This window comes from Dermacentor variabilis, chromosome 1 (genome assembly GCF_050947875.1).
Source record: "Dermacentor variabilis isolate Ectoservices chromosome 1, ASM5094787v1, whole genome shotgun sequence".
Classification (NCBI taxonomy): Eukaryota; Metazoa; Arthropoda; class Arachnida; order Ixodida; family Ixodidae; genus Dermacentor; species Dermacentor variabilis.
In genome coordinates, this window is record NC_134568.1 from 15,911,952 (window position 1) to 16,056,130 (window position 144,179).

The window sequence follows — 144,179 nt, forward strand, 5'->3', positions numbered from 1 at the left end:
CCACTTGATCACCACAGCCCTTTTGCGTCCGATGTCTTCGCCATTGCGCAGTATGCGCGCGACCTCACTACATACCCTACCCTTGGCGTAGTTCTACACGGCCGTTCTAGAGTCGCACAACACTGTAGTGCATCCGGGGTCGGAGACGGCCAAGGCGATGGCCACCTCCTCCGCCCGGTGCGCCTCTCGAGTCCGGACGCTCGCCGCGGTCTTCGTTGCACCCGTCGATGCCCCGACAGCCACCGCCGTGTATGCGTCGCTGCTCCCTCGATACTCCGCCGCGTCCACGTAGACGGCGCCTTCTTCTCTGGCGTGGAGGTCCACGAAAGCCCTGCCTCTCGCCAACCTCCGCTCCTTGTTGTGCTCGGGGTTCACGTTCCTGGGGATCGGGCAGACCCTGAGCTTTCTGTTGCTGCTATCCGGTATAGGTACGTCTTTCTGCTGCTTGCCTTCCCTCGGCTCAAGGCCAAGGTCCCTCAGTATCTGTCTTCCGGTTCTCGTTTCAGAGAGACGCTCGAGTTGCGCCGTTCTCTGTGCTTCGGCTATTTCGTCCAGCGTGTTGTGGACTCCCAGCGCCATGAATTTTTCGGTGCTCGTGCTCCCAAGGAGACCGAGTGCCACCTTATACGCCTTGCGTATGGTGGCGTCTATCTTGTTACGTTCGTTCGGCCTCCAGTTGTGGAAGGCGGCCAAGTATGTTATGTGGCTAACTGCGAAGGATTGAACGAGTCTAGTCAGGCTCTCCTCCTTCATCCCCGCTCTTCTGTTGGACACCCTCTTGATGAGTCTCATTGCCGCGGCCGCTTTGCCCGCGAGCTTGTTGACCGTTTCACCGTTGACTCGGTTTCGCTGGGTGAGCAATCCGAGTACTCGAATCATCTTACTTGTCATCTTACTTGGTATTACTTGTCCTCCCGCTGTCTTGACCGTGATCTTGGGACGCTCGTACTTGACTTCCATATTCTTTCTTTTCCTGCCCGCTCCTGTCGGTGGAATCACCAGCAGTTCTGACTTACCCGGAGAGCAAACGAGTCCAGACCCGCCCAGCTGCTCCTCGATGGCATTGACCGCTTCTTGCAGCGTTGTCTCGATGTGTCCTTCGCTTCCTCCCGGTACGCATAGCGTAACGTCGTCGGCGTAGATGGTGTGCTGGGCTCCCGCTACTCTTTCTAGCCGGTTGGCCACCCCGATCATCACGAGGTTGAAGAGTAGCGGTGAGATCACCGAGCCCTGCGGAGTTCCGACGCTTCCCAGCTTCTTCTCTTCGAGCTGCAGGTCTCCCGCGCAGATTTCGGTAGTCCGTTTAGTCAGGAAGTCTTTTATGTACTGGTATGTCCTCCTGCCCATGTTTAGCCTGCATACTTGGGCCAGGATAGCCGAGTGCCTCACTTTATCGAAGGCGCTCTGCAAGTCCAGCCCGAGTATGGCTCTATTGTCCTTGGTGCCCATCGTATCGTCGATGATCTCGTTTTTCAGTAAGGTAACAACGTTGGACGCAATGCTTTTACGCACCTACTGTTCTAATGTTGTCACTGATGCTGCCAAATTCACTCGAAGCGTCGAAGAGGCGCCCCAGCTCGCAGGAATGCGTATCTGCCACCAAATACATAACGACGCCGACCGATACAATCTTCGTCACCGCGACGTCACTTATCAACTCGGTGACAAAGTATGGGTGTGGACACCGATCCGCCAGCGTGGTCGGTCGGAGAAACTTTTGCGCCGCTACTTTGGACCTCATAGGATCGTTCAACGACTCGGCGATGTCACATACGAAGTGATTCCTGAAGGAGAAGGCACCACTCGCCGTCCTCGACGCCCACGTCTGTCCGATGTCGTTCACGTCTCTAGATTGAAGTTATACCAGTCCCGCTGAACACAAAGCTCCACACCTCTCTCACCATCTACGTCTCTCTTAACAGTATCACCGTGGCAATCTCCAGTGCGTCAATGTTCCGCATCGAGACGATGCTCCCAGGGAGGGAGTAATGCCACGACCTCGACACAGCTGACAACCACTCGGTGCAATTCGGTGCCACATGCTAGGCATGTTGGGTGGCTCCCAGGAGAAGACAACGACGAAGGTGCCAGGACAGCGATCTATAAAAGATCTATAGCGTCGACCGAAGTCTTTTGGGGCTTTGTCTGTGACAATATTCATCATTTCAGAATTGTCGTTCCATTGCCGTCACGCAGTCGTCGTCATACAGTCGTTGCCATACAGCAGTGGTCACGCCATATTCGTTATACAGTCGTTCCCATACATTTGTCATCACGCCATCGTCATGGACTAAGTCGTCACCCCATCGTCACCATGTCGTCGTCGTCACAGTGTCGTCGTTATACTATCTTCATCATTTCAGAATTGTCATTCCATTGTCGTCACGCCGTCGTCGTCGTAGCGCCTTCAGCTGCGCCAGTGTATTCTTAGACAGGCGGCGATGAGCAGAGGAGCATCGTAGATTAAGAGAGAGCGCTGTAAAATATCCTATACACTAAACTGTCATGGAAGAAGTGAGACTTTCAGACCGTCAAGCAATTCGGCGACCTCAAGATCGGAACTGAAAACGCTTAGGCCAGAGCACAGCTAACGATTAAGCATTCGCGTTACACACTAGTCGTCCTGGGACTTTTTTTGTATCTTCATTTACCTTGGAAGAGCTATTTCACAAGGCCTCTCGCCGGCTTCAACGTCCGACGTGGCTCAACGCATGGCAACACATACGCATCTGGTCGACGTATACGTATGTCTGTACTAGCCCCGCCGATGATGATGATGATGATTATTATTATTATTATTATTATTATTATTATTATTATTATTATTATTATTATTATTATTATTATTATTATTATTATTATTATTATTATTATTATCTGTCATGGTTCGTGCTCACTGAGGGGGATAGCCAATGTACCCGTACTCGCTTCAATTCTACTGGGCCACCTCGTATACGGTCTACCTCCAGTCTACTCCTCCGGTCTAACCCACTGGGCCCTCCCGGCCGGGCTGCCCTGATGCTGCTGGGACGACCCTCTACCTTTCTCCCTCCTACCCTCTCCTTCTTTTAATCCCGTCTCCCCTACCCTGCTGGCGCTGAACCGTGCTCTCGCATGGGTTGCCGAAAATAGTGCCAGCCTTTCCTCCTTTCCCACAAGAACAACTTCTCTCTCCGCAGATATACCTGTTTCCGGCTCTGAAGCATATAGGCATGGTCCACTTCGGGCAAGCCTGCATGGTTCTCATAAATGTTGCTGCTGCTCAATAAAATTATGCTAAAATACTACTTGCATAAGGCGAATTGCAGGAAAATAGTTTCAATAAAACTTTCGGGAGATTATCACAACAAATATGCCTTCTACTGTGTTTCATGGAGAATTTCGGGTTAATTGAATGGTACCCAAAACATGGAACAGCTACGATGACGAAGAAAGAAAGGCAAATTGGTTTGACGGCTTTATTTCCATCACGCTTGAAGCCGCTGTTGCTTCCTCAGTCGATGGCACTGGAAGCTTGGCCCGAGACGCATCACGGGTCCACGTTAACCGAGGAGTGCGTGTCCGCGGCCTCGATCTCTTTCGGGTGGCCGTGGGAATCGGCACTCTCACCAGTGCTCTGAGAGGTGGAGGGACCTTCCAGTGTGGACGCGTCTGTTGGCATAGTGGATGCAGCAGCACCTTGGGTGGCGATTTCTTGAAGGAAACCGGTGGTTGCCGAACTGGAGCTTGCATCTGGGGCGGAGTCAATCGGGCCTGATCTCGGGTTTGGCATTCCGGCGTGGCTTCGCACCATGAGGGCCTCCTGGCGCATACGGGACAGTCTTTTCAGCAGACGTGCGGTCTCAGCCTTCAAGGCACGGTTCTTGGCTTTCAGGTTACGCACCTCCTCCTCGAGCACATTCGTGGTATGCTTGATGTCGGAGATCAGGAGGGACGCTTGGACCAATATACGCTCAATTCGCCGGAAGTTTAGGGGCTTTCTGGCGGAGAGAGCGTGCCTCACGGCGCACAGCTTCTGTTTCATGATGATCCAGTTGATCTTGAGAATCGGCAGAAGAGCAAACGCATACATCACCCCGGGCGCCATCTGCTGCGTTGCCCGGCTGCTGGAACCCCGTGCTGCCTTGGCATCCATTCGGCCGCTCGTCGCTAGACTCCTAAAACGTGTCGAGGAATACAGGCGAAACGGTAGCGTCCGAATAGTTGCCGACCAGAAGAACACTGAGTGCTAGGCGCTGGCGCGAGCTCCTCGAGATTAGCTGGCTATCCTCTTTTTCGTCATTGTCTCCCGGCTCCAGTTCGAAGGAGTGCGACCGCAAAAAGGCATACAATATACAGCACTGTACACGGAGACGCTGATTTGAAACGTGTCTGCGACGAACATATATTGACACACGAAGGAAAAGCTAAAAAAAAAAAAATTTCGCCCGTAACGCGAAGCAGTGACGCGATAGCTGGCGAAATATTATGTGCAGTAAGCCTTAGAGTGTTTCGTGCGCTGTTTGTTTGAGTGAACATGCGCAGATGCAAGTGAAGAATATCCTTTAAGAATCAAAAGTAGTGCGATTCGCTTTCGTTTGTAGAAGGAAGTTGGCGCCTCCCTGTGGTGGGATGGTAAGACTCTGCTTTTCTTCCTCCTCTTACCTGTCCTGACTTTGCCGCTCGTCTCTACTAAAACAACCCTTTAGCTTAATTCTGCTGAATTTGTTCGGCTTTTCTGAAATTATTATTTGGTCTGTACCCATGATTAGGCTTTATGCTATCCTTGAAAAAAAAACGAGACTACGTCAGCAGCATCCAGTAAAAATGAGAAGCTGAGCTTTAGAAAAAGAAGTTTAGTAAAAGCGATGCAGACGCGTTCAAACATTTTCATTACATGCAAAAAAAAAGAAAACTTAGCTTCGACCATCTCTCCAACTGAGAAGGCAATCATGACCGTGGCTAGCGCGATCGCGTTCTCCACCAGGGTCAATTTCCCCACAGCTGTAGCACCGGCTGCAGAGTGGGTGAGATAGGTTGTAATGACATCCACTGCAAAAACCAAGGAAAGGAAAATGCACCGTTAAATAAAGTTCATGCATGAGATGGACAGTTCATAAAGTTCATGCAAAGAGATGGAAGTTCAGAATCACGTAATGACATCACTACGGCGGTTGCAGCATTGACTTAATAACCTTCACACGAGTGCCTGCGTACCTCTCTCCGTCAAGACCATTTCACATCAGAAGACTACAAGACATGCTGAAAACATACCCTGGTCCGTGGATTATCACAGGGGACCACAACGCCCATCACATCATTTGGGGAAGCTCAAGGGTCAACGCAGCGGATGGATGGATCGATGGAAAACTTTATTTGGTCCCGTGGGCAAGGATAAGTACCAGTCTGTAGTAAGCGTAATGTAAGTGCCTGAGCCCGGTTTAGATTAGGATGCGGCAAACCGTAAACCCTGAGATTAAGAAGGTAATACTTCGTGATGACGACGAATTGTTTTATATATCACCAATCATGACATCTCCCTGATGAATGATGCGAGTCCTATGTTTCTGCGCGGCACAGCGCACAGCAGGTGCCTGGACTTGGCCTTTGTATCACGCCGTTTTGCCACGTGCGTTAAGTGGTTACGAGCGTGGTCACATCCCCACTTACCTTAATATCACAGGAATGTCTAACATTCATCTTGAATACACTATAGCTTTGATATTTGGAGTGAATGTGATTTCCCCCACTCGTTTTCGAACGTAAATGGTTGCGGAATGTCCGAGTAAGGTTTGTGAAATTCTCGAAGTCGGCCGCTGTAAAAACCTTCATTCAACCCAAAAACTTCCTTCTACCTGTATACTCCACATTTCTATTTCAGATTTGGAATGCATAAAATGCGTTGGGCAATTTCGCGGATTGTTAGATTTGCTTTCTCGTTCTATACAAGCCAGTAAATCTGACTGGTTTAAAGCCCGAATTGTGTGGGTTTTTTTTTCAAATAGTGGCGATTATAATCAAACACACGCACTCACGCACATTCGGCACTCGCACTTTCGTTCCCAATGTGGGAGGTCACGTGATCAAACGCACCCTAAGACAGCAAGCCATGCGGAGGTTTTGGCTTCCCCCAGCACTCACAGCATCCGGCGTGCGAAGCAGAATAGCGTCTTATGAGATCCGCCGTAGTGGGAGGCTGTGCATTAATTTTGACCACCTGGAGATCTTCAACGTGCCCCCAATGCCTTCTTATTCTACAGTAAAAAAAAGGAAAGAAAGAAGAATAAGTCATTTTCGATGGCAGTGCGACTACAGCTTAGTGTGTGAGGCGACACACCTTGCTTGCATGTTTGCTCTTCGCTACAAATGGCTTCAATAAAACCAATTGCAGTTTTCATTAGGCGACACAATTGTACAGACGTTAAAGGCTTGACAAAAGTTTTGTAGCTTAATTGCTAGCGGCGGCCTCTTCGCAAGCGCCGTTGTCCACGGCGGCGACGGCCAGGGGATTAGGCCCCTATACCGGCTGCCAGCGATCGGCGGCTGTCAGCTGGGCCGACCGTGTGGGCCAGCGTTGGTTCATGTGCAACGCAGGAGTGTTAAAGCACACATCTCTGATGCTTTCCTAACTCTGCTTTGTTTTGACGTAACAGTTCTGCGGAAACCGTTTCCGCAAGAACTATTACGTCAAACTCTTGCCTTTGCTTCGAGTTGTCGAGAAATTCGACTTCGCACTGCCATCTGCTAGCCGCCTGGTTAGCTCAGATGGTAGAGCGGCTGCCCCGAAAAGGCGGTGGTCCCGGGTTTGAGTCCCAGACCTGGACGAATTTTTCTTCAACTGCGGGGCTTTTCTTTCGGGGAACCCGTATGGGTTTTCTTTGTAGCAATTGCTACTATTGGATGGATGTCTCATTCTCCCTTTATTACTCTGCTTTGTTTTACATGAACCATATCACGATGGTAAATTTCGCTAAATGGCGCAGCGCAACTTTCGTACTGTCGACTCCGCTGAGAGCCACCGATCGGTGGGAGTAGAGAAGCTCTCAAGTCACTGGTCGCCGCAGCCGTGGCCGATGGCGCTTGCAATGAAGCCGCCGCTAGCAATTAAGCTTCCATTTTTGGTCAACCCATTGTCTAATGTCCTTGAGCTCATTGAATGTGTCTGACCCACCTGCAACACTCGAAACTGGGTCTTTAAGATTGCTTAGCTCCTTAACACAAGAGCATTGCTCTACGTTCTTTTCGTTCTAATATGTTCAAGCGTCGCACTCCTACCGCCCTCCCCCCAATCCATCGCAGATGCATCAGCACATTGCAGTCCTGCTGTGACGTCAAGCTTACAATGTCACTGCGCACTGATGGGGGTCCCATGGATGCCTCGGTTCTGCAGAATTTACGACTGAAAGGGGCCACTTATCACCAGTTTCCTATACGACAAAATACTGCAATAAAAAAAAGGAAACATGAGTTCACATGATTGTCTCCGTGCTTCGGTGAAATCACCATTGTGAGAACTCGCTTTGTCGCCTATGTGGTCGGGCATTACAGAAGGCAATTCTGCTTAACCGACACCAAACAAACTTGCTGCGGAACAGGTTAAAGGATTAGAAATTTTAAAAATGTGAATAAATTTCCAGCAATTTCAAAAACAGAGCCAGCACGCTGCAAAAACCTGCATACTGATCAAATACTTATGTTTATTTACCGGACATACCCGTGTTCGTGGTCGAGGTTTGCCTCGTCGTGCTAGGGCTTTGCGATTCAATACAAGGGTTGACTTGGTCCTAATCTCTGACCGCTTATAGCGGCAAGGGCGCGTGGACAGTCCATCGTGTGCTTCTAGTGGTTCTTGCTAGAGACACTTGAGCACTTTTTATTAGAGTGCCCTGCTTTCCTTTCGCGGCGCACGTCGCTACTATGTGTGTGAGTGGCTTTGAAGGGGACTGTGTAGCCTACTTGGTCTGCAGTGTACACGACCCTTGATCATTGCCCGTATCCGAGTGGCTGTGCTTCTTAACGCGACCGGGTTCATCGCACCGTGCTTACTCTTATACAAGAAACTGGCTTGGCTTCCCGTTTGTGAGAGACTTTGCAAGGGACGAAATATTTTTGGTTACCTTCTTGCTCACTCTATGTTCACTGTGTGCCTTGCTTTACTTTCGTCTTTGTGACCTGTCATCACGCTGTTCCTTTCTTCTTTACTTTCCTTCTTATTATCTTCAACTTCCTTTTCTATCGCCTCCCTCCTAAAGAGTAGGCAGGCTTTGTGTGCCCCTCTCGGTGGAAGTTGCCAGCACTCTCCGTCCCTGTTTTCCTCTCTCTGCATTATATTTGTGTTTTCATTATATCAAATAATAATAATAATAATAATAATAATAATAATAATAATAATAATAATAATAATAATAATAATAATAATAATAATAATAATAATAAATGGTAGCCCTTAATTTTAAAAAAGCTGAGATATGTTTTTATTACAATATTAAGAAAATAGAGACAGTTAGTATTCCGCTTGTGGTTATTTTTATCATTTGACTCGAGCAGTAATATATAGGCGCGATTTTGAAATAAAGCATTGAAAGCGCTCTCTTCTTTTTCTTCTAATTCTACTGGGTTGCCTGAGCATATGCCATAAATCACCACGGCGAATGCAGCACGAGAAAAACGTCGAAAACGTGCAGCCATGGCACCCACTATAGCTTTGGTGCAGTTATACGCGTTCATGGGAGAGTCAAACGCACTTGCCGAATACGTCTGGCGAAAAGATGGTTTCACGGATTATACTCTCCTGCTGCATGACAATTAGAAAGAGAAAAAAAAGGATACAGGAAGCACTCGTATTGTTCGATTGCAGAGAGTTCGGTTACTTTAATATAAACTAAAGAATGTATGTTTATCTTGTGAATGTAAAACAGCGTTTAAAAAATACGAGGACAAAGAAAAGGTAAACGTGACATGCTCTGTCGCGTCTTCAGTTTTTTTTTTAACCATATTACCGCCCGGTTCGCGGCCTATCTCCCACAGTGGTTTTGTGCCATTAAATAAAGCATCATCGTCATCATCACGTCTGCCACGTATCGCGTATTTTCCTTAACGCTGTTTTACAGTCACAATGCAACTTTACCAACCCGCCTAACTTTCCGCACTTGGCAGGTTTCTCGTAGCTCCAGGATATAGCAGCTCGCTCAATAAAGTCGGTGCCCAGAAATTGGGGCACAAGCGCCACGAAGAAAGGAAAGCAAATGGGTTTGATGACTTTATTTAAGCTCATGCTCGATGCCCGCGTAGCTTCCTCAGTCGACGACACTGAGGGCTTCGTCCGAGACGCGTCACGGGTCCGCGTTGACCTAGGAGTGCATGTCCGTGCTCTCAATCTTCCTCGGATAGTCGTGGGGTTCAGCGCTCTCCCTTTGAGGTGGAGGAAGACTCCAGCGTGGACACGTCTGGGGTCCCAGTGGGTGCGTCTGGGATGGTGATTCCTTGAAAAATACCCGTGGTTGCTGAACCGGAGCTTGCATCTGGGGAGAAGCCGACCTCGTCCGATGTTGGGGCGGGCATTCTGGAGTGGCTTCGCACCGTGGGGCCCTTCTGACGCGTACGGCACAGTCTTTTCAGCAGGCGCGCGTTCTCGCGCCTTATGGCGCTGTTCTTGGCAATTAGGTTACGCACCTCCTGCTGGAGCACGTTCACGGTGTGCTTGACGTCGGAGACCAGGAGGGACGCTTGGTCCAATGTGCACTTGATCCGCCAGATGTCTAGGGTCCTTCTAGAGGAGAGCGCCTGTATGACGGCGAGCAGCTTGTGCTTCATGATGACGCAGTTCATCTTCAGAACGGGCAGAAGGGCCAACGCATACGTTGCTCCGCGCGTCATCTGCCAAGTTCCCTGGCTGCCGAAATCCCGTGCTCCCGCGGCGTCCATTCCGCCGCTCCTCGCTGGGCTTCTAGAAGGTGCAGAGGAACAGAGGCGAAACGGTGACGTACGCCCACCAAAAGAACACCTCGTGCTAGGCGCTTCCACACGCTGCACGAGAGTCGCAGGCTGTCCTCTTTTTCGTCATTGTCTCCCCGCTCCATTTCGAAGGAGTGCTAGCGTGAAAAGTATGCGCTGATTAGAAACATGTCTGTGACAAGCATATATTGGTACACGAAAGAAATGTTTAAAAAATTACACTTTCCCCTGTAACGCGTAGCAATGACGCAATAGTTGGCTAAATATTGTGCGCAGTAAGCCTTAAAGAGTTTCACGCGGTGTTTCGATAGAGCGAGCACTTGCAGGTGCGAGCGAGCAATCCCCTTTCAAGAAGTAGAAGAAGTGTAAGTCGTATTCGTCCCCCAGTGTGGGCCATAATATGAGGCCATCATAATCGTCATTCGACGTCTGTGGAAGTTGAACCTCCCGGTGGTGGAATGGGAATGCTTGGCTTCTCTTCCTCCTCTTACATATCCGGAACTAGCCATTGGTCTGTACTAAAACAACCCCTTAGATCCTTACAGTGGGATTCCTTGAGCTTTTCTCAAATTTATATTTTCTCGAAACTTTCCCGACTACTAGTTATTACGCTATACTTGAGGAAACAAAATTCTATGTCAGCGCCATTCAGAAAAAAATAGAAGCCGAGCGTTAGAAGAATAAGGTTAATGAAGACGGACGCAGACGCGCTCAGTAGTTCGCATTACATGTAAAAGAAGAAAACTTAATTTAGGACGGCCTCTCCAACTGAGAAGGCGACATGCTAGAACACCAAGAATGCACGGGAGCTAGCTCTATCCAGTACACATTGTGAGCACGCGTTTGCCAAAAGTTACAGCTGCTGGCGGGATCGCGCTCTCCAGGATCAGTATTTTCCACATCTGTCGCATCAGAAGAGTGACTGGACAAACTAACCAAAATAAAACTTACAGCAAAACAAACTTCATACATAAACTCCCCCAAACAGGGACGTTCTGAATACCTTGATGACGCCACTAGCATTGACTAAATTACCATCGATGAATCATCGGGCTATTGAATGTGAACTATTGCTGAAAAAGAAGCGACAAACTATCTGTCGCAAGAAAGAGCGAACTAAACCAAGCCCGCCAGCACATACAGGCCTAGAAAGGTTGCCTCGCATCGTAGGTTCAAAGGTAGAGGACTCCACAAAAGTACAATGATTTAATATCCAAGAGCTCGTTCCGGGTCGCATTTACCGCTCTGTTTTCTGCGATCTACCAGGCCATGCCATACTTAGGCGAGTGTGCAAGATTCCTCTTTGCACACAGGCACAAAAGCACCTTTTTTTAATAACTTATACCAACAATCTGACCACATAAAAACGGCATCGTTCTGTCTTCTGTAAGTCATCGTTTCTATGGTGTACCGGAAACGATAGACCATTGTATTGTCAGTTGAAATTATGCGATAATATTTTGGGACATGCTGCAAAGGGCTTCTAAGAAAGCTTGAATCCGCTTATCATTTGATATTGCATTGTGCCCGATGAAGGTGATGTGCCCTTCGGTATGCTTTTATTATTTCGACTACACAGTTTATGGAAGACACGAAAGTTTTGCTGTAATGCTGAGCCCATTGCTTCTGCGTCAGTACAGTTTAGTCGAATGATTTTTCACCTAAAGGATATCTATGACCAAACAGAATTAACCCGATTGGTACCCTCGATTGATCAGTTGTCTCTCATTACCTGCCTTTAAGGGGCAGGTGTGCTTGTTCGCGATATCTCTTGCTACTTAAGGAAATCTTAGTTTTGGAGTCTTTCTAAAGCCAATAAAGTGGAATATATTGCATTTTGCTTGTGTAATGATTACATACAATGTTAATTCGCTGCAATAAGTACCGCGTATGTAAAGTAAAAAAAAAAAGTGGCATGCAGATAGAATTCTGCATGCCACTTTTGTCGCGAATTGTCGCGGTACAATGAGACTTTTTATTTCTTTGTAATTTTCTCGCAAAGAAGTTTGGGGTTCAAGCGACGGACGGCGGCGGACATCGATGAACATCAAAACTCCATTCACCTTCTAAACTATATCTTGAACAGTTCGCGTCTCAATCAGGAGAAAGCAAAGAACACTTTCGTAATGACTAAAAAACGGAGTAGCAGTCAAGGAGCGTCAGAGAGTCCCCACGATAGCTATCAACCTCTCTTTACGTCCGCTGGTAGAACAAGGCATGTGTCATGGATTGCCAATTATTTGAAAATATCTCTGTCCAACTCAATCTTATGCCGACGAATCTCATACCACCAGCGAATCTCCTTTCAACTTCGCCTGCGTTTAGCTTGCTATAAAAACGAAATATGTATGCGCTAATGCATACGCCTCGTTTGTTCATTATTAAGGATGTTTATGATCACAATGACATAGCAAGAAATTCAGTCTTTGCAGCAGAGTTGTATCGAGAGACGCTGCTGGTACATATGTTCAGCTAGCCAAAAGACCAGTAATAAGCTCTTACATTATTTAGAATAGGAGGTGCGTTGATATTGCAGAGTAGAGGGCCATCATATTACACAGTCATTTCATGTAGCAATTTTTTTCTAGCACAACTACTGTAAAGCATTAGACTGAAATCGTCGATCAACGAGTCATAGTATTTATAAGTTAGAACGAGTCATAATATTTTCAGCTGGAATGCAGGCGAGAGCTTGCGCGGGGAAGGAACGCGCGGATAACACAGGCTCCCGAGAAAGAGATCGAGGATGACGTCATGTCGTGGCGATGCCCTCTCCCCTCACGCAAAACCGGGCGCGCTATCACCGCATCACGTGTTACCCTTCGCCCGCTCTGCTCCGTCGAGGCGAGCTCGTGACGTGGCATCGCAGCCAATGGGAATTTAGGCGCCGCTTTTCGCTTGTCCAGACGACAGACGCCGGCTTTTTCGCTCAATGGGCCACTTGATGCTTTCGCGTCAATAATCTAATAATCCACGCTTTTCCTGAGGCACCAGTTGAATCGCCTGAAAAACTGCTCACCTCTGACGTACATTTTTTGTCTTCCAAGCTCGGAGTTAAATGCGACGATATAGAGCGTTGTCATAGACTCGGTTCACGTAAACATCTCATACTTAAGCTGCTGGACTACTGTTTCAAGGTTGAAATATTGAAGCCCGCCCGCAAGCTTAAAGGTTCCGAACTATGTATAGCCGAAAATATCGCGGCTCGTGTTCGCCAAGTGCGCAGGGCTCTGTGGAAAAGTCGTCTGAATTGAGAAAAAAACGCACAAAATGCTCAGCCCCGTCACGACACCGTGGTAATAGACAGCGTCCGTTACAAGTGGGATGATGCCAGTAACCGTGTCATCAAAGCAACTCATAACCGCTTCACACGACAAATGACCTGACTTCCCCTGGAAAAAAGTTGACACTTCTGAACGCGGGAATGCGCGCAGCCTAGTTAACAAGGCTCTTGATTTTAATTGCTCAGTGGAATGTCACGATCCAGATCTAATACGCATCCCTGAAACGTGACTTAATGATTCAATACCTGACAGTGAATTCTCATCTCCTAATTCCGTTGTGCTAAAACATGACATGGGCAGCCGGTAGAGGTTGTGGCATTGCGATTTTTATTAAAAAGGGTATAGAATTCCCGTCATTACCAGAACTTCCTAACACCGAATGTCTGTGTTGTAAAGTTATTCTTGGTGGTTTGGTTGCATTTGGAGCAATATACGAGGGCGAATCAGAAAGTATTTGCCCCTATTTATAAAACTAAATTACGGCTGTAATGCGAAGTCAACATATCCATTCCCAGCGGTGGACATTTCTTGGACCGGCCCGGTCTTATCTGCTGGGAGCTCCGCAGCATGGCGCTCCTGTCAGTTGTAGAAGATGGCGGTTGTACTTCCCACGTCCATGGCGTACGGGCAACGAAGTGTTGTGATTCGTCTTCTATGGAGCGAAGGATGAACACCCATCGAAATTCACAGGGAAATGCAGCCCACGTATGGGGAAAGGTGTCCCGATTTGAGAAGTGTGAGGGGATAGTGTTGTGAGTTCTCAAAAAGCCTTGAAAGACTTGCATGACAATGAGCGTTCGGGGAGGCCGCGTGCGCCTCTGACTGACGACATTTCCCGCGGGGAAATGTCGTCATTAGTGTTTAGTGTTTCGACAGGATAAATGTCTGAACCGGTGTGCGGACTATGTGGATAAAATAGTGTAAGATACGCAGAATAGTGCGTATATCTGTAGTTACCTGTATGTACCTTATTTTGGCTAATAAAAAAATATGGGCGAAGACTTTCTGATTCGCCCTCGTATCCTGCTCCAAATCTGGAAGCGACATCAGTGATTCCATAGTGCAACATAGACTATATTGCTGCCAACTAGTATTGTGCGGTGATTTTAATGCCCCTTGTTTGGAACCCGCCCTGGTGCCTTAGCGGCTTTGGTGTCGTGCTGCTAAGCACGAGATCGCAGGATCAAATCCCGGCCGCGGCGGCCGAATTTCGATGAGGACGAAATTAAAAAACGGCCGTGTCCAGGGCCTTGGGGGCACGTTAAAGATCCCCGCGTGGTCGAAATTAATCTGGAGTCGCCCACTACGGTGTGCCTCATAATCAAATCGTGGTTTTTGCACGTAAAGCCTCTGAATTCACTCATTCATTCATTCCCTTGTATAGGCTGGCTCTTAAGACAACTAGTCGCGATAAACAACTCTGTGATTAGGATAGAAAACTGAGCGAGTTGGTAAACATTCCTGATGTATTTTTGTGCAGCGCTGACAAATGTACGAAGGACGAAGCAGAAAAACACGAAACAGGCACTGACTCTCAACTGATGTTTATCTTAAAAAACATTAAGAAAGCAATCGGTAATCTTTGAACACGTGATGAAGCACCCGAAGCGTTGCTGTCTTCTTGGCGCATACTCCAATTTGGAGCACATCATCAGCTCCTATCTGATGCTGCCACATGTGCTCAAGAAATTTTTTTAAATTCCTTTTCCCAAATCCGAATTGACGGTTGATTGACACATCTACCCCATTTTCTTGTAATGTGAAATACTTCGGTTATTTCACGCCCAGACTAGGCTCTGTGCCTCGATAAGACCTGGCTGTCTGGATAAGGCTGGCTGATACCAAGCCGTCTCACCTAGAAGGTCACTGCCGATAATGTGGTTGTAAACCATATTTCAGCGACACCATGGTCTTATCGAGGCACAGAACCCAGTCTGGGCGTGAAATAATCGAAGCATTTCACACTGGAAGAAAATGGGATAGTTGTGTCAGTAAACCGTCAATTCGGGTATGGGAAAAGGAATTTGAATATTTGTTGAGCGCATGTGGCAGCGTCAAATAGGAGCTCATGATGCGCTTCAAATTGGAGAATGCGCCAAGAGGACAGCAACGCTTAGGGTGGTTCGTCCCGTGTTCAAAGATCACGGATTGCATTGTTTCTTAATGTTTTTTTAACAAATGTCAGTTGATAGTCAGCGCCTTTTCCGTCTGTTTCTGCTTCGTCCTTCGTCACGAACTTTGCGATTCCTTAATCAGTATGGATCTATCATTTGATCTAAGTGAGGAAAACCGTCCGACTCGTGATAACGCTCTGCTTGTTGTTGCATTCATTACTGACCAATTTTTGAAAGGTGGATTTGAATGTGAAACTGTGGCAGGCTTGTCTGACCACAGAACTGTCTCTGTTAATTGCCCTCAATGTTGCCTGTGAATTGGGCAGGCCGGTCTACAAATGCGCCTAACTTTAACCACACGGATTACACCTGTATCGTGATTATGCTAGCGTCAGCCTACGACTATTTTCTTCATTACAGTGACCACTGTGATGCTGCTTTTCTGCTAAACCATTTTTACAGCATTGCACGCTCCTTTATTTCAGTCTACATCCTGATGAAATGTATAAAGTGATACCGCAGATAACCATGGTACGATCGTGAAATTATTCAGCCAACCTGCCGCATAAAACGCCTTCGCATACACCGCAACTCTGAGTGAAGTAGAGAAGCCTTACTAAACTCACTGAAGATATGCTAAGAAAGCTACAGTTCTTATAGCAATGCTCCATCCTCCACTACTGGAGTCACTCTCGATATACCCCGTGGTTGAGTGTTCGGTTCACTTTTATTTACTACTTACATTAAGGATGTTGTTCATGTTGCTCGTAATACACCAATAAAATTGCGATTGTACGCGGATGATTGCGTTCTCCACACTAACATATGTAGTTCACACGATCATCTAATTTTGAACAACGTATTTTCTATATTTTGTGAAGGGAGCCCATCATGACAGCTGGCTATCAGCTTCAAGAAGACAGTAACTATGACCTTCCCAAACAACGGCCCCTATCTTTTGCTTACAGCAACAAATAAACCACTCTTACCCAAGTGGATGAGTATAAGTATCTCGGGGTAACCTTTACGACTAACTTATAATGGCACAAGCACATCGAGGTCATACATTCAAAAGCACTTCGCAAACTCACACTTTTAAAATGAACGCTGAAAAAAATCACCCAAATAATGCAAACTAACCGTCTACAAAACGTTGATAAGACCCGTAATCCAGTATGCTTCTGTTGCCTTGTCGCCACATTGTTCGTACGATATTAACAACCTCTAATATATGCAGAAAAAAAAAGGCAATAAGGCTCATCTTTAACAGATACGACCGTTATTTTTCTCCTTCATTGCGCGCGCACTATATATCATCGCAGACATATAAGAACACAGACACATATGCGAGCGCCTTATTACTGCGCATAGCATTGTCCACTCTTCAACAGTTATTGCAGCGCAAATTTCACTCATTGATGGTTCCGCATGCACGCACAACGCTCACTGCTCGTTCGCTTCCAGAGGCTTTCGAACTGTATGAAATTTCCCTGTTTTTTTTTTTTTTTCGTAACAGCAGAACTGTGGAACGACCTTAATGGCGCTCAGAGGCAGCCTCAAAAGAATCAGTTCGCAAAAGAACTGCCTAACCTAACGTAACCCATTACTTTTGTTTTTGTTCGCATGATGCTCTTTTATAGAGCATCATAAACCTATCCTATATGTATAACGTGCACATGTAGGCTGATTATGATGCTAAGAGAGTTGTGTTAGTTTTATTTTTATCGTGTTTCATTGTTTCGTCGCAAAGCAGCTCAGATGCTATGCGAATTACATTAGTTAACGACCTGTCTCACTCTATACGTACAGTGTGTACATAGTCTGTTTACGGTGCTAACCGAATTATGTTAGTATTTGTATCACGTTCCTTTACCTGTGTATGTTCTTTTTGTACCTACTCCTGCGATGTCTACCACTAAGACGACAGTATGTGTAAACAAAAATAAAGATAATTACTTTAGGCAGCATATTTCAATCTACGAAGTGCAGCTAGTGAACGTGCAAGGCATATCGACTTGGAACGCATTCTGAGGATGGCACCAGTTTCGAGATATGCAGCCCCAGACTAGCGGTAAAAAAGCGATCTGTTGTTCGACTTTCTTTTTTAAGAAAACGTTGTAATATGCATGGAAGCACAAAAGTAACTAGAACGCCAGTGCATTTCATCGGGCGCTTTAAAAATTATCTCGAAACTGGTGCAGCCATGAGAATTCATTATAAGTGAATATGGTCTTGCGAAATTGCCGGCTACGATTCGCAAATTGAAATATATCCTGCAAGGTTCTTAATTTTAAAGGTAATTCGTGTAGTTATGTTAATTATTCAATGCAGCGTTTAGATTTTTTTTTTTGTAGAAGAAAGTTTCCCGTCGATTAATTTAGCTCGAAGGATGATTTGTGCTATCTGCCATAAGCAGTCATTAAAAATTTGGTGCAGCAAAAAATAAAAACACCTGGTATGTGAATGCGCACCCCATCGTTCATGCTATATTATATTTGATAGTCCGCACCTCCACACCAGACTGTTTGTGCGTGGTTTCCGTATACATCCGGCAGTGCCCTAAATTAATGAATATCCATGCTGTATTTATCCACCAGACGTCTGGAGGCACGTCATGCCGGGTAGTTCATTGCTATCCAACATACAATACATTCCCTCACGCCACCTACTGACCAACAGCAAGCGATGCGACATCCCAAAAGCTGAGCTCGTTGCATTTTAAACAGACTATACCGCCATGGATGACTGATGTGAGTGAGCACGCAACTAAGGGGCATTTGACCTACTGGCGTAAAGTCACGGCAAAGTACAGGAAAGCATGGCCTTTACGTAAACACTACAGCATCGAACGGGCCACCCTATGTAGGTCGTCCGAAGCATGATTTTTTTCTCAAAAGCGTTTTTTTTTTCTCACAAGCAGAGACAACGTTTGCCAACTTCGTCTCTGCGGTTCGCTTCGAATTCAAATATTTCCCCAAATTTATCCATGATGCTCCCATACGCGTGTACGTGCAACGCGCAGTGGAAAGAGTAGTGCATGACCCATGCACAGTGCCGCACTAACGCCACTATGAGAGCACCCGCAAAGCGCGATAACAGATTCGCGCGGTGTCTGTTAGGAGTTGTGATGTCCAGTGTCGAGAAACGCCCTCACTTTCTTCTCATTTCTCCTTTTTTCCAATAATGATTCGCGAATTATTTCTCTCGCAGCTTAAGCTACCCAGCGCTATCATCATCATCATCAGCCTAGTTACGCCCACTGCAGGGCAAAGGCCTCTCCCATACTTCTCCAACTACCCCGGTCATGTACTAATTGTGGCCATGTTGTCCCTGCAAACGTCTTAATGTCATCCGCCCACCTAACTTTCTGCCGCCCCCTGCTACGCATCCCTTCCCTTGGAATCCAGTCCGTAACCCTTAGTGACCATCGGTTATCTTCCCTCCTCATTACATGTCCGGCCCATGCCCATTTCTTTTTCTTGATTTCAACTAAGATGTCGTTTACCCGCGTTTGTTGCCTCACCCAATCTGCTCTTTTCTTATCCCTTAACGTCACACCCATCATTCTTCTTTCCATAGCTCGTTGCGTCGTCCTCAATTTCAGCAGAACCCTTTTCGTAAGTCTCCAGGTTTCTGCCCCATATGTGAGTACTGGTAACACACAGCTGTTATACACTTTCCTTTTGAGGGATAGTGGCAACCTGCTGTTCATGATTTGAGAGTGCCTCCCAAACGCACCCCAGCCCATTCTTATTCTTCTGGTTATTTCAGTCTCATGATCCGGATCCGTGGTCACTACCTGCCCTAAGTAGATGTAGTCCCTTACCCCTTCCAGTGCTTCGCTACCTATCGTAAACTGCTGTTCTCTTCCGAGCCTGTTAAACATTACTTTAGTTTTCTGCAGATTAATTTTCAGACCCACCCTTCTGCTTTGCCTCTCCAGGTCAGTGAGCATGCATTGCAATTGGTCTCCTGAGTTACTAAGCAAGGCAATATCATCAGCGAATCGCAAGTTGCTAAGGTATTCTCCATCAACTTTTATCCCCAATTCTTCCCACTCCAGGCCTCTGAATACCTCCTGTAAACATGCTGTGAATAGCATTGGAGATATCGTATCTCCCTGTCTAACGCCTTTCTTTATAGGGATTTTGTTGCTTTCTTTGTGGAGGACTACGGTGGCTGTGGAGCCGCTATAGATATCTTCCAGTATCTTTACATATGGCTCATCTACACCCTGATTCCGTAATGCCTCCATGACTGCTGAGGTTTCGACTGAATCAAACGCTTTCTCGTAATCAATGAAAGCTATATATAAGGGTTGGTTATATTCTGCACATTTCTCTATCAGTTGATTGATAGTGTGAATATGGTCTATTGTTGAGTAGCCTTTACGGAATCCTGCCTGGTCCTTTGGTTGACAGAAGTCTAAGGTGTTCCTGATTCTATTTGCGATTACCTTAGTAAATACTTTGTAGGCAACGGACAGTAAGCTGATCGGTCTATAATTTTTCAAGTCTTTGGCGTCCCCTTTCTTATGGATTAGGATTATGTTAGCGTTCTTCCAAGATTCCGGTACGCTCGAGGTTATGAGGCATTGCGTATACAGGGTGGCCAGTTTCTCTAGAACAATCTGACCACCATCCTTCAACAAATCTGCTGTTACCTGATCCTCCCCGGCTGCCTTCCCCCTTTGCATAGCTCCTAAGGCTTTCTTTACTTCTTCTGGCGTTACCTGTGGGATTTCGAATTCCTCTAGGCTATTCTCTCTTCCACTATCGTCGTGGGTGCCACTGGTACTGTATAAATCTCTATAGAACTCCTCAGCCACTTGAACTATCTCATCCATATTAGTAACGATATTGCCGGCTTTGTCTCTTAACGCACACATCTGATTCTTGCCTATTCCTACTTTCTTCTTCACTGTTTTTAGGCTTCCTCCGTTCCTGAGAGCCTGTTCAATTCTATCCATATTATAGTTCCTGATGTCCGCTATCTTACGCTTGTTGATTAACTTAGAAAGTTCTGCCAGTTCTATTCTAGCTGTAGGGTTAGAGGCTTTCATACATTGGCGTTTCTTGATCAGATCTTTCGTCTCCTGCGATAGCTTACTGGTTTCCTGTCTAACGGAGTTACCACCGACTTCTATTGCGCACTCCTTAATGGTTCCCATGAGATAGTCGTTCATTGCTTCAACACTAAGGTCCTCTTCCTGAGTTAAAGCCGAATACCTGTTCTGTAGCTTGATCCGGAATTCCTCTAGTTTCCCTCTTACCGCTAATTCATTGATTGGCTTCTTGTGTACCAGTTTCTTCCGTTCCCTCCTCAAGTCTAGGCTAACCTCAAGTCTAGGCTAACCCAGCGCTATACTCGCGGGAAACTTTCTGTGGCAATGAAGGGAAAGCTACGGAGGCAAAGCGCGCACAAGTGAGAGCGCTTCTGAAAAGAGTCCCGTGTTTTCATCCGCGTTAGTTCAAGCTGGGGAAGAGAAAAGATAAACATCCCATTAGCAACGGGTAAATAATATAAAACACACGACTCAATGTAAACATTTACTTATTTTCGCGGCTTTTCCATTCCGCGTCTGGGCAAACGCGAAACCGTCGCACGTGGAAGCTGCGTCGATTCCGCGTCTGTTCCGAGCAACCACAAGCACCGTCAAACGCTGGCGGACTACTTGGCGCGGTAACACATGTGCAGAAGCTACGCCCCCGTAGCTTTCCCTTCATTGCCACCGAAAGTTGTCCGCGAGTATTGTGTTCTTGAACGCGGTGGTCGCTATCGTTTCCTGTCCAACCGATTCTGAAGATCGGCAACAACAGTAAAAAAGATTGAAGCTTTGAAACGTGGAGAAAAGGTGTCTTTACCCTCTCGCTCTTGAATGTGAACCGTCGCAGAACGTCCGAGTAAGGCTCGCAAAACCCTGGAAGTCGGGTACTCTGAAAAGAAAAGCTCAATTCTAACCAGAATATTTATGCAACATCACGTTTCCATCTCACATTTGGTGCTCCTCCAAGGTAAAATGATTTGGTTAATGCTGCGCATAGTTGAGTTTTGCTTGCTCTTTCTTTAGTAAGCCAGAAATTGCCTTTTGTGCAGCTTTAAGGCATGAATTTTCGTTTTCCAACACGCACACACATGCATACGCACACACGCACTTCAACGGGCTTTGCTTTGCTTCGCTTTGCCCATCCGGATAATTCAGCGGCTTAACAAGAGAGGTTCAAAAGGGACCTGCTTCGTTACGGTTGCACTTCTCTCCAAGTATACTAAACATTATTAAGGCAGCTGTTTAACTAACCATAGGACGAATGGTTCGCAGAAAAGCACGTTTAAACAAAGACGTTGTCTTCTTGGAAAGTCGAAGTAAACAATTTGGCTGCAGTACGTAGGTTTGCATTTATAATTCCCAGTAAATCACAAACTAACACCGCGTGACGAAGTTCAGGTCTTCTACGGCACATTTTCTCGCTTTGGATAAAGGCAAAGTTAACCGAGATCCCCCATCAGATATCGGCAATCGTCCCTTTCAAAAGAGATGAATTGCAGAGTTAGGGGACCGATTCATTCTCTTTGTCTAATAATTTCAATATTATTATGTTTAACATTTAGGTTGGGCAGCATTCGTTGGGCTTTGTCGGGAAATGCAATGGTGTCAAACTGTGTGCATTTAAAAAATAAGATGCCCTTACGATTATATCAAATATTCGAGCAATGAATCAAATACTGGAATACCTGGCTGTCTATTCTACGCGAAGGGCATTTTAATTCTCCGAATAGTACTCCACTGCTTAAAGAATCACTAAATAGAAACACCAAAACAGTTTAAACAGAAAAAGTATTCCTTCAAAACCTATATTCGCAGAAAGAATTTGATTACTACAACAGAAAATGAAGGACAATCTTTCGAGCCGAAAGTGCAGTGCCATTGCTTCGGTGTGACGTCACGAAGGCCAACGTATTCTCTCGTATTTGGGCGGTTGTGGCGCAGGAGTAGTTATCGCAACCCGCCAGGTTCAGTATTTGGCTCCTTTCGGATACGATGTATCCGAAAGGAGCAGCTTTCCGGGCAAGTAAGCCAGTGCCTCAAGGCACTGGCTTACCCGCGATAAATTCATAAGGGAGTTTTAGGTCGCCTTTCCATCGCTGGCGATAAAGAAATCAACTAGGCGCGAGCAGACATCCTCAAATTTGTAACGTCACGGCGTATCGTGCAGGAACGATGCGGCGTCGCCATCTGGAATTAAGTCCCGCACGAAGGCATTCTGGAATGAGGACGCCTCTCCAAAGCTGCATTCATCCAATAAAAATGTTTATTCTCTCTCTCTCTCTCTCTCTCGCCATCCATCTTTCGTGCTTGCGTCTTTTCTAGCTCATTAGGCCTCCTGTTGTGGCAAGAGAAACTTTTTCGTCTTTTTGTATTGTAGAATGGTTATTTACAAATACAGCTCAAGTTATTTTTATGTGTCCCTTTAAAGAATGCTAGTCGAATGTGGTAAAGCTCAGAGTTCGGCTATTCAGTGAGCAAGAAGAATGCAAAGGTTCTACATCGCGATGTTGAGCAAGAAACACAGAAAGGCGCCTCGCAAGAAAGCCACAGGTGTTGCGGTGGACATAGAGTTTCCTACAGCAGTCACTAGGGGGAAGTCTGGCGCTGCAGTCGTTCAGCCACCATGGGAATGATGGGTAGTACATGCACGTGTCTCATCTTCGCGCTTGTGGATTCAGACGTTATTGTGGCTGCGTTTATCACGGTTTATATGCCTTCATGGCCGTAAATTTCAGAACAATCTATAATTTCCGCAGTGTGGAAGACGCTGCGAACACGCGCAATATTGAAACAGTTCAGCTTGTACAGGTGGCCCAATCAAAACGCGCCAAACGCCTCAAGGCACTGGCTTACCCGCGATAAATTCATAAGGTAGTTTTATGTCACTTTTCCTTACATGTGCCCATGCCATGATGGTTTCAATATCGGGCTTCTGCGCTGCAGGGGTCCTGGTTCGAATCCTGCCGTCGGACAATTTTAATAATGTTTTCTCAATTGTTTACTAACTAGTACTTTGTTGAAAATGATGTGTTTACCATGCCACAAAGCCGTTTGAAACCAGAAGGACGAAGTTTAGGCAAATTCCATGTATTCCTCGTAATTCCCATGTTGACTCAACCACCCCATTGCACCCAGTGGGGGAACAGTGAGGCTACACTCTAAATGTACCCCTTTTGGGGGGTACATTTGCCACACAACGATAATTGTCATCTTTCTTGCTTGCGTTTCCTTTCTTGAAAACGCTGCGCTCGCTACTTTCCTGTCGAGAACGCTCTGTCGTGCTGATAACGCGCATGCCGTTCGTGACTTGAAAGTACCGGGCTCGCAGCTTTAAATACACGAAATGGGGACGAGACAGACGACGATTATTGCATGTTGTGTGGCAAGATACGACCCAGAGGGTGTAATTTTGTTTAAGAGTGTAGTTTTGGTATTGACAATAAAGCGTCGCCATGACACTGGTAGCCAAAGGGAAATTCAGTAACTTTTGCATATGTGTCAGTATATTTTCAGCCTATATAGTAATAAAGCGATGCAGTTATGTGCAGAAATGAAATGTGTTTTCGGCAATCTTATTTTTGGGCGTCATATAGCTTTATTAGTCGCTTCATTTATTGCGCCAACTGGTGGCGCTTTTGCTCTTGTCGTTTCAGCTGTTCGTCTGCTCCTGTCGCTTTCTATGACGTGCACGTTTTTTCGTATGCTCTGCAGTTTAAAACTTTCTTTCTGTGTCCGCGAACGTTCCGGCAATGTCGGGGAAATTAAGGAAAGGACAGAAGGCGTGCTGCGTGGCTGTGTGGTGTGGCAACTCAGTGAGGAACTGCAGGGCGAAATTTTTCCGTTTTCCAGCGGACGAGAGGTAAGCAACCCTCGGAAGGAGAGTGCGAGTCTGCTAGTTTCGGTTTGAAGGAATACACGTGCTCCAAGCGGTTGCCGGACATGCTAACTTGTTTTTTTTTTATTTCTCTTTTTGTGGTTTTCTTTTTGAGGATGTGGTTTTCTTCGTGCGTCTGTCGAGCTTATCTCCGCTCCCACCCTTGCCACTCGCTCAGCGATATCACAAATCGGATCGCGCTTGGTCATCTGCTTGGGTTGTCGTCCCAAGTATCAAGTCACGGCTTTGTTTGGTACATGAACGCACTAGCACCTCCACCAGACGTCACGTAGTAGTGACGGTGAAGGAGGCAGAAAAACTGTGACTGACGAAACTAGCGTTTTATTGGGCAAACAAGCACAACGATAGCGGCGAACACAGTCGGCGATCGTCGAAGATCTGATCGGCGGGTCAAGCGCGTCGGTTTTTATACATCAGTCATCGAAGGTTCCAGAGTAATCGCTGGTGCCCGCGTGTCTTCCAGAAAGTTCTACACCATTCGCGTCGCGCATACATGAAATCAGATTACACAAGGTTCGGTGACAACAGACAGCGGATAGAACCATCGATAACATTCGAGAATCTTCCGGTACATGCAGGTGCGTCCTGTGCTGTGCGATAACATTTGTTAGGCGGTGAAATGTGGTCACCTGATAAAGATGAACAAGTACACGTGAAAGGAGTCCGATGACTCCAGCAGTGCGTGTCAAATTACTCAGCACAAGACTCTTTCGAAGCTGGTAAAGTATAATCCATGTAAGTCCTTCGACTCTTGCTGGCAGTGTGGAGCAACTTTTGAATATGCGTCAAAAGCTCTTGCTGACAATATGAAGTGACTTCTCCAAATGAGCAAGATGACTATTGTGAAAAGACAACATACAGAAATAAAGAATCCATAGTTCGGCGAAGACATGGCAGGTTAGCAACAAAAAGATAATACTTCAGCGCTCTTAGTTATTGTCTTCTGCAAGTCAAATGTATCAGTGAGTAGAGCATCACTATATGAACCCCTGTCGTTCAGAATCGAATTCTTTGGCACTATATATCGCGAATTCAAAACACCTAAACAGCTGCGCCTAAAATTCGCATTAGGGAGTGTCGTAATCGTCGGTGAATTGTTATGTATGGTATTTTTTAGGATGAGTCAGGTGTTTTTTATGCCATATTTGTAAACGCAAGCAGCCTTTGTTCATAACGTCGTCCATTCAGCACTTTCGCACCGTTTCGCTTCCACACTCAATTTTCCTCAAAGGTCTAAATACCACAATGACACATGCTTGAAATTTACTTTTTTCAGTTGATGCTATGTGGTCGGGCTTCGTACGGGTACTACTGCTACTTACCTGATGCCACAACGTTGGACAAACACACAAAAATCCCGGAACGAGCATTTTTGTAGAGCAAAGCGAACATTTCCTCATTTCGTAAGGCAAGGTTTCTTGCGTCTACTTTATGAAAATGCATGCTGCACAGAGGACAGATTCAGTGGAGGCTTGTAGAGATCGCTCACAGTCGCATTTATCTTACTAAAAAACTATTCCGCACCAAGACAGCGTGCGGTTGAGCAGTAGAAGCAAAAACAAATGCTCCGCCGATCAGTGCAGCCGGCATAACACGTACTAACCAGCGTTCAAACTGCGCGCGCCCAAAACTGAAACCGAAAGTGATTCAGCCGTTCACGCTACATGCTCTATAAATCAGCATTGTGGGGCAATACGAGGGCCCTGGCAATACCTTGCGATGAAGGTGCACAGAGAGCAAGCGTGAGCGGAGCCGCAAATAGAGAATTGTGCACCGAAATAGTCCCCTGTTGAACGGAAAGCGCCGAGCAGACGACGTGTCCCACGAGCCTCTGCGAGTTTACGCCTCGCCTGTTGATTTTGTTTCTCTATGGCCCCAGACTGATCCGAGCGCACTGCGACGGCAAAGTTTTTCTTTTGTATATTTCGCGAATCGTTCAGGAGTGTTTGGTGTCATCTAACGAGGCCTTCCGAATACCGTTGACCGCAGCGCCGTCGTTTTCTGCGGCGTATGGCTGCTCAAGCAGCAGCCGCGACGAGCATCGCTTCCCCAAAGGGAAAATCCTTGCAGCGCGATTGATTGCGGCAGTAAAGAAAAATAATTTTAAGCCTACGATCCACAGCATGATCTGCCCAGACCACTTCCGCTACGACGAATATTGCTGGAGTCTGTCGATAATGAGGTCAATAGGAATTCCCGTCAAGTGTGTCGCAGTCCCTTCAGTATTCTTCCACAGAAGGAATGCGTCGCTGCCGCCGCCGCCGAAAGCAGCTTTCGCCAAAAGAAAAAAAAAGGAGGTAAGAGTTGGAAAACGCAGATTCCTGAGCAGAGTAACATGCGTGCACAGCAGCTATGCAGCGCAGTCGCGTTTTCTCGTCAGTGCATTACGTTCTGCACACCCCTCACGCCAGCAAACACGTTTCACTTGCTATCATATCCTAATTATTTGTGGCTCAGCTCCGATAAAACTAGCTACAGTTGCAGTTGGTCGCGCGTTTCTAGCAGTGATCGCTAGACATGAACAACTGTCGTCGCCTTTAGGAATGTCAATGGTAGGCTCGCAGTGGAAAAAAAAAGAAAATGCACAGAACGTTCAGCATGTAAAGCCGCGCAGTGTTGCATATCACGGAAAGTGCCTCTATCGTTGGCAGGTGCTGCATTGTTGAGTGCGCAATTAGCCATTACAACCCGCCGCGGTAGCCCGTGCAATGGGTGTGGCGTTGGCCAGCTGAGCTCGAGGTCGCGGTTTGGATCCCGGACGCAGCGGCTTCATTCTAGTGGCGCGGAATGCAACAAACACTCGCGTACCGCGCACTAGATGCACGCTCAGGAAACCGAAGTGGTCACAGTTCCGGAGCCCCCCGCTATAACGTACCTCATAATGAGAGCGTGCTTTTTGCACGTAAGCACTTGATTTAATTGTTAAGTGAACAATTGTTTGGTGCACAGAGACATTTACTAAGCAGTTTTCATTGAGAGGTGGATAGCAGCTAGAGGTGGAAATTTTTTGCTTAAGGTGTTCATGGTTAAATTAAAACACAATTTGCTGGACTAATATTCAGGTACTGTATGCTTGGCACTACGTTAACATATTGTATGTGGTTATTTCAGATTCTAAGTGAGGTGGTGGGAACCGGCCAGAAAGGATCGCGTGAAGGAAGTGATACTTCTGCCAATGCTGCTGAGGATTGTGGCTGTCCTAATGCAGTGGACATCGCTGAAGTTGTGTCATCCCCTGCTAGACTCGACCCTCCGGGAAACCCTGTGTAATCGACAGTCATCTGAAAGGGCCACGCAAGGACTGGTGCAGATATGCAGCAAATCTGCACAAGCAGGCCTGAAGAAAAGCGTGACATCATGCTCTGTTCCATCTCAACCACATTGCACTTCACTAGGTATGTTCTGAACTGTGCATATATACTTGTGGCATAGGTGTCCACATATTACAGTTATTACAGTTGGAAAATGCATGCATACATGTGCATTTTTGTACATGTATGATATATGTGCACACAAGGAAAGATCTATAACATTATTTTCTGTATCATGTCTGAACTTTGCTTCTGCGTAAAATTTTAGTTTTTAAGTTCCATTTTATCCCATGATTTCGTCTTAAAAAATTGCATCTATATACACACACGTCGCATGTAACTTTTTTCATGTGTGCAAGTTGGTGGCCGCACAGCAGATATGCAGACTCAAGTGAACATGGTGCCTCAAGTGCCGTGCAGTTGTGTAAACAGTGAAATGGTTGATAGTGAGCCTGCACCTGACCAGTACATCGGTGATGACTACAGCACTTTTGACGACCAGGGATAGTATAACGTAAAACTATTCCAATCTGTTTTTATTTCAAAGCCACCGTTAGCCCTCCATGAAAAGCCAGAATAGTTCAAGTCCTGCCGCGCCCAAATGGGCAGAGTCCAAGCCATTTTGCACTATCATGCAGCACTAATGGCCAATTTGGAATAAAAACAGATTGGAATAGTCTTACGTTATACTGGCCCAGAGCGATGAGTAAGCTAACATTTTCACACTTCTTTCCATCAGTGAATTTGATCATTACTGGGCTTAGCATTTATTAACATTGAGGCTTCTTACCCCTGAGCATCAAAAGTAAAAAGCTCCTTAATGCAAAATTTGAGCGCAGCTCTCTATTCGTTTTCATTTCACTTATATATTGGCTAGTGCTGACAATCTGTCTTGTGCGCACGTTGCAAATGGAGCTAATTGTGGCACAACTGCCTGGCTAATCGGAAGATTGTGAGAGGCAGTGTGTGAGTGATGCATGTGCGCGATTCACAGCAGCCGCCGCAGACAGACCTCCGCTCATGCAGAGCTTTGTTTCCATATAGTATTGGTGCACACACTCTCCGCATGCCTTATCAATGGCATCATCGGCGGACAGACGACACGCAGTACTCTGGCGCCATGTTGCAGCGGTCGTCACTGCAGAACTCGTCTTGCGTGGCACTACGCCTTTCTTCTCATGCTTTTTCCATACCCTCCCTCCTCCGCTTTCCTCCTCACGGTTCCACTGTACCCTCCTGAGGGATAGCGATGCTCAACGCAAAAACGGGCACTTGAGAGCTGTGCTCTAAACAATATAGGTTGAGTTGACTTCCCCTCTGATCTTTTGGTATTGTTCTGTGGTTTCTCCAGGAACACATCTGCCTTTGTGGAAGGGGCTAGCACCAACCACCAGCAAGGCAGTCAAGTGATTTTGGTGCAGGAGGAGCACTTGAGAAAGCTAGTGCAAGCCTGTCGTACCTGCCTCTCACCATGCAAGCAAGTAGACATCCAGTGCAATGGAACTGTGGTGTACGTTTACACAGAATGCTATGCTGGGCACCACTTCTTTTGGTAAAACCTTTGTTGAAACTACAGCTGTGTGCTGCAGTGCTGCTTTTGGGAAGCAACCAGACTTCCTGTCTGACAATGCCGGCCCCCCTTGGTGGCCATGTGGTTAGCGAAAGGACCTTTTCCAACCTTCAGAGCAGCTATTTATGGCCAGCAATTGACACAGTAAGTAGGCTGCACAAGAAATGTTCGAACTATTTTTTTTAAAAACATGTAAATGCACAAAGTTTTGTGCTTGTAGCTTTGGACAGCCGAAGTACTTGAGGAAACTCGTGGAAGGCAACTAAGTCTACCTGGGGATGGACGAGCTGACTCTCCAGGTTACAGTGCCAAGTTTGGCACGTACACGTTGCTGGATATGGAGGCCGAAAAGAGAATCTATGCTGAATTTGTGCAGGTTTGTTATAAATGCTGCTTTTTGTCTTTTACGAAATACAGTTAGGAGAAATGTGCCTCTTGTTTTAGTCAAATGAATCTGGTGGGAGCTGCTGCATGGAGCTTGAAGGCGTAAAATATGCTCTTGTATTCCGAGAGTCATGGCATCACAGTTGCATTGGTAATTACACAGACAGGCTATTACTTTTCGTTCAGTAAAAAATTTTTAGTGTATATATCAACTAAAACTTTTCTCTCAAGTGCTCAACACTGAGCCTAATGTTAACGCTATCTTGCAGTTGCCACAGCCTGTATGCAGTGTGCTGCGCAAAAGGTTACGTGTGAAAAGACATTTAGAGAGGCTCTAAGGCTGTGACACACCTGTGTAAGCAACTCGGAAGGTTTAGGTGCCATAAACTAAATTCACGCTGCCACAATTAATATACACAGATCTTGCTTTCAAGTCCCTTGGTGTGTGAAATTTGTTTTTCACTCAAATGAAGTTGGAGGCAGTTGTATGGCACTGGAGGGCCTCAAATGAGCCATAGCTTTCCTTGAAAGCAAGAACATTGAAATTGCCTCTGTTGTGACAGAGACATGTCCATATAATGTGCTTCTTTAAAAAGGAGAAGCCACGTATCGCACATAAGTGCATCCTTTGGCAAGTGGTGAAAGGTACTTTCAACAGGACAATGTCTTTGATGCACATACAGATATTGAACTCCATGTGACCAACATTTTCTAATATGTATTTCAGGTATCTCTGAGAAACTTCTTACCACAGCAAAGCACTCTGGCTGTACAGAACTTGGCCCGTGGTGAAATCCACAAAAAATCATCTGTACTGGTTGGCTGCTTCAAGTGTAGGCCACAAGGGGCTCGTTGTGCCAAAGTGGCTTTCTCTGCTAAGCCATGTCAAGGATATTCATGCTCATGAAGGTGATCCGTTTCCTTCTTATCTTCGTGGAGACATTGAGCCATGTGGGTGGCTGGATGGAGGGGAGCCTTATTGTACTTACATATGGGGATATCTTGTTTTTCAAATACTAAGCCACATAATTTTTTCATGCAAGCACATTTAGCTAAATGCTACTAATGTGGTACCAATCCTGATCAATAGGTCCGGGAAGCCTAACAAAATTTTATGCAATGTTGAATTGAATAAACATAAGCATAAAACAGAACTGGATCTTATAGAAATGCAATGTGTTGGACTGGGCTAGTTGGCAGTCCATTATAAAAACAGCTCAACAGCAGACGAAGGACAAAACGTGTCTGTTCATTCTTTCGTTCCATTCGCTGTTGCGCTGTTGTTATAAAAAACTTAGAGATGTGCTTGTCCTGTAAAAAGACATGGGGCCTTAGCGTGACAGCGCTAAGGGCCCCATGTCACAGAAAATCGGGTGTCAGCGGAGTTGTCAGTGAGTGAAAATTTCTGTACACATTTAGGTATATGTATATGCCATGCCTTGCTATATGACATGCGGTATATGTGGATCATATTGCCACGTCATTCTATCACTAAAGTTGCTCACAGCTTGTCTTACCATTCTTGACAAAATTATTCCTCGGAATTTTGAGAATGACAGCCCACAAACGAATGTCATGAAACAAAACACAGACAGCGCATGCCTTTTATGTTAAACTTTCTCTGACTTAAACATTAAAATTGCACAACAATAACAGAAACCTGAAAATTGTATAATTTTTTTGGTGTGGCTGTGCGATACCTCTGGGATTGGCCCATGCAGGAGGCCATGTTTCTACCAGAAAGCTCGCCTTCCTGCATAACATTTGCTGCCAGCATTTTCTGGTAAACAGTTAGGGTTACATAAGCTGCAGTTGCCGGGAGGTGTGAAAAGCAGTCGGGGATCTTTGAATGCTATCGCATTCCACTTTTAAAGGCGAAGCTTAGGCGTCCTCCAAATTTTTCTCTTGAAAAATGCTGAAAATGCTAACAAACAAATGAATAATATTATAGAGCACAACTTTTTCTCAGCTGTTACCTTCACATATTACATTGAACATCTGTGAGAGATATATGTCAGCTATCAGCTATTAATAAAGGCTGCTATTCTTCCTTGGCTGCTGAATGGCCGTTGCAAGAACTGTTGTAAGGAACAGTTGAAATTGAGCACCTTTTGTCCCACTTCCGTGGTTCTGTTGTTCCGCCATAATGCATCTGCTGGCACAGTCATATGTATATAGAAGGAAGATAATAGTAGAATAACCATTGGCATATACCAATTCGTCAGCCATTGCATGAGTCGTGTGGAGCTTTTGGTTTGGCTCCCACAGGCACAACGTTGTCTTTCGTTACATATTTAATTCCCGTTTTCTTTATTACGCGTAAAAGGCTTATTACTAATTTCACTTCCATTCATAATTCTACATTTCGCTTTAAGAAGGAAGAAAAAGAAAGTTAATTTTGCCCACAGTTTTCTTGCCGTCATTGTCTGTTTGCTTCAAATGGTTGTTGTCTAAATACAGTGAAATCTCGTTAAACCATAGTTGGCCGGAGCTCGGAAAAAGTACATACTAAATGGTAGTACTGCTTAACCGAAATAGCCCACTTACCTGTCAAAAATGGTGCTACGATAGAGTGCGATGAAAAGGCAGAAAAAATGCAGTATTTATTCACTTCACTGACAAAAGTATGTTATTTTCGTTTGATGCCATGGCGCGCTAGCAGCGACGACGGCAACCTCAAACACACTCAAGCTACAAGCCAGCTTTTCCGCCAGCCCCCTCGTCTCGGCAAACACCCGCATGAGGCAGGCGTAACACACAGTATGTGCCACTGTTGGGCCCGAATTGCCCATGCTGTTGCTTTCCGTGTCATTCTCATCACTGTCGTTAGGCGACACTTCGGCAATAACAGAAGCAACGGTGGCGAAAAATCGAGCTTCGGAAAGTTGAACCTCATAGCCCATGCATTTTCGTGGTCGCAGCAGCATTGCTGACCAACTTCTCCTTCACATTCCAAATGCCTCACACCATAGTCAACGGTAGATCCCTCTCGTGTGCCAGCACCGACTTCTTTATGCCATGTTCGACAGCTCGAACAATGTCGAATTTTTCTTCTATGCGGAGCACCCAGTTTTTGTCTTAGCTTGCACGACCAGTGATGTTCCGTACCTCGCAGTAGAATTCCCATTTCTATGCATGAAAATTCCCTATTTGCGACAATCATCCCTGATTTATTCCAAAAATATCGCCAGATATCTCCCTGCTTATATATATACTTTGGAATACACTGAAATTTTATTTCAGTGTATAACCTTCACAAAGGCTGGTCCACCAGCTGAAAGCTCAGCAATATATTTTGCAGTAACAATGTTCGTTGTACTCTTCTTTTTTTAAGTTATTCCTACAGGACCAACATGATTTCTCCGCTATATATATATATATATATATATATATATATATATATATATATATATATATATACACACACAGCAGAATAAAAAGCAGTTCTGGGTCCGGGTAAATATTCACAGTGAAGTAGACGCGCGTATGAAGCGGTTTATTGACGTTTCGGCCGGGGTCCGGCCTTCATCAGAATGAAGGCCGGATGAATCAGAATTCTGATGAAGCACCCCGGCCGAAACGTCAATAAACCGCTTCATACACGCGTCTACTTCACTGTGATATATATATATATATATATATATATATATATATATATATATATATATATATAGAGAGAGAGAGAGAGAGAGAGAGAGCTAAATATATGTAATATGCACCCAACGCAGTGCCTTAGCACCTATGGTGTGGCGCTACGAAGCACGACGTCGCGTGATGTATCCCGGCCGCGGCAGCTGCATTTCGAAGAGGTGAAATGCAAAAGCGCCCATGTCCCGTGCATTGGGGGCACATTAAAGATCCCCTGGTGGTCAAAATTAATCCAGAGTCCCCCACTATGCTGTGCCTCACAATCATATCGTGCTTTTGGGAGGTAAAACCCAAAATCGGTTCATTCATATGCGTGTGTGTGTTTTCAAAAACATTGCAGTTTATTCAGCATCTTGCCTCAGTGGTGTTACAAGAACTTAATTTCTAATGTGGCGCTATCTAATGTCGGTTCCCAACATACTTTCTGCATAGACAGAGCTCTATAGCATCAACACTGGTGGCTAGCTGCTTTTTAGCGATTCTGAATAAATTACCCTATCAAATATTGATGCAAGAAATTGCAGTTCGCATATTATACCGAAACAGCACACCAGCTTTTCAACAACAAAGGCTATTAGAACTTGAAGCCAGCCAGGTCCTAGTTTGGCTCGTGCACTGAAAAGGGTGTGCTGTGGTTTGTCAAAGTGATTGCTCGCTCAAAGGTACCGTTCTAGTATTTACTTCATCAATATTAATGTTCCCTGCAATACCGCAAAAATTCCCACCTTCCCTTTCGCTCAAATTTGAGGTTGAAAATTCCCCGAAAAAGGAAAATTCCCTGCACGTAACAATACTGTGCACGACACCACAACACGGGCCACAGCACTCCGACTCTGGCACTGTGCCGAAACGATGTTGATATTGATGTGAATTCACCCTTCCAAGCGCCCTCTGCGTTTGCGCTTGGAGGCTGTTCTGATCTCTGAGGCTAGTTGTTCTGCTGGGCCGACGTACCGCTGTGATTTCTCAACAAAAATTGGAAACACTATGTGTTAACCGATACGTACGCAATAAGCTGGTACGGTTTATGCGGGTACAAAACGCATTATGTTCAATGGCCGCTAAATCGGGGATTTGACTGTACTACTTTCAAAATGAAACTACTGTTTTAGCGGGTACAGTTTAACGAGGTTTTACGGTACATAGTTACTAGGCAAAATATTGTGAAGTTGCAGTTACCCGTAAAGTGAAAAGTCAGTTCATAAGTCTTGCTCTTCCATCTCAGTGTTGTTGCGTACAGGCTAATTTATAAAGAATTATTTACTTTTTTTACTTGCAGACTCCAAGGCCTTCAAAACACTGAAGGACATAGCCAGAGCAAGGCCCCTGCTTGTTGACATGCCGCAGCTTTCAACATCATTTCAAACATATGGCGTGGAAGCATTGCCCGGCCTGCTGCTCCACTTTGCCCCGAAGCTTTGCCAGTATTCTTATGAAGGAATGAAGGCCAGGTAAACCTTCTGCAACTGTTTTTTGCAGCTGGACAGAAGCAAGGTAATGTTGTTTGACATCGCTTGGAGATACTCAAGTTACTTTTTTCATTCCGCCTAATTAGATAATTAGTCTTCATTAATCAACTTCTCAAATATTATCATTAGATTAAATATGTTGATGAGAAAATTGTAGAAAAACATGAAAAAATCCCGATGCGGATCTCTGTTGTCAATATGTGCTACTTCTATTGTCAATATGTGTTACATAAAAGTGTTTTTTGGCGCTTGAAAGAAGCCCGCAGTTGCACACAAAACTGCCGCGTGACTGGCCTCCCGAGGAATTTTGCATTTACATTTATTCGTGGACTTCTTTCACGGTCGGAAAAACGCTTTTTTGTAGCACATATTAAGCAACAGAAAGCTGTATCGGGAGTTTTTCATGTTGTCCTACAATCTTCTCATTGACATTTTTCATCTAATTATAACATTTGAGAAGTAGATTAATTAATTAATACTAATGATTTAATTATGCAGATTGAAAGAATAATTTGAGTATCTCCAAGCGACCGTAAACAACATTACCTTGCTTCTGTCCAGCTACGAGGCATTTGCATATTTTTAAACTCTGGCTAAAGTTAGCTGGGACACCCTGTATATATACTCACACATGAGTTCCAAATGAACTGCCATGTCACCACCTTGCAAAAACAGAATTTAAAAAAAGCCATAAATAGTAATAAAAAAGAGATCATAGAACACTTCTCAGCCTTTTAGAAAAACCAATGAACATGAGCAGAGTGCACAATTCACTGCACATTCAAGATATGGTATTTCTTTGTCACACAAGGCGACCAAGCACTTACTGACACAGCCATTCCTGGCTATCACTACCACTTCAACTATCACCTTTGTACAATAACTTGCATGCTTTAAAAGAGTGGATGGAGTGCAGCCACACTGATTACATAAGAAAGCCTTCCCTACCCTTCTGCATCTTTAAATAGTGTTCTTTTAGTCTAAGATTTAGGCATTTTCCAGTCTTCTTTGCCTATTTCAGTACGCAGGAAAAGGGGACACCATAAACAACTCCCTCGGAACTGTTGACGACTTGTTCGCTCGTGGTGTACCTCGGGTCACCACTCGGCGGTAATGTGTCCTACTCTGCAGAATGACAAGAACATGTTTACCTCAATGCCATGTTGACTTGTTCCCTCTGCCCACAGTTGCCAGGTGTGTTTTCTACATCAGCCTACACTCCCCTACACTTAGTTTGAGAGCCACAGCACTGACTTCCAGGTCACAAGTTCAGTTGGTTTGGCGGTCGCCGGATATGGGTTGGCCGTCTGGAGTGAGCTTCACATGCAGGGGTTGGTGCTGAGCTTGACTGTGGTTCCTGTATGTTCCACCATGCATTTTGCTCAATATGGCTATCATCATTACAACAATGAACATGGTCAAAGGGCTGGGTGACATGGTGATCTTCAGAATTCTGTTTCCCAAGACATGTTCAATAGCCCCTTCATCCAACGCTGACCAAGGCCGGAGTTATGGCAAAGGACAGCCTGGCCACAGACCCATTTCCGTTTTGTTGGCATGTGCCTTTTTATGTTCGGCCGTTACGGTTTCTGCAGAACCAGGTCCAGGCATCTGTTGGATCGATAGCCCAGGAGCATTTCAGGCAGGGATTTATCCCTACCTCCATATGGTGTGCATCTGTGGTCATGCAGCCACCAGTTTAAGTGAGTTGAGAGTGTTCCTCTTGTGAGCCTTTTTAGACCATCTTCGAATGCCCTCACGGCTCTGTCTGCTAGCCCATTAGATTGCATTTGAAGTACAGATGGTGCCGTGTGGCATTCTTCGTGATGAATCTTCGAGTTTGGCTCTGACGAAGGCACTACCATTTTCAGACACTAGACGATTCGGCAGACCAAATCGGGCAAATGTGACCCTTAAGATCTCAATAGTTACTGCGGTGGTTGCCCTATTTGTTGTGATGGCTTCGATCCAGCCTGAATCCACAACACAACAACACACCATCTTGTCTTCAATTGGGCCGGCATAGTCTATGTGAACACATGTCCCTGGCTGAGTTGTTGCTGGCCATGCAGCTTCTCTCTCAGTTGGTGCCATAGGTGCTGTCTGCTGTCAGATTGGGCAATTGTGCAGAAGCTGTTCAATGTCTTTGTAAATTTCTGGCCACCACACAAGTTTCTGCCTTGCGTTGTTCAAGTAGTTGTTCCTGCCTCAGGAACAACTACTTGATCTCCCATGAAGATGAGCTGTCCATCTGTAGTGAGGAAATTCCTCCGTCTCCAAAATGGCAGTACTTAGTCATGGTTAGACCTAGGCAGTTTCTTGGGCCATCCCCCCTTTATGTGTTCACACAGACATTGCATGAGTTGGTCTTTTCTAGTCACGTCTGCAACCTGCTTCCTTGAGGCAGGTGCTGTGTCCGAAATGCTGGCTACCAGTGCACTGTATTTTTGGTCAGAGTCTTGCATCCGCAGTTCAGTCTCGCTGGCTGGCACAGGTAGTCGACTCAGTGCATCTCCATTTTGATTGCTGGATTCAAGCTTATATTTCATGGTGTACTTGTAGGCCCCAGGGGTAATTGCCTACCTCTGAATGTGTGATGCAGCAGTACTAGGAATTGGCCTGTTTTCTTTGAAAAGCCCCGCCAGTGGTTCATGACCAGTCTTCAATGTGAACTCCCTGCATAACATGTACCGTGTTTACTTGAAGACCTCGATCTATTCAACTTGCCGAGAAATAAACAGTAATATTTAAAGTATGGGCTGGCACATTTCTTTTCAAACAAACGAAAAACTTTAAATGTGACACACCTTTACCTACCGTGAGCTCGGCTACTACATCTCGCTAGTAGATGCAGCAAGTAGCATCTCCATCGATACTTCCAGAGAAATCATCCTTATCAGATGCTTCACGGACGTCCTCGGCACGCCAAATGGCGCCGTTCTTGATGCCGTCGCGTGCGTTGGATATACATAACTTCTTAAAGGCAGTCTCGCTGATCTCGAAACTGGCTTTACGGTGGGCAGGTCGGAGCAACTCCATTTGTTTGTACATTTTCTAGCTTTGTTCACGAATATAGGCAGTTATCTTATTTTGGGCAACATTTTCTAAAGAAGAAAAAAAAAACAGTAGACCTATATTCAAATAAATACAGTAGTCGCGGAATGTCGCCACTGCAAACACGAGGGCCAGGGATTACCTTTACAACTGAAAATAATTATCTGTCTTTGTGAGGGTGCAGCATCTGAACGCTATTGGTCGGTCAATACCATCAAACACGTGAGAAAGCACAGCACCAATTCCCTCTTGCGAGGCATCACATTCTAGCCATAGTTCCTTCATGGGGTCTAAGTGAACAAGCAAATTTGAATTTATCAGAGCCTTCTTACAGCTACAAACACTGTCTTCTCTTCACCTGCCCACAGCCATTTGCTGTCTTTCTGTAGCAAACAGTACAGGGATGCCAGGAGACATGACATGCTAAGCAGAAGGCTTCAGTAATGGGGGTCAGGCCCAGGAACGATCCGAGTTCCTGGATATTTCTGTGTGCTGGTGCTCTCATGATAGTGTCCGGTTTCTTTTCCGCTGGATGCAATCCATGTCAGTCAATTTTTTATTGCAGGTAGGTCACTTCTTGTGCTCTGAACACACACTTTTCTTTCCGCAACCGGATACCATTCTCTCGAAAAATTTCCAGTACCCTCTTCACCATTTTCCGATAGCTATTCTTTTATTCTGTGATCAGCAGATCATCTGAAAAGACTTGAGTGCCTGGAATGTTTTTCAGAAGTTCTTCCATCTTCCTTTGGAATATGGCAGGAGCTGATGCAATGCCATATGGCAGTCTGTTACAGTGAAACCTCGTTAAACCATAGTTGGCCGGAGCTCGGAAAAAGTACGTACTGAATGGCAGTACAGTCGACTCCCGTTAATACAAAGTTCATGGGGACCGCAAAAAACTTCGAATTAAACGAACTTCCAATTAAGCACAAAACACAAAAAACAGCACTTTATTTGTGGCGAAATCGAGTATTTTCTCTAAGAAAAATAGTCGGTCATCTTGCTTTGCTTCTTCTTGCCGAATCGCGCTGCTGAAAGCAAGTTCTGCAGGCTGTAGATGTGGCGGAACGCTTCTTCCGCGTTACCTTCAGCGGCAAAGAAGCGCTCCGCAAGAACAAGGCCCGCAGCTACATCGGCAGCCTTAGGTTGCGGCTCGCCTTCAACGTCATCATCGCTTTCCTGGGTCGCTTCCTGGGGCCGAATAATCTCTACAATTTCGCTATCCGTCATCGCACCGCACGTTTCGACTGCCTTGTCTACGGCGACGCAATCTTCAAAATTGACGTCCCCGAGAGCATCACCAAAATCAGTGCCGTCAAGCTCGCTTGTTGACGCTTCCTCTGCTGAAATTTCAGAGGCATCCTCCGAAGAAGCTGCCACAAAACCGCAAGCCCTGAAGCAGTTTGCGATTGTTTCTTGCTTCACACGATCCCATGCTCGCGCCAACATGTGGATGGCACTAAGCAGGCTCACCTCGTACTTTGTGGAGCTATCCATACACAAAATCATGCGCTCGAGGAGGTGCCACCTGTACAGGACTTTAACATTCTTGATGATGCCTTGGTCCATTGGCTGCAAAACAGCCGTTGTGTTTGCAGGCAAAAATGCGAGGCGTATTGCACTCAAGGCTGGCACATTCACGTGAGCACTGCAGTGATCGACAAGGAACAACACCTTGCGGTGCGAAGCAGCAAACTTGCGGTCCAATTTGCTTATCCAGCTCTTGAAGATTTCGGCCGTCATCCACGCTTTTTTGTCCGCCTCATAGTCCACAGGCAGCGTCTTCATGCCTTTAAAACATCTCGGCTTCGCGGCTTTCCCGATCACAAGTAACCGACATCGTTCCGTGCCAGTCAGGTTTGCCGTGATCACCACCGATGCTCTCTCCCTGCTGCGTTTGCCCCCAGCACAGTCGTCGTCCTTGAATGTCAGGGTCTTCTCTGGTAGAAGCCGATAGAAGAGTGCAGTCTCATCTGCATTGAAGATGTCTTCCGGTCTGTATTCGGCGAGATATTCACGCAGCTTTCCATCCTTCCACGTGGTGCATGTTTCCTGGTTAACGGACGCCTTTTCACCACACACGCTCTTGAAAACCAGGTCATGGCCATCTTTAAAGCGCGTCAGCCATCCATCTGACGAAACGAAGTCCTCGATCCTCAACATTGCTGCAAGCGTTTGGGCTTTCATCGCAACGATGTCTCTGCTGAGAGGAAGTTTGTTGCTCCTGGCCTCCCTAATCCAAACCAGCAGAGCCTTCTCCAACTCTGGGTAAGCGCCGGTGCGCATTCCCTTCCGAGAAGTCTTGAACTTGTCGTTCTCAAATGCATCCATTATTGTGCGCTTGTTCTTGATGTAGTTAGAGAGCGTGTTCGGCTTGATCCCGTACTTCCGCGCTATGTCTTGTTTGGCGGCACCTCCCTTCTCAACTTCCTTCAAAACCTCGACTTTCGTTGCCAGGTCGAGCGTGCGATAAGAGCCACGGTTTGCCATGGCTATAAACTGCGCGACTAGGTACAGTCAATTCCGAATCACTCGTGGAACAACCTAGCCTACGAGCTTCCCGCACAAAGGCGCTCGACCAACACACGCCTCGACGTAACGCTGCGCACGCTGCAAAACTAATCTCGCACAATCTCGCCACTGCCAGTATGCAGCGCTGCGTGCACCTATGGCACCCGCGTGGCCTCCGCGATCAGCTCCGGCCACGCGCGGCAGCCGCGCGTGGCCTCCGGCGGGAGCCGCTTGGCCTCCCGCCGGAGTTGATCGCGGAGGCCACGGCAGCCGTAGCAATGAATAATCGCGCCGCTCCAAAAAGGATGGCGTTGTGGGCGGCTGCGGTGGCGATGACACCAACGCGGAGCACGGAACTGTTGCAACACTTGAAAAATTGCACATTCTGCCGAAGAATGACGGTCACCTCGAGGATCCCGGCTGAAAATTAACTTCCAATTAAACAACATTACTGGATGAGGACTTCGAATTATCGAGCGATTTCTTCTATAGGATTACATGCAAAACTGACGGGACCAGCACTTCACTTCTAATTAACCGAAAATTCCAATTAAGCGGCTTCGAATTATCGGGAGTCGACTGTACTGCTTAACCATTATAGCATGAGATGGCCTCTTACCTGTCAAAAACGCAACTCAGAGGGAGTGCGATGAAAGAAAAAAAAAACATGCAGTATTTATTCACTTCGCACGACAAAAGTGTCATTTTTGTTTGATGCCGCGACGGCCTCAAACTTACTGAAGCTGCGAGCCAGCTTTTCGGCCAGCACCCTCTTCTCAAAAAAACACGCATGACATATTCCTCATTGGCGTTGCATAGTCTCCGTGCACGGGCGCGGTCGCACTGCAAATGTTGCGGGGCGCCTTTTTCATTGCGGGGTGCTGTTCTCATCGTGACGATTGCATTCATGAGGCTGACTTAACGCGCAGCTTCTGCCACTGTCAGGCTTGAATCGCCAGTGCTGTCGCTTTCCGTGTCGTCCTAATCGCTGTCACTAGGTGACACTTCGGCAACAGAGGCAACGATGGCGAAAAGTCAAACCTCGTAGCCGACATCTCTTCGCGGTGGCAGCAGCGCTGCCGAGCAACTTCGCATCCCAAATGCCACACTCCGTAGTCAACAGTAGATCCTTGTCACATGCCAGCGCCAGCTTCTTCGTGTCACGTTCGATAGCACAAACGATGCCTAATTTTTCTTCTGTGCTGAGCACCCGGCGTCTTTTCTTTATCTGAGCTTCGACATGACGCGAGTCCTTATTTGCACGACGTCACAACGCTCTCTGGAACGGCGCCGAAATGATGTTGATGTTAATGTGGCTTCACGCACAAACGCACAGGGCGCTTGGAGGTCGTTGTTCTGATACATGGTTCCAATCTCTGAGGCTCATTGTTCAGCTGGGCAACCTGATGATGACGACTCACCGCCTTGTTTGCGCGACGAAAAGTGGAAACACTACATGCTAACCGATATGTACGCAATAAGCTGATATGGTTTATGCAGATACAAAACACATAATGTTCAATGGCCGCTGTGTCGGGGATTTGACTTTACTACTTTTAAAACGAAACCACTGTTTAAGCGGGCATGGTTTAACGACGTTTTACTGTATACGCAAGTAAGCCTTTGCGGGTGTTCAGTACCACAACTTGCTTCACTTGTTCATCCATTGGCATGTGGCAGTGGGCTTTCCATAGGGCCGACCTTGAAAACCAGTAGCCATTCTTGAGAGAGGCGAAGATGGCATCTATTTTTGGGAGCGGATACTGGTCGACATCACAACCAGGGTTGATTGTGACCTGGAAGTCCCCACATATTCTCAAGGTTCCATCTGACTTTACCTCTGGGACGATTGGTGTTGCCCAATAGCTGTGGCTAACAGGAGACGGGATTCCTTGCTGACACATTCTGTCCAGTTCCATACCCACTTTTTCGCACAGTGCATATGGTAGTGAACAGGCTTTCAGATATCTTCGAGTTGCATCTTTCTTAATAGCACTGCTGGCAGGAGGTCCCTTCACCAGTCCTGTTCCTGGTTCAAAAAAGTCTTTGAACTTTTCTTTCAGCTGTTCTGTGACACTTACCGTATTTACACGATTGTAAGTCGACCCATTTTTTAAAAGTTGAAAATCTGAAGTGGGGGGTTGACTTACAATCGAAACCAAAACATGGCACTGCCAAAAAAGCGAAACCAACGAGATATCAGGGGAGCTACAACGTAGTTACAATTTTATGTTTGCTCTATGGCCCTACCCGTAGTTTTCGCTATCCCGCGCTTTTGTTCGCTTTTCGGAAGGGTTTTTCAACATTTTTCAGAGTTTTACAGCACACACAACCAATGACAACACTTATGGGGGGGTGTCGATAGGTGATGGAAGTGCCGCTGTTCCATTCGCGGCGGCACTCCCAGAATGGCGGCACTTGCAGGGAGTATCAATAGTTCATGGAAGAGCAGACACCGCTCACGTGTTTCTTTTTCCCTGTAGTTCTTAGTTTGACAATTCGACTCGACTGTCGGCTACGTGCTGCTTCCATGCTTCCTCAGTCATCATGAGTGCTCCAGGCCCATTAAACATACGGCGCTCATTCACAGCAGTGTTCAAGAGGGCTGCTGTCCTTTACACCGAAGAAACAAATCACTGCGTAGCAGGCCGAAAGTTCAATGCTTCTGAACGGGCGGTGCGAGAGTGGCGACTGCAGCGAAGCAAAATTTTCACTTGTGACGGCAAGCAAAGAATTTCCCACGGGCCAAATTCGGGATGCTTTCTGGAGCTATAGGCCAAGCTTGTGGCGTACCTCGCTGAAACGTGTGATCGGTCCCTGCCAGTGAAGTGCGACATGGTCATAAAACAAGCCTGGATCTTCGCCTTTTAAGGACCTGCTCTGCCGTGAGTACGAGTGGCTGGTGGCAGAAGACCATGAGCTTACGCCAAAGGGACCTGTCAAAAGAGCCTCCCTGATGGCTGCGTGTAGTTGGGTGCATTCGGTGTGGGCTGCTGTTCCACAAAATGTCGTGGTGCGGTCGTTTGCCAAATGTGGAATTTCGCTGGACGACGACGCACTGTGGGACCGTAGCAGCGATGATGATGGCAGAACTAGTGAGGACAATGGCACAAGTGAAGATGAGTAGTCCAGTAACCATGCCAGCTACCAATAAATTTTCGTTGTTGAATGCGCCCTCGGGTATGCTTTTCTTTTTTCCTGTCACACGCGATATGGGGGGATCGACTTACGTTCGAGTTGACTTACAATCGTGTAAATATGGAAGATTTTATTGTCCGGTACCAGGATTGTGCCTACCTCCTGTTTGGGCAGCAGATGAAGCTTTTGTATCACGTCTCTACCACACAGTGTGGGTCCGGGGCATTGCACAACACACAGTTTAGCAGTTGCCTAGTAGTTCTGGTGCTGTGTTGTCATGGGAAACACCCCACTAACTGGTAGCTTTCCCAAGTAGCAATGGAGCTCCCTGTTTGTGGGCTTCAGGGCTGGCCACTGCTTGGCATGGAAATGATACGTTTCTTTGGGAACTATGCAGACTGGGGAACCCGTGCCCATCTGCATTTCAAGATCCATTGGTCCCCATTTCGCTGTCTTGTAGACCGGTTTGACCGCAGTACCTTCGGTTGTTACTGTGAAAATGTCCAGAACTTGACTGCAGTCAAGTTCTAACATTGTGAGTTGCACTCACAATGTTAGCGTGCAACTTCGTTGGCTTTTTCACTTTTCCACCACTGAAACACATTGTGGTGAAATGCCCTTGTTGTGACAATTGTAGCACGTCGACATTTCATGCGAACACTTAGAAGCATCGTGCAAGCAGTCACCACAGCGAATGCACGGCCGTGGTGTTTTTGCCTTGGCGTGCCGAATTGTGGATTTGTTTTCTTCTTGAAGGCTATGGTGTTGACTTCATTCACCAATCCCGAAGCGTTCACGTGGGGTATACGCTCAATGTTTTGTATCGCCAATTCTGCAGACATGGCGGTATCCACTGCTTCTTGAAGGTTAAGGGACTTTGGCTTTGCGAGGAGCACCCGTGGGACCTTCTTTTCTCGTAACCTAATGACTAGTCTGTCACCCAGGTTTCATTCCAATGCACTACCAAAGCCATAGTTGTATGCGATCTTGCGAAGTTCTGCCAGGTGTTCGCCTACCTTCTCGCCGGTCTTCTGTACACAGGTTTGAAAACAATACGTGTCATATATTTCGGACAGTGCCGGATTCAAGTGCTGCTTGAGCAGTGCAATGATGGCGTCATAAGGTTCGTCCTGCAACTTTTTCAACGGCAACTGACTTCGAAGATGACCATATACCTTCGGGCTGAGGCATGTTATGAGAATTGTGCGCTTGTAAGTCTCTTCAGTAATTCCATTTGCATTGAAGTATGATTCTAGATGCTTGAAGTCATTTTTCGATGTATCCACATTCGAATCGAATTGCGGAGGTGCAGTGAACAATGGCATTTGAAACATTTCATGGAACATTGGCAAAATAGCATGGAACATTTGAGTAAATGGCTGTGCGCTCCCTGGTTGCACCACGCCACTTGTGCACCGGAGCAGCCTCTTGTGTCTCACGCCGAGTAGTCTGGCTTGGTTGGCGGGTGTTGTGCATACATTCTGTCTTGATCCCATCCTCATTGCCACTTGTTGACTACTTGTGTGCTTCTGGTGTATCCTGGTTCACCACTCAGCCTCAGTTGTAATGAATCTGACTCCACAGAACGACGGCATGAACATGTTTATTTCAACAACGCCATGTTGATTTGCCCCTCTGCCCACAGTTGCCAAACGTGTTTTCTACGCCGAGGGCGTGCGCGCGCGCACACGCACACATGCAAACACACACACACACACACGTGCGAGTTCCAAACAAACTGCCACATCGCCACCTTGCAAAAACAGAATTTAAGAAAAGCCATAAAAAGCAAAATAATAAAGAACATAGAACACTTCCCAGCCTTTTAGAAAAACCAGTGAACATTAGCAGAGTGCACCATTCACTGCACATTCAAGACATGGTATTTCTTTTTCACAGAAAGCAACCAAGCTCTTAGTGACACAGCCACTCATAGCTATCACTGCCACTTTAACTGAGGCGGGTTTTTTTGTTCTAGAAGGATGAAGTCCACATTAAACGGACCTGAGAAAAATGCAGTTGTTTGCTACTGGCAATATGGTCGAGCTTGCTGCAACAATTTTTTGTCTGTGCGCTCATGTCACCAAAATACCTCGAAGCTATATTGCACTTGAAATATGTATAGCCTACTGTCACCGTAATTCAGGAGTAAAATTTGAATTTGGCTCTTATATATATGTAACACAGTAATCGGCTCATATTGATTGAACTGTTCCATTTGTGCTTGCATTGGCTATAAAAAAAATGTCTAAATATCAGCACATGAGCAATATCACAATACTTTGCGACAAACTTAACATCACCAATCTGTCTTCATCTGTTGCATCCTCTGTTGCATGGGCGTAATGGCCATGACTAGATGTGGATAGCGGGTGTTTCTTCCTGGTAACAGGCGCACTCTTCTGGACTGTTGGCTGCGTTTTCCTCTTCTTCGCGTCTGTTGAAAGCCTCTACAAAATACTTCAGCTCTTCACGCTGCTACCACGCTTCCCCAAAGTGTTTAGGCAGAAAACTCGTGACGTCTTTCACCTTGGAAGGGGTTTAGCTGGTTTTTATACAAACTCTGCTTTTCTTGTGCACCTGACACCTTCTTTCCGCACTTAAGTTCTGAAACAAAATTAGACATTGAAAATCTGTAATGTGGTTCTGCTCAAATTTTTGGGCCTTTTCGACTCTTGCTCCACTCAATATGGAACACTTTAACAGCGCTAATCTTGAAAGGCAGGCTTGATGTGGACTTCAATACATCAGTGGCACAGGACTTCCAGTCGTAAACATCCCAGTGTTTTCCTAACTCTTAAGACCATGCCATGCTCTGTAAATATCTTTTTGTAGGCGCCTGGGTTCAATAGTTCTTCTGATGCCTTGCTCAATACTACCAAAGACTCTGTTAGGTGGCAAGAAACTATAACCTGTCACTGGGAACATGAGAGTAACTTTCAAAACTGCTGCTGGAGTTTCATTTTGCAGCCACAACAGAATCATACAGATCATAATAGAATTCTTGTTTTGGCCCGCACAGCCATCGGCCACCAAACAGACCTCCTAATTCCTTCGTATCTGGCACTTCGCAAGGTGTTGTGCAGTGCGCTCGTCACTTGATCGCTTCCTTTTGCACTCTCGTCTTCACTCCATGTGTAGCAGTAAACTGCGTTTTTGGGCATTATGCCATCTGGCTGGTTACAGACTATGCACAAGTGGTACTGGTACAACTGTCTGCAGTAAAAAGTTTGTTGGTTAGGAAGCTTAGGCATTGTTTGATTTTGTTGGCAGTCAAAGGAAAGAGTCATTAAATCTGGCCCTCTTTCCCTCAGGAGAGCACAGAAGGCTTTATATATTGATTTGTGCGCACGCTGCTCTGCCATTGCTTCCTATTTTTTTGAAGCATCATCAACATCTTATTATGCAATGTGCATTCCTCAGGCAAACCGAGCAGGCATCCGTCCTTGGCGTTCCAAAGGAAAGGTTGAATTTTGTCCGGAAAATGCAATGAAAAAAGCTGTACCTAACAAGCGCATCCACTGGAGCTTGACTGTTGTATATGCGCCAAAGATTCCTAATGCTTTTGAGCTCTGACGGCAGGTAAAGCTTTTTTGTTTTAACTCGAGAGTAATGAGGCTCTCTCGCTCGAAGGCTCTTGATGAATCCGACTATGGTTTCATGCTTCTGTCAATACTGCTTTACCTTACAGTCCCCTCGTCGCCTTTCAGGCTTGGTCTCTCCCTTATCATGCTTGTGCTTCAGCAATTGTGTCACCGTACTGAGGCCCACCACAAGAACAGCCGAAAACTAACCCCGACATACAGGAACAACACTTGTGTCCTGAAGACGTACCGTTTATATCGCCGATAGTCCTTGGCGGGAGGACGAGTTCTCGCTTGACCTTCGACGCTCGACAGGTCCTGGTGAACAATACATCAAAATGAAGGCATGACGCTGGGCCTTCGGAAACATTTGGAATTTGTCTGAAGCTTTTCGTTCAGCTTGCCGACACGAGAGCACATTTAAAATTTTTTTTCTTGTGCACGTACTTGGGAAGTTGCTTCTACTGTGCTTGCTTTAGGCAGCGCCGTCTGCAATCACTTCTTCTAGGAATAGATCGATCCCCAGTCTCTTCATTTCTGTTGTCTTCTATTTTAAGTGTACTGTCTTTGACCAAAAGCACGATAACAAAGCAACTAGCACATGTGAAGCAGACTGCATGTGGCCATGTTGGTTGTTTTGGTCACGAGGTGTTCACGCAGCGCTGTTTGAATGTATCTGGCTTACTTTGATTCAAGCAGGTGCAGCACATGGCTCATTTTTTATTCAAAACTGTTTCTTGAGTCCATATTACAATCAGGAATTGACCTGTTTTGATTACAATTATTTTTAAAATAAAAGACACCCGGGTGTACTTTACGTTTCCGTCAAATTTAGCCCAGTTTCGATTTCTGGATTTGGCTCTTTTAGAAAAAAAAGAACTCCAGCTATCACCCTTGTTCAATCACTTGCATGCTTTGAAATCGTGGAGCGCAGCGATATTGATTGCGTTGTAGGGCAAGAAAGCCCTCCCTACCCTTGTGCATCATGAAATAGTGTTATTTTAGTATGAAATTTAGGCATTTCCCAGTGTGCTTTGCATATTTCAGTCCACAGGAAAGAGGAACACCATACACAACTCCTTTGGTACATTTAACACAACTGTCTTTGTTTTTTTTTGTGTGTGTTTATTAGGCATAAGGTTGCACTTAGTTTTGTAAGTACAAAGTTCCCTTTCGATGTAATCTCCACAAGGACTTTAGAACCTTCATTAGTGAAAAGTGGTTAAAAAATTCGCTAATCGAACTGCAATGGTAGCTGGCACCAGCCTGTGCACTATTGCTTCAGTAGAGCTGGAATTATTGTCAATTTATAATTGATACAATATTATTCATTATTATTGTACTTTCTGGCTCTTTTCTTCCATGGACTGAAATTGAATAGAACCAACTTTCTGCTGACAGCATCTTTTGGTAAGTGTTCTCTACTCCTGTTTGTTTCCAAATGTACAACGTTCAAAGTAAGAAGCAATAAACCCATACATATGCTAGTCAGCGCAACATTTGTGTCGCTCTTTTCTATGTGCTTCTTCTAAGGGCTGTTCCTACAGAATTTGAAGTATCTGACACCAACCGGCCTAAGTTTCTACCCCACTGAAGTTTATGCCTGTCATTGTACTAATGTCAGATACGAACTGCAATGGCATTGTGTCTGACTAAGTCCCTGCACCTTGAACTGTACCTTGTCCACCTCTTTGAAAGAATGAAGAAAGGACCTGCTTCCATCTCTACACACTTTATAGACCACGAATACATTGCTCTGCTTGGCACATCATGCAGCCGTCACAAAGCGCATGTCGTACTGGAGCCAAACGCTGTAATATTGAATTTGATAACTGATTAGAACCCTCCAATTATTCACTAAAGCATGTGCCCTCGGTTTTTATTTGCACATACAAAACATATCACAGCGTGGCAGTGTATACATACCAGCTCAAGTTTCCAATTATGTGTAACAGTCGACACCTCACCTTCTGTGGTAACTGATGCCCTTACTCGAGATTATACAGTATTTGCGTACACTTTTAAGAACGTTCAGGTCTATTTTCGAATTCAGCAGGTAAAAAACTGATTACAAGCTTAAAAGTCATGTTTTTATAAAAGTGCTTCAGTTCCCTTTTAAAGGGCCCCTCACCAGGTCTGGCCATCTTGAGCTGACACGTGCAGAGCATACAATGTGTGATAACGATCGTGTTTGCAAAGTATTACATTGCTTCGCATCGTGGAAAGGCCTGAAATTTCAAACCAATGATGTTTTCCCTTCTCCTTGCGGCCACCGTGCTCCAAGCCGGAGGACGACGTGCACATGCTAGTGTGGCTATTGTGTTCGTGCTGTGACGTCGCTCGTGGTGACATGTGACTTTAAGAATTATTCAAGGCAACATATGTTGTTTGTGTAATATGTTGCTAGAATAGACGAATTAAAGCTTAGAGAAGTAATAAAACACACAAACCGAATATCTTCGTGTTTTTGTTTTACTTCACACCGCAGCAAGAGAGATGTACTTCCGTTTCGTCTGCTTGTTCCCACATCGTGCAGTCACGTGCACAGACACCAAAACTATGTCATTTTCTACCATGTTCCAGCGCGGGATCAGGCTCTGTGATCTACTTGTGTTCCTCAATGTTCAGTAGCCTCAGTATTTGTTTAGCATAGACTTATACCACTAGTCAGGTGTCCTCGTGCACAGTGCGCAAAATCGTGCGCTGCACGAAGGAAGCAAGGAAGGAAAGAAACATTATTTTTCAAAAAGAAAAGTAGGCCAGCATGGTTTGGGCCCTTAGTCCAGGGCTCCACTGGCGCGAGCGGCTCGCTGGGCTTGATCCAGGAGAGCCACTTAGCTCTCCTTTCCCTCGTCCGCAAGCCATGCCTCTCACTGCCTATTAACGCGATAGTGTTAAGGAGCTCGTGTCGCAGAAAAGCCGGTGTCGTCGGTGTCGGCGTCCGCGGCGTTGGCCGTGAGCGATAAATCACGGCAGGCACTTCATAAATAAAAAGCAACTTCCAAGATGGGCTGGGTGGGAATCGAACCAGGGTCTCCGGAGTGTGAGACGGAGACGTTACCACTAAGCCACGAGTTCGATGCTTCAAAGCGGTACAAAAGCGCCTCTAGTGAACGCAGTGTTGCCTTAGAAACGAGCTGTTTCTAAGGCTCAGGCGTGCGTCGCTTGCTCAGGCGCACATTTCGTTGTCGCGCCGAACGTTGCGTTGCTGGACGCTCACCGCGTCCGATGCGGGGCGCGTAGTCGCTGCGCCGTAGCCCATTGTCTTGCACCCCTTGGCGGGTCGACGGGAACGCTGTCGCGTTCCACTCTTGAAGGCGAAGCTTAAGCGTCTTCCAATTTTTTAACAAGAATGGATGTGCATCACAACAGCTCGCGCGCTATGACATCAGCGAAAGTGCGCAGCGCTGAAAAAAAAACGATAAAGAAAATGAAGGTGGGGCCCGTGACATACACTTCACGCGATCCTCGACGTTCGGTATGGGAGAATGCAGGGAAGGAATTTTGCTTGCGGAAGCTAGATGGGGCGAGTGGAGAGAGTGTCTCACTTGGCAGTGGAGCTCGCCTGCAGAAATCATGAGTTCGCTGCACTGAAATATTTCTACCTCAGCTATTAATGAGCCGATTTGAAAACATTTTGCGGCAGAACGCTCCCTACAGGACACGTAACAACTTCCAGCGCATGACCAAAATTTTCTACGGGACCTGATGAGGGGCCCTTTAAGGTAACATTGACATAAAGGCCTGTCTACCCAATGTATGCATTCCCACACTACAGGAGCAGATGATTAGCTACATTAGTGGTGCATGAAATAAAACTGTTTCTGTGACACGCTCTGCACTGTCACTTATATTCTGACTGGCTTTTTGCTTTGTTGTATTCTCTAGCAAAGATGCCACCCGCCGTGGTTGCTCAGTGGCTATGGTGTTAGGCTGCTGAGCACGAGGTTGCGGGATCGAATCCCGGCCACGGCGGCTGCATTTCGATGGGAGCGAAATGCGAAAACACCCGTGTACTTAGATTTAGGTGCACGTTAAAGAACCCCAGGTGGTCGAAATTTCCGGAGTCCCCCACTACGGCGTGCCTCATCAGAAAGTGGTTTTGGCACGTAAAACCCCATAATTTAATTTTTAATTTAGCGAAGATGCTACCAAGTTCATTTGGTGCTGAAAACTCTCACTCCATAGTGGGACGTTACATTTTTTTCATATTGAAACAGACCTGTAGATATACTGGGTAACAGCACTTATCTTTTCACTTTGTTTCTTTATCCTCTCATCCACCTTTTGCTTAGCCCACTTCGCTAATTTTTTTGCAGGTACAGATAGGCCAATGCTAGGTTAAGAAAACAGCAGAGGAAGGTAAAAAGCAAGAACAGATATTCTTAATTTGGGTGCCCACTGTCAATTGGGGTGGATGTGTTTCAATGTACTGCAAAGCTACTTGGAAGATAAACACACCAAAGACAAAATAATTAAAACTCAAAGCCTACTATATTTGCAACTGGGACAGTTATGTGTCAATCAACTTCCGTAACCCTCTGTGATGAAACAGTTATTAGAATACACATTGAGGCAAGTACGTCACTCATGCTCACAAAGAAAACAAAAACAAGCAGTATCACAAAAACTTCGTACTCGCAACAAACAAATGTGATGCCTCAGATAACTTATGTATTTACTGAGGATAAATTACAGCTGGCGAATGATCTGCTCTTACAATATGGCACGCAACAAGTAAAAGCCTTGGGTGGCTATTATTCTTTCTTATGTGGCTTTGAGCTCTTCTGAGCGAATGCACATTTTATGGTACTATTGGGATTTGGAGCGGTCGTAGTCGTAGGGATGGAGCTTGGTGTCATCGACAGGAGCTAGGCGAGCATGATTTACTGGCAGTTTTTACATTTCGAACAGGACATACATCGACAGTCTAGCGTGACTCCCATATGGAGCCTGCAAGACGACACATACAGCAAACAGCTTACAAGCACACAGCTCACGAGTACATTTCTAGCATGACAACGAGCACTCAGCTCCCGACGACGAGCACGCTCTAGCAGCCGGCAAACGCTGCTTATAAGCACTTGATCCCCCCTTGAGTCCAAGCGAATGGAAACGTTCGTCCAGTCATCGTTCGACGTCACCGCTCGATGTCACCGAAGATGACCCGCCCTTTCGGAGGAGGCGAGCTCACATACTCGTGTTGCACACACACACAGGTGTAAAGGTCCGGAGCCGACATCAGAGGGCTTCGTAGAACTCTGCTTTGTCCCGGGTGGCGCAGCCGAGTACACACATTCCTGAGCTGACCCTGCGCCTCGTGGCTGCCGGTTTATTCGCAGTTCTCTGAAGGGCGCCCCGTCCGGTTGGATAGGAACACGTGCAGCGGGCTGAAAGCTGGCACGTTGCTACCCCGTCCGGCCATTCCTAACAGCTCCTCCATGGCCCGGAAAATCTCGCCTGGCCAGTGCTGGCAACCGCTGGGCAGGAAGAGAATGGCTGGCGAGCAAGACGACGGCTTTGCTCTCTGCAACCCCTGCGTATTTGGAATGCCTTCAACCATCTCACAACAACTGGCACAGAAGAGTCGACCCGGCAACACAATACCGCTCAGCGTTCAAACGCCCGGAATTAGCTGTTAACCCACCAGGCCTCCTATCACAATTTCAATGCAAGTCACTCAACTGGGAATCCCAAATTTTGCCCCAAAATTTTGTGCCGCCAAAGCGAGTGTTCACGTTCCTCTTGAGTTTGACGAAACCCGACCGTCGCGCTGCACAAAAGCAAAGGTTTACGCAGAACTGAACCGAAGGCTCTCAAACACCAATACCCGAACATAACTTAAGCAGCCTAACTTCGCGAACAGCCTGTTCTTATCCTATCACAGTGGCGTACTTATCTCATGTACTGCTGCCACTGAACCGTCTGGCCAACTCCACAGGTACGTAAATACAATCGCGCTAGCTTTGTGGTCTCTATTCAAAACGCGTACGTACGACGCTTACTCACATTTGTTCCTTTAACCCACACAGGACACGTTCCTTAAACAAACAACCAAACTTGCGTAACTTACGCAACACAGAGGAACCTTTGAACAAATGTGTCTTTTACTAACTAGCTCTACGCACGCATACTAGAGAAGTAGAATACGGCTGCCCTCGACACACACGAGCAACCCAGTCATAAATCTGCTTCCTTCTGTCCACACAGGACACGCGCTAATGGACCTAAGAGCTCTTCTCAGTGCAAATGATGCACTTACTGAATACCTACGCGCTTAACCTTAGAAAATAAAAAAACACAAAAAAAGAAGGTTAAATAACACACACGCGCGTTACGATAGGTCTCCCAATGATAACCTTGACACTCAGGTTACTCACACACAAAAAAAAGTAAGCCTATCTACTTATTAATGAACACCTCGCGAAACTACATGTTTACTTAAAACGCGTCTTTCAAATCTCGAGCTTCTCAAACAAAACATAAACAAAGCTCATACCTTTACATATTGAAAGAAACTTAAAACGCGAAATTTTCAAGTGCTCAAAATTAAAACAAAATAACACCTTTCACTTTTACGGAAGCTCTCTTGGCCTCCCGTTCCAAGCGTTTTGACTGACTCATACTTTTGTGCCGTACTCGAGGCGGTCGTGGTCCGAAAGCTACTCTGGCTACCGGGGAACAACAAAAGGGCTGACTCACTATCAGCTCCCCCAAGACGTTACGGTCCCCTGCCAATTTGCGTCCTGGCGCCCCGCTTTCATCATGACCTCGATTGACCGCGTCGCTACTCCCCACCTGGTCTCGTCTTGCCACCTTGCGCTTCTTCGTACTGCAGGCTGAGCTTCGGAAAGAACGACAGACCGACAAGGAATGTAGCTGCCCCGTGCCCTGTGTCCGCGTCCATGCAGAACATGCTTCTCGGTCACTTTTTGACCAGTGGCCCGAACGTTTTTCATGTGCCCACGTTGTCAACGACGACCGCACTTTTCTTTTTCTCGCGCCCTGCCCTTTTGGGTCTCTCGCCGTCTTTGGCGGCGCTACATTAGTCACCGTCTTTCAGTCTTTACCCTGCTTCTTTTTACGGCGCTTTCTCTTTGCATTTCCTTTCATGCTGTCTTCTCGCGCCTCGTGCTGGCCGTTACACATTTCGTCGGCCCAGATCGGTCTCTTACCCGCACAGTCTGAGTGATTAATAACTAAATCACCCCTCTCTTGACTAACTAGACTGGCGGAGAGCCGCACCGATCCCTGAACAATGCAGTTGTCTTCTCTTGAGCTACGGAGCTCGCCATCCTGAGAACTACTCTCAACTGCATCGTCCAGCTCGCACATCACTTCGGCACGCACATCTGACTCGACATGGGTGCTCGTGTCTGTCAAGTCCGTAGTATTCTGTACCTCGCTAACGACCTCGCTACCATGAGATGCGACGCACACGCGCGGTAACTGTGCCAATTTGCTCGCAGCTGGCCTAGCTGTCTCTACAGTCCTCTGTTGGCACAGCACCTCGTCGCTCTCACTCTGGCCTTTAACGGCCTCTGTAGCCACTAAGGCTTCGTCAGCTGCTAGCACTTCGAGCTCACCTGTGAACGTGCTGCTACTCTCACAGGTACTACTACTTTTCTCGGCTTTCGACGAAAATCTGCAATCCGCTTCCTTACACTTTCGTTGCGTCCAGCCTACAGATTTCTCAAGCCGCTGTTGACTTCCTGCATTTAGCTGCTGCAAATCCTGTATCTGTTTCTTTACTGCTGCAATTTCTTTTTCAACCTCCTGCCGTTTTTGCTCACGCTCTTGGCGTTTTTGCTCGCGCTCTTGGCATTCTTGCTTAATTGATTCCTGTTCTTGTCTTTTTCTTAGAATTCGCTTACCTAGATTTTCGATTAGTTTCAAATCATTGCTACTTGCGAGAATAGTTTTCCGAATTTCTGCTTCCGTCAAGTCCTCCTCTACGTCTACCTCGATCTCTTCACACAACCACAACAGGTCAGCTCTCGTCAAACACATGAGGACCATGGTCGTTACTTTTAAGCTTTGGCTCTGCTGTCACATAATACTTGTTGCGATACTCACGCAAATCAAAATACAAGTAACAGATCCCAGCGAATCAAATTCAAAAACCCAGAGAAATTGAAGCCTGGTAAATCTTACAGCCAAAACCAAACGATTACCCACTGAAGCAGCACCATATCACCAGTCCTTCTCCGCCGTATCCAGTCAGTTGCAAGAGGTGGTCAATCCCAAGTCGCCTCCAACTTGATCAGGATGCTGGTCGGTCACCATGTGCCAACGTCCGTCAGCTGCCGTTGCTGTCTCCCAGTCGTAGGCCAATTTACGAGCCGTAGGCCGATCTCACCGCTGCCATTCAGTCATTAGATTTGGCAGTCATAGCTGTAGAGATGAACTTGGGAGAGCAGGGTTTATTTGCAGTATTTACATTTCTAGCAAGACATACATCGACAGTCTAGCGTGACTCCCATATGGAGCCCGCAAGACTAACATACAGCAAACAGCTTACGAGCACACAGCTCACTAGTACATTTCTAGCATGACAACGAGCACTCAGCTCCCGACGACGAGCACGCTCTAGCAGCCGGCAAACGCTGCTTATAAGCACTTGATCCCCCCTTGAGTCCAAGCGAATGGAAACGTTCGTCCAGTCATCGTTCGACGTCACCGCTCGATGTCACCGAAGATGACCCGCCCTTTCGGAGGAGGCGAGCTCACATACGCGTGTTGCACACACACACAGGTGTAAAGGTCCGGAGCCGACGTCAGAGGGCTTCGTAGAACTCTGCTTTGTCTCGGGTGGCGCAGCCGAGTACACACATTCCTGAGCTGACCCCGTGCCTCGTGGCTGCCGGTTTATTCGCAGTTCTCTGAATGGCGCCCCGTCCGGTTGGATAGGAACACGTGCAGCAGGCTGAAAGCTGGCACGTTGCAACCCCGTCCGGCCATTCCTAACTGTACAGCTGTATCGCTGTAGAGGGGCACAGTTGTGAGTTAGTACCAATCCTGTTTCCTTCACTATCATTATAATTAATAATTACCAAATAGTCTAATTATCAGGCCTGTTAACTGTATTTTGCCAGCGGATTTAGTTGAAATTTGCTAACATAAGGAAGCGGGTACATAATTTCAGATTTGAAGTAACAGCTATGGTACAGAACAAAGGCTGAAAATGAAAAAGTGACAACCATTCCACCCTGTGAAGATGGAATGGCAGCGAAAGCACTTTGCTTTTCGTCAGCTTTTGCTGCCATTCCATCTTCACAGAGTAGAATGGTTGTTATTTGTTCGTTCAGCATCCCAGCAACATTCTTTGTCAGTGGTTGTTTCGTGCCAGCGCCATTTACATTCTCGTTGCTGTTCCCTCCGGCGCTCCTCATATGCATATTGTTCTTCGGGTGTCCGAACTATACGTGTCCGCCCCACCAATAACGCAGCTCTTTTTAGCCCCCGATACCTCCTGCTTATATACTGCAATAACCTTGATGTCACGTTGTATTTTTCACGGCGAGCATTCTAATCTATTCCGCATTTTGATGCCTGCACTGCCACACTGCACCCGTACATAACCACATGCAAAGCAAACAATGAAACCCATTCTATATGGCTCTTTTTAGAAATCGCCAAGTCTGTTTCTGTTGCCGGACGCCAAAAAAACTACGGAAGGTTATTCATATACAGATTTCACTGTAATATATCAATTACCATTACCTTTATTATTAAATGCAATGTACAGTATTAGCTCTTTCTGTGATGAATATCCCTATTAACCAAGAATAGTAGGCTGACATAATGACCAATATTTACAAGAGTCATAGAGACTATAACTGTATGATAATCTGCCTTTTTCATTTTGCTGTGCTGCCCGCCGCCGCATGCTGCTGGAAACATTCTGGAAGGGCGGTGGGGCTTTCGCCGCTTGACTTGTGTACCTGTACCCATGTTGAGTGCATGTTGGTTGTGTGTTTCGTGGATCACAATCAACTGTCAATGACTTCTCCAGGGCAGCATGTCGTTCCCGGAAGCCATGTAGCACTCAATGACTACTGTGTGAGCAGGCCAGAGTGCACTGTTGTGCTAACAGTGTGGCCGATAAAGGCATACCGAGTTCCTTCTGCTGACACAACTGCCTTGGAGTTTGTTGACGCTGGTTTTTGCATTTTCACCTGGCATTTTGGGTTACTTTTACACATTCTTTAGACATTTCGCATAGTCAAGAAGTGTTCAAGGGCAACCTTGCGCTTTGGATTTACCAAAGTGGGGCATTTGTTTACGTCAACAGCTACAGCCGCACACCATTGTTGGCTTCAAATATTGTGGAAACTAAGCATTGCTGGTATGAAATAATGTCAATGTAGCAAAAAATACATATCTGTGCATATGAGCGGCATTCCACTCTGAGACGAGTCAATATGAGCAGCCGAGTCACTTAAAAAATAGCAGCTGTGATCCAGATACATATATTATGGGTGTTATTACTGATTTTCGCTTTTGTTTAGCTTCATCATACTTACAGTTTGCATGTGGCATAAAGTATTATTAGAGAAAACTGCACTTGTGTAAGTGATCATTTATAGACTGTGTACATAGTTGCTATTGCTGACACCGTAGGTAACTAAGCGAGGCGGTTCTTTATGCTGCTGTCCCAAATGCTCTTGTTTTGTGTTTGATGCAGAGTTAAACAGCGCTTCTCTGGAATTAAGAAATGTGTCGGCATAACAACACTTACAGACCTACCCGTTGTGCAATGAATGCAACCAGCAGCCTTTGGGAACAGTGACGTACAGATGTTGGCGCAGCACTGTCGCCGCTTCCCGCACTTCTTGTGTACGCTACATGCGAAGTAAAAAGTATTTAATATGAAATCGCTAATGCTAGAACTGAACTATAAAAGCAGTTACCTTCATCCTAACTGCTTATGTTTAAGTTCAGGTCCATGCATGAACTCGACGGCACCAGGCCTAACCTTCGCTGAATAGAACCAGAATTGGCTCAAATTTCATATGCATAGCTTGAGAGGGCTGAAGCTTGTACATTTCAACTTCGAAAGCATGCTTTGACTCCTTTTGCACACAATTAATTATATACACAAGCAAAGGCACTGGGGCTATCATGCTGTCAGTTCGACAGCCAATCGCACGGGGTTCAGTCGAATGATGGTTGGCAAGCTGATTTTGTCGGTTGTGTCGTCGTCGACCTGGTAAGATAAAATGGTCTCAGCGACTCACTGGGCTGAATACTCTGCCAATCATTGGTGTCAGCATCTTGTCGGTGTCGTATCGACCCAGTGTGACCACACCTTAAACAAAAGAAATTAAATTAAAAGGTTTTACATTTCAAAACCACAATATTATTATGAGGCATGCCGCAGCTGGGGACTCCGGAATAATTTGGACCACCTGGGGTTCTTTAACGTGAACCTATATCTAAGTGCACGGGTGTTTTTGCGTTTCGTCCTTATCGAAATGTGGCCGCCATGGCCGGGATTTGATTCCGCAATCTCGTGCTTAGCAGCCCAACACCATAGCCACTAAGCAAACACGGCGGGTGTGTTTCGAAATTGATGTCAAGACACAGCCGTAAAATGCTCAAGGAGCCGTACTAGATGTTAAGGTTTGTTTATTTGATTCTATTCATTTACACATGACTTCATTCGAATCAATTAAGAAAGGTACAAAAAATAGAAAAAGTATCCTAACACAATCCATCTCCAGTCAGGCAGCAGCAAGTGAGGGCCGACACTGCAAGAAGACTTCGTCAGTAACGTGATGTTTTTGAAGTGTCACCCAAGTATGATGCAAGGGTTTTTCCAAAATTTTCCAAAGGCGGCGTCTACATGGTTTACGGTGCAGTCAGGACAAAAGCATAGCCGCTTTCTGTTTTAAAATGAAGTTGGAGTCTTGCGCTGTGCACATTTTCGACACTGCACTGGCATTGGGCTACTAGTGGAGTTGCAACGCAGTACACAGCACAAGTGTTTGCAGCAATGCACATCTGAGTGTTGTTTCTTTAGGGTGGGTGGGACAATTCTCTGTGAAAGAGAAATCTATTCCATCACTAATTTTGGGGATGTGTATCTCAGAACTAGTGCTAGTCCATGAGTTTTTACAAAGCAGAAATTTTTGAATACTGTAATACCAGCACCTGCCGCTGCCATAAATTTTTGTTGGCAAAAATTGTTGCACTGTTTTGAAGCAGTAATGTTCAGTAATTAGAGGCAGTCATCGGCAAAACACCCAGTGAAAAAAGTAAAACGAAAGATATGAAGGCAAAATGTAAATGTTGAACAGAGTGATAGTCTATTGTGCATTTCAGAGAAATGTCTCTTTTTTCTGTTAGTGTGATGAATAACTGGCACATTCACAAAAGTTTTAGTACTGCACTTCTGGTGAGCACAGGGAAATTCACAGCGTTTAACAGTAGCCCAGAGGAAGACAGCCCAGAGTCACCTCGACAATAATTGCCTTCAGTTTTGTGCACTATATTGTAGGTCATTATAGCAAAGAACCCCTTCTGTACATTAAATATTAAGTGGCTAATAACATTCTCTACCAAAGCATTAGAAAATGCCTTGATGAAGACCACAAGGAGTTTTAGAAATAGCACACCCAAGCGTCTTTGCCTACAAAGCCCCATGCCTTCTTGCATTCCTTTGTATTCTTTTTAATGCCACAGTTTATGTACCTTGAACATTGAGCGCCCAAAACCTGAAACACCCTATTAATATGCCGAATATTTAGCCTGTAAGGAAACTGCATGCAAATGGGTGCTATCAACGTTAGTGTGACAATAAACAAATATTTGTTTTCACATTGATGAAACCAGGGACATGAAGTATATCCTCACAAATTTGAAAATAAATGCACAAAGAACCTTGCTGATTGTCATATCAGTGTCACAAACAAAATCTATTGACGTTTATGTTACCCATTTAAATTAACTTCCCTTTTGTACATGGACTCTGACCTAGAATCTTCAATGTAGGAGGAGACCAACCCAGGCTCCGAGGCCCATATTTAAACCTGAAAGACCTTCATACTGTCACCTGTCAGTGCTGTGTGTTGTGTCGGCAGCGGCAGGCAAGCGGGGGGCCCCGACCGGGCGAACGCGCGGCTAGCGCCGGCGCAGGAAGGAGACACGGAGCAAACTGCTCCCGATGAAAACCGGAACAAAGACTCGGCCGACCCACGGCCGTTTATTACTTATAAAGGCTTCACACGCTAGATGACACCTCCAGATTGGCCCAAGCTCGTCACATGACAGAAGGGGGGTGCGCCATCTAGCTAAATAACTACAAAACACACATGTACGATGACACAGAGATCTGACAGGGGGCGACACTATACTACACTGTGTCATCCAAAAAAGATAATGTATGGATATATGGACATATTAGAAGATATCTTTGCCATTCAAAGCACTGTTGGCAACCTTTGTGTTCAAGAAATGCAATACTCATAAGGTTATACCATGACCACCAATGTGTGCATGAAACCTACGATGTCTCTGGCATTCGCCAGCATGGCAAACCTTATGTACCAGTGCCACTGGTATCATTGCACTGAAAAGAAGCTGCATTACTACCACACTTATGGTAGGCACCCAGATTTGTCTACTTTATTATTTTCTTTTTTGTGCGCCGATATTCTTGCTTTTTTACAGATGAAGGGCACATGAAGTAATACTCCATTTTGCTCCTAAATTTATCCTGCCCCACAGCCCTTGTCAAGTTACATTTCTTGAACCTTTTACAGTGGTGTACAATATTAAAGGAAAAAAAAAAGTGTCGTAAGTCGGCATTTTAGCTTGATGCATTACAAGTATTAAGAACCTAGTAATTATGTACACAAATACAAAAGAACTATGAAAAATTGGGCATAAAGATAGATATAAATTTTGATAGCAGAAGATGATGTCAAGCTGAATTTCTGGCTTTCTGTCTGTGCCCCTGTCATCTGTACCTTTTATGGATGTGAAGTAAAGTTAAAAGTTGAAGTATCATAAAACAAAGGAACTATTAAAAACTGGACATTAAGTTCACATATAACTTATATTATCAGGAGTACATGCTAAGAATCCTAAGAGACAAATACAATGTCAATCCCAGGGAAGACTACACCCCAGTATTTGCTAATGGTTCAGTGGGTGGTCACAGCTAGTGATGCTTTTGGATAGATGGAGGCCAAGGTACAGCTGCGAAAATAAGTTAAACATGTAGAGGTGAAACATGTAAAGATTACACACTGGGGCACCACAGGTTGCCTTGATCCCAAGACTCATTCGACATCCGCGCCTGGAGTCTGGTCATGCATTATTTCCAAGGCGCCTGTCACGAGTGTGTGGCACAGCTTGAGTAAAAGTTTGAGGCAACCTGAGAAACGCAAGTCCATATCTATAAGCACCAAAATATTATTAACCATGGGACAAATTTGAAGCTTACCACCTGCACATAGCAGATAATGAAGACAGACACACATCGCCACACTTTTTGTAAAAAAGAAATGTGAAAAGGGTGTAAATAATTGTGTGGAACGGCTTATTGGATATGTTTATCCTTTTGTCTTGCCTGCATTAATAATTGCACCTCAACATAATGTCATTTGTGCATTTACTAGGCCCTCAGGATGCCCCATTTCTCTGAGTAGGTTATTCTGTGCCAACTGTTCTAACCTGGCACTTGACCACTTGCGATTTCTTTTTGAAAAATTGGAGGCCCTTCAATATGTAACACAAAAGGTCATTTCCCAAAATATTTCCTATGAATAAATATTTCCTATTTGCTGACATAAGCACCTTGTGATCTTTGTTGTAAGGCACCAACTACGCGTCTTAAAAGGCAGGGCCAAAAATTTTTTTTTTTAAATATGAGAGCAAAACAAGTGTTTCTCAGAAAAATTGTGTGTAATTGATTATTAGCCATTGCTCAATTTATTATGGGCTGTTAAAAATGGGCAACATGGTCTATTACTTTTTTTTTTTTCTTCAGAGAACTGGCTTTCAGCAGAAGCTGGAAATTTATGCATTCCAAGTGCACAGGACATGTACAGTCTGCAAAAATGTTTTCAGAAACATATGTTGTGGAGCAGTGCACATAGATGAGGCTGAACTTGCAAAAAATTCTATTTTGACATATGTTTGTCCACATATTTATCATTGAGGCAGTCCTAGTAGAAGTGTGCTGAATACAGTGTCTGAGAGCATGTATTGCTTCTAAACTAATAAAGATTTATCAAAACCTTTGTTTTAAGCGAGAAAAAATTCTTCAAGTGATCTCCCACCAGTCTCGAAATTTGCACCGTGTTTCATCTAATCCACAGAGCCTCTTGGCAGCAGAGACAAAATGCATGGACTTCAGCATTCTTGCATCAATTCGAGGATTCTAAACTGCTTCCACGTTAATTCCTTACCGCTGAGTGGTTCCAACCTGCTTCAGTCAAGCAGATGTTGCTGGATTACATGCATTTACAAGCAGGTTGATATCTGCTGTCGACCTGCTTGGTCTCATCCCTAAGGCTGCCAACTCTCTAGTGGACGTTGTCTGGATGGCGTGGTAAGGGGGGGCAGGGGCCGCCAGTCTGTACCTGTAACAAAGTAGTCCTGCAATGTCACGACTTACAACAAAAAAAGTGGAGCAGATTTTTATGTAACAATTACCAATACAGATAAAGGTATACTGTAAATGGTTAGGGCCTACAACACAACTAGAGCCCCGACAAAAACAAAACCGCCTTTATGTTTATGCACAAGACGAAAAGCAATGTGTAGCCGAGCTGTGCATGTAAGCTTAGTTGGGACCGAGGCTCATGCCATCAAGTGATCTGCTAATCAACTGCAAGCCCCCATTTTAAAATGCCACTGTATTTTGCCTCAGTATGCACTAACGTTATGCTGCATGATTTCAAGTTCAACATCTCTTGACATCAGTAAATCACCAGCGATCTGCTAATCAACTGCAAACCCCCATTTTAAAATGTCACTGTATTTTGCCTCAGTCTGCAGTGTAATGTTATGATGCATGATTTCAAGTTCAATATCTCTTGACATCAGTAAATCACCAAGCTAATTAAGTTAACATATTGCCACAGCTGTTAACGGAAGAAAGAGCAAAATGTTAATGAAGCTGGCCAGTTGGGTAGCAAGAAATAACGCACCTTTTACGTTTTATTGTAGTTTTCCTGCCTGTTTCTTGCTCTAGCATTAATATACATGACAGCTTTCAAGCTAACATTTCACCCTGTAATTCTTTCCCATACTGCATAATACTTCAAGAGCAATAATGCTTCCTTTTAATGGTAAGTAATGGTAGAACAAGGAATGTCATTCGAGCCAACGTTTCGACAAGCCAACTTATCTCCTTCCCCATGTCGAAATGTTGGCTTGAGCAATGTTCCTTGTTCTATCACACCTCATCATTTCAAATCTTCATCTTCCTGTGTTCATCTGTCTTTCTAATGTTGTGCCAACGAAGTTGTAAGAACAGAGAATCAGCAAATGTAGCTGATGAGAACAGTTTCGGCTTGTTGGTAGATAACGACAGAGTAATACCGCAAGATTCAAACGCGGGCAAAGGAGGCTTGTGTGTTTTGTCACCTCCAGCCATATCTCATCTTTGTGGTGTTACTCATTCGCTATGTAAGCGTATTATCCTTCGTACAAATGTATTACCCTTTGTGCGAGGGGGCTGAGCATCCCCCCCCACCCCTTGCTCCAGTCTTTTCCACGGAACAGAAAGTTTCAGGAAGTGGGCTCAGAAAGAGGGCTAGTGGCTGCCTGAAGGTAGGGGGTGAGTGCCATTGGGGCGATCCCCTCTCTCACGCACACGCACCAAACGTCTTTGCCTTTGCGCCAAGCACAAATATGTAAAAGGTGCAGCTTGCTGCGCATCCACATCAGCTCGCGTCTGATTGTGCAAAAAGTGACTGCATTTGTGCTCGTTGGACGAAAGAAAGGGTTTTGCTAGCTGCACTGGCAATGGCTGACCCCTGAACATTGGCCAGGAAGGACAATGGTGCAATTAAGAGAGAACTTAATTGGAGAGAGCACAGAGTGGGGACCAAGAAAGTACAGATGGCCTATTTACAATAATTACAGTACTTATAATAGGGAATATTTGGACAATTTACAGACATTTTACCTCCCATGCTGAGGACACGCCGGCTAGTGAGCATGAAGAGGGCAAGCTGACCATTAAGAGAGCGCATTTCAAGAGGTGCAAGCTGATGGTCTATTGTGTCTAGTAACATTGTAGAAATTTTCAGGGGCCTTAGTTTCGTTCTCGACCAGTGTCAAGGCATTCATGAAGTGAACTTGCAAGTTTATCCAAGTCGCTCCTTCCTCCAGGCACATATGCCTAGGTCAGGCACATAGCGATTACAGTACTGGGGAAAAAGAAAAGTCTTATTGAAGGACAAATTTACAAGCACACAAAATGCTGTCTGAAGCAACCACACATTTTCCATTTTGTTGAAAGACTGATGACTTGCATTTCTCTGGAGAACAACCAGCCCTTGCTTTGTGCCTGTCACCAGTTGCACACACAAAGTGCACCACTGATGTGATCCTCCGTAGATAAGAGATGCAAAGCCTGACCGTGCTGCTTGCAGAAATATATGAAGTTTGCGAGCATATATGAGGTTTACTGGACAGAGAGGCAATGAATTTCGGCAGTAGAACTCCCCTCCCTTGAATCCAATGTTTAAGACCACACTGTTTGTGCCAAATGTATGCAAGAAGAGCGCCGCTTTCGGAAAGAAAAGTAGGAGAAAGGTGCTGCCCGGCATCTGTAGCAGGAAGAATATTGTGGCCCTACACAAGGCTTTCCTCTACCTCATTCCGGATCGTGTTAACCATAACTGTTGAGGAAAAATCAGTGCTAAAAATTATGCACACAGAGAAAGATGGGACAAGGGCGTGCTTAAAACTTGGGGGCACTGTTGCTCCCCACCAGGCCTCCGTGTCGTTGAAGAGCTTCTCATTCCTGGTACTCGACCGAATCATCAACTGCGCTGTGCAGAAGAAAAGCACTGCGAAAACATTGCAACTTGCTTGTCTAGGAAATGTATAGCAAGCAACACCCCCCCCCCCCTCATCTCTTTCTTTATTTTCCTTCCCTTGCTTTTACATTATGTAAATAAAAAATACAGTATGCTTATATATTGCAAGAAGGCGCCACACTTTTTATGGTTTTGCCCCTGGGTCATTATTGATCTACATAGCATGAGCCTTAGTTTCGGTCTTGTTTCTTCGCATTGAATAAAAAGTTGACACTCAGTTAACATACAGTAAAGAGAGTGAAGGCGAAAGGCTGCTCACTCACGAGACATTAATTAAATTTTCATTCTCATTTGAATGCATTGTTACTTCTTATTTCTTGTTTTCTCCTACCAAAGGCCCTGGGTATGAGTGCCTTAACTGTTTTAATTACCTTGGCCTTCATTAGCACCGAAGGTTGTGCGTTCGACCATCAATGGTGGCACCATCAGTTTTGGTGCCATTGAATTTTGGTCCCACCAAAGGTCGAGGGTTCGACTCCCACCAAAGGTCGTGGGTTCAAGTCACCAATTTCTTGCCATTGAATTTTGGTGCCATAACGCCGGACGGTCAATCCTTCGACCCATGAGTCACCTAAGGCTTTCCCCTTAAAAATTCACCATTGATTATGATACTCCCTAATGGAAAATTTGAGCGTGGCTCTATACTTGTTTTCATTTGGCGATATACTGGCGGGCGCGGAAACTCTGTCTGATGCGGCAAGTTGGAAACGAAGCGAAGCATTGCAAAACAAGTAGCACTTGAGCACAGCGATGGCGGCGAGCAGAGTCGGCGATCGTCGAAAATCTGATCTGCGGGTCAAGCACGTCGGCTTTTGTACATGACTCGTCGAAGGCCCCGGTGTCATCGCGTGTCTTCCAGAAAGTACTACACAATTCATGTCGTGCGTACAATCAGATTACAAGTAATATGGCGCCATGTTGTAGTCTCATGTGGCACTCTGCTTTCATCCTCAAACTTTCGCCATGCTCGCCTCCTCCACTTTCCGCCTCATGCTCTCACTGTAACCTCCTCCTCCAATTTCCTCCTCATTCTCCTTTCTTTGATCTTCTGCTGCGCTGCTCGCTCGTTCGGTTACGCCGAGGAACAACACCAAGGCACGCCAAAGCTCAACGCTGGAACGGGTGCCTAAGAGCTGCGCTCCAAAAATTGTTTTACTTAAGATAATTTTGCATCACGGAAATAACATTCATGAATGAAACAGCCATAAATTTAAGCATGTGTGTTAAGTTACCCGCTATGTTCACTTAAAGCAAAATTTGCTTGTCCACATTTATATGCGTTTGAAATATCTACCGTTGAGCTTTCGAAGCATGCTCAAGGTGTGAGAAAGGCATGTTGGATTTGCGATTAATTTGCTTAACAAGAACGTGCAGCTTCACTTGATCACTGCCAAGTGCAGTTTGCAGTGATGTGAGGTAGAACTATAAAGATGCCCATGTTATGGAATAATCTTGTGTACCTGAAGCTGCGAGAGCGCGTGCATTTCCTCCACAAGTTCTTGCGTCTATGTGCCACTGTCACCAACTGTGGGCGGAGTGGTTTGGTAGAGATTTAGGCTCACATTTTCTAGGAAGATTGTTCTCCGCTGGTTTAGGGCGTTCAGTTGCCATTCTATTACATTTCTTTGTCAAGCTGATTTGTGGCTCTTTGGCTGCAGTAGGTGTCGCCGCGGCATTCTGATGTAAAAAAGAAAGGTTATTTTCTTTTTTGGGGAGCACATTGTTCTAAATCAGCGAGATGGCGCTGTCGGCGGAGCGCCACACGTTGCCTCAGTAAATGCACATGAATACGAAACCATTACCCCTTCGGGCCTGCGACTGTGCGATCAGCAGCTGTCGGAAATGCAAATAATCGTTTGCTAGCGCACTGTGCTCCATTCATGCTGCAAAATGTTGAACAGTAGAGAGAAGATACTATGTACAGTAGTTGGCTGCAAAAATAGTGACTGCCATATTAAGGAATGGAATGAATCTGTGTGATCAAGTTTATGGACTGCTGCTACACAAGGACTGCCTGCATTGCTGGCCCTTTGCAATGCACGGCTTTTCTCGAGAATTAAACAAGTTCACTTATCCGCCAGCGTTGTATCTCTAACCTCTGGAGAAAGAACTTCAAGCCCGGAACGTCGGCAAAAGTGAGTACAGCTCGTTACAGAGTGACAAAGCAACTAGTGCCGCTTCCTCGCATGCTATCTACGCATATCCACCCAAACCCCCACTCCCACTTATGCCCACTCTATCACCAATGTAACAAAAATAAGTGAATGGGTGCACTGTTGAATCAGTGCGCCGAAGCATAGGTGACGGCACCTACAGCGAAATCACACAAATATTCGAAGCTGAACGACTCGTGACGCTTCACTGAGTAATCGAGTGACTATCAATAATACGTCTTTGCTACAAGTTATTAAAAAAGTACGAAAAATCGACATTACAAACCTTGTGCGCAGCGAGAACAAAGCTATTGCAGCTGAGCACACCCGCGAGCGACTAGGCAAAAAAAAGAAACAAGCCGATAGTGCCGCACCGAGGACGGTTACAGAGTCAGAAACAAGACAAGCCGCTTGTTCAAAGTGTTTGCCAAATGAAGAACGAAGAACAAAATACACCGATTCTGATTTAATTCATAAGCGGAAAATTTGGGCACCTTGGAATACATCTTTCAGTACAAGCACCGACAGTGTTTGCGCTATTTTAAAAGGCCCCTGAAACGCTTTGGACAAATTTTGTAGACGCGTAGGGTAACACTTAAGTAGAACATTCGCACTACAATTTAAGTGAAGCATTATGTATTAATGGAGCTACAAGCGATTACAAGTTACCCTCCTCCCTAGCCATGCTTTTCCTCCTCAACTCGTTCGCCGAGCGATCAGGGCTAAGCTCCGCCTTCACTGGTTCTGCGTCGCCATGCGACGTCACATCGTCCACTTCCGGTTGTTTTGGAGCCTGCCCCCCACCCGTGCGAAACCTCTCCGCTAGCCGCTTGGCTGTTGACCCCAAGCGAGAGCTATCGAAGCAGCAACAATGCGAGGATTCTGTCGTAGCACCGAACGTGTCTGGCATTCCCGTAATCGCACACTAGCTGAACATTTCGACGGAACAGTGGAGGCATAAACTCAAGCTGATGAAGGAACTTTAGCGTAGACGTATGTGAGCTGCCTGATCGGTCTCCACGGTCCAGCCACCTGTTAGCGCAGAGCTTAAACAGCTAAAGAAAGAGCTAATATTGCTCAAACCAAGTGTAAAACATTTTAAACATTTACAAAAACAACGTGTTAACGATTACACTCCTGCGAAAAATTTACACCAGCAGCAAAGCAGAATACATTTTGTTACTGCTACTGTGTGTAGTTGACCTCTATGCCACCAGGTGGCTGCACCGTGCAGACCACATTAAAGTCCACATTTGCGCTTCTGTTCATTCCCTGAAACGACACGCAAGGGGACACGGCCAGGCCCTGTCCCCTTGCGCTTGCGTTTACCCTAATACCGGACTCGCGAAACGCTATTGCGTTAGTAGTCTTCCGGTGTAAAGTGACGGCCGCAATCGCACAAATCATGGCGCCGATCGGATAGCGGCAGTCCGATGCGCTGCGGCCAGTCCGCTCGTCTACTGGCTTGCAGAGGGACACGATGTCGCGGCTTGACATTTTGCCAGTCGCTACGTTTGCAGTGCACAACTCAACAAAGCCGAATCATAGCGCTCGCGAAACGACAAACCGACACTGACGGCGGAGCTCTCGTCAAACACGTTGTAACACAAGCAGACGACACTTGCTGTGTGCTGGAAGTGCTTAAGTGTACTGAAATGTTGTTCTTGTGCATTCTCTTTATGTTACTTTCTTTTTATAAAAACAAATTAACTAACATTCCAACTATTACGAACATCATTTGTTTACCATAAAGTTGGAAAAATTATCAATCACGCGCCCTGGTCAGCCAATCGGATAGCTCGCTCTATTGACGTCATATGGGTGATTTCGGTCATATGGGTAGGGGTGGCCTAAAATTCCGCCGAGCAGTGTGCCGCGATCGGCAGCGATGGGCATTTTTAAAACCTTATAATAAATTACACGCTTTGTGCAGAGCACTTAGATGTGCCAATTAATGATCAGAAGGATCTACTCTAACGACTCAGTACGTTTGTAGAAAATCGTCAAAATCGTTTCAGGGTCCCTTTAACAAGGCGTAAGGAGCTCCGAAAGCGCTTACATGTTCTTTAAAGCTTTGGCCGAAGTTTCGTGTCGTTCCCCCAATCACCGTCTACAATATCTGCCAAAACAGAGGTTTTCTGAGCCGCACCGGCATCATGCACATCCATTGTAAACACGGAGGGAACAAGGCAGCTAAGGCAAGGAATAGACGCGTCATCACATGGATCAAACGTGGCGACGGCCACATGGATCGCCGTGAAAAGGGTGCTGAACAGCTGTCAGAAAGTCTTTCGATTTAAGCTATTTGCACGGCTCCGCCACTGATACAGAGCCGGTATGCATGGGTAGGAATATTATTAAAGCTTTGGGAAATAACCACGATTTTCTTGTGAGTCTCGCCGTTTTTGTGGGCCGATGACGAAGATTACACAGTCTAAAATACTGCGGTAAAAACTGCAGGGCGGTATATCTAGTACCACCGTGCGGCGGTACCGGTGGTAGCGCTATCGGTGGTATTGGTGGTCCCGATGGTGCCATGCGGTATAGCGCACGGTCGCATGATGGACAACGGAGCATTCTCGCATTCTTTCCACGTGACAGCATATTGAGACGCTGCGCCTGGGGTCGAGGTGGCTGTCGTTTGAGACACTCTAAACTTCTAAACTATAGTCATTGTGGAAGTGACATTCGAAGTAACAGTGGGCTCCCAAGTACGGGTTAAGGCATGGGGATAAGGGAAGCGCCACCCATTACACATAATGCGACGTAGTGCCACAAATAAACAACTCCAGAGCATGCGAAACGCATTCTCGGAAAGCAAATGGGGTTGGTTCTTCATAAAATTATCACTTTTATTGCGATAGCAATTACATATGTTGGGCACTCCCGGCGAATTTTAGCCGTCGGCGTTGCCGGGAGGTTATGTATAAAGTCCTAGTGCGATAAGACGCTACCGCGCGTCGTTTGCTGTAGGTGCGAGGGGAAGCGTTTGGTGGTGAACTGTAACGGATGGTGATGAATTCCACATGTTGGAGGTGCCAGCGCAAACCAGACAGAGAGGGCAGGTGAGCCCGCTTCTCCTCCTCTAGCCCGGTATGGCGCCACCCTCGCCCTATCTTGGAGGTAATCTTCCACCGGTGCAAAGGTTGGGTGAGCCGAGGTCGCGTAATCTGAAGTGTCGGAGACGCGTTGAAGGAAGACGCAGCAGAAGCGTTCGGTCCCCCTCTGTTTGCGCTCTTCATTTAGTTCGTAATCCAATTTTCACTGCAATTTATACAGCCGATAAAACTACGAACCTTGCTCTGTGCAGTTGTCTAGCTAATACGTTGCTAATGGCTATCAAGGCTTCGCCTTTCGGGTGAAACTGAAATTTTTTGTTCATAAATTTCTAAGGGGGCTCAAAAGGTCAGTGTTGTGCGCGCTCGTGTTTCTTTCTAGTCGCGGAACGCAACTCGCCGCGCTAGCCCAGTGGCTGTGGCATTGCGCTGCTGAGCTCGAGGTTGCGGGTTCGATCCCGGTCGTGGCGGCCACATTAATTCTGATGAGGCGGAATGAAATAAAACGCTCTGTACACCGGGAATTGTGTGCACGTTGAAGGAACCTAGGTAGCCAAAACTGATCCACAGTCTCCCATTACGGGGTGCCTCATAATAAGATATTACTTTTGTCGCGTAAAACCCCAGAATTTGATCTTATGGCACAGAAGTATATTTACAGGCGGCGTTGTTGAGCGCGTCTATTAGCGTGTCTTGGTATCGCGTTGCTGTGCTCCGTTTAGTAGCCAAGCCTTTCTCTCTCTTTATTTTATTTTTTAGATTTATGTATGGTCAGAAGCCAGTGGTGACGAATCCAGCTCTTCGTTTGCACAGGAAGCCAGACATATCGCTTAGCCGCGTGAGGTATGAGCAGACATGGTCTAGGAAAATGAACATTTAGAGTTCGAAGTTATTGCAAGACATGACCATTGTAATGATCTGTGATGACTTCAAACTCTAAATGTTGATTTTCCTTTACCATGTCAACTCGTATCTCGCACGGTTAAGCGATAGCTGGTTAAGGACCAGCTATCGACATTGCATTACAAACAGGACATAAAAACCTAGGGTCTGTATAATTAAGACAAAAGCAAGGATACATAAAGCGATGAGAAATTATCTAAATTCTTGCGTTTTAATCTTTCTTGAGTCACAAAGGAGTCGTGATCTTTCTCGACGACTCTTCGCTAGCCACTGGGGGTAGGTAGACGTATGCAGAAGGATTGGTCATTACTTTGTGACTACTTACGCAGAAATGGGTCTTCAGTAACGACGAGGAGTGTCGGGTTGCTGGGGTTCACTTTTGACACATATTTTCATTTTTCTCGTAATGTGTACTTTCGTTCTGCGCGTATTTTTTCACTGATTTGCACATGACGCGTCAACAGTCAGGAGGCTATATCATAAAAGCATCTCTGCGCTTTACAAGTATTTAAGTAGGCGGCATCAGAGTTGGCGCCGAGGTAAAGTTTCTTAAAGCACGCTATGCTCTCTATTCATAAAAAAATTACTCTTATTTAGAGTATTATTTGTTAGTCTGGTGTTTCATCACCCTTAAAAACAGTCGGCCAGTTATACGCACCAGAAATTCATATGCGCTCTTAGACTCTGGCACCTTTGGACAATAATAGAACTGGAAAGTTTATTATAGTATGTGCATGGCGTGCGTGCGCGGAACCTGACGGAGAGTTCCTGCGGGTGATGCGCCGTGCTGCTCCACTCTACATCCCACGTGAGCAGAAAGGACCACTTTAGAAAATTTGGCTTTCCCGCATTTCTCGGGCGCTTGGTGGTCGAGCCTAATGCACAGGGCTAAATGTTCACATTTATACGACGCTTTTTGCTACATGGCAAGGCGCATGTATATGTCCCTTTTATTTTAGGCGTTAGATGTGGAGCCTAGCGGTTTACCGCTGCTTATAGCCCGTTAATGACTAAATTATCTTTGTATTCTTTGCCGCAGGCTCAAGGGTGAGATAGCACTGTGCATAATAGTTAACCTGGCGCGGAACTCGTGAAATCTCACTTCCCTTGCAGACTAGCAAAAATTGCACTTACATCTGCTTAAAACATTCCTCGATTTCCAGCAGTACAGCTAGACAATGACAAAGTCTAGCTTTCTGGTGAGCTTTTGTCGCAAAAAGGCATACGAACTCCCAAAGGCGCGTCTGCAATCACAGCACTCCGGCCCTAGCTCCTATATGCATTTTTATTCCCGTGAGTGCACTTGAGTCGCCGCTTAAACATTTGCAAGTGTCTAGTTCAGCATCACGCGTTGTCCTATGAAGAGAGCTCACCAGCACACAGATGTTGAGTTTCGTATGAGGCAAAGTCGTCTAACTGCAATCGTTATGCTCGTAGCCGTATTTCCTTGCTTTCCGCTCCTAGGATTAAATTAAGCATCGGACAAAGTAGATACTGGTACGATCTCGACCGCGTGAGATCCGTCTTCACCGCAATAATCAGGAAACCACGACGAAGCCGGGCGATCGTGATTATGAAAAAAGTAGAAAAGATTGTATTCACTTCATTGGTACATGGTTGTGACTCTCATCCGAGCCTCGATCGGTTCTGATTAACACGGGGGCTAGGATGGCCTTAAATATAACCTCTTCTGGTCGTCTACGTCGTCTTGAGGAGCCTGTGGAGGTATTAGTGCTTTCGTCAGGTTCTGCCGTCGACGAGCTCCTGCCTTTCGGATTTTCTGCCCTTCGTGCTTTCCTTTGTGTCTACTCAGGGAATAAAGGTGGGACGCTTTTTCGGGGAAGAGGTCAACTATGTCGACATGGGGACGCCCGCTTGAACGTTTCTCACACTTGACAGGTCGATGTCCAGGCTTGTCGTAACAGCGTTTTCCGGGACGCGGCAAATCTTGCCATGGGAACGTACGCCCGAATGTCTCTCACACTTGACAGGTCAACCATAACAATACACAGCGCGCGGACGGTCGACGCGGTGCATTCGATCGAAGCGGGATGCATGCGTGACACGGTCCATATAGAATTACTCTCACTGAATTATGTAGGTGGCAGAAACACACGGGAGAAAAAAGTGCAACCGGTTCATTTCTTCACGTTGAGCAGAAAAGGCTAGGGTTGAGCAGCTCTGCGCGGTCATTTTCAGTCATTTACGTTGAAGAAACTTATTCAATTTAGCTGAACTATTTTGCCATTTTTGCACTCGAACAGAAATAGGCTCGTGTACTCCTAATCAAACGTTTTTTTTTTTGGTATAATAATTTTAATACTGACATAACTACACGGCGATGCACACGATGGCTGCAATAATGCGAGAACAAGAGTTCCTGAGGAGAATAATGGGCAGTGATGCAAACAAAATGCAGCTTGTACGCCAGTCGGGCGAACTGTGCTTACAAATAAGAAAACTGAAGACGGTTCTCGCATATTCATGCAGAAATGTACGCCCATCGGCTTCAGCCCCACAGTACTTAATTACACCTAACGGTTGCTTGCACGGTGACACACGTTCGAGATGGCAACAAACATTGTCGGTGCGAGAGACACCACAAGCGCTGGATAAACAAGAAAAAGAAAAGACAAAAAATTACCGACGATTACGTTACTTCCTAATGCGAAATTTGAGCGCAGCAAATAAGCTGTTTCACCTTTTGGATAGATTGAGGCAAAGAAATCGAGCAACACATGTATGCGCTATCACAGAATTTTTTTTTACCGGAGATTCTCGCGGCACGTATCCGGAAGCGGTTTCACGTCATTTTGGAACCAGAGCCGATCACACACTGAACACACACTTCCAAACGGATTGTCTGTAAACTGTCGCCGGAAAGCATTTGTTGCACCCTGACTGTTTGCGAGCCTTTGTTTGCGTTTGGCCTCGGCCTCGGCCGCGCGAACGGTAGAGTCTTCTCTGCGACGGCGATGAGCTTCTGCTTCGGCGGTGCGAACGGCAGGGTCTTCTCGGCGGCGGCGATGAGCTTCTGCTTCAGCCTCGCTTACTCCTGGTTGCTCTCGACGGCGGCGATGAGCCTCCGCTTCGGCGGCGCGAACTGCAGGGTCTTCTCGGCGGCGGCGATGAGCTTGCTTCAGCCTCGCTTACTGCTGGTTGCTCTCGACGGCGGCGATGAGCCTCCGCTTCGGCGGCGCGAACGGCAGGGTCTTCTCGGCGGCGGCGCTTAGCCTCTGCTTCGGCGACGCGTACTCCTGGATCACCTCGACGGCGGCGACGGTAAGCTTCTGCTTCGGCGGCACGAACCTCTGGATTCTGACGGCGACGGCGCTGGGCCTCTGCTCTGGCAGCTCGTTTAGCAGCAGCAGCAGCAGCAGCAGACGGAGGACTTCCATCGGTAGTCTCGCTCATGGCTCAGAAAGAACTGGCAGATAATTTCGCAGTGGCGAACGGCAGCGGCAATTTCGGCTCGGGCGGTGCACATATACAGATCCGCCGCCACCGATCTGGCTCTCTGATTGCCACCGCACAGGGCGAACGGCAGCGGCAATTTCGGCTCGGGCGGTGCACATATACAGATCCGCCGCCACCGATCTGGCTCTCTGATTGCCACCGCACAGGGGTTGCATTGGAGGAGGAGCGAAGAAAGGAATTAAGTTCGAGCCGGCGCTTTGACAACCGGAGACTCGCAGGAAGAGGGGGGAGGGGGGCGGCGTGTACACCCAGCGGCAAACGATGGGGGCAGAAGCGCGCGCAGCAAGCGGACAACACGATAAAGGGAGGAGGGAAGAGATAGCAGCGACTGACTGATGCCGCTGACGCCGATAGTGAGTCAACCCCAGCTGCGGAGTTGGTTTCAGGGACAACGCCGCCGATGCCGACACAAACAATATGATACTCTCGCTTCCGCAGCGCTAAGAACCAGGTCTAGCCGTGGGAAGGTGGTCACGTATTCGTCGACGTGCCGGGGCCTACGTGAAATAACCGGCGCGTCGGCAACTGAAGAGCACCCTATCCGCCACACAAGAACAGGGGGGGGGGGACCCTTTCCTCCTCTTTCTGCATGGCGGCGACGGTGTTCTATGCAGTCACGTTATCTTGACTCTCTAGCGGCGTCAGCGGCATCCAGCGGTATCAGTCGGTCGCTGCTAGCGCTGGGGGGATGAAAGGGGGGCGGAGCTGGTTACGAGGCCGACGACAACGCCGACGACGACGCGAAACCCAGGAACGGACGCCAAAGAGCTGCGCTCTAAAAAAAAAGCTGCGGCCTGCCGCATCAGGCGGGCTGCAATAGCAGCGAACGTGACCACCGTAGTTGCATTCGCGGAACACTTTGCTGACCCGAACGGCGCCGGCGGCCCTGTAGAGGATGGGACGCGTCCGGCTTCCACGAGCGACGGCGTTCCTGGTTCATTTTCGAAGCCGGTCCCCGACAACGCTCCTCGACCGGCGGCACCGTTGCCAGCCAAGCCGTTTTCGATGCAGGCCGCCACTTTTTTTCTCTTCTTTTCTTTATGCGGCGCCAAACGTATATGTAGAATAACACGTACACAAAACGTTCAAAAGCATCAACGAAGACGTTGCGTAATCCTGAGCAACTGCACGGCGATGTCGGCATGCAGAATGGCCAAGGCCAGTCGTGGGGATTGGACACGTCGTAGGTAATATTTGATTACATCTTCCATTCCGTAACTCGAAACCTAAGGACAAGCAATAATACACAAACAAGATGATAATTTACTATAAAACAAGATTTTTTGTGGTAATCATCGAAATGGCTGCTCTTCACAGTATGCACATAGAGCTTGAAAATGGCAACCCAAGCGAAAAAGATGAGCTCGGCGAAAGATCGGGTCGACGCCCACGGCCAGTTAAAAAGTAGACGGCGCGATCTCGGACATCTGGGTCGGGTCGGGCTTGGTTTTTGCAAATCGCCAGCCCATTTGCGGACCACCGGCAAGTGGTCGGCAGACAACACCGGGCCGACGTCATGACTGATGGCTAATTCATCGTGTCCGGGTACGGCCTGCACACGGGTTGACGACTTTCCCACGACAGCAACATCGTGGCTTGTCCGCGGCCAACGTTCTTTTGCCGGTATTCATATTTAGTTTTTCAAAGCAAAGCTTTCTTTTCCTTTTTCTTCGACTTTTCCACTGCTGCTGCTGCTGCTGCTGCTGCCATCTACGTCGCGTCGCGGTGTGGTGAGAGCTCACGGCAGGGGTGCGGGAGACGAGATAGGCGACGTCAACGACGTTTCGGTAGAACGAGGCCACGATGCCCTCTGCTTCGCCCTGGGGACGCCACAATGCCTCCTGAAGCTCCCTGGGGGGGGGGGGGTAGGGAGGGGGGCTGAAACAATGCCCTCTGGACTAAAGCCCTTAAATTATTTTACTTTGGACGCCGTAATTAGGCGTGATCACCGGCAAAAGCATCACAGGAGCCGCTGTGCTTGCCTCTGTGCTCACGCGCAACAGCAACGATAGTCCAGAGAGGAGCTTACGGAGAATGTTAGAAAGAAGAGGGCCAGCAGCGTCGGTCCAGCGTGAACCCGATGTCTCTGGCGAGTCAAAGCTTTCGCGCTCGGCATTATACAACCCTACGCATCCGGGCCGGCATCTGTGGCCAAGCCAGCGCCGGCAAGGTCGGCAACATAGGTCGGCCTTCTTTCGGTCCAAACTCTTCATGCCGACATGATCGTCTCTCAGTAATCTGCCGAACACCGCCTTATGGTCGCTACTCGGCCAATTTCGCTTGCGAAATCCCCGGTGACACGGGGCACTTTCTATGCGTTCAAGCGCGATCGAAAGCTTCCCGCTTCTGCGACTTCCTCCACGTCGAAACATTTCGAACTCTGTATGTGCGACCTGATTGACTGGTAGATGTCACGAGGCATCGGCACGATGTAAGCATGAAAGTAGCTCTTACCCTCATTCGGGAAGAACTAACGCACAAAAACATGTATCCTTCGCCGTTCCTCTATTTTGATCAAAGCTGGCCGTGTTGCGCTTTCGTCCTCTCTCGGGAACTTGTGGAGGAGAAATAGATTGATCGATTGGTAGAGAAAAGTCTTCTGACAGCCCGGTAACCTTCTAGCGCGCGGCTGACACCTGAAGATTGGTCAGCACTGTAGGGAAGGAGGCGAAAAGATGACAGATAGCGATAACTTTTGAGAGTACCGCTTGCGAATAGTGAGGTATTATAGGGTCAGTGCGAAAGGACCACGGAAGGGTCCCATGCACGTCGTTCGTTTTTCATGTGATTCGTCCCAGTATATTCGATGATGCAGATGGTACCGTACCACAAGTGTGCGGTACAGACGCCGTAACAGCTCCCGATTAATTTTTAACTCAGATCTTAACGCGAGCGTAAATTTTATGCACGCGGCGTAGAGAGTAAAGGCTGCGCACGCGCAAGCCAATGCGCAGGAGTGCCGCAGACAGCCAGCTTGGCCAGTGCACTCTAAAACTGCAGAAACGCGCGACTAGCCTTTCAGCTTCAGTCGAACAGTAATTGCACCCGAGATCACGGGGGAAGCTCTCGAAGTGCGCGGAAGCCACTGCGATTCACCGCTGCTGTGTTCATGCGCAGAGTCATGGAGAATGGGGTGGCAAAAATCGAGCCACAGTACCCCGACGAGGTCGAAGTCGTCAACCACGAGGCCGCACCGCAACAGCTTGAGTCCATGCCCCCTGCCACTTGGGTCCATGCCATTTGAGCCCATGCTTCAGGCTCCCCGAGCCCGTCCCCGGAAGGCACCGCGCAAGCGCAAGGCTACCGGCGGTTCAGGCCGGTACAGGGTTGCAGCAGCCGATGCACCGCCTGCGGCTGCAGCTCCCGCGGCGGCTGTGGCGGGCGCCCAGGCAGCGCTCTCCGGACGTCGAAGATTTTTTTTCTGTACGGATCTGGTTGCCGCTCTGAAGCAACTGGGACCCGCTCAGCGCCACGCAGCCAAGATGAGCCTGCTGCAGACGCTCCGTATGTTCGAGTTCGGCGAATGTCCCGTCCTGGTCTACGAGTTCAGCGGTGCACAGCCGGGCGTGTAATCTGATGCCTGAGGCACGGCCACCTTTACCCCAGCTGCAATGAATAAGTTCAACCCATTGTCTCAGTTCAATGCCTGCGCAAACTGATGGGCAACGCGGGCGCGAAGCACCGAACCTTCAACTACAACGCAACCCAACCTAATGTGGGGGTACAGGGCGCTATTCCGCCATGGCTTGCTCGAAATAAACGGCGCGGCGGACGCGATGGCAAACCTCACTCGCTGATGCGCAGCTACAGGGTGCTCGGCCAATGCGGCTGCAAGGAAATGCTTCATTCAGGGCGTCCTCTCCCCCCAACAGCTTTGTTCTCTTTTTTTTTTCTTTTTTTTTAAATCATTGGCGATGGGCTTACGAATCAGTCATTTAACGACCTTTGTTGGGTTTGGAGGATGCCATCACCGCACTGAGTTCGGTGATGATACGAAGCAGCCTATGAATGGACGGGAGATCGCCCGGTCAGCAAGTTGCGTGGGATGCGCGTGGCGGGGCTCATGTATAGTCTGTGAAAGTGTCTGGTCACAGTAAAAATGTTTGCACACCGCGACGGGTAAGTATTCAATTACTGCTTCTTTTATCGCATGTCTGCCTTGAGCTCACTGTCCGTTTACAATATTTTTTGACAGCCCTACGCATGAAGGTGTTCGCCGTGGGTATACCTGTCAACTCTACCAAATATTTAATAAAATTTACGAATTTAGGCTCGTTTTACTGTTTTACGAATGGCGCATGTTTTACGAAAAATAAATTGCGTCTGCGAAAAAAAGTTTTGTTCTTCGGTCTTCGAGCCTTCTGTTAGAACTCCTCTGTTGCTGAAAGAATGCAAGAGAGGTACTTGCTTCGAGCAAGTTTATGCAGAAAAGCTCATGCAGAAAGCGAAATCAGCAACAGCAAATATGCTAAAATAGTCAGTATAGTCTAAAAACTGTTACTTGTCACTCTTTGCTGTTTCAAGTTTTGCTGGTGCTTGTGTGCTGCGTCTACGGGCAAATTGTCGTTAATAAAGTGCACCCAGCGACAAAATAGTGCGGGGCACGATATCTGAGAAAAAGCTAAATATCTCCGCTACCTCACAACGCAGTCTGGTATTTGCATTTCGGGCCTCGACTAGAATGTGCTACCAACATTGTCGTATACAGTTTTTTGTGGCTACTACTGCAGGCTGCTCGGATACTGAACGTTTTCGGAGATCCCCGTGGTTCGTAAACTTTTGTCGCCATGTGTACGTACGTATCCCTCAAAAGGCGTGTGCGGGTAATTGAGTGTTATAGAAATGCTTGCTCTTTGCCTCTGGCTCTTGTGTCCGCAAGATATTAACGAAAGTTGATGGTTTGGCAGGTATGGCCATGGTACAGATTAACGTCCTTAAAAGTGCAAACATGGTGTAACGGCGCTTCTGCAGAGACGCGCTTTGCTCCGTAGGTATACCAGTATCGTCTTTGCCAAAAGAGGAATACAGTCGAGCGCCTCTACAACGAAGTGGGCTGTGTAACGAATTATTTCAGAGCCATTAAGCGCATCGTTATGAAGGCGTTCGACTGTGTATTGCTAAACTGGCAGGTTCGAACGATTTACGAATCCTCCAACTCCATTACTGCGAAAGGCTGTTATGCGAAGGCCCCGTCGCGGCTCCGACACGCTGATGAGCGTCCTTCTTTTTTATCGGTGGCATAGTGCAGTGGATGCCCGGGCTCTGGCCACCACACTCACCGTGCCGAAGGCCTTTCTGTGCGCATCCCTCTGCGCACTCCGTGGAATCTGCTCAGCTGGGGACGACGAACCCATTCAATTTCTCAGGCGGATCGTCGTAGAAGGTGGACGTGGCGCGGTGGAAGCGTCGGTTTGATTGATTCCGCGTACCACCGCGAAAATTTTTCTTTATCGTTCAATATTCTTGAGAACGAACGGACACGTTCAGCCCTCATTCCCTAGCCCATGAATACTGTTCGCAGAAGGAAAAGAGGGATAAAAAAGACAGAAAACGGTTCTCTGCAATGCTGGCAACGGAGCCTAACGAGCTGATCTACGTAACGGCATTTCTCGCGCACAAACAAAGAACGCTCGGACACATTTAATGGCGCATATTTTTAAGGTAGTGCAGCAACCATGTCACCATATTGAGCACTAATGGTGTCAAATATGTATAAAAAATGTAAGTAAAGCATTATAGGAAATCGAGGGTCGGAAAATTGAGGGGGCTTTCAGTGTGCACATCAGTGGCAGCGACAGCTGTGCGATGTAGACGGTTTCGGTCGCGCTGTTTCCCCGGCACCACTCTTCTGTCAACCGCACCCGCGGTGGTTTCCCGCCTGCGGTCCTCAGCAAATATGCAGAGCCTGATAAAATCTACAGTATCCTCGCAAAATCCACTTCTGAGGGTGCGTAGTCCTCACGTTTCTTTAATTATTACTATTATTCGGCTTTCGTCTTTAAAAGACCCCACAGGGAGGCTTGGACGATGGGCTTTGCGGCTACAAGGGTATTTCTATTCGGTGGTCTATAGGTCTGGTCATCGCCTACACAAGGACGTCGACTGCTTGTCCCGTTACCCTGTACACATGCCAGCCAACGCCGACATGGACGCCTCCGCAAGTGTTCTTTCCATTTCCCAGCTTTTGGACATGACCAACGAGCAACGCCATGACGCTACTTTGAGGACCGTCATTGACCGCATGGAATCTGCTCCTACTGATCCATCGTTACGGGGGTTCGTTATCAACGACGGCATATTGTACCGACGCAGTTTTCATCCGGACGGTCCTCCCCTTCTCCTTGTCGTCTCTCAACACCTCCGCTCAACCGTGCTTCAAGAGCTTCATGACGCCCCAACTGCCGGACACCTCGGGTTTGCTCGTACTTACGACCACGTGCGCCGCCGCTTCTACTGGCCCGGCCTCGCACGCTCCGTACGGCGCTGTGTAGCTGCTTGCAAGCCCTGTCAACTTCGCAAAAAGCCAGCGACGCTTCCTGCCGGGTACTTACAGTCGATCGACATTCCACCTGAGCCATTCTTTCGCGTGGGTTTGGATCTCCGTGGCCCTTTCCCCGAGTCCAGCTCCGGCAACAGGTGGATCGCTGTCGCTACTGATTACGCGACGCGCTATGCCATCACTCGGGCACTTCCCACGAGCTGCGCAACCGACGTCGCAGATTTCCTACTCCGGAATATCATTTTAGTACATGGCGCCCTGCGACAGCTCCTTACTGACCGCGGCCGCACTTTCCTCTCCCAAGTCATCGACGATATCCTACGCTCATGTTCTACCAAGCGCAAACTGGCTACCTCCTATCATCTCCAGACCAACAGCCTTACTGAGCGACTTAATCGGACCGTTACTGACATGTTATCAAAGTACGTTTCACCCGACTACAAGGACTGGAATGTGGCCCTCCCTTCTGTCACGTTCGCCTATAATTCATCACGCCACGGTACTGCTGGGTATTCCCCATTTTACTTACTCTTCGGTCGTGACCCTGCATTACCATTGGACACTTCACTCCCCTTGACACAGGATTCGAGGACCGGCTATGCCCGCGACGCCATCGCCCACGCTGACCATGCGCGTCAGCTTGCCCGTACTCGTCTGTTGGCATCGCAGGAATCTCAACGGCACGCTTACAATCGCCGCCATCGTGACACCTATTTTTCACCAGGCTCTCTCGTGCTACTTTGGTCCCCTTGCCGCCGAGTGGGGCACTCCGAGAAACTCCTTCCGTGCTACAAAGGCCCTTACCGTGTTCTACGTCAAGTGACCAATGTCACTTACGAGATAATCCCCGAGACGTCCATCATGCCACCCGGTTCCACATCACCTGACGTCGTACACGTCTCTCGGCTTAAGCCTTACTATGCCCTCACCGACGGCCCTGTCTGAAGCACCGGGACGGTGCTATTTCTGCCGGGGGTCGTGTTACGGTGGCAAAAGAAGACAAGGTCGTCGACGTTGAAGACGACGAAGTGGAAACAGCCTCTCGGGATCCTCGACTTCTAGAAGGTCCCTTCCGCCAACTTGGATTAGCCATTACGCTACCTATTATTCTGCATCTGGGGGCGTCGGCACTAGGACACTGTAATAGGAACGTGTGTGACGCCACATATAATTGTGTAATGGAAACAAGGAGAGTTCCATGCTAATTTTACTGTTTTAATTTCCACAACAAGAAACCAAAAATATTAACTTCTAATTATAAGATACTATAGCATGAACATTATTATTAATGATTAGAATTCATTTAATATATCATTTTCAGTAAAAAAATCCTATTTAGGTATTTATTCTTTTTCGACCCACTGCCGCCCGATTCGTGGCCAATCCCCCGTAGTGGGTTGTGCTGTATCTACAGGCACCAAACCAAACCAAACCAAACCTCGGCTGCTGTCTATATACACCCTGTAAATACACCGTGTAAATAGTTTTATACCTGTGACATTATTATTATTATTATTATTATTATTATTATTATTATTATTATTATTATTATTATTATTATTATTATTATTATTAATTGTAGTTGTTGTTGTTGTCTTTATTTTATATAAGGAGGAGGACGTGGGGGCGTGGAGATGATAGACAAGCGCAGGAAACCTCGTCCGTAGGCGGATACAACAGTATCACAAGTGATTGTTTATTGAAATATAGCAAAAAGAAGGGAAGGATAGTATACAGCCGACAACACTGTATGAGATACAGCATCCTCCCTGCTGACACCTGAACGGCGGCCAGCAGTGGGAGGATGGGGGTGGGAGCAAAATGGGGCAGAGAAAGGATGCCGCCGATCATTTCTTGCAAATCGCGAATGGTGTTCACCACCAGTCCATCAACGACGTTACTTGCCGCCTCTTCCCCGTTGCTGCCGGCACCCGTTCAAGGTCATCAACAGAAAGTGGAGCGGCGTAGCCAGCGGAGGGAGACAGGGAGGAAAATGGGGAAAATATTTAAAGAAACGGGAGAAGAAAAAAAATTCACTGGCGCTTTTGCGGTAAATGCGACAGAAATGCGTAAACTTGCGTCGCAACTCTTTGAGGTCGCTCATCGATGATTTAAACTACGTTCACATATTGCGAAATGTTGTTCAGCTCACCCGACGCACATCCTGCCTCTTCGAGGAACGAAGTATATATATATATATATATATATATATTCCTCTCAGCTCCCCCATCCTCTCTCTACCTCTATCAGGGTCCTTGTTTCCCACACTTCCCTCACATACATGTATATTCTTTTTAACTTTGTCACTCCTAAGGCATTAAAAGATACAATACCAGTGAAAAAATATAAATGGCTATCTCAGAACGCGTCTTTCGTTTGAACACAAGGAGATGCCTCAGTAACTCAGCTTCACGTCAGCGCACTATGTCACGTCCTCCTTCCTTATATTTCATTGTTTTTTTTGTTATTGTTTCAGTAAGCTGTACTATTAATCACGTCGCCTAAATAGTGCAGAAATAACTTTTGGCCATTTCTTTTTCGGGAATATGTTAAATATATTTGGACGGTATAATCATGGTTTCATGGTTTAGTACAAAAATGACAACCATTCCACTCCGTGAAGATTGAATGGCAGCGAAAGCTGACGACAGTCAAAGCTCTCAAACGAAACGCGAAGTGCTTTCGCTGCTGCTGCTGCTGCTGCTGCATTCGCGTTTGGTACTCTATCGTTTTTCAAGTTGCTTTTCCGTTATGCCTACTAATGCTGAGTTGGCCAAGCGACTCGATGATCTCGAGGCGCAATTTCAAGATAGATTGCAAAAACTGGTCGAGAAACTTGTTTCCGATGTGAAAGGGAAGCTGCAGGAAGCTGGACTGGATAACAGCACCCTGCGTACCCAAGTTTCTGGCATGGATGGCAGTCTGATCATGCTAAATGAAATTGTCGAGAACACGCGTACCCAGCAAGCTGAGCTATCGGCATCAAACAAGGCTCTGAAATCAGAAAAGGAAGCCCTTAAAAAAAGGCTAGCCGAGATGGAACAGTATTCTAGAATCAACAATGTTGAGATCAAAGGAATACCATTTACAAAGGATGAAGACTGCATTTCTATTGTAACTGCCATTGCCGATAAGGCGGCATGCTCTCTTGCTCCGGTCGAGATCGAGATAGCGCATCGTGTGCCCACTAAATCAGGTCATCAAAATATTATTGCCAGGTTTTGCTCCCGCGCTAAAAAAAAAAAATGATTTCCTGGCAAAGGCTCGCAAGGCCAGGATGGATATCCGCAGTCTTGGTTTCTCTGGAGAGAACGCAGGGCCCATCTTCATTAACGAACACCTTACTCCTGACAACAAGAGGCTGTTTGCTCAGACCTTAGCACTCAAGAAAGAAAAAGGATGGCGCTTCCTCTGGACTAAGAATTGCCGTATTAACGCACGCAAGTCCGAAGACAGCCGAGTTCACCGCATTAACTGGGAAGCGGACCTTTCTGTTGTCTCTTAACCTGAATCACGTGCATAATGTCAATCCGTCCCCAACAGACCTCTTATGGATTCATACTTCACACCGTCCGAACTAGATTCTTACCTTAAGCCTCCTTGCCGATCCCTCGTACATTTTAATGCACGCAGCTTACGGAAACATCTAGATGACATTTACAATTTCCTCTCATCCTGTCAACACCACTTCTCGATCATATGTGTAAGTGAAACCTGGCTCAGCGAAGCCGATAACAACTTGTACTCTTTTTCATCTTATACACCAGAATACTGTCACTGGAGTGACAGCAGTCATGGCGGCGCAGCTGTCTTCATTTCATCAGAGCTAGAATATTCCAGGCGTCGGGACTTAACAATTAATCAAGTAAATTGCGAATCGGTGTGGATTGAGCTGAACGCATCATTTCTCGATATTGACGCCAAAAATTTAGTGGTTGGTTCTATTTATCGATCGCCGTCATCATCCATTAATGATTTTTGTTTAGAACTAAACCATGTTTTGCACACGCTATCGCTAGAACGTAAAAACATCATTATTATGGGTGACATCAATATTAATCTTTTAGATGTTCACAGTTCATCATACACTGCTTATACAGATACCTTTAATGGACATGGCCTCGAATCACTTGTAACTGTACCTACTCGGCGGAATATAAATGGTCCGGATACACTAATTGACCATGCATTGTCGAACTTCATCATTACTCCTGGATCTGGTGTCATTGAAGTTTCAATAACTGATCATTATGCAATGTTCATGCGTATAAATTCCAATATGAATATTCCAGATATGCATGTTAAAAGAAAAAAAATCTCGACGAAACTTCATTTGTTAGGAAAATCGCCGAAGTTAATTGGAACCCCGTTACGTCGCAAAATAATCCAGAAATCGCCTTCGAATTGTTTTGCAATATAATTTCTAACGCTACTTCCGAATAAACCACAATAACCACGAGTAAGAAAAGGTTCGCTTTTCCTCGTTGTCCGTGGATGACTGGTAATCTTCTCAAATGCGTGCGCAGAAAAGATAATCTTTATAAAAAAACAAAAAGGAAGCCATTTAATTTGACCCTGCTGACTCGTTTCAAGTGCTACTCGAATATTTTGAGCAGACTTGTTAAAAACGCTAAAAAAGAGTATTGTGAAAAGGAAATTGACCATGCTGGCAACGATTCTAAAAAAACAGTGGAAAATTATCAATGAATCTTTAACTAGAACATCGCCAAACCCCGCCATAACTGCTATTCAAGTTGGGGAACAAACCCTTAATAATCCTTCAGCCATTGCTAACGCCTTTGTCGATTCTTTTTGCCCCGACCAGCCAAGTCTCTCAGTTCACATCGACAAGGCTTATCATCGTTTGCCATACAGTTTTTTTTCTCTGTCCAGTTTCCCCAGAAGAAGTGCGCATGACCATTCTGAGCTTAAAAAACACTGGAGCTGGTTTAGATAACTTCAACTCATCTCATGTAAAGCTTATAGCTCATCTTATCAGTGACACACTCTCACACATAATAAATCTAATCTTCAAAACTGGCGTCTTTCCTATAGCTGCTTAAAAATTGCCAAAGTTATTCCTGTTTTCAAAAAGGGTAGCAAGAACTCGTTATTAAACTACCGCCCTATATCTATTTTATCATTTTTCAGCAAGATAATTGACAAATTATTCGTAGTACGTTTAACCAGCTATTTCACAAAGTTCAGTATTTTGTCATCTAATCAATTTGGCTTTCGATCTGGTTACTCAACTGAATTAGCACTCATTACTTTAACTGATCATCTTAAAACAGCCATTGACACAGGTAAATTGGCTGGTACCTTGTTTATTGATTTTTCTAAAGCATTCGATTCATTAAATCATGACATACTTTTTGCTAAACTAAGCGCTGTTGGCGTGTGTGGTCCAGCACTTTCCCTAATTCGCAGTTATTTGCATGATCGAAAACATATCGTCTCTCTTTCTGATACTCATTCGTGTACCAAACTAACTAACATAGGGGTTCCACAAGGCTCAATACTAGGACCAATTTTATTCCTCATGTACATCAATGACCTTCCAGAATACATCACACATTCCAGTTGTATTTTATATGCTGACGACACAACAATTTATTCTTCGAACGCTTCCACGGAATCGCTAATACCTTACCTTAATGCTGACGTGGCTAAAATCATTAATTGGTGCCGAGATAATATGCTCAATATTAATGCTACTAAATAGAAATTTGTAATTTTTTCATCCTCGCAAAAAAGTGTACAGGAGAAGCCATGCATTAACATTGGTCCGACTTCGCTTCAGGCTGTTGACCATGCAACATTTCTTGGAGTTGAACTCGACAATCATTTGAAATTTACAACTCACATATCCTTATTAACCCGTAAAGCAGCATATGGTATCAGAATACTAATCAAAGTCCGCCCCTATTTTCCTATACGTATATTAATTTCACTCTACTACGAATTTTTTCACAGCCACATCTCTTACTGCATTTCTTCTTGGGGCAATACTTACGCAACTCACTTGGCACCCCTGCAACACACACAAAACCAAGCTTTGAGAATAATCAGTTACAGCCATTTTTCATGTAGTGCTCTGCCATTACTCCGCACATATAATATTTTGTCAGTAGTGGATTTAAATAAATGTTGTCTTAGTGCCCTGACGTATAAATTTTGTCGAGGGGAATTACCAATTTCGTTGATATCAAAAGACCAAACCCCCCATTTCACTGGCACTCGATTTTCACACCATAATGTCTACCTCCTACCGAAACCAAGGACTAACTGCGGCAAACTTACTGCGAACTTTTTGGCATCATCAATATGGAATTCACTACCACCCTCCATTAAATCATTCTCCTTCCATTCATTTATTTAAGAGGAAAATTCGTCACCACTTCTTGGGAAAGTGATTGTGTTGTATATTTTTTTACGATTCTGTATGTCGAATAATACTCCTAGGATCTGCTTTTTGTGTTTATATGTTATTGTCATTACTATGACTCTACTTTGTTAATACTTTCTGTTCCTAGGATTGCTACTGCTGTTGTTAACCGTATTAAGTGTACTTTTTCTATGTATTTATTGTTGGAGGTACCTCCCCAGTCTTTGACTATGGGACCTCCTAGAGTTACTTCTTCTGTAAAACATTTCAAGCGCATCAATAAACTGAAATAAAAATAAACTGAAGCTGCCATTCCATCTTCACAGAGTGGAATGGTTGTCATTTTTTGCGTAGTGTGTCAGGTGTCCTTGTTCGTTCGGAGTTGCCCGGGCATTCTCGTTTTCGTTCAGCATCGCGGGAACGTTCTTCGTCGGTGATCGTTTCGAGCCGGCGCCGTTTACATGCTCGATGCTGTTCCTTCCGGCGCTCCTCGTACGCATGTTGTTCTTCGGTTGTACGAACTATACGTGTCGGCCCCATCGATAACGCAGCTCTTTTTAGCACCGATACCTCTCATGCATATATACTGCGTGCGATAACCTTGACGTCACGCTGTTTTTCACGCTGAGCGTTCTAATCTGTTCCGCATTTTGACATCTGCGCCGCCGCACTGCACCCGTATGGGTTTGTTAGAAATCGCTAAGTCCGTTTCTGTTGCCGGACGCCGAAAAACTACGGAAGGTTAGTCATATACAGCTTTCACTGTAAAAAAAAAAACAAAGAAAGAAGAGGCTCCAGGGATCTTTTCATCGGCTTAGCTCATGCAGTTAATGCGAACAGCAGTCTGAATAACAAAGCGCACTGCTGGTGCTGGATTAGTTGCTTCGTATTTAGCAATTTTTATGGCTCAACACCACAGAGAAGGCAGGACAAGCGCACTTGTACTGCCCTCTCCCACTCCTCGATTTCACGCGCCGCGCTTCTGACATCACAAGCCTCGACGCGGTGGTAAAAAAAAATAAATAAATTATGGGGTTTTGCGTGCCAGAACCACTTTCTCATCATGAAGCATGCTGTAGTGAAGGACTCCGGAAATTTTGACCATCTGGGTTTCTTTAACGTGCACCTAAATCTGAGTACACGGATGTTTTCGCATTTCGCCCTCTTCGAAATGCAGCCACCGTGGCCGGGATTCGATCCCGCAACCTCGTGCTCCGCAGCCCAACACCATAGCCACTGAACAATCACGGCGGGTACGGTGGTACAAGCCGGAATTGTTGCGAAAAGATAACGAACAGACACGTTCGGCCCGCATCCTAAATTATAACGAATTCTCGCTGTAAAATTAGAGTAATATCCGAGTACCGTGGTTCAAGTGTCAGGTACAGTCAAACTCATTTCAGACAGTCCACTCAGAGTGATCTTTCAAAGCAGTAACATCGAGGCCGATATTTAGAAGAAAAAACAATTGATCTTTGAGTGGGCAGCAGTCTATGTGCGTTTTCAAGGCAAAATTGACGCACGCAGCACTTTTCGCGAAAGCTAGAAAGCTGCGCCTCCGTCGCTAAACTAACTCTATCGCACGCCGCCCTTTGCGTGTCCGCGATTAATGTCACTCTCTTCTCTGCGAGAGCTGCGAGGACGGAGCGGGTTGCGATGCGTGTGTCGTCTCCCAGGGTTTTTACATCAACCAACGCACCGCGCCGTCACGACTGGAACTCGTCCGCTAGCCTGCGGACGTTCTTTTTTTTTATTACCTCGCTTTGGTGGCCAATGTAAGCGGGGCATTGACTGTGGGGGGTGGCGCAATGACCGGAAAAACCGGACATCGATCCGCTAGCTGTGCTTCCCCACTCTCAGCCGCTCCGCCATAAGGGGTTTTTGTGAAATGCCTCCTCCACACCGTTGTAACCTTCCTGTTGCCTATTACGTAGAAAGTTATGTGGCCACCGGTTACCGCATTCCTCGTGCCGTCGAGGTAACGTGCTGCGCACGTGCAACTATATCACATGGTAAGGACGTACGGTAGCGGAACAGCATGACATTCGTGAACGTTTTGGCGTGTTGCTTACTGCTCACACTGGGGATATCCTTCTTTGTTATGCACTGTTATGCCCAACAAGACGGAGCTACACAACGAGATTAGCAGTGGCCGAACAATGAGTCTCTCTCTGGCAAATAGTAGCCCCCAGAGAAGTCGCAACGCAGTTCTAGGAACATACCTTGTTCGACCACTGTATTTAGACGCAATATACCGGCTGCCCCAACTAAATGCCTTCGAGAATTTAAAAAAAGAAAAGAGACGGACTTGACACGAACACCACCCACTGTATGTTGATGGCCATTGTTCATGCTAGTCTGAATTTTTCTTTCTCACTGTGCAAATATTTTAATGCGTTAGCGTTCTTTGAGTACTTCACGCACTTTCCGGGGAGCTATGTATGTATGTATGTATGTATGTATGTATGTATGTATGTATGTATGTATGTATGTATGTATGTATGTATGTATGTATGTATGTATGTATGTATGTATGTATGTATGTATGTATGTATGTATGTATGTATGTATGTATGTATGTATGTATGTATGTATGTATGTATGTATGTATGTATGTATTTCGAAACCTACCATCAGACCAACTTCGGTCACTGAGTATGTAGCTATGTGTACATACTACGTGCCGCTCTTCAACTGACTCCCAGGCAGCTTGCCGTAGCTACACGAGAGGCAGAATATCTTCCATCGCCAACCGACTCCTCGAACAAGCCTCCTAATTCCCGGATGTTGAAATATTGGGCAGTCCAGGAAGTGAGTCCCTCCGTGGAAATCAGTGTGCGCACGCTGTAGCCTGAGCTCATGCCTCCCGGGCGCCACAAGAGAGGGATACGGCCACATCTATGGAGCCCGTACCTTTACAATACAACGCCATACTGCAATACCACAGATTGAACAGACGACAATACCTACCTCCACACAAGACCCTCTCACGCGAAGACTCACACAAGACCCTCTCACGCGAAGACTCCGTAGCATGGCGACAATTACAAACCAACACATACCCCGGCCCATTTAATCAGACTACACGCAATACACCCTACACTATACTTATACAATTGTCCCCCTTGTAAGGACTACGCCTCCCTATATCACAACACATGGGCGTGCCCCAACGTGAAGGCAGCCCCGAAAATACCCAACCCTACACCCGAGCAGTGGGAGGCCGTGCTGACATGTTCAGACCCTCGCAACCAGCAGTAACTGGTGCGGCGGGCCCGGGGGACAGCAAGAGCCGCAGGAGCCCTGGACTAAGGGCGCCTCCCCGCACAAGCAAAAAGACACCCGCTTGTCCTTTCTTCTTTTTTTTCAATAAATGGTTTTCCTCCTTCTTCTCCTCCTCGTCCTCCTCCTCCTCAAAGAACCTCTTTCACGCCGACATGGGTCACTGTAGATTCGGGACTGAGTAGGAACCGCAGTTCGAAGAAACTCTCTGACGTCAACTTTGAGCACCGGGTATGTGCCACTCGGTATGCACTGGCCTTCAATGAGTCTCTTTGATGCCAGCTTGGGTTGCTGGGTATATGTCAGCAGGTGTGTGCCGCTCTTCAATGAACGTCTTTGACGTCAGCTTGGGTAACTAGGTATTTGCCACTGGGAATGTGCTACTCTACAATGACGAAAAAGATCCTTTATGTTCCTCTGATGTTGAGCAGAATGTCACCCTCGTCTAAAGGGTTGCTCAAGGACAACCCTTTAGACATTTCGCGCCAACGCTTTAGTGCGCTGCGCTATGAATGCACTGGGTATGTGCGACCCTTTAAGGATCCTCTCGCCAACTTGGGTCACTGAGTGTGTGCCACTGAGTGTGCTGCTAGTGAGGGAACAACTCTCAGCGTTCGCAGACACCGGCGTGCCACGCCTCTCGTCTCGGAGACCACGCGCGTGCTTCTTGGCGGTGCCACTAGATCGCACAGCGTGTCCAGAAATAAACGCGAGAGAGGAGCCCGGTTGGCGCATCACGCGTTACTCAGCGTGCGCACGCACCGGCGCGCCATTAATTTTGGAGGCCACGCGAAATGGCGCAGAGTGTTCTCAGGGAAGCGCGAAAAACGAGCCCCCCTCCCCCCCCCCCCCCCCGAGCAGTGATCGCCTCACACATAACTCTTTCGATAGTGGCAATATGTTGTGTCGCTATATTAATGCGAATTACCGTCGACAGTGATCGTGAGAGGGATTTTGCCGCAGTTTTTTAGGTTAATTTGTTGCATGTATAAATAAAATATTTATATCGATAATGTGTCAATACCAACGTTTTGAAGGATGTCAAGAAATCACCGATAACAGCGTCTAAAGCAATCTCGGTTTCATGTGTCCCCGACGAAAAAATAACCCGCTAGAAAAGAAGAAAGAAAACGTGACAGCGTTCGCGCAATAGCGGTCGCAGCAGTCTAAACGGAACCTTCGTTAATAAGGGGCACCCACCGCGGTGGCTTAGAAGCTATGGTGTTGCACTGCTAAGCACAAGGTAGCGGGATCAAATCCCGGCTACGGCGGCCGCATTTGGATGGGGGTGAAATGCAAAAACACCCCTGGTCCCGTGCATTGGCGGCACGGTAAAGATGGGTGCTGTGGTTGCTCACAAAAATACGAAACGATGTCTACCAAGGCTAAAATAGTAACCCAAGTGGGCGCGTGCTAGCGCGCGTCTTGTAGGTTCAAACCGCGATTACTTGCGAGGCGCGGCAAACGCAAGGAGCGTGGGCGCAGCTGCAGCTCTCGCGCGCCGGCACAACGTACGGTATTAGATTCGTCGGACGATCCCACCGCTGTCAACCAGATGTAGGAGTTGTCGGACGATCTCGCCGCTGCAACCATTTGAAGGAGTTGAAGGTCGTAGAGAAGAACTTGGGAGGAACTAGGCGAGCAGGGTTTATTTACATTATTTACAGTTTAAACAAGACATACATCGACAGTCTAGCGTGGCTCCCAAATGGAGCCCGCAAGACGAAGCATACAGCAATCGAGCACACAGCTCACGAGTACATTTCGAGCACAGAGCATGACGACGAGCACACGCACTCTGTAGCAGCCGACAACCACTGCTTATAAGCACTCCATTCGACGTCATCGTTCGACGTCATAGTAGACTACCCGCCTTTTGGAGGAAGAGGGCTCACACACACGTACCGCACAGGTTTCAGTACTCTCTCGAGGACAGACGACCTTTGCAGCGCAGTCGTCGTGGTATCCATTGTCCTGCGTCCCCGTAGTCAGATGTTCACGCCCGACACCAGCCGGCGCCTCTAAATTCCACAGCTGCCCTTCTCCTGTTCTCCGAACGAGGCGCTTGGTGGATGAACGCCGCCGTAGTGAAGTTCTCCAAAGGAAGTTCACGGTTGGTTAGCGCTGTCCTCGCTGGTTCTCTGAAGGGCGCCCCCACCGCGGGTGGATCGACGCACCTGCAGCGGGCTGAAATAGCTGCAGGCCGATCCTAACAACGTGTAGTTCGGCCTTTGGAACTTAACGAGGCGGCGCACGAGGCTGCGCGCGCGCTTACAAACCGCGCGGCTTCACCCGACTGCACGGAGAACAAGGACGCCCCCACTACATACAATGAAATCACGAAGCACTACTACCTACAACGTAGAGAGTGTAGCACGCCACACCGCACGCTCACTCGAGCACAAGCGGTTACACTCGCACTGGTACAAACAGACACATACCCCACGCAAAACAGACTACACCATTACATTCCTTAGCTCTACGACAAGTCTTATTGCACCAATTGCAATACATCCCTTAACGTCTATCATTTACTCTGGCCGTGCTCGCAAGCTCAAATAAACTGCGAACAGGACAAGCGCAAGTTTGCGGAAGCAATCCGGAGCGAAGAACTAGCTCCCCAACTCTGGGCCGTCCAGCAGGTCCACGACGCCGCCAGGAAACTCAACCTCCCGGTTCCGTCGTGGGAGACGCCCACTCCATGAGAGCCCAAAGCTCTCGTGGCCTGCAGGACCTAGAATAAAGTTGATTTCCTTCCTTCCTTACTTCGGAACTGCGCTCTAAAAGGCGTGAATCTTCATTATATTTCGAGATGCACATGAGAAAGAGGGTTGCAGAGACGGCAGAAGCAAATGGATTAGAAGGAGCACTCGGCCAGCGTGTCGCACTGTGTGGTGCCGTCATCTCTTGAATCATCGTTTAACATCCATTTGTACACGGTATGTTCGCTGACATTCGTAAGTGCAGCAATTTTCTCAATTAACATACCTGCACTGTTCCGCACTAGTTGTTCCAAGTATGTTCAACGTCAACGTATTCGTTCCTTTCGCGTAAAAGAGCAGCTTGGAACGATACCACAGAAAGTGTGCAGATGGCATTTGTACAAAGGCCCAAGCGCTACCCCGGAGGGACTCCTTCGCCGTGCTGTGGCTGTGCCGACTACACGTATGAGTTGAGCCACTGTTAAAGCAAAATCAGTTGTTTCTTTGTACTTTTAATAGGAAAATAATTTCTGTACGGCAGCTTGCATTAATTTCTTTTTTCCTGAACGTTTTCATTCGAACAAGTGGATGGAGAAATGTATGTTCAGTATCATAGAGCCTTGATAAACATTCTATTAATGAACGAAGCAAACTCGTGCAATAAACCGCCCTACGATCTGCAGAGAAGCTTTCAAATTCAAGTAAATAACTGGCTACAAGACCACTTTTGAAGGGCCTTTAGTCGTCGAATGGGTTCCGAACTGGGGCACTACATCTAACTGCGCAAGAAACATGCGTTCGCGGGTCGCGTATCTTGGCTTTGCTGCACGCAAGTAGTGAAACAGAGTAAATGTGACGAGATTTAAGTTTAAGACATTTGCGATCACTGGCGCGCGGACACGTTGTGACATGTTTTTTTTTTTTTGGCAAAAAAAGAAAGACCACAAAAAACCCTATATGCTGCTTTAAATGTAGCATCTAGTAAGGCTTATCTGAGGGATTCATAGTTATATCTAGATTTAACAAAGTCGATTGATGTTAAATTGAACAACTTCTCTATATCGGAAAGAGAGAAAACATCCATGCAATTATCACATTTATTCAAGAGCGACATTTTTTTTTCTACCTGTAGGGGCTCGTGCAAAGAGGGAAAAGGAAAGAGAAAGGGCACAGATGATGGCGAAAGAGTACAGTGGAATATGTACACTCTCCACCGATATGAAAGGGAACGCTTCACCTGCGTTAAAACAGCAATTTCAGCAAAGGTGCAATTATGAACACCACTCACTCCTATTTGTTACGTTTTGCGGTTGAATCCCACCAAAGGTCCATTTCTTTATTAGTTGCACACAGAAGGAAAATTACCGGATTTCTATTCAAGACTTGTCCTCCCTGTCAAATCGGCAAAGAGTGTACATGTGTGATGTGCATGTGCGAAGTTAGAACGACGACGGTGGAACAACCGCGTTGGCATCACGACGACGCATTGACGCCGATGGCATGACGACTGTATGAGGATAAGGGGATGACAACGAGTGTATGACGATAAGGGGGTGAAGACGACTGTATTATGAAGCCTGTTTTACTGGAGTCACAATGATGACATAACCACGGCGGCAAGACAACGGTGACATAAACAACTTTTTATTAATTTTTTTAAATTTTATTTAATTCATTGCATACACACAATACACAATACAGTTTGGACCCATAGCGTTGGCGGCTAGTTTGGGGTCCAATAACAAAATATACATAAGAAGAACACCGTACCTATTGTACGAGAGAACTTAAGCACACGTTATTAAAGCATTTTTAGATGAAAAATATAGAATGAACAAAAGACTATGTTATGACATTAGGGGATACAAATAGAAAGACCCTGTGAGCATTCACGAAATATGTTTTTTAAGCATTAGACAAAGTTTTGGCTGGTGTTTGCACTAAGTGGGAGTGCGTTCCATATTGGAGCACCGTTGAAGTCCACGAGCCTCTCTCCATATACATTGTGACTTTGGACATGGTGGTAAGTTAATACAGTTGTTAGTAGCTGCCCTCGTGTATCGTGCCGGAAAATTAAATACCGTGATGGGTAACGGATTATTATAACGTATTACTGCATTAACTGCCTGAGCAACTTTTACTTTACACGCCTCACTGAACGGCAGAGCACGAAGCAATTGAAGCAGAGGTTTACTTGGATCAATATGTTTAGAAAAGGTCACTATTCGTAGCGCCCGTGTTTGAAGACCGGCGACAGGTTCTACATAGTTTTTGTACGTACTGCCCCAAGACTCTAAACAATAATAAAGGTGACTCTGTACAAAAGCAAAGTATCCGTAAAACTTGAGGGTCAGAACATTGACGGACTTCTAACAATAGATGGCAATCATACGCCAGTTTGGAACATACTGTTACGTTTCGCCTGCGACGCGCGGTTTAGCCGGCGCGATTGCAACAAAGCGGCAGACATTTTGGCCCGTTCGGCGTCGCCGCTACGCTCCCCGCCAGGCGTTTCCAGGCGTTTCCAGGCGTTTCCAGGCGTTTCCAGGCATGTTCCGATGCCACGTGTCTTCATGTGCGTGTGTGAGTGTATGTGCCATTGTGCCCGACCGGCGGCGATGCGACAGCAGGGGGTCACCTTCTCCTCCCAGTCATTGTGCCCGACCAGAGGCGCTACGAGAGCAGAAGTTACCTTCTCCTCCCAGTCTTTGTGCCCGACCGGCGGCGCTACGACAGTGTGCGTCACCTTAGCCCATTGTACAATCACGTGCTCGTCTATTGAGGGGTTCCTTCTTGCCCTCAACTGCGAGAGTATAAAAACAGCTGCCCCCGGACGCCAAAAAGAGGGCTCCGATTTCTTCTGTTGAGTAAAGTGCTCTCCCGTCTCTCTACTTCGGTCAACCTGACCGCCAACTCTTTGCGATGTTAAAATAAACAAGTTGTTTTGTTGTTACCAGTCGACTCATGCTTTGCCGGGACCTTCGGATGCTTCCAGTTGTACCCCAGGCCGCCAGGCCAACGCTACCCTTGGGGCTTGCGACCCAGGTACAACCACGGGCGTCAGCGCCGAGTTCCCAACAAATCGTACCAGCGGGTACGACCACAACAACTCGTACCAGCGGTGCGATTCAAACAACTGTCTGCCAGCGGTGGGATCGCGACAACGGAGGCCAGCAGCGAAGAGATGCAGTTGACTGTATGCTGAGCAGCTCAACGACGATCCGGGAGCAGTGCAACGAGCCCTGTGTGATGACTGGTTGCCTGCAGCGGAACGACTGCGCTGAACTCTTGACTGCGAGGTTTGGTGAGTGCGGGACTTTCTTCTTCTGAGCTTTGCCAGGCTTTTGTTAGTGTTAGAAACAGAGCTGGTAATTGTGGTTGTCGTTGCTGCCGGGTTAGTTTGCGGCAAGACAATAGTAAGCAGTAGAGAAAGCAGCATTCAGAGCAGCCATGGATTTGAAGTCGTTGCGCAAACCGAAATTGCTGGAGCTTGCAAGAGAGTTGGGTCTGGATGTCTCGGACAAACTCAGAAAACCAGAACTGCTAAAGGCTATTCTTGAGTTAGAGGCTGAGGATGACGAGCTGTCGGAATGCCTTGAGACCATTGAAGAGAGGGAGACTGCAAAAAGACAGGAGCGCGAACTTAAAGAACAAAAAGAGAAAGAAAAAGAAGAGCGCGACCGTCAACACGCTTTGGAAATGAAGCGTCTCGAGATAGAGATGGAACGCGCTCGTAATGGAAGTCAGGCACACGGTGCAGGAGAACGCGTATTGTTCAAAATGACTGACCTGATGCGGCCGTTTAAGCTTGGAGAGGACATTGGTTTGTTCCTGGTTAACTTTGAGCGAACGTGCGAGAAGCAGGGGTTCTCTCGGGAAACGTGGCCACAGCGCTTGCTCACTTTGTTACCCGGCGAGGCGGCCGACGTAGTCGCTCGCTTGGATAGAGAGGAGGCAGAGGATTTCGACACAGTGAAATCGAGTCTTCTAAAAAAGTACCGGCTGTCTGCGGAGGCGTTCCGTCGGAAGTTTCGGGAAAATGAGAAAGGCAAAAGTGAGTCATATACAGAGTGTGCGTATAGGCTTATGTCAAACATGCAGGAGTGGCTCAAAGAAGAGAAAGCGTTTGGTGACCACGATAAAGTTCTGCAGTGCTTCGGGCTAGAACAGTTTTATAGTCGGTTACCGGAGAACGTGCGATACTGGGTCTTGGATAGGCCAGACGTTTGTACGGTGGCTAAAGCCGCTGAGCTAGCCGAGGAGTTTGTGACGCGTCGGGCTCGCGGAGCTAAGGACGGTCAAAAGGGTGAATTTGGCTCGAAGTTTGAGAGGCCGAAGTTCACACCCATGAGAGCAAAGGGAAACACGCGTAGTGAGGATGCGAGTGAAAGCAGTCCGACCAAACGTAAAGAGACGGCGGCAGCCAAACGCAGAAAGCGGTTCGAGATGAGGCGAGCGCGCGTTTGTTATACGTGCCAGAAGCCGGGTCACTTTTCGGCGCAGTGTCCGGAAACAACACCAAAAGTCGTGTTTTTTTCATTAGGCAGCACTGACGAGAACATGAAGCTTCTCGAGCCTTACATGCGAGACCTCCTCGTGAACGGGAAAGAGTGCCGAGTGCTTCGCGATTCCGCAGCTACGATGGATGTAGTTCACCCGTCTTACGTAGAACCCCATATGTTCACGGGCGAGTGCGCATGGATCAAGCAAGCCGTGGAAGCTCATAGCGTGTGTCTGCCAGTAGCAAAGGTGCTTATTGAAGGACCTTTCGGAGCGCTTGAGACGGAGGCGGCAGTGTCATCTATGCTGCCCCCCCAGTACCCGTACCTATTTTCAAACAGGTCCGATCACCTCCTGCGCGAGAAGGGGCTTTTGTTTGGTGAGGCTAGCGTTCAGGCCTTAACCAGGTCGAAGGTTCGGGAGCTCGCTGCAAAGGCGGTAGTTGCGGGGCCGATGTTATCAAACAACGAAAAAGGGTCAGAGGCGCAGCAAGCCGATATTCAGAGCACGCCCGAACTGAAAAAAATTGAGTCTGTAGCGTTGAAGGCGCCAGATACTGGAGAGGAAACGCCCGACACGGGAAAGTTAGAAGAGCTATCTACTGATTTGCTCATCGCGCCTACGTCAGACGGACTTGATAGGTTGCTAAAAGTCAGCCGGTCGGCTTTGATAGCCGAGCAAAAGAAGGATGGTAGCCTCGAAAACATACGCTGCAATGTCAAGGAAGGTATCGCCAGGAAAAATGCGCGTTTTGTGGAAAGAGGTGGAGTCCTGTACCGGAAGTATCTAGACCGCAGAGGAGTGGAGTTCGATCAGCTGATCGTGCCTCAATGCTATCGTCAGGATCTGTTGCGCTTGACGCATGGGGGTTCGTGGTCCGGACACCTAGGAGTTAAGAAAACTAAGGACCGTCTCTTGCAAGAGTACTATTGGCCAGGGTGTTTTCGGGACGCAGACCACTTCGTGAGGTCATGTGACACCTGTCAGCGGGTGGGCAAACCAGGGGACAAATCGAGGGCGCCGTTGAAATTGGTACCTATCATTACGGAGCCTTTTAGACGGCTCGTTATTGATACAGTGGGACCTCTGCCGGTAACAGCCACGGGGTACAGACACATTTTGACTGTGATCTGCCCAGCGACAAAGTTCCCTGAAGCAGTGCCGCTTAAAGAACTCAGCTCAGTTGAGATAGTCAATGCACTACTGTCCATATTTGCGCGAGTTGGTTTTCCTGCAGAAATCCAATCAGATCAGGGCACAGTGTTTACTAGCGCTTTGACGACAACTTTTCTCGAAAGGTGTGGGGTAAAGCTGCTACACAGCTCAGTGTACCACCCACAGTCGAATTCCGTTGAGAAGCTCCACTCCGTCATGAAGCGCGTGTTGAGAGCCTTGTGTTTTGAACATCAAACTGACTGGGAGCTGAGTCTGCCTGGGGTGATGTTTGCATTAAGAACCGCGCCGCATGCAGCTACGGGGTTTTCGCCAGCTGAGCTGGTGTACGGTCGCTCGCTTCGGTCTCCGCTTCGCATGCTTCGAGAATCATGGGAAGGCAGGGGCGACGACCCAGTCGTGGTGGAGTACGTGCTTAAGCTCCTCGAACGCTTAAGAAGGGCACAGGAGTTGTCAGGTGAAGCAATGACAAAGGCCCAGCAGAGGGCCAAGGTTTATTATGATCGGACCGCCAGGGCCCGTCGTTTTGAGGTGGGCGATGAGGTCATGATATTGCGCACATCGCTAAACAACAAACTAGACGTGCAGTGGGAGGGCCCAGCACGAATTGTTCAGAAACTGTCGGACGTTAACTACGTGGTAAGTCTGCCAGGAAAGCGGAAAGCACAGCAAGTTTACCACTGTAATCTGCTCAAACCTTATAGACAAAGGGAAGCAGTGGTGTGCATGATGGTAAACGTTCCTGAAGAGCTTCCGGTCGAGCTTCCGGGACTAGGCTCAGTGACGAACAGGGAAGACACCGGTCAAGTCATTAGTGACCTTATCAGTAAAGCACCGCTGTCGCCTGAGCAGAAAACCGAACTACACCAGCTCTTACAAGAGTTTCAAGGTCTGTTCTCTGAGAGGCCTGGTAGGACTTCTGTACTTACTCATGATATAGAACTTACCTCCCCAGAGCCAGTACGATCCAAGGCGTATCGGGTGTCACCCCGCCAGAGCGATATTATGGAGGCTGAGGTAAAGAAAATGCTACAGCTCGGTGTTACTGAGGCAGGTGAGAGTGATTATACCTCTCCTTTGATTTTAGTTGAGGTACCGGGCAAGGAACCTCGTCCTTGCGTCGACTACCGCAGGCTTAATTCCATCACTAGGGATCAAATTTATCCGATCCCTAACATCGAGGAGCGCCTTGAGAAAGTTAGTAGCGCTCAGTTTATTTCCACCCTAGATCTTGTCAGGGGTTATTGGCAGGTTCCACTCACAGAAGAGGCTAGTAGGTATGCGGCGTTCATTTCACCAATGGGAACATTCCGTCCTAAAGTGTTGAGTTTTGGTTTGAAGAACGCGCCATACTGTTTTTCAAGCCTCATGGATAAAGTGTTGCGGGGACAGCAAGAATTCGCTTTACCGTATCTAGACGACGTAGCGATATTCTCCGCATCCTGGTCTGAGCATATGGCACACTTGCGGGCAGTGCTAACCCGCCTGCGCGAAGCGGGCTTGACAGTAAAGGCTCCTAAGTGCCAGTTAGCACAGGCCGAGGTTGTCTACCTCGGTCACGTGATTGGTCAGGGTCGTCGCCCCCCCTCTGAAATAAATGTGGCCGCTGTGCGAGACTTTCCGCAACCGCGCACAAAGACCGATATTCGGTCGTTCTTAGGTGTCGCCGGCTACTATCAGAGGTACATCCCCAGGTACTCTGATATAGCGGCTCCCCTGACGGATGCTCTAAGAAAGTCAGAACCTCAAACAGTCGTCTGGGACGAGACAAAGGAAAGAGCTTTTAGCGCCCTAAAGAGTGCCCTAACAAGCCAGCCTGTGCTACGATCGCCAGACTATACAAAAGGGTTCGTTGTTCAGTGCGATGCTAGTGAGCGAGGCATGGGCGTTGTACTGTGCCAACGGGAAAAGGGAGAAGTAGAACACCCCGTCCTGTATGCTAGTCGTAAGCTGACCAGTCGTGAGCAGGCGTATAGCGCCACCGAGAAAGAGTGTGCATGTCTCGTGTGGGCCGTTCAGAAATTGTCATGCTATCTAGCCGGCTCGAGGTTTATCATTGAGACGGATCACTGCCCTCTCCAATGGCTGCAGACCATCTCTCCCAAAAATGGCCGCCTCCTGCGCTGGAGCCTCGCTTTGCAACAATATTCCTTTGAGGTGCGTTACAAAAAGGGGAGTCTCAACGGTAACGCCGATGGCTTAAGTCGAAGCCCCTAACGTAGGAATCAGCCTCAAAATTGTTTGTTACTGATGTTTTTCTTCCTGAGGCAGGATTGTTTAACATATTGCTTTTGTTTAGTTTTCAAAGTGATGATATGCTTTCTAGTGCAATTTTCCAATTTGTGGACGCGTTCTGAGTGATGCTAGACTACTGTAAGGAACTAGGCAGTGGTATAAAAAGGGGAAAGAGCCTGGCAGGGCTTAGTGAGGGTTGTGCCGTGCTTGCTGACTGAGCGGTTGAGTTTCAGCGTAGTTCTAACGCTTGCCGGGAACGAGAACAAGAATGTGAACTCTCCCGAAGTCACTTTGCAGTGTCCTGTGCGAACCTGAACGAGAGAACGAGGCCTTCTCTGTGCGCTGCGCTCAAGAAACGTCGAGGGACGCCCGACTTCGGTTATGAGCATCATCGAGCGACATCCCTCCGGACAGTGGATGCAGTCCCCTGTCCATCGGGATCTCCTTCCCCCGGCGGGGCGGTCTGTTACGTTTCGCCTGCGACGCGCGGTTTAGCCGGCGCGATTGCAACAAAGCGGCAGACATTTTGGCCCGTTCGGCGTCGCCACTACGCTCCCCGCCAGGCGTTTCCAGGCATTTCCAGGCGTTTCCAGGCGTTTCCAGGCGTTTCCAGGCATGTTCCGATGCCACGTGTCTTCATGTGCGTGTGTGAGTGTATGTGCCATTGTGCCCGACCGGCGGCGATGCGACAGCAGGGGGTCACCTTCTCCTCCCAGTCATTGTGCCCGACCAGAGGCGCTACGAGAGCAGAAGTTACCTTCTCCTCCCAGTCTTTGTGCCCGACCGGCGGCGCTACGACAGTGTGCGTCACCTTAGCCCATTGTACAATCACGTGCTCGTCTATTGAGGGGTTCCTTCTTGCCCTCAACTGCGAGAGTATAAAAACAGCTGCCCCCGGACGCCAAAAAGAGGGCTCCGATTTCTTCTGTTGAGTAAAGTGCTCTCCCGTCTCTCTACTTCGGTCAACCTGACCGCCAACTCTTTGCGATGTTAAAATAAACAAGTTGTTTTGTTGTTACCAGTCGACTCATGCTTTGCCGGGACCTTCGGATGCTTCCAGTTGTACCCCAGGCCGCCAGGCCAACGCTACCCTTGGGGCTTGCGACCCAGGTACAACCACGGGCGCAGCGCCGAGTTCCCAACCGATCGCACCAGCGGTGCGACCACAACAACTCGCGCCATCGGTGCGATCCAAACAATACCTTACCAATTTGATATTTCCCAATGCATATCAGATTCAAACCAAACCCCTAGATACCGGACATTATTCAAAAATATAGACAGGGAGCCACAATTCGTTTTCTTCCTCCTGGAATAATAATAATAATAATAATAATAATAATAATAATAATAATAATAATAATAATAATAATAATAATAATAATCAGCCTGGCTACGCCCATTGCAGGGCAAAGGCCTCTTCCATACTTCTCCAACTACACCGGTCATGCGCTAATTGTAGCCATGTTGTCCCTGCAAACTTAATCTCATCCGCCCACCTAACTTTCTGCCGCCCCCTGCTACCCTTCCTTCCTCTTGAAATCCAGTCCGTAAACCTTAATTACCATCGGTTATCTTCCCTCCTCATTACATGTCTCGCCCATGCCCCCCCCCCCCATTTCTTTTTCTTGATTTCAACTAAGATGTCGTTAACTCGCGTTTGTTCCCTCACCCAATCTGCTCTTTTCTTATCCCATAACGTTACACCCATCATGCTTCTTTCCATAGCTCGTTGCGTATTCCTCAATTAAAGAGTAACCCTTTTCGTGAGCCTCCAGGCTTCTGCCTCGTAGTTGAGTAGTGGTAAGGCACAGCAGTTATACACTGCTGTGCCTTACACTGCTGCTTCTGTGCCTATACACTGCTGTTTCTTCGGAGCTCTTGCATTTCCTTTCTGGACTGGTCATGCTGGGCCTTTGCCACCGAAAGTTCACTACGAAAGTCAGCAACGTCTTTCTTGAATTTTTCAAAGCCTTCATTAATGAGAGTGAGAGAATCTCGGATTCCAAACAGTTCAGCACGAATTTCAGCATTGGAACCCTCAACCTTTTCCACCCCCATTGTCATGGCACTCGCAAAAGCATCCAGTTTCCCTACCAGATCCGTCAGAACCTTCGCAACTTCCTTAATACTGCCCGGTTGTTCCTCCCCGAGGGCCTTCGCCACGTCACCAAAGCCGTCTGCCATAACTCGCACTTAGGTATCGGCCCAGTTAGCCTGACCCGTTTACACAAAAACACGAAATTTCAAGGGAACATACCGCACGTACGTACATTGCATGTTCAACACTTGGCAGCAACAGCGACGACTATGCATGCGTAAACTCAGTACCAAAGAGATACAACACGAACCTGCAAAATACGATGAAGCCTCGTTAGCGTGCATTCGCCGTCGCTGCTACTGCCAGAATGCTGGGCAAGACAGCCGCCCACTCGCTTCAAGCGATATCAGTTCTTGTTGCTGTTGCTTTGGGTAGATGGTGGTACTGACGCTTGTCGACACCAGCAACACGCTCGAAGGCAATACCGTCCACGACGACAGTGTCGACGGAGAACAGCCTTGCCGCAGAGGAAGCCTCCCTTGGGAAAATCAGGACGAGTCACCAGCAACCACCAACTGCAAAATACGATGAAGCCTCGTTAGCGTGCATTGGCCGTCTCTGCTACTGCCAGAATCAACGATTCAATGGCGACAGCATGACTACGATGGAATGACAAAGAAGGATTGACGTCGATGGGACAACGAAGGTTGTACCACGACGACGTTATCGCGAGAACGAGATGACGTTACTGAAGTGATTACGATGGTAAAACGACCGCGTGACGATAACGGCATGACGACAACGGTATGACGGTGACTGTGTGGCGACGATAGTGTGACGACGACGGCATGACAAGAGTCGGATTATAAAGCTGGAGTGACGACAATGGATCGACCACGACGGTTATGTAACAACGATCAAATGCGTGACGACGCCTGTCTGATGACGACACAATGACGACGATGGCATGAAAACTTTATCAAGACATTTCGATGACGACTCAATGACGACGACGGAATGACAAAAGTCGGGTGACGAAGATGGAATGACGACGATGCAACGGCCACGACGGCATCACGATTATGGTACTTATCTGTGTGTCTGTCTTTCTTTTTTCCTTTTTGCAGGGAACCAGGACAACCACAACGTTATGGACGCAGATATCTACTTAAGTCCTCGTGGAAACCTAACGTGGGTGCTTTCACGGAGAAAGCGATGCGTAGTTTCCATAATTTCCATAAGGCCATAGTTTTGTTTGAGCACTTCCTGGGGATACAATCACCTCCTGCATTCTCGCATAGCACGACGCCTCACCCTGAGATTTCTAGTACAGTCTAACCGGAGCGACGGGCATTCGTCGCTCTGGCTCAGCTAGTCAATGTTCACTGAAAGCGGTGTCAGATGACGTCGAATGCGCGAATCCACAGCTTCTGTTCTGTTCCAAATGACACGTGTTTAAACATTTAAACTGCGTTAGCCGTTCACTACGCAGACTTCATTTACCGGCCAAAACAAATACGGAAGAGATGTGGTTACAGTCACACCTGGTCAGAATTACGGTCGCTTGTCCTCCGCAAAGGCGCGGACTGTACGACGAAAAGTACGGCTCCACAGAGCGTACCTCGTATACAGCGCTGGGACGAGCCGAGTACACGGCGAACCAAAAGGGGCGTCGTACTTACCCTGCGCAGAGCACTATCTCGGGCGCACCAAAACTCGCTTTTTGCGCTCCAGTGCCGACGCTTCGGTGCTTACGGTGGCTCGAATTATTAGCGCGCAGGCTGCGCACGGCTACGGCAAAGTAGCCGTCGCTGCTGCTTCTATTATGCGGGTGTTTTTTTTTCCGGAAGAAGCGCTGAACCACGTGCCCCGTATATAGCCGGAATGTTGTCGATCTTCTTCAGCGCACAGCTGCTCTCCGAGGGCGCACGCCGAAGCCAGCGGGCGAACGATTAATATCCTGGCCTAGGTCGTTGCGCACGTGTGCTTGCGCGTTTGAGAGCACTTGATCACGTGCCACGAATCGCAAAGAGGTGCCGGACCTCTGTTTACTTGGCACGAGTCCTCCTTTTATTATGAGCGTCTTTACCGATGGAGAAACACATATTCGGAACGTCGTCATTTAGCCTATACCTCCTGCTGATCACTTCGTGCCAGAGCGCCATCCCTGTACAACGGTGGTGCTGAAAGCATCTTGTATAGGAGACACCGTTTTTGTAGAGAGAATGCCTTCAGGTGTTGTCGTCTATTTTGGACTCCCTGTCGATGCTCTCATCTGAAAGTGCTTTGCGGAACGGCTTTGGGGTGCATGCCAGGAGAGGCCAACATTTCACGGCTGCCCAAAAACTACAGCAACACTGAAACTTGCTTTCAACGATCTTGAATGCCCCTTCGTGCCACACGCCCCTGCTAGGTGCTTAAGGAATTGCCGTTACCCAGGATAATTATTATTTCGATAGCAATTACGTGGACACTCCAGGCGCATTTCGGCCGACGTCGTCGCCGTCACCGTGATGTTCTGCATAAAATCGAAGGGCGATAACATGGTTGCCGCGCGCAGTATGCTGTATGTGAGAGTGAAAGCGTGCGAGGGTGGGTCGGCAAAGCGGCTCAATCTCGGGCGGGCAAGGGAGCAAAGCGGGAAGGAAGCGCGATGTCTTCCGTCGCCCGCAAGGACCCGGGGGGAGGGGAGGGATGAGGGTTCTACTCCGGCGGCTGTTGCGTATGGCGCGGATGCGCGGGCTCTATCTTGAAAGCGGTCTGCGATGGGGACAGTGCATGCGTCGGGTGCTGATAGCTTCGTGTGCGCTGTGTTTTCACCGCTTAGTTCGCGATGAAGCGAGAGGCAGCACGAAGGTCAATCCGACTGCTGCTGCTGCCGCTCTTTCTCCCTCCAGCGTTTTGACAGCGAGTGCGCACGATGATCGAGTGAGATGTGCTCGCGCTTGCTTGTGCGTGCGTGACACCATGCTTTTATTTTAGTTACTAAGCAAATGTTTACAAATTTGTACGGCCTATAAAACTTCTATCCTTACTAGACACCTTACTTCGTATAGGTGTCTAATAATTTGCTATCGCAATCGGTGCTTCGCCTTTCGGGCGAAACTGCTACTGTTTGTCCTTAACGCGACTTTGATTGAAGTGAGAACAACATCATGACGGATGATCAAACAGAGGAAGTAAAAACTAAAGCAGGTATAAAAGAACTCCCCCTCCCCCCCAAAAAATCCGCGTTGGCTTCATGGAACTCTTCGTAATTATCTTGTTGTTTTCTCCCACTAGGTAGGTATAGGTGGACATTTTACAAGTCATCACCCATGCCGATGTTGCCGTAAAATGTCTTGCGGGCCTGTGGTTACAGTTTTTCTAACTCTTTTCGCGCTACTCTTGCGAAATTGTGGCGTCTATTGGTCGCAGACAGCGAATCTCCCTGACGGTTGGATCCTTTCTTAGAAAAAAATCCTCCAGAAACTCTTTTGGAGTTGTCTAAGTATGCGTAAGCATTGTGCCACTTGCTCATCTCCACACAGCCCGGTGCCGTTATCAATGTTATCGAACTTCATCCAACCAGTATAACGACAGCACCGCAGCGACACGAACTTCTGCGGACGGTGGTGCAAGGTGAATTGATGATGCAAGCAAACTACTGCAGGTGGCGGCTCCACTTGCGCTGATGACGTTCCGGTCATTATAAGCCGTTACCGCTCTTTAGTGCTTTATCCATCCATATCGAACCATTTTGAACCGTGATCAACTGTACTCCGGCGGCGGCTGCTGCGTATCTCACGGCCGCGCGGACCGTATCTTGAAAGCGATTTGTGATAGGGACAGAGAGCGCCGACTGCTGATAGCTTCGTGTGAGGGGTGTTCTCGCCGCTTAGTTCGCGTCGCAGTGAGACGTAGCACGAAGATGAATTCGCTCACTGCTGCGGGCCCTATCTTAAAAGCGATCGTCTTACGTGATGAACGGATGGAGGGACGGACGGACAAACGGATGGACGGATCGTTTTCCTCGTTGGAGTGCTTGTACGCTCACATGTGCTTACCTAGAATGCTTACATAGAAATGCTTACGTATCTAAAACGACCAAAGAAACACTTGAAATGCTTCAAACAACGTTTATGGAGGAGGCAAGGAGTCGTACACGACTTTTCGAACGGTCTGGGCAATTCCAAGGGCAAAAATTAGCGTTAAGAAAAATCCTCATTTTGGCGGAGCTTCAACCAGTCGTACCTACGAGATTTTCTAAAGGTTCTAAAAAAAAGAAACTACGAGAGAGATGTCTACACAATTAACAGGATTTCGGGGGCTGCTGGCATGGCATTGAAATTCTTGCGAGTAAATTTTGAGCATGGAATTGGGTTTTAGACGCGTGGCCGCGATGTTTGTTTTCAGCGTGCTCACGCACACACACACGCAAACAAATAGTGGCTAGCCAGGCTTGTCGGTACGAACGCATACTTTAGCAAACAGCGCAAATTACAAGAGACAGAAAAGGGGCACACTACACAGGCGCTTACTCCCAACAAGTATATGTTTATTGCGCGAGCGCGGAATATATAGGCAGAGAAGCAGGAGTGAAGAAAACATAAATGACGTGGAAAACGTGTCAAGGATGACTTCTCATGTTTTTCACGCCATTTATGCCGTGTGCGTGCACATGCACGCACACGGACACGCACACAAAAATATCATTTGTGTGCTTTTGCTCCACAATTTCAAATATCACATCGAAGGTTCCCCAGACCATATTTTGAAGGTTATCACAGCCTACGAAAGCTGGTCCCACGAGTATGATTCGAAACCAAGCAAGTTTCGAGTCGGTTGAAGATTCCTTCTTTACCAAGACCGAAAGAAATGTGACAAGTGCGCTCGTGCGAAGATGATGACCGTCGTTTTTATCATTTTTGTTCGGCATGTTTAAAATTGTGCAGCGGCAGTTGGTTTCTCCTGGAAAGACTTTCAATCAGCATTTTTACTTGGATCAAGGTATTAAGGCGATTAAGAAAGTTGGTGCGAGAAACAGAGAATTTTTTTAGCGACTCTTAGTCTATGTCGTCGCTATTGGCGTCCAGCTGAGTTCCCAGTCTTGGTCATCAGTCCGTTTGTCTGGATCTACTGATCTATTTGTTGTGGTCTACCAGCAGCAGCCGTAGTGTAGGGCGCATCTCTTGCGGTGGAGTGGCCCAGTTCTTCCAGGATCAACACAGGGAGGAACGGATGTTCGAGTGAATTAGGAAACTTGTAAGACAGGACGACAACAGGCAAGAATAAGAAGCCCGACAAGTCCTCCGCCCTCCCCTCCCCCCTTTTCAAGGATGGACACAGAAATCCTCGCAACGCATATGATAATGTACGTAGTACGTCACCAAGGGCTTTTAATATATGGAAAAGCATCACACCTCCTTCGAAGCATACCCAGTGTGTAATACTTTTCGAACTTCTTTCTTTCGTTAAAAAGTAAGGAGAACAAAATTAAGAAGTGATTGCCAAACCCATCTATATTTGTTGTTTTTTAGTTAATGTGGCTTCCTTTAAATGCAATAATAATGTTTGACGAGGAAAATCTGTAGAGGTGTGTTCCTCACATGATTTACGATCAGCTGCATTTGCCGGCCAGTTACATGTTACTGGCTTTGAGCGATTTCGCTTGTTTTAAATAAAGCGACTGTGTCTAAAAAGAGATGCTAGCGTTATTCGTTTGTTAAACTTGCTAGAAGAATCCCGCAAACTGTGGGCTGCCGCCCAAGAGAACCCCCAATTTCTCCCTGGTTTTCATCTCAAAAGGAACACCTAATTGTTACCCACCAAATTAAAAAAAAATGCTGGTGGACATTGCCTTGTACGCTTGCGCAGGCGCTTGAAGTATTCTTCCGAATGCTTAAAAGACCACTCGACAGCGGTTGACATCGAAAAAAGATAAGGCCTTCTGTGGCGCGTTAGTGTATTACGCGTTTTGTTTAGACCGCAGTACCTTCGGGATCTACCCATTTTTTAGGCTGTACTCTCTTCTGGACCATCTGGGTTAAGTGTCGGCCTTATCGCGCTGCATGACTGCGCATTATTACTGCTCCGCACGTGATAGCTTTACACTAGCTTGTTCCAATATTCCTCTTGACGCCTTTCTCCTTGTCCTGCGTGCTCCGAAGGCCTCAAATCATCTAATTTACGAGACGAATGTGGCCAGAAACTAACGTTCCAGAAACCCCAAATCCATCTGACGTCGTCAAGAAAAACATTGTCCTCAATAAGTAGCTTCGCCTAAATTGGGACAACTAATTCGCTTGTAGGCTGTTTAAAAGCGAGAAATTTGTGCAATTTTTTTGGAAATTATAGAGCAGGCCTTATCTTTCCCGTGCTCAATCAAGAATTGGGGCATATGCGCAGCAACCGCGGCTCGCCAGCACCAAAATTATTCGGAACAGTCCCCATACTTGTATCGGTGTCTCCCCATCGATGCACCAATAAGTGTTTTTAACCATTACATTGCAACAGAAAGGAATATTCGACAATTTCGAATAGTGAATTTTAGAATTGAGTACGAATCGTGCGAGAAATTCTGAATATTCGCACCCCCTAAATTTTATTCATGCATCCATGCACCTCGTATAACGCACGTTGCTGTCCCGTTCGCTCCAGGAACTTTAATGGCGCCTGCCATGCTATAAAACCATCCCAGTTGATGAATGAATAGACTTGCGTAATAGCCTCATTTGCAGGATCTTCATAATTTGTTTGGACTTTAGACATTCTTTTGACGTGAAACGTCCTTAAAATCGGTAAGAAAGGGTCTCTTGCAAAAACCACACGTAAGGAAAACACGCCATAACATCATCGCTTATATATTTGCAACCGTACAAACCACGAGCCTTAATTGGATATCGTTGTGTAGAGGAAGGAAGCCATTACTCGATACTGCATGTGTCGCGTGCGCAGTCGCGTGACGCGTGACGTGACCACGCGTGACGCAATCGGAGCTAAATTTATCCTCTCGCTTGGAGTTCAGAGAGGCATATAGCTCGGCAGTACGTTTGTCGATCAGAGCGGCAATAGTCGCGTTGGAGAGAGCTCACTCAGCCATAGTAGGTATATTCCACCTAACTCCAACCAGTGCTCATCAGGATCTTTAATGCCTACAAATCCATATTTTTTTCTCTCTGAAATGTCACGCTTGCTCGGTTATGGCACCGCGCGGTCGAAACACAAGGTCCAGAAATGGCGTGAGAAAACTCGGGCAGCTAGCAGACGGATGCCAGTGGGCGCCCACCACCTTTGACCAAGGCGGACCAACTACATATAGGGAGCGAGTGCACCATTGTAAAATTACACAGTAGTACCCCCACTAGATGTATCACACGTTAAACATGCAAGCTTTCTAATGCGGGAATAGACGCCATGCGCTTTACTTTGCTGTGGCTGTGTGGAGGAAAGAAGTCATTACCCGATCATGCATGTGTCGCGTGCGCAGATGGCGCCGATGTCGCGGTACGCATGGCGCAATCGGCGATAAATTTAGCCCTGCGCGTGGTATTCATAGATGCGTAGCTCGGCAGAACGTTTATCCATCAGGGCAGGGATAGTCGCGTTTGAGAGAGCTCACTCTGCCATAGTAGATATAACTTATCAAACTCGTATTGGTGCCCATCAGGAGTTATAAGGCCTGCAGGTGCGCAATTTGTGGCAGGCATTTCACGCTTGCTCAGCTATGCCTCCCTCCTCCTCCCTGCTTTCGACACGTACGCTGCAGGAATGACGTGGAGAGACTTGGGCAGCAAGACAAACTGATATCCAACCCCTCTGACCGTGGCGGAACGTGTGTGCCTCCATGGGGAGCGCAAACGCGGTACGATAGAAGCAAGCTCAGGAGTCCCAACCATCTACTAGTGCGGCGAGCTCGAGCGACGCTGGGCAGTCTAGGGCGCCAATGGGTGTAATTTTTTTTTTTTACTCTAGTGCCCAAACACCTTCTGCGAAACAAATGGGCCCACCACGAATAGGAAGCGAGCAAGACTGCAAAATTATACCGTAAGACCCCCCACTAGTTGCAAAATAAGTTAGGCATGCAAGCTTTGTGATACGTGAATAAATGCAACTTGTGTATTTGGTTACGTCAGTTCTCTACCCATCATACACCCTCTGCACAACGTACAAGAGGTTTCACGTATCCCACTGTGGCTGCGTCCGTGATACAACCTACACAAAATGTTGTTGTTGCTTCGTGGGGGCCAGAGCCGTTTCTACATTTTCAAGCGAATTCGCAGTTATTTTTCTAACCTAACCGGGCTCCCTTTGGGGTTGCAGAATCAAGCGTCATTTCCTTCTTTAGATCACGATCACTTAATCTGGCTCTCGCGAGTAAATAAATACGTCTCTGCGAAACCACCGAAAACAACGCTTGTAATTACGGATGTGAGTTAAATGTGGAAGTTTATCAGAAACAGTAACAAAAGAGAAAATTAGAGGTTGCTGTTGCACGAAGAGTGACGATTGCTGCGCGACGAATAATGAGGTTTAGTCTCAAAGCAGTGCTTTGGGTACGAGATATGACACACAAACGAGAGCTCGGCGTGAGAACCTGAGGTGCTTAAACGCGCACTGAAATCCAAGTACACGGGTGATTTTTGCGTTCCACACCCATTAGAATGTGAGAAGCTAATCCACGACACTGCGTTGAAATATAAAACGCCGGACGATTGCTGCACGTTGAATAATGGGGTTTAGTCCCAAAGCAGTACTTTGGGTACGAGATATGACACACAAACGAGAGCTCGGCATTGAGAACCTGAGGTGCTTAAACGCGCACTGAAATGCAAGCACACGGGCGATTTTTGCGTTCCACACCCATTGGAATGTGAGAACCGAATCCACGACACTGCGTTGAAATATAAAACGCCGGACGATTGCTGCACGTTGAATAACGAGGTTTAGTCTCAAAGCAGTGCTTTGGGTACGAGATATGACACACAAACGAGAGCTCGGCGTGAGAACCTGAGGTGCTTAAACGCGCACTGAAATCCAAGTACACGGGCGATTTTTGCGTTCCACGCCCATTGGAATGTGAGAACTGAATCCACGACACTGCGTTGAAATATAAAACGCCATGTATCTCCCGGTTCAACGCGGCGCGCTTGTGCGACTCAACAATAAAAAAAAAAAAAAACTATAGGACGAGCCTCTGCCAGTAGTTCAAAATAAACCGGTAGCTACGCGGTTACTGACACAATTGACCCTGACGACTTAAGCACGGAACAAACATGTTGTAGTTGTTTCTCCCAATTTAAATAATTTATGTAGAGTGTTTTGTAACGACAGAGAACGTAATAAACGTGTTGAGTTAGTAGTCGTGTGGACCAACATTATATACGCATTCACCATAATATGTACAGCCTCCCACATTTTAGCTATATCACGCGAGCGTCCATCACGCCTCATTTTAGGGCCTTAAAACGGCGATAATCAGCTAGACCGGCAGATGTACTCTCAGGCGCCCTAAGCACTCCTGTGCAAGGGTCGTCTGATACGATGTTCTTTCAGGACGATGCAGAAGAATATTGCAGTACCCGCCGTGATTGCTCAGTGGCTATGGTGCCGCGCTGCTGAGCACGAGGTCGCGGGATCGAATCCCGGCCACGGCGGCCGCATTTCGATGGGGGCGAAATGCGAGAACACCCGTGTACTTAGATTTAGGTGCACGTTAAAGAACCCCAGGTGGTCGAAATTTACGGAGTCCTCCGCTATGGCGTGCCTCATGGCGTTCCACACCCATTGGAATGTTAGAACCGTATCCACGACACTGCGTTGAAATATAAAACGCCTGACGATTGCTGCATGACGAGTAATGAGGTCTGAAAGCCTCAGTGCTTCGGTGGTTTTGGCACGTAAAACTACATAATTTAATTTAATAGTATAGTGTTCTCGGGCGAAATAGCTAAAAATGCGAGACTGCACTAAGTAATTGTGTGTATCTTGCCAGCCTAGCGTGGTGACTCGCAACATGGTATGCGAATTTTCGTCATTTATCATCTAAGGCATTTTCTGGATACCATACTTGTCTTGCGCAGTTGTTCAGTGGTGCGAAATAAGTAGTTTTGTATCGCTTTACAGAGTTTGCATCGTCTTTATATCAACGTTGAATTCCGGAAAATTACCCTCTTAATGTGTTCTTATGTGACCCCTACTTTGATTGCCATAAAGGACGGCACTGTCAGTGGTCGAAAGGTCGTAATAAGGCATTGGTTACGATTTAGCACTCTCGAGTTCAGTGTGCATATCAAAATCATTGAAGCATTGAAAATCGAATATGTACCTGTCAAATGCGCCGCCTGAGAAGAAAATTTTATGTGCTCAGCTGCAGTGATATGCCTTGTCAAGTGTTAGGGAAAGAAACAGAAATTCCGGAATACTTCTGGAAAGTACCAAAGGGACTCGATCTATTCTGTCTGCTGCGTAGAATCACGCAATAATTTTGCAGCTGCGCGTGTAACACGAGTCTCTTCAGATGTCATTCGGCGAGTCAAAGGGCCACACCTGGCCTGATCTTGTGCGCATCGACGTTCTGATGCATATGCTGATGGTACCGCTATCGACGTGGGTCACCTCATCAGCGCTGCAGTCAGGCTCCGGATCGGCGGAGGCAGAGGCGGCTGCAGCGGCTGCGCCTCTGTGGTTGGAACCAGAGTCCGAGTGGCAGCGGGAGGACGCAGCGGACGGTCCCTGCTGCTGCGACGTCGGCAAGGCTACTTCACCTTGCGCAGGCCGAGCCGCTTGCGCCCGTTCTTTCTTCTTTAGCTTGGCCAACTTCTTTCTGTGCCGCTTCTTCTTGTCGTGTTTATGACGATGCTTCTTTTCTTTTCGTTGGGTTGCAGCTGCCTGCTCGTCGGGTTCATCGCTTCTCGCGTCGCCTCCCTTCGCGTTGTCCTCCTCAGTTGTTGACGCCACCGGTCCTACTACTTGGCGAGATTCCACTGCAGACAACCAGTTGAGGTCGTCAAGGCCGGCGGACGACGAAGAAGGCTTTGGAGCATAAGGCGAGACGTCCTTGCGACGACCTGTGCTAGTAGTGGGCTCTGGGTGTATGCAGCTGTTTTGCACCAGCACAGGTGGAGCTGTGGATGTGCTCGCCATACTATGCACGCGCACGTGCTCCTGCTGTAGTTCTTCTCTTGGACGAATAAGCGAACGCGATACACCTGGAGCGACTGAAGGCGCCTCGGCTTTGTCGACGGGCGCCAGCGCCTTGTCAGCTTGGCGTTTGCTAGCGCATGCCTTAGTGGAGTGGGAGGCAGGTCGGGCTTCCGCTTTCGGCGTCGAAGCGGGGGCTGTGGTTGGGCGGTCACAGAGCGGAGCTGACGCAGCCGACTTTTCGCACGATTCGGTGAACCAGTGTAGGTCTTCGTACATGCTGGAATCGGCGGCCGTTACGGGCAGAAGTTTCTTACTCTTCGGAGGGCTGGTCGGCGATCCAATGAACGAAGGCTTGCTCGGACAACAGAGCGCCGCTTTGCGTGGTTCCGCCTTCGGTCGTCTCGTGCGCCGTGGGTCGAACATGTCGAGTTCAAATAGCTCGAGTTCGCCGGGCGGCGACAGAGCGTAGCTGTCTTCTTGACATGGGTCCCACGCGGCCACTTTCTCCTCCAGGGACTCAGGCCGCGGCTGGTTGTCGTGAAAGTCCAGTACCGACCAATGCCGTTCAGTGTTTCCAGCGCGTTCCAGCTGCGCGCTTGTAGCCTCGATAAGGTCACTGAGGTTTAAATGACGCGTACCGCTCAGGTTCTGTGGGTCTGATCGTTCCGTGCGGCCGGTATTGGACCCGTGGTCTATCCCGTCGGTACTCTCAAAGCAACGCGATCGTGTGGATTCCAGTGGACCGCTGCTTTCACGGCAATCATATTTGCGTTCACGTTCTTCAGTTTCTTGCGAGGCCCGCGGGCTGGGCGTCCCAAATGTGACCCATTTCGAGTGGCGAACTGCGATTGCCTCCGCTTCGCTTTCGGACGATTCCTCGACTGTCCTCCTGCAGCTGCGGCTTCCTATATTGTAAGCAATTGTGGGGTTCGGCACGTCGCAGAGGTCTCCCGGAACACGCATGCTTTCGCTGTTGGCCGTAAGCGGCGCGCTGTGGCGCGCACAAAGGCGCGATGCAGCGAAGTTCCGTCGGGTGCTCGTTGGCCGCAGCGCCGACGTTATCGCAGGGCGGTCCGATACTGGTGGTCCGTCGTCATCTTTTACGAAACGGTTTAAAGTCGACAGTCTTGTCTTCCCGGCGCTCCGACGAGCTCCGCGCGCCGTCGACGACTGCGCATCCGCACTGTGAATCTCAGTGGATGAGTGCGTTCCCGTGTAATTGGCATCGTCCGTTCTTTCGAACCTGCCTCCGCTGTGGCTTGAACTGCAACCGGCCGAGTCTTGCTGGTCCAGGAATGGAGGCTTTCCCGGGCCGATTCCTCTGTAGGATGACCCGCTCATGGGGTGCGACCAGGCTTGGCTAAGCAGCCCTGCGGGAAACCAAATGGAGGAAGCCGCACAAACTTGAGTGTGAGAGCGCGCTGCAGTGCTGTCAAGGGCACGGGACGGAGCTCCCGGTGTCGGACGGCTTCGCACAAGGTTTGGGTAGGACACTGCCAGTCGGAGTTGGGCGTGCAAGCGTAGTTCAGGCGTCCAAGCAGCACATGTCATAGCATGCCTACATGTGGCGGGCCGACCAGACGCATGGTACGTCGCTATGATTATGCGCTCGCTGGTTTACGCCGATACTGCAAGCCTGTGAAGAGACGAGAGTTTTCGCAGGCCGAATCCTTAAGGTGCGCCGAATCCTTGCTCTGCGCCGAATCTTTTTCCGTCTCTTTCTCTTCTTGCCGCGAGCCATGCCACGTAGGGCATGCAGATCGTCTTCTTCGTCCACTACCACAATCGTGTGGCATGGCTATGGTAGCCAACAACGTTTTAGATTACTTTATATCTAAAAACGGTGGGCAGGGAACGTAGACGTTAAGGCGTTACCACAGTGTTGTCTGCCGACCTAGCGTGGAGACGGTTACTGCAGTTGTAAGTAGAGGGAAGCAGAAGCAATCGCCCTCCACCCCCGCTTTCGTCATGCGTGGTTGAACAGAAATACAGCGAAAGTAACCCAAAGTGACAGTAACAGTCAAAAGAATACAGTGATGGTCCCATCGTAGACTACTGGTACGTCCTCTCTATGCACAATGGGTTACTGAGGTAAGAAAGAAAAAAACTATGCTAGGGACTCCGTAGATGTCACTACGTAGGTTTTGTTATATAGTTGTGATACCCACTGACCCAAGTCGGCGTCAAAGATATTCATTGAAGAGTGATACCTAACCAGTGGCACATATTTATTGGCCCCTGTGGCATATACTCAAGGGCACACATCCAGTAGCAGATATCCACTGGCAATTACCCAGTGGCCCCAGTGCACATACCCAGAGGACATATTTCTTTACTGTACTATCTTCGGTATCGACCCACAAAAATACCGAGATGCAACGCAATAACTGGATTGACTCGGACAAGAATGCTTCACATTCAAAAACCAAACCAAAGTCTGACGCTGGACGGCGACTGCTAAACGCGATAAGGAAACGCACTACGTGGAAGCTCGCGCCACATGTCTTGACTTGCTCGACTTAGGCTGTGCGGAATAAGTTTCACCAAACTCTACTAAGAGCCTAATACACGTGAAATAGTCGAGCAATCACACTACCGCGTGGCGGGAGTTCCTTCCCGATTAGCTTGCTTACCATGTCAAGACATATAGCAGACTGTAATGAGCTCAGAATGACTCAGCATATCGCCACACATCTGACAGATTACGGCTAAGGTGACACTTATCATTCTCATTGCTGGAGCACCGCGCAACTAAAACTTCCTGTTTGGAACTCTAAGCAGCAATATATATATATATATATATATATATATATATATATATATATATATATATATATATATATATATATATATATATATATAATAGCAAATTCATTTCCTTTTTAAGAATAGTAAGTGGATGGTGAAAGAACAGCCTGGAATCCCGACGTGAGCATCGCTGGCTGCGGTTGGTTGCCAACTCAAACTAACTGCCATATCTCACGGGTGGAAGCCTCAAGCTGAGTGGGGGCACGACAATAAGAATGCCAGACAATTAATGAACTTTACATGCTGCATGGTGGCCTACGCGATAAAGAAGCCCCGAGAGTCAAACTTCCTCTGTTATCGTTCTTTCGGTTCCCAAGCACGAACCACAGACAGGACGCATCCCTTCCTCCATTTAAACTTGATCAGAAATGGCCGGTGGGAGGCAGCGCCAAAGCCGCGCTGTTATCCGTAATATGTCATCGCTATTTCGAGATCTTCCGAGAGCTCCGCGTGCAGCTTGGCGAGCCGCGTGACTCAAGCGTCCAGAATTCCAGCGCATATGTAAGGTCTAGATGGAGCGCGCGAGATCACTGATGATGATGATGTCACTGTTCCTATGACACTGAACAGCCACAGCTTCTGCAGTAACCTAGTTTCGTTCAGAAAGCAAATACTTTTATTTTTTAAGGTCTAGTGAAGGGAAACAGGCCGCCATTGGAATATGAACCTGGCAACGTTTAACGCTAGAACGTTATCTAATGAGGCGAGTCTAGCAGTGCTATTGGAGGAATTAGAGGGCAGTAAATGGGATATAATAGGGCTCAGTGAAGTTAGAAGGCCAAAAGAAGCTTATACAGTGCTAAAAAGCGGGCACGTCCTGTGCTACCGGGGCTTAGCGGAAAAACGAGAACTAGGAGTCGGATTCCTGATTAATAAGAATATAGCTTGTAACATACAGGAATTCTATAGCATTAACGAGAGGGTGGCAGGTCTTGTTGTGAAACTTAATAAGAGGTACAAAATGAAGGTTGTACAGGTCTACGCCCCTACATCCAGTCATGATGACCAGGAAGTCGAAAGCTTCTATGGAGACGTGGAATCGGAGATGGGTAAATTCAAAACAAAATACACTATACTGATGGGCGACTTCAATGCGAAGGTAGGCAAGAAGCAGGCTGGAGACAAGGCAGTGGGGGAATATGGCATAGGCACTAGGAATAGCAGGGGAGAGTTATTAGTAGAGTTTGCGGAACAGAATAATATGCGGATAATGAATACCTTCTTCCGCAAGCGGGATAGCCGAAAGTGGACGTGGAGGAGCCCGAACGGCGAGACTAGAAATGAAATAGACCTTATACTCTGCGCTAACCCTGGCATCATACAAGATGTGGACGTGCTCAGCAAGGTGCGCTGCAGTGACCATAGGATGGTAAGAACTCGAATTGGCCTAGACCTGAGGAGGGAACGGAAGAAACTTCTACATAAGAAGCCGATCAATGACTTAGCGGTAAGAGGGAAAATAGAGGAATCCCAGATCAAGCTACAGAACAGGTATTCGGCTTTAACTCAGGAAGAGGACCTGAGTGTTGAAGCAATGAACGACAATCTTGTGGGCATCATTAAGGAGTGTGCAATAGAAGTCGGTGGTAACTCCGTTAGACAGGATACCAGTAAGCTATCGAGGAGATGAAAGATCTGATCAAAAAACGGCAATGTATGAAAGCCTCTAACCCTACAGCTACAATAGAACTGGCAGAACTTTCGAAGTTAATCAACAAGCGTAAGACAGCAGACATAAGGGACTATAATATGGATAGAATTGAACATGCTCTCAGGAATAGAGGAAGCCTAAAAACAGTGAAGAAGAAACTAGGAATTGGCAAGAATCAGATGTATGCGTTAAGAGACAAAGCCGGCAATATCATTACTAATATGGACGAGATAGTTCAAGTGGCTGAGCAGTTCTATAGAGATTTATACAGTACCAGTGGCACCCACGACGATAATGGAAGAGAGAATTGTCTAGAGGAATTCGAAATCCCACAGGTAACGCCGGAGGAAGTAAAGAAAGCCTTGGGAGCTATGCAAAGGGGGAAGGCAGCTGGGGAGGTTCAGGTAACAGCAGATTTGTTGAAGGATGGTGGGCAGATTGTTCTAGAGAAACTGGCCACCCTGTATACGCAATGCCTCATGACATCGAACGTACCGGAATCTTGGAAAAACGCTAACATAATCCTAATCCATAAGAAATGGGACGCCAAAGACTTGAAAAATTAAAGACCGATCAGCTTACTGTCCGTTGCCTACAAAGTATTTACTAAGGTAATTGCAAATAGAATCAGGAACACCTTAGACTTCCGTCAACCAAAGGACCAGGCAGGATTCCGTAAAGGCTACTCAACAATAGACCATATTCACACTATCAATCAGGTGATAGAAAAATGTGCGGAATATAACCAACCTTTATATATAGCTTTCATTGATTACGAGAAAGCGTTTGATTCAGTCGAAACCTCAGCTGTCATGGATGCATTGCGGAATCAGGGTGTAGACGAGCCCTTTGTAAACATACTGAAAGATATCTATAGCGGCTCCACAGCCACCGTAGTCCTCCATGAAGAAAGCAACAAAATCCCAATAAAGAAAGGCGTCAGGCAGTTAGATACGATCTCTCCAATGCTATTCACAGCGTGTTTACAGGAGGTATTCAGAGACCTGGATTGGGAAGAATTGGGGATAAGAGTTAATGGAGAATACCTTAGTAACTTGCGATTCGCTGATGATATTGCCTTGCTTAGTAACTCAGGGGACCAACTGCAATGCATGCTCACTGACCTGGAGAGGCAAAGCGGAAGGGTGGGTATAAAAATTAATCTGCAGAAAACTAAAGTAATGTTTAACAGTCTCGGAAGAGAACAGCAGTTTACGATAGGTAGTGAGGCACTGGAAGTGGTAAGGGAATACATCTATTTAGGACAGATAGTGACTGCGGATCCGGATCATGAGACGGAAATAATCAGAAGAATAAGACTGGGCTGTGGTGCGTTTGGCAGGCATTCTCAGATCATGAACAGCAGGTTGCCATTATCCCTCAAGGGAAAAGTTTATAACAGCTGTGTCTTACCAGTACTCACGTACGGGGCAGAAACCTGGAGGCTTACGAAAAGGGTTCTACTTAAATTGAGGACGACGCAACGAGGTAAGGAAAGAAGAATGGTAGGTGTAACGTTAAGGGATAAGGAAAGAGCAGATTGGGTGAGGGAACAAATGCGAGTTAATGATATCTTAGTTGAAATCAGAGTCATTGGCCCACGTACGTGAATTCTTCCACCCAACGTTACTTCATGCGCAAAGTTCCTACGAGCGCGAAACTTACAAAACTGCGTAATGTCGGCTCGTAAAGGCGTCCACGTTCCTCAACGATGAGAGAGAGGACGAAGAAGGACAAAGGTTGTCTAAATATCCTCGTTGCAACAAATATACACCTTCAAGTGCCATCATTGCTTTAATAAACCGAATTCATTTTCCTTTTATGTCTCTCTCTCTCTCTCGTTTTCAAGCAAATAATTTTATCTGGTTCTTTACCAAGTTCTTGTACTCGAATTTTCGTCGCCTAATGCCGGCTAGTTCTTTGAGACGCACGGGGTGTCGCATGAGAGCTGTGAGGCGTCTGAAGCTTTAGAAGCTGTGGTTGCTATATAGCAGCGGTGTGTCGCGATTCTCCACCGCTATTTTCTTGCATTTTGGTATGTCCTTTAGAAATGTCATCTGCTTCCACGCATGATACACATTTTATGCACTTACACTTTTCAAACCTATTTGGGAATGATGTCACTGTTCCAGAAGCCACAGCTTCTGCAGTAACCTAGTTTCGTTCAGAAAGCAAATACTTTTTATTTTTTTAAGGTCTAGTGAAGGGAAACTGAGTCATTGGTCTTTGCAGGAGAACGTGCTTAATTTAGTTTCTTTAGATTACGTGGATGTGCGTGTCTGAATCACGCAGAAATGCAGCCAGGGTAAAAAGAGGGTAACATTAGGGCCACAAGGATTATTACTGTCGCCATGGCAGTTCTAAATTCTTCCCAGATCGAAAGGCGGGAAGGCGCCCGGTCACTTGCATTCCATGCCGTCTCCACTAAAATCCCAACTGGTTTACCGTATTTCTGTTTCAGCAGATGTCTTGGCATAAGACAGGAATTGCGTTAATCTCTCGACAACCAGTAATTTCCGTCATTTGTCCCCTCCAGGCTAATTTTATCTTCCCGCCATTGAAGTAAGTTTTCGAAGGCACACGGTCTTGACGTACAACAAACATTCAGCGCAATGTGACGACAGAACTGAGGCACTTCCCTCAAATAAATAGGATAGAGGTACAGAAGGAATAAACTTTACTTTTGAAAGAACCCTTGCCCAGGCTTCCTGTCTCTTGATTTAGCCTGGTCTAGCTTTTGGCGCGAAAGCACTACAAGCCTACCAATTTGATTTCACCTCCGTCTGTGCGAAGCCTCTCTATACGCGTGTTTCTTTACGCGCATTCTTCTTCTTTTAACACATGCGCCCGCGTGCGTATGTGTGAAATAAATCTTGCGCAAGTGAATCGGTATCGTCATCGGAAATGTCCGAAGATATTCAGCGCGCTCAGCGCAGCGAACAACTACGACCTCGGCAACAGAGCAGCGACTGCAGCAACAAAGAAAATTCACGGCGTTAAAACGTGCCAACGAAACTGCCGAATAACGACAGACGCGATAGGAGAATGACCAATTTCACAAGCGTGCCAAGCGCGCGGCCGAAACGGATGAAAAGCGACAAGCCCGACTAGCTGCGAACTCTGCATACCAGTCGCAAGGTCGAGGAACGTCCTGTCTTTGACAACGCCTGCGACGGCTTTCGCACGATATTCCGTGGTTGGCGTAGCCAAACCATCTCTAATTTCTGATGAGATCTACCGTGGCTTGTCTTCTTTTCAGGGAGGAATCCGTCACCCACTCCCCCAGGGGTAAAAGAGGGGGGAGGGGTTGTCGGCCTTTATTTTTGGGGAAGGGAGGCCATGTCCGTTCCCTTATGGCTTGGTGGTTCCTCGGGCAGTCAACGGGTGCGCAAGTTCTCGCAACTTGCACACCTATTCTTACTGATGTACTCTGAATATTATATTGAATTAGAGAGCGAGAGCGAGGGAAACAAAAATAACATTTAGTAGTCCCGTAGAAACGAAGGCAAAAAAGTCTATCGCCGCTGAAATGTGTCACTTTTTTCCTTTTGATAAGATATCCACGAAGCTTTCTTTTTTGAGGGCGCATATATAAAAAGTTTTCCCCCTTATTTTTTATAAATAACTTAAGAAACTGTGTGCTATGCAGAACTCCAGAATTTCTTAATTTACTTTGCATTTAAGTTACCATCGATGGGTAGCCCCTTTGCTGGTTGAAAATTCTTATCTTTATGTAGTGATAGTGCAGGGAGAAAATACTCGCTCACGCTTTATCTGTAGCCTGATTTGGCGGATATAGACCGCTTCACAACCGAAGTGACGAACAGATTCGATCTTAACGTTCGATCTTCACACCCACACACAAAGGCTTCCTTTGTGTCCCTGACAGTCTGAGTCAGAGTTCTTCCTGAAGTTTGTTTTGTCGGTTATTAGTAATTACTCACTTCAGTCATGAAAGAAGGGCGCAGGAGTTCGAACTGCGTGTATGACTTCAGCTCTGGCGCATCCAACATGCATATACAGTGACGCTGGCAGCTCAGCTGACAGCGGCGCTACCATTACTGTATCCATGGCGACCAGCGGGACAGTCGAAGCGGAGAGAGGGGCGCCACGCGATAGCGGAGCAGGAGGGCGAGCGCCAAACAACGCCGCTGGGGAAACAAACGAGACAAGCAGAAGGGAAACAATAACGATTCTTGCCGACCGAACGAGGGTGCGTCCGCCCAGCGTTCGTAGCTAGAACGGCCGTCGGTGCTGGCGGAGAATGTATAATAAATAGGCCGGGGACCCTTTGAACGAGACGTTTACGGGGCACGCGATACCCCCTTATTCTCGCCGCTTTTCTTTTTTTCTCTATATGTCACGTGCATACAACTCATATACAGGTCACATTATAACTAAATTCGAGCGTAAGGCTCTGCGATAATGAGACCGACTGTCTGTTGCTACCGGTTGTGTACTGTCGCTGTACTTTCTGTTAGGTCAGAATAATTAACCACCTAACTGAAAGCTTGCATCTAGCGTTTGACCTAAGCATATAATGGCGGGATAGATCGGATTAGAAGTTTATGGGGAGCGCGGAGAAACAGTTGAACGAAGTGGTTCCTTCAAGCCAACTTGAAATGAACGAGGTATACAGGATGTCAGGACGGCGCACGGAAAAAAGTGCTAGCTTATTAGGGTTCTTGCTTACACCGATTCAGTGGTTTCCTCTTCTGGTTTCCCGAGAGAGCCGTGCAAGAGTTACATTGTCAAAAACGATACATAGGTGCATGTGTGTGGTGTGATTTCTGTGCTAATTCTTGTTCTGGTCGTTCTCGTTGTTACTTCTTCTGCTCCGTTTAAAGGGACATTAAAGAGGAATATCGAGTTGAGCTATAGCAGCAGATTGGGCATCTTCAATATCAAAACGGCGACGTGAGGGAAGGCTTGGTGAGCCGAAGGATGCAAAAAAACTAGACTGGTGGCAACGCCAACCCGGAGTTCGTCCCCCAGTACGCCATGACGTCATAATTTTGACAGCCTCTACTCAGGTCTACTTCATTGTTTATCGGTAAAAGAGGCCTGCGTGATATTCTAAAGGAACTGAAGACTGAACCATGAGAAGCTTCTATAACTCTTCCTGAACCCAAAACAGTCCAATCACGAAACTATCTTAAAATCTGTGACGTCACACGAACGTATGCAGGCGCTAAGGCTTGGGTGGGAAATATTTAAATAAACCATATGGAAGGGGATAGGGGAGTGGCATGAATTGTACCTTCCATTTTCTCCCGTAATACTCAACCTCTTTCTGCTTCATGAACGAAAATTTGGTTTTCAACGAACACATTAACAACATAGATCAATGTAACGTGTTGCTTTTTAGTGCCCCTTTAAAATAATTTGTTTCGTGTCCCAAAGAGGCCGAGACGAGGTATCATTGAACTCCAGTTCACTGCACTGGACAAATTCGTACAGTTAAGTAAATAAATAAATAAATAAATAAATAAATAAATAAATAAATGGGTAAGTAAGTAAATAAATAATAATTTTTTTCAGACACTTGATTGACATCATTTGATACATTTTCCGTGCACCTGCTCGTGTAGAACAGCTCTTATCATCCGTAAGATCGAGCTACACGTAAGGGAGGGAAATAAATGATCATGCCCTGACTTTCTGCCAACCTTCAAGCACCGGTCCTGTGTATAACCAAAGTCACATGAAAGGAGAAATATCCGGCCTTTCCAATGATCAGTGGTCAACCAATGATTCATTCCCATTTCCCTGGGGCTCCAGCACCTAAAAAGCCGACGAACTGTCTTCGTGTGCCAAACCTAATGAAAGCACATGTGACAACAGATTCTGTTTTTGAGAACGACTATTCAGCGTTTCACGTGCAAGAGCAGCATGACGAGCGTCAGACAAGCACATTCATTACCAGTAGATGCAGAAAATTACTTTTGACCACCTGGGATTCATTGTAACGTGCTCCCGAATAGAAGCGGTTTTGCATTCCTCCCACAAGGGAGCGTCACTCATCCACAGCCGTAGCTATACTCCCATCGCATTTTGTGGAAAGCGCAGCGCCGAATAGGCACGCGGAAACGAGCAGAGAACACAAACAGGAGAAACGGTCGTAGAACAAATATACTTCAGAATAGTAAATTGGCGGGCTAGCTCGTGCAACATTTTGTGCAACACGCGCACACGCAGAGAGAGAGAGAGAGAGAGAGAGCGAGACAAAGAGAGAGGTTCTTGACCACCAGTACCACTGGCGACCAAGCTCATGACACTGCAGCGCTGTTAAGCGGGGAGCCGGACGGAAACCGGTGCGTGCTAATCATAGAGAAGCATCGCTCAATTTGCCCGGTTAGCAATTTGTGCAATTTGTGCGCGGGTTGTGGCGTGCGCGGCGGGGACTCGGTGGTGAGTGGTGGTACATACGTGCGTCGCAACATGCAGTATGCTGCCGCGCTGTCTAAAACTTGTAAAATTGGGGTTGCTGACGAGCCATGCCGTAAATGACAGCGCTGGGGAGCGAAAGGGAAAGAGGGCCGAAGAGGAGCCTCAACGGAGGGCAAATATGAGAGAGAAGGTATATGAAGGCACTTGCCAGTAACATGGCCCACAGAGTAAGAGTCACAAAATGATTCAAAGATAAATCAAAAGCCCCGGGCCGGCATAGACGGCTCTGCATATGCTGGTCACCGTGAAGTGACGACAGGCATCATGCCTCTCTCTCTCTCTCTCTCTCTCCCTGCCTGTCTTTAGTGTTAATGCTTTCCTTGCTTAGGATACATAAACGCTCGCAGTTCAACTCTGCAGTTAGGCACTCCGATCCGGTATTTTCAACGCGGACGTGCATGCGTACATTGGCCGAAGTCGAAATTATATGCTAAGCGAGTCATATTAAAGATAGGGAAAACAGAAGCATCCGACCACAGACATGTAATAGAAATGACATTTTCGGATTTAACGTCTCCGAGTCACAATCCGGTCACGAGATGCGTGCCCAATGGAGGACTCTCGAGGCTAATTTCGGACATCTGGGGTTACCTTAAGATGCATCCGCAGTTCGATATAAACGGCCTTTTTTAATTCCACCTTCGAAGGAATAAGGCCGCTGCAGTTGGGAACCGCATCCATGGCGTTTAAGCTCTGCAGCAGAACGCTAGGACCACTGAATCACCGCTGCAGAACAGAGACATGGGTAAGAGAGCGAAATTTAATAAGAGCTGGAGATGATAGTCTAGCCAAACGTGTGAGGTACTGCTCCAGATAATTAAGCCGAAAGATGAATGCGAAGATAGCGCAACCTAAGAACGAAGTATATTATAAAAATAAGAAGAAAAAAGAAAGAAAGCTTCGAACACTCAAGAAAAAGAAAGACTCAGTATGAAACGATAACGACAAATGAAATAATCTCCACAGAAATCTATTAAGGCTTGTGTAATGCAAAAAAAGAAAAATAAAGGAGAATCGAAAGTGCTTTTGTAGCGAGTAAAACAGACTTGAACGGCTTCCCAATGTTCCAGAACATCGTATAGTTCAAGCGCGCCCTGCCACGGAGGTTTACGAAATTTTTAAAGTTCTTTTGATGGTATGAAATGTTTGCCAACTCTGAACATGTGGCACATTGACCTATATAGCGCTGCTTCATCTTATATAAAAGGTGACTCATTCAAAGCAGCAATAATTTCGTGCATTGTTTATATGAACTTGCACTATCTTTTATGTGCTTTAATGTGCACTGTGTTTTGTTTTTAACGACGCCACTGTATACTGAGACAGACTATTTCGATAACTCACGCTGTGACTCGATATACGGATGTCCCTCATAAAACGTGCTCTGTCAATGTACATTGTGTAGCAGGGTAAGCCTGAGTTAAATGGTGTTCTATTCCTACGTTATTTTTCATTTCTCTGTTGCTTCTTCCTTTTTTCGTTTACTCTGTTTCTCCCTAAATTGCTCAGTTACTGAAGTTTACTTTTGATGACTGATAGCAAGTTCTTCGGTGGCCTATTTTTCGATGGTCTCATATTTAATAAACAGCAACAAAACGACACTGACCCGAATGTGATGCAATTACACATAATCACACCTATCGAGGCTACAAGGTATGCGAAAGTCACAGATTGGATCAACGTTGCGCCCCCAGAGGCACATGCGTTTCCACATCACTCCACAAGGAAAGCTGGAACGCCACGCAACAGCAGACACTGGAACCAATGCGTCCCGTCGACACGGGTGCTCAAAGCTGCTCGGAGGAGGCAGTGCAGACAGTTATAGCTGCTCGATCGGCTCTCGCATTTCCGTCCATGCCGTATTGGACGGGCAACCATTGAGACATAGCATTGTGATTCAGCCTACAGGACGTTCTTTGTCGATGTTTGATGTCGATTTCGCCTGCATTTCACATTTCACCTGCATCGTAATGCGGCCGCCGCGGCCGAGATTGAACACCCGAGCTTGAAATCAGCAGCGCTATGTCATAGCCACTGAGCTACCGTGGCGGGTGATGATGAGAATACACGGAAAGAAAAGAAACAGTTGCGTTGCCGACAGACGTTGCGGCGAGTAATCGAGCTAAAATATATATATATATTTCTCAGCTAAAGGGAGAGAGAGAGAGAGAGAGAGAGAGAGAGATGAGGGAAAGACGGGAAGCTAAACTAGGAGAGAGCCAGATTGGCTGCCCTACACTGGAGGAAGGAAAAAGTGCAGCAAAAAGGAAGCAGCAGGAGAACGGACAGAGTTCAACTACGCTGGCGACAAAGATGAACTGGGATGTTAATTGCGACTTTTTAGACGGTGGCTCATTTCGATTGACTGAAACCACAGAACCGTTCTTGTGGCTTTCTGAATAAATATTGTCTAATATTAAACAACATTACAAGTGTTCATAGTAATTACTTCTGAGTACAAGTTTAAAATAAAGAAAAAAAAACTGCCGCGCAATTTGTTGTCGAAGCAAAACCTTCATGGAGAGAGAGAGAGAAAGAGAAAGAGAGAGAAATAAATGACAGGAAAGGCAGAGAGGTTAACCAGACGCACCAACCAGATGCAAACTCCAACAAAAATGCGAAAGAATAAAGCAACTGCAAACATACCGAAATGAGGGAGAAAACAGCGCCTTCTGTATGCGAGGATATGTCATCAGTACCACTACTATTGCAAAGTCGTGTCGGGGCTGAGGATAAGAAGGGCAGTCCATGTCAGTATTCAAGCTCCAACAAAACTGCGAAAGAATAAAGCAACTGCAAACATACCCAAATGAGGGAGAAAACGCCGCCTTCTGTATACGAGGATATGTCATCAGAACCACTACTATAGCAAAGTAGTGTCGGGGCTGAGGATAAGAAGGGCAGTCGATGTGAGTATGCAAACTCCAACAAAACTGCGAAAGAATAAAGCAATCGCAAACATACCGAAATGAGGGAGAAAACACCGTCTTCTGTATACGAGGATATGTCATCAGAACCACTACTATAGCAAAATAGTGTCGGGGTTGAGGATAAGAAGGGCAGTCGATGTGAGTATGCAAACTCCAACAAAACTGCGAAAGAATAAAGCAATCGCAAACATACCGAAATGAGGGAGAAAACACCGTCTTCTGTATACGAGGATATGTCATCAGAACCACTACTATAGCAAAATAGTGTCGGGGCTGAGGATAAGAAGGGCAGTCGATGTGAGTATGCAAACTCCAACAAAACTGCGAAAGAATAAAGCAACTGCAAACATACCCAAATGAGGGAGAAAACGCCGCCTTCTGTATACGAGGATATGTCATCAGAACCACTACTATAGCAAAGTAGTGTCGGGGCTGAGGATAAGAAGGGCAGTCGATGTCAGTATGCAAACTCCAACAAAACTGCGAAAGAATAAAGCAACTGCAAACATACCCAAATGAGGGAGAAAACGCCGCCTTCTGTATACGAGGATATGTCATCAGAACCACTACTATAGCAAAATAGTGTCGGGGCTGAGGATAAGAAGGGCAGTCGATGTGAGTATGCAAACTCCAACAAAACTGCGAAAGAATAAAGCAATCGCAAACATACCGAAATGAGGGAGAAAACACCGTCTTCTGTATACGAGGATATCTCATCAGAACCACTACTATAGCAAAGTAGTGTCGGGGCTGAGGATAAGAAGGGCAGTCGATGTGAGTATGCAAACTCCAACGAAACTGCGAAAGAATAAAGCAATCGCAAACATACAAAAATAAGGGAGAAATCGCTGCCCTTGTATACGAGGATATGTCATCAGAACAACTCCTAAAGCAAAATAGTGTCGGGGCTGAGGATAAGAAGGGCAGTCGATGTCAGTATGCAAACTCCAACAAAACTGCGAAAGAATAAAGCAACTGCAAACATACCCAAATGAGGGAGAAAACGCCGCCTTCTGTATACGAGGATATGTCATCAGAACCACTACTATAGCAAAATAGTGTCGGGGCTGAGGATAAGAAGGGCAGTCGATGTGAGTATGCAAACTCCAACAAAACTGCGAAAGAATAAAGCAACTGCAAACATACCCAAATGAGGGAGAAAACGCCGCCTTCTGTATACGAGGATATGTCATCAGAACCACTACTATAGCAAAATAGTGTCGGGGTTGAGGATAAGAAGGGCAGTCGATGTCAGTATGCAAACTCCAACAAAACTGCGAAAGAATAAAGCAACTGCAAACATACCCAAATGAGGGAGAAAACGCCGCCTTCTGTATACGAGGATATGTCATCAGAACCACTACTATAGCAAAATAGTGTCGGGGCTGAGGATAAGAAGGGCAGTCGATGTGAGTATGCAAACTCCAACAAAACTGCGAAAGAATAAAGCAACTGCAAACATACCCAAATGAGGGAGAAAACGCCGCCTTCTGTATACGAGGATATGTCATCAGAACCACTACTATAGCAAAATAGTGTCGGGGTTGAGGATAAGAAGGGCAGTCGATGTCAGTATGCAAACTCCAACAAAACTGCGAAAGAATAAAGCAATCGCAAACATACAAAAATGAGGGGAAAAAGCACCGTCTTCTGTATACGAGGATATGTCATCAGAACCACTACTATAGCAAAATAGTGTCGGGGCTGAGGATAAGAAGGGCAGTCGATGTGAGTATGCAAACTCCAACAAAACTGCGAAAGAATAAAGCAATCGCAAACATACAAAAATGAGGGAGAAAACGCGGCCATCTGTATACGAGGATATGTCATCAGAACCACTACTATAGCAAAATAGTGTCGGGGTTGAGGATAAGAAGGGCAGTCGATGTCAGTATGCAAACTCCAACAAAACTGCGAAAGAATAAAGCAATCGCAAACATACAAAAATGAGGGAGAAATCGCTGCCTTTGTATACGAGGATATGTCATCAGAACAACTCCTAAAGCAAAATAGTGTCGGGGTTGAGGATGAGAACGGCAGTTAATGTCAGTATGCAAACTCCAACAAAACTGCGAAAGAATAAAGCAATCGCAAACATACAAAAATGAGGGAGAAAACACCGTCTTCTGTATACGAGGATATGTCATCAGAACAACTCCTAAAGCAAAATAGTGTCGGGGCTGAGGATAACAAGGGCAGTCGATGTCAGTATGCAAACTCCAACAAAACTGCGAAAGAATAAAGCAATCGCAAACATACAAAAATGAGGGAGAAATCGCTGCCTTTGTACACGAGGATATGTCATCAGAACAACTCCTAAAGCAAAATAGTGTCGGGGTTGAGGATGAGAACGGCAGTTAATGTCAGTATGCAAACTCCAACAAAACTGCGAAAGAATAAAGCAATCGCAAACATACAAAAATGAGGGAGAAAACACCGTCTTCTGTATACGAGGATATGTCATCAGAACCACTACTATAGCAAAGTAGTGTCGGGGCTGAGGATAAGAAGGGCAGTCGATGTGAGTATGCAAACTCCAACAAAACTGCGAAAGAATAAAGCAATCGCAAACATACAAAAATGAGGGAGAAATCGCTGCCTTTGTATACGAGGATATGTCATCAGAACAACTCCTAAAGCAAAATAGTGTCGGGGCTGAGGATAAGAAGGGCAGTCGATGACAGTATGCAAACTCCAACAAAACTGCGAAAGAATAAAGCAACTGCAAACATACCCAAATGAGGGAGAAAACGCCGCCTTCTGTATACGAGGATATGTCATCAGAACCACTACTATAGCAAAATAGTGTCGGGGTTGAGGATAAGAAGGGCAGTCGATGTCAGTATGCAAACTCCAACAAAACTGCGAAAGAATAAAGCAATCGCAAACATACCGAAATGAGGGAGAAAACACCGTCTTCTGTATACGAGGATATGTCATCAGAACCACTACTATAGCAAAGTAGTGTCGGGGCTGAGGATAAGAAGGGCAGTCGATGTGAGTATGCAAACTCCAACAAAACTGCGAAAGAATAAAGCAATCGCAAACATACAAAAATGAGGGAGAAAACGCGGCCATCTGTATACGAGGATATGTCATCAGAACCACTACTATAGCAAAATAGTGTCGGGGTTGAGGATGAGAACGGCAGTTAATGTCAGTATGCAAACTCCAACAAAACTGCGAAAGAATAAAGCAATCGCAAACATACAAAAATGAGGGACAAAACGCTGTCTTCTGTATACGAGGATATGTCATCAGAACAACTACTATAGCAAAATAGTGTCGGGGCTGAGGATAAAAAGGGCAGCCAATGTCAGTATGCAAACTCCAACAAAACTGCGAAAGAATAAAGCAATCGCAGACGTACCGAAATGAGGTAGAAAACGCCGCATTCTGCATACGAGCATATGCCATCAGAACAACTCCTATAGAAAAATAGTGTCGGGGCTGAGGATAAAAAGGGCAGCCAATATCAATATGCAAACTCCAACAAAAATGCGAAAGAATAAAGCAACTGCAAACATACCGAAATGAGGGAGAAAACAGCGCCTTCTGTATATTAGGATATGTCATCAGTACCACTACTATTGCAAAGTCGTGTCGGGGCTGAGGATAAGAAGGGCAGTCCATGTCAGTATTCAAGCTCCAACAAAACTGCGAAAGAATAAAGCAACTGCAAACATACCCAAATGAGGGAGAAAACGCCGCCTTCTGTATACGAGGATATGTCATCAGAACCACTACTATAGCAAAATAGTGTCGGGGTTGAGGATAAGAAGGGCAGTCGATGTTAGTATGCAAACTCCAACAAAACTGCGAAAGAATAAAGCAATCGCAAACTTGCTACCCTGCACTGGGGGAAGGGGGTATGGGGATGAAGAGAGAGAAAAGATTCGTGAAAAAAAGTACTGAAATTAAGCGGTCGCTCTCCAAGCTTTTGGGGCAGTTTTGTTCGCATGATAAAGTCACAGTTTTGAAGCCCGTGTTGTTTTCGTGTGTGTCCTCTTTGATTCCTGCCACTGTGCGCAATATATTGCGTAGCTGGACCACATAGGGGAAGCTCTAATAACCGTTACAGGCGGCGTGCCCCGCGAGACATGATGATGATGGTGCCATCAGTTAACAGCCAGACTCAAACATTGAGAGGCCCGGGGTTGTGCCCCAGGAGACACGCCTCTGTTCATTTATTCATTACTTTTTATTTGTTTATTCATAACCGCGCTTACCTTTGTCATGTAAACGTTCTCACTTACACAGACACAAAAATGCTTCCATTACACAAGGTGTTGCATGTTAAAAAAGTCGCATTTTCGCCCGAAAGGCGAGTCATTAATAGCGATAGTAAATTACTACATAACTACACCAAGTAAGGGTTGTAGTTTTGTCGGCCGCATGAATTTCAGCAACCATTCACTTACTAATGCACCAATCAAGCATGGCGCCACGCGCACTCAGACAAACATGAACACATCTCACTCCTTGACCGGGAACACTGGCTGCTACAATGCTGGCATGATGAAGAGTGGCAGCCGCGACGAGCGAACGTTTCACGTAGCCTATATCGCTTCAACGCGTCTCCGAAACTTGAGATTACGCTGCCCCAACACTAGCCATCTCGGTTGGCTTGGCCGGCTTGCACCCGCCTCATATTACCTCCGATATAGAGCATGCGGAGCAGTGGTTCATGCGCAGCACGGCCGGACTAGAAGAACGGACTTGCGCTCACCTGTTCCCCTTTTATCCCTACCCATTCCCCCTCCCTCTAGCGTGCGCTTAATCACGTTAATCAAGCCGCCATCGTTCTCGGCTCACTTTCGAATACTTTACCTCGCAACCAAGCATACGGAGTGCGAGGCGTGATAGGATCGTGTCACACTTGAATTTTATACGAAACCTCACAGCGACGACGGTGGGAATTCGACTGGTGTGTCCCATAGGTAATAACTATCGCGATAATAAATGACTTGCAAAACATGCTTCTCCACACAGAGGCTCTTGCTGTCAAGAAGCAAGCTTTACACAAAAAGTTATTCTTGCCTGCCCGTTTCATTGATTTTGAGTATGGAATCTCGGAAGACGACGAAGAAGTGGTTCTTGTGTGGAAACCAGTTTTCTACATTTTTTCAATGAACAAGAATAATCAATTCAGTGTGGCCAATTCTCCCTGTGGGTACGGGCCATGTTTTGATGCAACAACAAGAACAACAACAACTACTACTACTACTACTACTACTACTACTACTACTACTACTACTACTACTACTACTACTACTACTACTCCTTTCATTTTACGAGTATTATTGTGTGTTTTCGGCAGGCGCCGCTCGCGAGGCCACCGGGAATGGAATCGGAGTCAGCTAGGCGTCCGGACGAGACAGATGTCGCAGCGTCAGGCACTCCGAGGAAGCGCGACCACCTCATGAGCGACACAGGCAGCGAGGACATCCTGCTATAGTACTCTGCTACGGAAGATGTGTCGGGTGGCGGTGACTATTTGATAGTTGTAAGGCAAAAAGGAAAGAGGAGAATCGTCACGGCTTCCTTGTCTTAAACAAGGACGACGACGATGCCAAAGAACACTGACACGGTTCATGCCATATTCTTCTTGCCCGAGACGCCGACCGACGACCTGAATCGGCTAAACAGGCAAGCCATATCAGTCACACTAGAGGCTCTTGTTCCAAGTGAGATTACGGATGTGAGAATCAGAACCCGTAAGAATATTCTCGCAGTCAATGTCAAGAACAGAGCAGCGCTGGATATCTTGAGCACAGTCAAATTGCTGGATGCACTAAATGTGAGAAACAATACCACAGGACAGCGATACTTCATCAGGTGTCATTTATGATGTCGATGAGTCAACCAACGACAAGTAACTGCCTATTTTGATTAAACCCGCCACAGCGAACGCAATTATTATTGAAGTCCGTTGTCTAGGAGAATCACGTTGTGGGAAGATAACCATCAAGGGAGGAAGCTTGTCGCCACTCGTGAAAGTTGGAGTTTTCCGTCATCCAGAGTGAAATTTCGTGCCGAGAACCTTCAGTGCCGTAATTGTTTGAAGATCGGGCATGTCAGCGGTATATGCACAAATTCCACCGTGTGCCCAAACTGCCCTGAGCAGCATAGCGCTGATGCTTGCCGTGCGACTGAGTTCAAGTGGGACAATTGTTCTGATCCCCATGAAGCGTCGCCGAAAGACTGCCCAAGGCACAAGGCCGAACTGAAAGTCCTCAAGCGAATGGTGAGAGACAACTCACAGAGAGGCCGCCGCCAAAGTGCGACAGCGTCGTGGCCGCCGTAGACCATCTTCGTCTACCAAAAATACTGACACCGTCGTAAGAAAGAAGCTATTTCTTGCAGCTGGTACTCACAAGCCGGTCAATCGCGCAGACAACACGATGTCTGGTGACGCTGTGAATACGCCTACTGCAAACGCCTGGCCTGCACTTCCGGCATTAAGTCCTCCAGCAGAACAAAGACCGACGGTGGACTACCGACGCACGAATGACGACACAGATCACGCGCAAGGACAAGACAAGCAAGGAATCGAAATCATCAAGTCTCAAATGAAAGTCATTCGTGTGTTGCTAAATGGCATACGCTATCCGCTCTGGGTGCACTGCAAGTGCTGGACGGTCTGGATCAGTTTCCTGCGTGCCTCGAATATCAAACACAATGGCTCTACCGCCTCAGCCGTTCTTCAGACAAGTCAAGGAAGCGTCCGTTATGCGATAAAATCTGGACTGAAATCCCGTACTGCTGATTTTAGCCAATATGTTTTCGCCAATCGATTCCCCCTTCTTGTTGTCTGTAAGCCGAACCTACAGAAACCTGTCCGCCTCTCAAGCTATGACCCTTATATGTCACCGACTCGTAGTGTCATTAGTAAGGTGAGCATCTACATACGGTGTGAACTGACTTGTGTTGTTCATCCAGTGCTGCTTCATGACAGTAATAAGCATATCTGCTTGACCGTGGAACAACACAAACTTGCGGTTAATTAGTGGACGATTGCCCTTCTTCATCAAGTCGTTTCGACAGACAGAGACTGAATGACATTTTTGATACGGCTCCTGTCCATGCATTGTTGTTGGGGACTTTAACCTGTATTATTCACTTTGGGGAAACATCAAGATAAATTCTAAAGTAAGGAACCTCGTTTCCTTTGCTTGTGACCGTGAACTTTGCGGCCCAAACGATGGCAGTCTCACGTTTCCGCGAGGTCGGACGTATAGTAGTCGCTTAAACTTAGTTTTTGTCTCGCGATGTCCCACTGGCAGCGCTCATTAGTTCGCAGATATAGAAACCCATAGAAGCGAGCTCACTCTTACCTACCTGAAGATAAAGGGTCTAGCAAAATCGGCTTCATCAAATCTTCAAGAAACAATAGATTGGTCCGTGTTAAAAATACTTATGGAAGACGCATACCACGATGGTTTTTCATCCACACTGGAAATTCAGATCGCCAAGGCCATGCAGGATATTATGCGTTCGTTTCGGCCATTGGTGAAATACACGGGTATTGAGGCGGAATTACAACACCTCCGTACAATCCGCCGGCGAGCGGAGCGACGATACAGACGGACTAAATCAGTTTGCGACCTTAGAGAGGCAAGATGCATTCAAAAGGAAATTCAGCGGCGTATTGCTGTGCTCCAAAATGAATGCTGAAAATCATTCTGTAAGTCTCTCGATCCGCGTAGATCTCTGTCGGTTGTCTAGAGAACAGTCCGAGGACTCTGAACAGCTTCTCAACAGCGCCGTCCATTTAAATGACTAGCCCTCCATTAAGGACGCCGAGAAGTTGACGTCGCAGAAGATTACTGCGCAACGAACGCGGTCCAGACGTTCCACCCTTGCACACCTATTCCTATTGTCACCCCTGGCTCCCAAAACGCTCATATAAATACTCCTTTCTCCACAGAAGAATTGGAGGCCGCATTCGCTAGGTGCATGCGATCTTCGTCATAGGGATCCAGTGGCATCGCTTACCCTGCGCTTGCAAACACTGGTCAAGAGGCGCGAGATGCACTTCTTAGCCTATACAACGCATCTTGGCGTGACGGCTTGGTCCCTACGACGGGGAAATCCAGTCACCTTGTTCCCCTCCTCAAGCCTGGCAAATATCCATTAGAATTGTCATCTTACCATCCAACAGGACTGACCAGCTGCATCGGCAAGGTAATGGGGAGAATGATCCTTACATGGTTAGAATGGTACTTGAAATTTTACAATGTCTGTCCAGAGATAACGGCTGGCTTTCGAAGCAGACGCTCGTCAATAGATAGCGTTATTAACCTCGCATGTACAGCACCAGAAACACCTGAAACGAATTACTGCGGCCTTAGTCCTTGATGTTAAAGGTGCCTATGACAATGTAGATCATCATGCAATTCTGGACGCCTTAGAAGCTGTAGGTATTGGTGGACACGTCTTTCGCTGGATACGCAGCTATTTGGGTGGAAAATCTTTCTTTCCAGTCGTGGTGTACCGCTACGTAGCCCTACCTTGTTCAACCTTGTGCTCGTTGGTGTCTCCGATTCGTTGCTGCGAGCCCTACAGCTCTCCGTGTATGCAGACGACATTTGCATACGGGCTTCAGGAGTGACACGTGTGTAAATCCGCGCACGACTTCAAAAGGCTTCAACGGCCATGTCAACATATTTAAGAAGGCAAGGCTGTGAGCTTCCACCTCACAAGTGTGCACACGTTGCTTTTACTCGCAAAGTGGTGGCCGCGTATGCTTTGCGGATTAATGGCCAAAATGTATCTTACAGACAAACGTACCGATTTGGTGGCGTAATCATTGACAGAGACTTGTTTTGGAGCCTTCAAGTCTGCTACTTGACAAACCGTTTGGTCGCCATTGTGGACCTGCTTGCGTTTCTCGGCGAGAAGTCCAGGGGCGCTGCAGTACCATCAATGCTGCGATTATATAACACACTATAACACACAAAGTCTGCAGAAATCAAGTTAAAGACTTCCAGTTTTACTACCTCAACTGATGCAGAAGTTGCGGCACTCCATGCTGCACTGGATTACGTTAATCAGGAACTATCGCAACGATGGACAGGTTTTAGAGATTCTAAGGCAGCCCTTCAGGGCATACAAAGCCCAATGCATCACGGATCGAATGAACTGGGCCCAGAAATTCAGAAATCGCGGCCATCAAAAGGGACACAACATAATATTTCGATGGCTTCCAGGACATTGAAACATCAGCGGAAATGAACACGCCGATGAAGCCGCCCGATCTACGCATGAAAGTGGTCCATGTGTCTTGATTCCGCTTTCGCGAACAGACGCTGCGGCTGGGCTACGATCGATGTCCCGTTAGTGCACCTTGCAGTTGCGAGGCTCGAATATTTTCACCATGTCTCATTTGCGTTCGTTGTCTCCGGTCATGCAGATGCATCGACCGCCTGGACTGCCACGACGTGAACAGGTCATGCTGTACCATCTGTGGCTAGACCCTGCATCTACCAACTCTTATGCTTTCCTTATTGCAATGGCCAACAGCCGCACGTGCGACACATGCAACAGCGATGAGACGCTCGCACATATTATCTGTGTCTGCCCGCGATTTAATGCACAGAGACGAGTGATATGCAGAGTACTGAACCAGTCGGACAATCTTCCACTATCAGAACTAAAAGCGTTAGGTCCGTGCTTCCAAAGAACATCCGCGCTGAAGGCCTGGCTCGCGTTACTAAGGTTCCTGCGGTCTACGGGCCTTCACGATAGACTTTAAGAACGCCGCCCCTACCACTCTGTTGTGTACGCGGTTTGTATGTGCTCGTCTCTTTTTCTCTCTCTGTATCTCTATCTCCCCTTTCCCCTCTGTTTCTCTTTTTATCCCCCTTCTTGTTCCCCCGCCCAGGGTAGCGAACCGGAACCATCTCTGGTTAACCTCCCTGCCTTTCTGTGCCCCCATCCTTTTTTCTCCCCCTCTTCTTCCTACCTATTACGCAACAAATTTTCACGTCTATTAGAGATACTCCTCAAAATATTGAAAAAAAAAAACTTTGCTTCACGTTTTGCGTGCGCTGGTCGCGATGCTCCCAAACGTGTCATGTTCGAACAACCCGCGCATTTAACCTAGTTCGCTGCCGCTGAGAAAGTCATAGATAAGCGAGAATTTTGGTTCCTTCTGTCCACATTTCAATATTAGAAACGATCGCGCCTCCTGCTTTCGGCAGCGCGAGCAAGGCCGATCACTGGTGTGAACTTTGCTCCCAGGGTATTGAACCGAAACTGAACAGCAAACCTAAAACCGAAAAAAAAAACGTTATTTTTGCTTGAACCGGAGCTTAACCGGAATGCTACGATTTTTTTCACTCCGGAGTAAAACCGATAAAAAAAGAACGGTTTTTGGTTCAGGCTGGCCACCTTTTCTGGAGCTTTAAACCCATGAATTGCCTGCACTTGTGGCTTAACTATGCCCTCTGATTTGGGAATACACACCATCTTCCCCTGATTTTAGAAGTAGCAGCATCACTACTGCGGTGCTGCTAATTTTACTAATACACTTTTTACTAATACTAATACTCATACTAATACTAATAATACTAATACACATTTTACTAATACACTCGTAAACGTAGGAAATTATTGACCGTCAAATAGGTCTCCGAGTAAATGACCGTTGATATAAAGACGCGAATTACTGATATGTCGTGGCTTTGAATCGCAGAAGTTGAAGTAGGCGCAATAGAAATGTTGTATTTTTTGTGACATATGCTTCCACGGTGTCATTGTTAAACCGAAGCTATCTTTGCCTACCGTTCCGGGTTGTTGGAAATGTTTCATTTATAATAAACTGGTGTGATCTGTCCTCTTGCTGGTGACGCTCTTGGGAGAAATGGGAGACGCAATGGGAACTAGCATTGGGACCAGTTAAAACTGCACAGAGGAAGGCGTCTAGCAGAAAGATTCCTATTGGCCTCTTTCTCCTGGGCTCCTAATTCGCTCCTTATGAGTGATCAGAAATCCATAAGGAAATCATTACAAGATGTGTTACAGCATTAGCTTCGCAACAGACATTCATATGCAAATATGTACAAGGCCTTTCTTACGTTGAACTAAATAGTCTTTATGCATGAGGCCTTATGGGTAAAGTCAAGATGTGTTTCAGTATTATCTTCACAGCAGGAATTCGCTTGACAATACACCCAAGGTTTTCTTGGTGTAGAATTCTGCAGACTTCGTGTGTAGTACCTTATGGATTAAGACGAGGTGTGCTCTAGCATTGGCTTCACATCCGGCAATCATGTGAGAATACATAAAATGTTTTCTTGGTGGTGATTTAAACAAACTTAGCGTATGGTGCATTATGGGCAAAGTCACACTGTGCTTCAACATTAGCTTCAGAACAGGCTTTCACTTTAGAATACACATAAGGTTTTCCTGGTGGAGAACTAAAGACACTTTAGATGTGGTTCCTTATTAGCGATACCATGACCAGTTTCAGCATTAGCCTCTCAACAGCCATTCACTTTAGAATACACACAAGGTTTGCTTCATCGACAAGCTATACTAATCTTATCGTAGCAACCTAAGAGTGCCACGAGGTGCCGTTGCATATTGTAACTTCCCTAAACTTTGTATCTAATTTTATCAAAGACTGTGGTCCATATTGACACAGCTTAGCGTGCTTTTTTACAGACAACGAATCTAGTGTTTTCAACATACTTTTAATTGAGAAACGGTGACGATATAATTATTCGACCATGACCAAAAGTATCCCGACATAACCGCAACTGCATCAATGAAGCAGCTCCTATTTGTTTGGTTTGTTCTCAAAATGAAATGAAAGAAAAGGCTTCTCAAGCTCAAATGCGCGAACGTCTGCCTTCGGCAGTCCCTAGTGCCAAGTTAGAACCGATATTATTCCTTTAGACCACAGATTAGACCCATCGAACGACTGAGTTAGTGATCCGCGCAGCTGGTCTCAAGCATAAGCAATTCCGACAATAAAAAAAAAATATTCTAGATTTCAATTATGGCTGCGGTGGTTTCACGTAAAGTGTTTCCCTCCTACAATGTCCTTAAGAAGCGCTCAAGAAGCTGTGAGCACCGACAGAACTTTTCTTTAACGTAGCATCAAACGCTATAGTTTTTAGCTGTAGAGTGCGAAAGCTCATTTGCCTTTTGAATTCGCAAAAGACAAGCAGCAGCGCAAGTAGTGCATGTTACTATTCAGTATGTAAAATATGCGGCCACTGCCACTTTCCGGGTTAGCATTGTGTTAAGTAGCTGAGTTTGTGCTCTAGAGGTTGGACGTTCGTATCCTGTTAGTGGCGCATTAGCTTGATAAAATGTCCCGAACTATTATCTTATATATTTGTCTTCATTTTTTTTTCAGACTTTATAATGCATATCTTGGCGGAAATTAATCTTAAACATATTACTTATAATGAGAGAATTAACGAGCCCGTGAACAGAAATTCTCATGTGTACAATTTAAGAGCCCGTTTTAAACACACAAAAAATTACCAAATCATGCATCAACCAGACACACGGTGGCCGATTCCCTTTTGAAACACATCATGTACTCAGAAAGAAATTCACAAACAACTCTAAGAAAACTGTGCTAAGCTTAATGTGGAAGAGCAATTAACATTGAATCAGGCACGCACATTAAATTTTCGTAGGGGCGCATTCACAAGACCTATTCGTTAGCGCCTATTAACAACAAGCAGTTGTGCAAAAATTGTTATGGGGCACTTGGCCGGACATAACATCAAGAAAGCGTGCCAACAAGCTTCTCAGAATATTTAGTTGACACCGCCTTAGATCCAAGGCTGTGAGTGGGACTTTCGGACAAGAACGCGTACATATTGCCTGTGTTTGGCGCACATATTTTCATCCTACTGCTCATCCTCATCATCATTCCTCATATACTTAGCTCTTTTCTCTCCTCTTTTCCTTCCCTCTGCAGAGATGAGCAGCAGCCTCAATAAATTGTGTTCTCTCTCTCACACACACACACACACACACACACACACACACACACACACACACACACACACACACACACACACACACACACACACACACACACACACACACACACACACACACACACACACACACACACACACACACACACACACACACGCACGCACACTAAAGTTTCGCTTCACATAGATTCCAGCATTAGTATTGGATCTGCTTAATTCTTTTTAACTACTAATTACATGTGGCCTGAAAAACGACACGCGTAATCTTTCCATGCAGTTTAGCAGCAGCGTCGATTTTTCTTCTTTTACAAATAAACTTATGCAGTTGTTCTGCAAATATTTTGCCGTTATTCGAATAATCTCGAACCGGTTTGAACCAGTTTGAACCGTTATATTTTCTCTCCGGAGTTGAGCCGCAACTCAACTGTCTTTGCTGAATTGTACTGAAAACCGGAACGAGAAAAGAAGTTTTGGTTCGACACTTCTGCTTTCAGCCAACGCTTGCGTCGCTTTCCTTTGACTCTGTGAGCAGAAGTGCAGCTCGAAAATACTATTTATTCATCCACAGTAAAAACGAGATCAATTTGATCACGACGCCCGAATGGGTAGTTACATGTTCGGTAGTCTTTATGCCTTTTTTTTCGAGGGGGCGGGGGGGGGGGGGGGGTAAGGTTGACGAATGTCATGCGTTAAGAGGAAGCTTTAGCTCGAGTGCTCCTATCTAAATACATGTAAAAGGAGAATTCGTCTTTCTCGGCAACCACTGCACCAAATTTGATGAGGTTTGTTGTATTTAAAAGAAAAACTTAAAATCTAGTGACTGTTGGTTTCAAAATCTTGAGTTAGGTTGTCAATTTTTTATCAAAAATTGGTAAAAATCCAAAATTTTCAAAAAACGAAACTATCAAGTTTACAACTCTGTAACTCAACAACTAAAACTGATAATACAATTGTGTGAATTGCATCTAATAGTACATCTGAAGCGGACAAAAGTGATATGTGACACACGAATATAAAAAAATTTAATAATAGGGAAATACAACTTTTGCAAAACCCTTGTAACCAACGTAACAAATTCACGTAAGATGTAAAATGGCATATCGAATTTGTCCGCTTTGAATGGTCTAATGAATGCCGCTTACAGAACCGCGATATCAGTTCTTGATGCAGAGCTATGAATTTGTAAACTTCGTGCTTCTATTTTTTTCAAACGGTCAAATATTTGAAAATCGTATTAAGAAAATTCAAGCCCTAAATCGAAATTCCGCTTCCAACAGTCACTAGAATTTAGCTTTCTCTCTCAAATGGAATAAATTTCGTTAAAATTGGCCCAGCGGTTATCTCAGAAAATCGTTTTTGCGTTTTACATGTATTTGAATAGGCCGCGTCGGAGTTGGGCCCGAGCTAAAGCTTCCTCTTAATATTTCTTGGCATTTCTTTCTGACTTAGTGAACCCTTATGCGTAATAGGCAGGCAGTTAAGACGTGTTGAGTCGGAAGTTTCCTCGAACGCGCTGCAGTTTTCCCACTGGAACCTTTGCCTTAAATTTAGTGCTTGAGAAATAGATTAATTGACCTTTACTAATTATGGAATTAGGCTGAATACAAAAAAATCTATTCGCTCCAGAGAAGGGCCAGCATGTTCTCAGCCCCGTACTAACACAGGGTACCAGCATATATTTAAGCCTCGTATAAAGTTAGCTGTGACACTCAGTGTATACAAGGATAGCACAAATGATGTCCCCAGGATCGTTCCCTCTTTTTATTCTTATTGAATTTTTTTCCCTAACGCATAGAATGCAATCTAGGCCATCTAAACAAAAGTAGAACTTCTCATTGTGAGCCTTGTTTACCGGCCCAGAAGCCTTCAGGAGATACCTGATACGCATATACCCCCATGCGCCAGTGGATATTCTGGTCTATTATTGGCCATTGGCAGGTCTCTATGCTTGAGGCATTTCAGACAATTTCGTATGCTGATAAAGATGCTCCAAATACAAAATACGATGCAGCTTGCGCGCATGCTCCACATGACCCGAGTCTTGACGGAAATTGCTGCCCAACCAGGTGAGTAGCAGCAGCAGTTGCAGCTGTGGCGGGAGCGGTAGCACGTGGGAGAAAACCCACGCGAGGGCGCTGCCAGCGCGCAGCGAGCCGAGAGAGAGAGAACGTCGGGCCAGCGGCGCGAGCCGCGAGGGTCACCACTGCGCGACCGCTTTTTCACCGGGGAGGGCAGGGGCGACACACTCCCGGCGGTGTGCCCGCCCTGTTCGTCGAAACTGTGCTGTCTTAACACTCCAACTTTCCGTGCGACTTCGATGCCCCTCTGCCTCTGCGATTGTCCGACGCCCTCCTTCGACCGGCGTGACGATGGACGGGTACAGTGAGCGATCCCGTGGTGCCGGCCCTGGCTGCCGACGGCGGCGGTGACAGTCTTTTCCGCGGAAGCCGGCTTCCGCCGTCGCGCCGGTGTAAGAGCGCTCCGCGAGCGCAGGACATTGCGCGTTCGGTGCGCGCTGAAGGCGCACGCGGCGGTGCCGAGTCATGGTCAGTATTGGAAGAACCCTGCAGCTCCCCACGTGACCGACGCCACCGCAGGTAAGCGAACCTTCCGGATGTCAAGAGTAGAACAGGGCTGCCTTGCTCGTACGTCGATACCCTAGTGTCAGGCGGCCCTACGCTACATATGGTACACGTCCACTGGAGAGCCCTTCGGTCGCTCGAATTGACTGTGACGTCTGTCATGCGACAGGCGTTTCAGAAATGCGGGAGGAGGCAGGCACCATTTTCCTTTTTTTTTTGACAGCGGCTTCAGCAAAATCAGACGTGA

At 46.8% G+C, this 144,179-nt stretch overlaps 1 protein-coding gene and 1 pseudogene across 1 annotated transcript; one reads left to right on the top strand and one right to left on the bottom strand.

Moving 5' to 3' along the window:
• Positions 1 to 4,135, bottom strand: part of LOC142585459 (uncharacterized) — a 4,723-nt pseudogene extending 588 nt beyond the window's left edge.
• A 22,393-nt stretch (positions 4,136 to 26,528) lies between these two features.
• On the top strand, positions 26,529 to 78,325 carry LOC142575561 (uncharacterized). Its single transcript, XM_075685015.1, has 8 exons — positions 26,529 to 26,570; positions 27,385 to 27,668; positions 28,936 to 29,298; positions 29,375 to 29,530; positions 30,266 to 30,447; positions 34,466 to 34,637; positions 48,327 to 48,355; positions 77,717 to 78,325. The coding sequence occupies exons 6-8, from the start codon at positions 34,525 to 34,527 to the stop codon at positions 78,169 to 78,171; spliced, it is 597 nt and encodes a 198-aa protein (XP_075541130.1). The 5' UTR covers positions 26,529 to 26,570; positions 27,385 to 27,668; positions 28,936 to 29,298; positions 29,375 to 29,530; positions 30,266 to 30,447; positions 34,466 to 34,524; the 3' UTR covers positions 78,172 to 78,325.
• The last annotated feature ends 65,854 nt before the right edge of the window (positions 78,326 to 144,179 follow it).

What these genes read in the sequence shown, in the direction of transcription:
- LOC142575561 (XM_075685015.1), top strand. Translation starts at nt 34,525, where the DNA reads ATGCCGCAGCTTTCAACATCATTTCAAACATATGGCGTGGAAGCATTG. An exon ending in TATGAAGGAATGAAGGCCAG is followed by an intron (nt 34,638 to 48,326) that starts GTAAACCTTCTG and finishes GAAATTGAATAG; the next exon opens with AACCAACTTTCTGCTGACAG. An exon ending in TCTGCTGACAGCATCTTTTG is followed by an intron (nt 48,356 to 77,716) that starts GTAAGTGTTCTC and finishes GTTCATGCGCAG; the next exon opens with AGTCATGGAGAATGGGGTGG.